This window comes from Pongo abelii, chromosome 11 (genome assembly GCF_028885655.2).
Source record: "Pongo abelii isolate AG06213 chromosome 11, NHGRI_mPonAbe1-v2.0_pri, whole genome shotgun sequence".
Classification (NCBI taxonomy): domain Eukaryota; kingdom Metazoa; phylum Chordata; class Mammalia; order Primates; family Hominidae; genus Pongo; species Pongo abelii.
Genome location: NC_071996.2, coordinates 90,374,945 through 90,519,123, shown reverse-complemented (window position 1 = coordinate 90,519,123; position 144,179 = coordinate 90,374,945). Strand labels below are relative to the sequence as shown.

The window sequence follows — 144,179 nt, the reverse complement described above, 5'->3', positions numbered from 1 at the left end:
CCTCTTTCCTTTATAAATTATCCAGTCTCTGGTAGTATCTTTATAACAGCGTGAGAACGGACTAATACAGATGGCTTTTACTTTCTAATTGGAACTTATATTAGAGTCTTAGTGTCATAAATTTTTGACTTAAGAGAAAAACACCACATTTTTTCATTCATTCAAGATAGATCACTAACTTTTTAAAGAAACACTATTTTAACAGAAATAATTGCCATATATCTCACTTTCCACTACTTTTTACATCACAGATAGATAATGTATTATTACATAGTGTCTTTTATAATATCATTCACATACAATGAAAGATGTTATAAAGACTTGCTTTCTGACTATCAAATGTCTAATTTTTAGGTTTAAAAATCTCATATTTATGGCAAAATGGTTTATTAGAAATTAAAGGACATGGTTCAAATTCAATTAGACAGACAAATCTCCTCATGAGAATGTTCTCACTGTTTTACAAAGTTCTAAAAGAAACTTTGAGGAGCGCAGGATGTCTTGTTTGGCAGCCCCACTATGATTACTCAAAGTGAAAAGGAAGTAAACACTGAAAAGGAAGTCAGGGTGTCCAAGGAAGGGAGAAATGAATGCCGAGAAAACTAAATAGCCAAAGTGATAAATATTTCAGAACTAAGGTACATTACTTCTTCTGTGTGATGTGGTTATAAGTTTAGGGTTTCTGTGAACATGAAGAGCTATTATGGAGTAGTGTTTTAATAATATAGACTCAACAATCAGATACACTTTCATTCACATCCCGACTTTGCCTCTTCAAGCTAGAGAACTTTGGTCATATTTCTTAATTTATCGATTCCCTGTTACACTGTCATGTTACTTCACTAGTCATCATGAAAATTAAAAAATATATAATTTCAGAAGTAGTCAGTGTGGACTACTTACTGTTATTTTATTTATTTATTTATTTATTTATTTATTTTGAGACATAGTCTCCTTCTCTCGCCAGGCTGGAGTGCAGTGGCGCAATCTTGGCTCACTGCAACCTCCACCTCCTGTGTTCAAGCGATTCTCTTGCCTCAGCCTCCTGAGTAGCCACCACGCCTAGCTAATTTTTGTGTTTTTAGTAGAGATGGGGTTTAACCGTGTTAGCCAGGATGATCTCGATCTCTTGACCTCATGAGCTGCCCACCTCAGCTTCCCAAAGTGCTGGGATTACAGGTGTGAGCCACCGTACCCGGCCTGTTACTTTATTTTCTACTATTACTACAGGCAGCAATTATTCAATGCTTGGCATTGAGTAAGCACTCAATAAGTGCTAGTATAATGCTATAATGACAGTAAAGACTACTATTTTTATTTTTATTAACCAACAAAATATATATCTGTATGTTAAAAAGATACTTTTGCAAATGAGAATTAACTGGTATAGAAACCTTCTTTGAGTAAATAATTTAAGAATTATCAATTGCACATAGAAACACTATACAATCAGGGTTGATGAGATGACTTTGTCTTTATAGACTATGAATAATAATAAATGCTAACATTATTATTAAAGCTATCTTTAATTAAGCAGCTACTTTGATTTAGACACAATACATAATGTCACCCACCTAATCCTGAAAGACAGTAGTCATTATGAAACATAATAATATTAAAACTTCCCAAAGAAGTAGGCAGAAGATGATACAGATTTCCTGGGAGCTTTCAATTGGGAGTTTTTTTTTTTTTTATTAAAAACAAATATAAAATTTAAAACATACAATTAGATCTAGGACCTTGGAGGTTTCCTTTATTAGCCACTTGGGTAAAATGCCTAGGGAAGGAAGTACTATCATTCTCACCATTTTACAGAGAAGAAATGAGCCACACAGTGTTGAGATGGTTTTACCAAAGTCACACAGCTGGTGAATGTTAAAGCTAGACATCAAACCTGATACTGTGTTTTCACTTTACAGACAGAAATCTCAGTCTTAGTGAGTTTATGTAACTTGACAGAGGTCCCAGAGTTGTTAAGGCAAGATTAAAACCCAGATCTGTCAAACTCAAAAACTCATATTCTCTCCCTTAAGCTTTTAATACCAACTGTGAAGAATCCTAGCAGAGGATATTGAGTATATTTTCAGATCTTCATTGCTTTTGATGAGAAAATCAAAAGAATAAGAGTTAGCCTGGACTCTGAAGGAGGTAAAGCCAATTGGGAAGATGAGATTGCTATTTTCCAAGGGCACATAAACAAACCCTGTTTTGATATATTTTAAATCATGTATCCTTACATCTCTTATTTGCAACACAGTGTCATATTCACTAGTTAACTATTATATCATAGGGCATTTGAGATTTTGAAACTGAAAATCTATATTAATTTTTATTCTACAGCTTTCTGAGTTTTAAAGCCAAAACCCACTATTCATATGAATGACCTATTTTTGAAGATAAGCACAATTTTGTTCTATATTTAGTATTCAAGAAATTGCTCATTTCATAACTAAATCTTCCATAGAATACCTCTTTCCCTTGCATGGTATTGCATAAATAATGTAAAATTTATCTCTCCTTAATAAAAAAATTAAAAAGCTAATTCATGACAAATGTGTCTTAATATTCTATATTGGGGCCAGAGTTTATTAGGAAATCCAAATGTTCTACTAAACTTATTTACCATAGAATGTATAGGCATTTGAAAATTTTATATAACTTGACAAGCAAGAGGAAGGTGTGATGGGACCTATTTCATTACAGTCTTGTACCATTACGGTACAGACAAATAAAAATTTTTAGAACAAATTATCCAACAATTTGGTTGTTATGAAACAGTTTCCATAATACTTAAGATTCTTTAATAGGCTTTAATAGGTTCTTTTAAATCTTGCTAACTGTCTTTCCCTCATATCACTCAGCACAAATATACATTATATTTATGAGTCAAATGTTAATAAGTGGCACCCCTGAACTAATAGTTCCAGGAGGGCACTTTTGTGATAAAGGAAGTATAGCAATGAGCCCATGTCCACAGATTTGTCGGTTTTGGGTTATGTCAAGTTGGGGGTATAATGAGGCAATGAGACAAATTAATGATCTTAAATAATGTTACAGATCAGTGATTCTAATATGTCAGTTGGGTGTTTGTGATTTTTAAATAATATTTCAAATCAAAATAAGAAAACTAATGATACTATAGTTTTTCATTAAGCTGCAATTATTCCTTTTAGATAATCACTTTTTAATTCTCAGATTGTGCTTTTCCTTCCTTTTGTTTGTTGAAATATTCCTTCTTTCATTTTTAAAAATAGTCATTCCATTCATTTCAGAAAAATCAAAAGCTTATATTCTCTATAAAGCATCTAATTTTTTAAAAAAATGTAACTTGACCATAAAAATCTAAAAATATAGAAACCAATGTTAAATAGAATTAATGAGACATATAGTTTTGGTCAAGGGAATATGTATGTGCAAGAACTTGGAACAATAGAATTAACAAACATTTTTCTAAAAATAAACAATGAGATGTAATAGATTATAAGGACTTTTCTGCTGAAAATAATGGTTCCCATACGAGAAAAAGACATTACCACACAAATCAGCATGTACAAAGAACAACACAGAACAAACAAAAAGAAATCAGAAGCATTTTATTAATTTCAGAAACAAAGAACAACCGCTGGCGGTGGTGTAAGATTGTTCTAGTATTCACACCTGACTAAGGGTATTTTAGTTTCTTAATGTGGAGAGAACTATACATAAGTATAGATTATTACATTAGCTCATACAGTATTAATGTACAGTTAAATGCTATTGAGAGTGTTGTGATTATTAACACGTCTTCTTCATTTTTAAGTTTGTTTTCATAAGGTCTTAATTTTTAAAAGTCTTAGATATTGTGACAGAAGAAGTACATGTAAATAGGAGACAGGTTAATAGATTTATCATCAGAACTGGTTGGTCCTGACCATACAGTGTTTTACTCTTAAGATTTTGTGTTTTAAGATTTTGTGTTCCAATTTGAGTTGGAGATGGAATTGATAGCTCCATTATGAAGAATATGTTTTCTTAAAAAAACAAAATTTACAAATATATAGGTATGCTGTAAATTATTCATAAATAGCATAGCTAGTTTATAGAAACTCAAACAACTTACTTTTACTCTGCTAGATGATAAGAATTAGTTTGCCTCTAATAACAAAACCTGACATTGCTTTAAGAATTCCTGACCTTATTCATATTCCACTGCATTTCAATTTTTGTCTTTCTGGATACACAAAATACGAAACAAGTTTTATAATGTAATTTTATCTATCAATGTAATGTCTCATATTTTAGAAATCAAATAATATTTATTTTCCCTTATGTTGGTGCTTGCACTCTTGAAACTAGCGCAACCAACTTAAACCAACTGTTTTTAGCTTAAACCAACTGTTTTCTCTAATAAATCTCTGAAAAAGCTACAGACTTACTGCTCTTGTACCAAGGAGTTTTAAAGTAACTTTTATTACACAAGTGTTTATTTTTAAAAAACATTCAACAGAACTCCCTAAAAAATAATTAAATCCTATAATAGCTCATGTTTTAAACTGTGTTCCATGTAGATCTCACAATTACTAAATAGAGAGTAAAAAAATTATTATGGCATTGACAAAAGCAATGTATGTTATGAATTGAAGGTATTTGTGTGAACAGTGATAGACAAATAGAAAGATAAATGGATATGGCCATAGATATGAATGTGGGTGTAGATGTAGACATGTAACATTTAATTTTAGCCACTATTTGATGTAACAAATTGAGCTCATCTTTAAAATAAAAGTACAACTTTACGCCATGTTTATATTCTAAATTTCTAAAAAGAAATATAGGATAATAAATAACATTGACTACTTCAGAAGTCGAACAGAAATCGACAAACATCAGTTTGATGGGTTAATAACAATCAATGCCTTAGTTTTTAGTCAAAATTTTAGCAAATGCAAAATTAATCAAAATTATATTCTAAAATCTAGTTTTATAGATGTTTTAAGCTAAGAAGTCACATATTTTTATATACAAATACTGCTATTTATTGCAGCATTTTAAGAACTTGGGATGTTCCAGATGCTGTCTAGTTTTAAAAGTAGGAGGTTATATGAATAACCAACTTTATATTAGTCAATCATTTACACATAAACACATTTTTGTCATCAATATAGTTTTTGTTATTTATCTTAAAATGTCTTGCCTCTCTTAGAAAACTGGTGCTTTTTATTAAAGTTTTCCACAATTGAAAATATTTCTGTGACAATTACTATAAGAGAAACATGTGTTTTAATTGCAAGACATTAACTCAATATGTGGTTTTGACAACTGACAACTTCTCTAAGCCTGTTGCTCAGCACTGGCGTACTTAACATGCTTTCCAACCTCTGTTTAATGTACATAGGCAGGAAAGTAACAAAGTACATTTCCCAGATTCCCTGCAACTATGTCTTTGGATGTCATTTAAATAATTCTAAAGAGATGCATTTTTTGGTGACTGAGACTTAGGAAGTAAATCACTAGAGAAGATAGGCTAAGCTTAAGGTGCCTGTTTTCTTTCAGTAGATTACGTAGAAGTCAACCGCTGGTCAGCAGCTTTCTGATTCCTAGTCTCCAGCCATGGCAGTGGATCCCTAGAGCCATCAATTCTTCTGATTATTACCTTGCTGCAAGATTGTGACTAAGGGAGTGTGATTCTAGCTGGCTATCCGTTGTTTTACCAAAAGTGATTCTTTGGGACCCAACTTAATGACGGATTCTTCAGCCCTTTCCATAGGTCTATAACCACCCACTTTCTGTATTAAATCTCCACTTAGATTACATGGAAGGATCGCCTTTGTCCTCAATCGAACTCATACTAATCATTAATTCATTGAGCTACTATGATGATTAAATAAGGGTGATAAATATAAAGCAATTAGAAGAGTCAAGGCTGGGTGATCAGTAAATGTTAGAAAAATTAGCAAGACAACCCCTTAATGAACATATTTCATTTGTATGAACATATTTGTTTTATTGCTAGAATAGTATCAACCATACTCTGTATGTTTTGCGAGAATTTTGAGTTAGAGAAATCTGATGTCAATAACTCATTTATACTTTTACTTGTTGAACTGTGCTTGTCCTTATTATATCCTATTTTCACAAAATCCAAATGCAAACACAGCCAAGCCAATTAAAATATAGAAGAATCAATCTGTAAGGCTCATTGCTGGTGTTTCAGCAATTGATTTACATTGTCAAAAAATAAATTCAAAGTGTTTTATTCTTATAACTGATCAATGTTAGTCTGCTGTAATTAATTGATTTCACAGTAAATATCAATACTACTATGTTTTTCTTAAAATTTAAATTGAGTTTCAAAAAAATATTTAAAATAACTTTGTCTATTCCTGGGCATCTTATGAAGAATTAGAGATTAAAGAAATAGTTTCAATAATTGATGGAAAAATAAATAAATAAATAAATAAATAAATGACTATGTAGTCTTACTACTGAGAGGTAAAAGCTCAAGAAAAGTAAAAAAAAAAAAAGCTAATTGCTAAGTAATTCATGAAATAAAGAAATAAACTTATAATAATTAATTTCTTGCATAGTAAAATATTTAACATTATAAACCATACATATATATATGTGAATGTCACATGTATACGTATATACACTATCTATACATAAGTTACCATCATGTAAGGGGCAGAAGTAAGTGTACCCTTCATCTCTTGTGACAGTAATATCATCTATACAAGGCTCTTTCACTCACATTTAATTGTTTTCCCCTCATCGTTAGTTTTTCCCTGTGTACTCACTTCTCCTCGCTAACCACACTGATGTGTTTAGTATAGATTTTAATATGCATGTACTTTCATTAAAAAAATAGTGTCACTTGATGCATGTGATTTTAATTTGGACAAATGATATTCACCTATACATGTTTTTTCAAATTTTAAATTCAACACTAAATTTTAAGATCCTTTTTGTATCTAGTTCTTTGTCCTAACTTCTGCACAGTATTCCACTACAATCCATATTTCCATTTTCCTATTTAAAGACACCTTAGGTGCCCTCAGTTCCCTGCTACCACAAACAGCCATGGAATAACAGATAATGAGAGTGTCCCTTGGCCATATGCTCTTGCAGGATTTCAGTGTCATAGGAAACACGCAGGCACAAATCTACTAAGAATTGGTAGTTTGCCCTTCATAATGGCTTTTCTAGTTTACACTTATATCAGCAAGATAACCTTGCTTTCAATTCTCTATATTTACACTAACTCTTGGTGTTAATTCACTTGCTATTTTTTCATTTCTGATGCATAGAACATGACAGCTATTAAGAAAATATATATTTTATCTATCCAAAGCAGGATCACTTCTGATAGTTAAGAGATAATAACTGCAAAGAGATTGCAATCATAAGCTGAGATTAAACTAAGCAAACCTAAATGAATAGTCGCCCTATAATGCTGATGTTTTAATTACATTTAATTATTTGATTATTAGTGAAGTTAAACATCTTCTCATTAACAGATTAGCCATCAGAAAATATTTCTGATAAGTATTTATATCTTTTGCACATTTTCCTTCTAATTTACTGTCTTTTTCTTATTAATGTACAAGATTTTCCTGTATATTTTAATTTCTAGTCTCTTTGTTTCTATCATCCTCTCCCAGTCCGTAATTCACCTCTTGAATTCTCTATTGTGCCCTTCACCAAAGAGAAATACGAGTAAACCTATTTCATTCTTGGAGACTTAAGTAACAATACTTCCTCGCATTATGGTAGTGTCTTTTTTTTCTATTGAAAGTATGTTTAACCTTTCACATTGACGTCTTGGGTCCATTTAATGTTCACTGTTATACTGTTGTGAGGTACAGAAAAGCTTTATTTTTCTGTAGATGGAAGCGAGTTTCTCAATCCTCACCTTTTAAGACAAACCATTCCTTCCTTACAAATTTATTAAGGCATACCAATCACATATAATTTCCCTATATTCATAGGCAATTTTATAGACTATTTTGTTACATTGTTCTTGTTTTCTGGTCACATGCAAATATCATGACATTATTCTTATTATATCCTTGCAGTATGTCTTAATATCTGATAAAGAAAGTGGATGGGCACGGTGGCTCACGCCTATAATCCCAGCACTTTGGGAGGCCGAGGTGGGTGGATCACGAGGTCAGGAGATCGAGACCATCCTGGCTAACATGGTGAAACCCCGTTTCTACTAAGAATACAAAAAAATTAGCTGGGCGTGGTGGTGGGCGCCTGTAGTCCCAGCTACTCGGGAGGCTGAGGCAGGAGAATGGCGTAAACCCGGGAGGTGGAGGTTGCAGTGAGCTGAGATCGCACCACTGCACTCCAGCCTAGGCGACTGAGCAAGATTCTGTCTCAAAAAATAAATAAATAAATAAATAAATAAAGTATCTTTTTTTGATTCAAAGCTCTTATCTACCTGTGGGCATTAACTCTGAAATGAAAAATTTTAAATCAAGTGGACAAATTCTACAAAACTTCTCCAGGAATGTTCATTTTAATTATATTGAATTTATAGGTCAGGTTGGGTGCCAGAGGTTTTTCGAGGTATGTTTGGAAGCACCATCATCATAGCGCTTAAATGATTAGCTAATCTCATCCTGTGTGATTCCCAATTTATTCTAGCACTGGTAGTAGTAGTTAGGAGGTGACATTAGCTTCAGGGGAGTCTGGAAATTCTGTGACGGTGTTTTATTCTTCTGCAGCAAGGGAAGACAGGCTAATGGGAAGCTGTCAGGTATGCTGAGAGATCCAATTCACAGCATCTGTCCCAAAGATAGTAACCACTAAAAAATTTAACTACCCCTACTCATACCTCATGTCTCCCACTTCAAACACAATCCTATTTCCTTCTTAAAAATTAAGAAAAAAAGTCTTTTGTTTTGATTGGCTATGGAGAAAAAAATATTATTTTGGCTGGCACAAGCATTCTGGACTTTATAGAATTTATAAAGCTATTTATAGCAGTCATAAATCCTATGAAAATTAGTAAATTGGGATTTTATGTTTAGTTTGTCATATGACTCCCTTCCAGGAAAATGTACTATTACTAAACAAAAAAATCATAAAGTTTCAAGATCTTTAAAAATTGAAATGTTGCTTATAAAGATAACTACTATAATAACTCCTGTCTATGTATACATACTTCTTTATAATGTGGCTTTGAACTCTCCTATCAGTAGGCGGTGTTCATTTCTCCACCCTTTGAATCAAGGTTAGTCTTGTTACTTGCAGCTCCCTGTATTTCCCTCTTAGGGCCCTGAGAAAACTATGTGAAGAAGTTGGGGCCAGCCTCCTGAGGATGAGAGAGACCACATAGAGAAAGAAGCACATTGTACAACCAGCACCAACCCCCGACATGTGAATCAGGCTGTCTGAGACCATACAGTAACTGTTGAGCTGTCAGTTGACCACAGCCATAACAGTGATCTCAGGTGAGACCAGCAAAATAATAGCCTAGCTAAATCCAGCCCAAATTTCCAATCCACAGAATTATAAGGAAATAAAATGCTGTCATTTTAAACCAGGACTGGGAAACTGCAAACCACATGCCAAATCCAACTTGCAAACTATTTATGTATGGGACTTTGAGCTGAAAAGTTAAATGTTTTATATTTCTAAGAAATGATGATGATAATAATAATAATAATAGCAATAATATTCAACAAGAACTTCATGTGGTCCGCAGATAATTATATGGCTCTTTAAAGAAAAACTTGTTGACACCGATTTAATCCAACGTGTTTAGGTTGTTTGTATGAAGAAACACATAAAATGCATGCCAAAGCTTGAAACTTGCTTGTCAACCAATCAGGATCATGTATGGATACAAAAACATTTTATAAATTACAAGATTATATAAAACATAAGGCATGGGGATTGATTTTGAGGGTAGAGAGGCTAAACAATGACTGGCTTTTGGAACATAATAGATTGCATAGCAAAAGTAGTCTTCAAAGAAATTTAGCATTGGTCTTATCAAAATATAAGAAAATAAATCTTCAAGAAAAACATAAGCTGCATTTTAAGATACATTATAATGCTATACATGTTTTGCATTGATTTCCTGCTTTATAATATATAATCAAGCATTAATTAGGGTAGTAATTAATTATACAGGATGAGGATCCCTAATCTGAAAACCGAAAATTCGAAATGCTAAAAAGAATCTAAAACGTTTTGAGTGCTAACATTACATCAGAAGTAAAAAATTTCACACCTGATCTCATGTGATGGGTTACAATAGAAATGCAGTTAAAAATTTGTTTCATGCACAAAATTATTTAAATAGTGTTATAAAATTACTTTCAGGCCATGTGTATAAGGTGTATATGAAACATAAATGTATTTCATGTTTAGACTTGGGTTCTATCTTCAAGATAGCTTATTATGTAGATGTAAATATTACAAAATACAAACAAATCCAAGATCTGAACGGTTTCTTCTGGTCCCAAGCATTTTTGAATAAGTGATACACAACCTGTATCAGCTACATGGACATACATGTTTGATCATATTAATTTTATTGAATTTATTCTATTCAATGTTGGCTGAGTATGCAAATTTTCTAGTAAAAACATTTTTGTCTCAGGTAGATAGATAGATAGACAGATATAGATTGGTTGATTCAGTTACTCTTTGGTCACCATAATTTTCCTAAAACTAATACATTACTTCATATCTTATTGATTAATTTAATTGCTTGGATTCCCAGATATATGCTTTCCACTTATTTCCTAGGTTGTTACTCTAAAGAAATTAATAATTATCTAAAGCAATACATCTTACTATTTCGAATAGTCTGAAAAAATATTTTTACTATACATTTTTATTCTTTGCTATATATGTTCTGTTAGGCATATTATTATATTTTGTGTTTTTATGTGAGGATAAGTTAAGTTGCAGATGGCAGACATATAATAACAGTAGTTTAAAAAGACATATAAGTTTATCTCTTGTTAAAAAACTTGGCTGTTATAGTGACTGTATTCCATAAAAAATCAGGAATGTTAGTTATGATATCGTTTCATGATATGAAGCTCCTTCCACACTCTGCCATTCTTAGTTCATGCCCTTGTCTATCTGATATAAAATAGTTTACCACCAGTGATATTCCAGACAGCAGAATTAAACACATGGCTGCATGTAACTTTAAGGGAAGCTGGAAAAAGTAATCTTTGTTTGGAAAGACATGACTCTGGTTTTAAAACGTCATTATTATAAAATTAGCAGAGAATGAATCTTAGGAGGGATGACCGCATATCCCACTTTGCTGCATAAGTTAAGCACACCTGTTCTTCCAGAATCTCTTCAGATTTAAGACCCATCTACATTACTGAGGTTAACAACACAATAATTCATATAATTTTGATTTTCCTTTTTGTCCATTTCAAAATATTTAGTCTTTAAAATGAGCTCAAATTTTCTATATAACTCTGTCATATAAACTCTGGCATGTACTGTGAATTTTATTGCAGTCTCTTGTAGATAAAGAACTGTGAGGTGATAGTTTTTGTTTTGTTAGTTTAAGATACAGGTGTTTGCCAGCATAAGTATTCAGTGGGACAAAACATCTAATTGTGCATAAATACATATTTTCTTATATGTTTTATAACTATGACTTACAGTATATCAATTTTTTCAGTCTGTATTTTAGAAGACTCTTGCAAAATCATACTCCAAGGACCAACAATGATTGCCACTAATAGGTACTTCAGTGTACAGAGAGGACAATGTTTCATGTGTCTGTACATGTGTCCATATTGCACACCACAGACCAAGGCCATTAGCTCTAGCTACTACTAATTATAGTAATTATTTTTAATTACTTGTTGTATGGAATATTTATTAAAGAATAAAGGATCATAGATAAGAAAACATTTATATTATGAGAGTGTTTTGAATCCTGGTGATTTTCTTTTGAAGTATTCACTTACCTTCTTCATTTCGACTCTGTGTTCCTGTTATTATGTCAATTTTAGGTGCCCATAAACGTTCTGTAATAATGTTGTTCTGGAAATTCCAGGATGTTTTGGTCTTGTTGCATTTCTATGCAGTACAGAGATCCAAACTTGAATTCCAATTCCTTCATGAAAACAGGAACATCTAAAAGGAATTTTGTATCCTTTGGAAAGTTCTGTGTAACTCTGCATTAATCTGTATTCTGAGGAACCTATAGCCTGTACTGCAACTATTTCTGCTTTTGTGCCTAAAAAACATAAAACCGATAGACCCTAGCATAAAGAAAGTAAGAGGATTCATTTTTTTTTAATTCTTATTATACTTTAAGTTTTAGGGTACATGTGCACAATGTGCAGGTTAGTTACATATGTATACATGTGCCATGCTGGTGTGCTGCACCCATTAACTCGTCATTTAGCATTAGATATATCTCCTAATGCTATCCCTCCCCCCTCCCCCCACTCCACAACAGTCCCCAGAGTGTGATGTTCCCCTTCCTGTGTCCATGTGTTCTCATTGTTCAATTCCCATCTATGAGTGAGAACATGTGGTGTTTGGTTTTTTGTCCTTGCGATAGTTTAATGAGAATGATGATTTCCAGTTTCATCCATGTCCCTACAAAGGACATGAACTCATCATTTTTTATGGCTGCATAGTATTCTATGGTGTATATGTGCCACATTTTCTTAATCCAGTCTATCATTGTTGGACATTTGGGTTGGTTCCAAGTCTTTGCTATTGTGAATAGTGCCGCAATAAACATACGTGTGCATGTGTCTTTACAGCAGCAAGATTTATAGTCCTTTGGGTATATACCCAGTAATGGGATGGCTGGGTCAAATGGTATTTCTAGTTCTAGATCCCTGAGGAATCGCCACACTGACTTCCACAATGGTTGAACTAGTTTACAGTCCCACCAACAGTGTAAAAGTGTTCCTATTTCTCCACATCCTCTCCAGCACCTGTTGTTTCCTGACTTTTTAATGACTGCCATTCTAACTGGTGTGAGATGATATCTCATTGTGGTTTTGATTTACATTTCTCTGATGGCCAGTGATGATGAGCATTTTTTCATGTGTCTTTTGGCTGCATAAATGTCTTCTTTTGAGAAGTGTCTGTTCATATCCTTTGCCCACTTTTTGATGGGGTTGTTTGATTTTTTCTTGTAAATTTGTTGTTCATTGTAGATTCTGGATATTAGCCCTATGTCAGATGAGTAGGTTGCGAAAATTTTCTCCCATTTTGTAGGTTGCCTGTTCACTCTGATGGTAGTTTCTTTTGCTGTGCAGAAGCTCTTTAGTTTACTTAGATCCCATTTGTCAGTTTTGGCTTTTGTTGCCATTGCTTTTGGTGTTTTAGACATGAAGTCCTTGCCCATGCCTATGTCCTAAATGGTAATGCCTAGGTTTTCTTCTAGGGTTTTTATGGTTTTAGGTCTAACATTTAAGTCTTTAATCCATCTTGAATTAATTTTTGTATAAGCTGTAAGGAAGGGATCCAGTTTCAGCTTTCTGCATATGGCTAGCCAGTTTTCCCAGCACCATTTATTAAATAGGGAATGCTTTCCCCACTGCTTGTTTTTCTCAGGTTTGTCAAAGATCAGATAGTTGTAGATATGTGGCGTTATTTCTGAGGACTCTGTTCTGTTCCATCAGTCTATGTCTCTGTTTTGGTACCAGTACCATGCTGTTTTGGTTACTGTAGCCTTGTAGTATAGTTCGAAGTCAGGTAGCGTGATGCCTCCAGCTTTGTTCTTTTAGCTTAGGATTGACTTGGCGATGCGGACTCTGTTTTGATTCCATATGAACTTTAAAGTAGTTTTTTCCAATTCTGTGAAGAAAGTCATTGGTAGCTTGATAGGGATGGCATTGAATCTATAAATTACCTTGGGTACTATGGCCATTTTCACGATATTGATTCTTCCTATCCATGAGCATGGAATGTTCTTCCATTTGTTTGTATCCTCTTTTATTTCATTGAGCAGTGGTTTGTAGTTCTCCTTGAACAGGTTCTTCACGTCCCTTGTAAGTTGGATTCCTAAGTATTTTATTCTCTTTGGAGCAATTGTGAATGGGAGTTCACTCATGATTAGGCTCTCTGTCTGTTATTGGTGTATAAGAATGCTTGTTATTTTTGTACATTGATTTTGTATCCTGAGACTTTGCTGAAGTTGCTTATCAGCTTAAAGAGATTTTGGGCTGAGACAATGGGGTTTTCTAGATATACAATCATGTCGTCTGCAAACACGGACAATTTGACATCCTCTTTTCCTAATTGAATATCCTTTATTTCCTTCTCCTGCCTAATTGCCCTGGCCAGAACTTGCAACACTACGTTGAATAGGAGTGGTGAGAGAGGGCATCTCTGTCTTGTGCCAGTTTTCAAAGGGAATGCTTCCAGTTTTTGCCTATTCAGTATGACATTGGCTGTGGGTTTGTTATTGATAGCTCTTATTATTTTGAGATACGTCTCATCAATACCTAATTTATTGAGAGTTTTTAGCATGAAGGGTTGTTGAATTTTATCAAAGGCCTTTTCTGCATCTATTGAGATAATCATGTGGTTTTCGTCTTTGATTCTGTTTATATGCTGGATTACATTTATTGATTTGTGTATATTGAACCAGCCTTGCATCCCAGGGATGAAGCCCACTTGATCATGGTGGATAAGCTTTTTGATGTGCTGCTGGATTCAGTTTGCCTGTATTTTATTGAGGATTTTTACATCAATGTTCATCAAGGATATTGGTCTAAAATTCTCTTTTTTTGTTGTGTCTCTGCCAGGCTTTGGTATCAGGATGATGCTGGCCTCATAAAATGAGTTAGGGAGGATTCCCTCTTTTTCTATTGATTGGAATAGTTTCAGAAGGAATGGTACCAGCTCCTCCTTGTACCTCTGGTAGAATTCGGCTGTGAATCCATCTGGTCCTGGACTCTTTTTGGTTGGTAAGCTATTGATTATTGCCACAATTTCAGATCCTGTTATTGGTCTATTCAGAGATTCAACTTCTTCCTGGTTTAGTCTTGGGAGAGTGTATGTGTCGAGGAATTTATCCATTTCTTCTAGATTTTCTAGTTTATTTGCTTAGAGGTGTTTGTAGTATTCTCTGATGATAGTTTGTATTTCTGTGGGATCGGTGGTGATATCCCCTTTATCATTTTTTATTGCGTCTACTTGATTCTTCTCTCTTTTTTCTTTATTAGTCTTGCTAGTGGTCTATCAATTTTGTTGATCCTTTCAAAAAACCAGCTCCTGGATTCATTAATTTTTTGAAGGGTTTTTTGTGTCTCTATTTCCTTCAGTTCTGCTCTGATTTTAGTTATTTCTTGCCTTCTGCTAGCTTTTGAACGTGTTTGCTCTTGCTTTTCTAGTTCTTTTAATTGTGATGTTAGGGTGTCAATTTTGGATCTTTCCTGCTTTCTCTTGTGGGCATTTAGTGCTATAAATTTCCCTCTACATACTGCTTTGAATGCATCCCAGAGATTCTGGTATGTTGTGTCTTTGTTCTCGTTGGTTTCAAAGAACATCTTTATCTCTGCCTTCATTTTGTTATGTACCCAGTAGTCATTCAGGCACAGGTTGTTCAGTTTCCATGTAGTTGAGCGGTTTTGAGTGAGTTTCTTAATCCTGAGTTCTAGTTTGATTGCACTGTGGCCTGAGAGACAGTTTGTTATAATTTCTCTTCTTTTACATTTGCTGAGGAGAGCTTTACTTCCAACTATGTGGTCAATTTTGGAATATGTGTGGTGTGGTGCTGAAAAAAATGTATATTCTGTTGATTTGGGGTGGAGAGTTCTGTAGATGTCTATTAGGTCTGCTTGGTGCAGAGCTGAGTTCAATTCCTGGGTATCCCTGTTAACTTTCTGTCTCATTAATCTGTCTAATGTTGACAGTGCGGTGTTAAAGTCTCCCATTATTATTGTGTGAGAGTCTAAGTCTCTTTGTAGGTCACTCAGGACTTGCTTTATGAATCTGGGTGCTCCTGTGTTGGGTGCATATATATTTAGGATAGTTAGCTCTTCTTGTTGAATTGATCCCTTTACCATTATGTAATGGCCTTGTCTCTTTTGATCTTTGTTGGTTTAAAATCTGTTTTATCAGAGACTAGGATTGCAACCCCTGCCTTTTTTGGTCTTCCATTTGCTTGGTAGATCTTCCTCAATCCTTTTATTTTGAGCCTATGTGTGTCTCTGCACGTGAGATGGGTTTCCTGAATAAAGCACACTGATGGGTCTTGACTCTTTATCCAATTCGCCAGTGTGTGTCTTCTAATTGGAGCATTTAGTCCATTTACATTTAAAGTTAATATTGTTATGTGTGAATGTGATCCTGTCGTTATGATGTTAGCTGGTTATTTTGCCCGTTAGTTGATGCAGTTTCTTCCTAGTCTCGATGGTCTTTACATTTTGGCATGATTTTGCAGCGGCTGGTACCGGTTGTGCCTTTCCATGTTTAGTGCTTCCTTTTTTTTATTATATAAATCTAGTTAGGTGCCTAACAATATAGCTTGTATACATATTTGCAAGACTCAGTAATATTATGTTATGTAACTAATATAACATACTAGATGTGCTGTTCATATCAGATTTAGGAATAGATATGTAACAGGAATAATCTTATCTTGCTTACAAATATTTTGAAATTGAAATATTTCCAGTGGAGATTCAGATACAGAACAGAATGTTTTCACATACTCTTCACTCAGTTTTCCCTAATGTTAATATTTACATAATGATGATATCTTTAACAAAACTAATAAATTAACCTCAATAACCATAATGCTATTTAACTATAGACTTTATTTAAATTTTACTAGTTTTTCCACTAATGTCCTTTTTCTATTCCATAGTCCAATCCAGTATACCAGATGGCATTTAGTAACAATGCTCTTTAGTCTCCTCAAAACCATGATAGTTTTTCAGTCCTCTTTTCTTTCATGACTTTGACTCACTTGAAGAGTACTGGTAAGGTATTTTGTACATCATTCCTTCATTTGACTTTGTCTGGTGTTTCCTCTTGATTAGACTTGAGTTATGGATTTTACGAAAAATACCAGGAAGGTAAAGTGGCTTTCTCACCACATATCAAGGGGTATATGAATGATGTCAACAGGACTTATTACTAGTGATATTAACCTTCATCACTTGGTTAAGCGGTGCCTGACAGGTTTCTCCAGCACACATGGAAGGGAATTAAGTATCCTCTCCTTGTGAGAGGGATATCAAATAATTTGTGGACATATGTTAAAAATCACCTAAGTAAGTAATACATATTTTCAAGGAGATATTTTGAGCACTTGCAGATATGCTGTTTCTCTTTAAAGTTTCACACACTTATATTGCTATGGTAAATTTCTATTTCTCTCATTCTGTCTACATTTACTATTTGAATATTGTTCTTTGGTAAGAAAGTTTTGTCATTTCTCCAGCATGATCTATCTATTCTATCATTTGTCTATGTTAGTATGTATTTTCATACATTTATTTTATTCTTTGTGTTACAATTTAATACTGTCAGTCTACTAAAAAAGTAAAATGAACCCTGAGGCATTGATTTGGAATTAGAGATATTGGTGCTATCCTCTGATTTTTAAGATGATATATAGATAGATAGAATGATAGATGCACAAATAATATAGTTGCATATGTACATGTATGTATAAAAAGTGCATTGTCCCTAGATCTTTACATTGAGAGGACATTGAAGCAATACATTTACTTTAAATACCATATTCCAATTTAAGGAATGTGGCAATGTGGAAAAAAATGGCTGTTTCTAGGGCTGAGATACAAGATAAACCTGGAACAACTTTTGCCTGAAATCCAGGAAATGTTCAAAGGCAAAAGAAAATAGAATATTTAAAATATAAAATTTTGCATTAAAATCCTATTTACATTGATCATTGGCATATGTAAACAATGTTTTATCATTATTTTCTCAGTGATGGCAAATGTAGATCTATGATCCAAAGTAGTACACAGTAGAAAATGCTGTATGAAAAGATGTGAGTTTTGAAAGTCTCCGTATATGTATTCACATGTTCTTCAATCCAGGGAATAGTTGAAAGCTTATTTGACAAATGTAATTTATTTCAGGTTTAGAGCTTTATCCCAATCCCTCCCTTCCAAATTTTAGTAATATTTTTATGTTTACAAATCACATTTAGTGTAACTGTTTTTTTACAGTGCTAAAGGGGTTATTGCTTCACAAAATTTTACTATTTAACACATGTTTATGTATAATTTTTATGTGCTATTGGATATAAGCAATCAATAAAGCAGATACTGTGCCACCTTCAGGAAGTTTACAGCCCAGTAGTGTAAGTAGACATTCAAGTGGTAATGACCTGGGTGGTAAATGAAAAAAAAAAACAAAAAAAGGTAAAAAGTAATGTTCTAAGGTGATGTAACTAATGAGTTTCAGTATAGCAGTCCCTGAGGAAAGGATATTAAGGTGAGAAGAGTTTAGCCAGACAATGGGGTGGTGGGTGGGGCCTGTTCAAAGCATGGAGGCACAAGTGTAAGAACAGTTTTTACATAAAGCACTTTGCAAAATAAGCTGATCTGTATACACAGTTTCATCTGGTAGTTATACTCTCTTGTGGTTATATGGTAGTTGTGATAAACTACTTTCCTTCAAACTTTTTTTTTTCCTAAGGGAAAATATTTTAAACATAAAATTTTCAGTAAATATATCATATTGAAGTGGAAAGTTATCTATAGAATAAACTTATTCCAATTTTATATTAAATATTTACATTTCTAATATTTGAGTATACATGCACATATGATTTTAAATGTTTTGTGTGTTATAAAATAATTTTTAATTTGTAAAATGTTATTCATGCACCATATGTAACCTAAAGCCTATTTCTCTATTTTGAAAAAGCAGTCATTGTTCAAATAACTTTTTTAATACTGTAAAATTTTCTCAATGAATGCTCCTTGAAGCATGTCTATAAGCCTAGGAAGAAACATATGGTATATAAATTTAAAAATGAAAGGTTTTAAAATTCTTGATATCTTATGTGGCTTTGACGTAAACATTATTGACAGATATTTATGATGTGGATTTGCTTCTTTTAATAAAGTGCTTATTTAGAAAATACCTTAAATAATTGTCTTTATAAATAAAACAGTCATATGTGGTAAAGCAACAGTGACATCCAGTGACTACTCAGATTAATTCAAGGAATATTATTTAGATTTGCCAAAAGCAAAGGAAAATGCATTATTAAATAATTAACTGCATACTTTTTTCTGTTTATTTTAAATTTTCTAAGACTGTATCCTTAAAACATCACTTGCTGAAAATAAAAACCAGTTAATCATTAAGAGAATGAAAATAATAATCTTTCAAGAAGCAAAGAATTATAGAGGAGACACAGCTCATGGCAGCCTTAGCTCCAAAATATAACTATCACTTCTTCTAACAATGACTAGTCCTATGGCCTCAATCTAACTATAAGTAAGACTGGGAAATATGTGAGCTACACTTGGTGAATATTTGATGGTGACTAATGATGTCTGTGACAATTGTCATTTATCTAATTTGATATTTGTCTTTTAAATTAATTTACAGGACATATTTATAAGCAGTAATAACTATAATTTATGATGATATACATATTTAGCTGTTATTTATTTGTCTTAAGCTATTTTGTGGTATCCTTTGCCATACAATAACAAGTATACATAAATATATATCCATCTTTTACTTTATAGATTCTGAATTACTTTCTCTGTTCAGGAAGATCTATAGCACTTCAAATTTTTACTATTATTCTTGCAATATATTTACTACTTTGCTTTTCATTTAGTTACTTACTTGATTGACAATTATTCTTAAATGAGTAAATAAAGTAAAATTCCTGCTTTTCTTCTAGCAGATGATTAAATAATCTCATGAACAACATTTATTATATAAACAATCCAGTTCCCACTGAATTAAAATATATTCTTCAAAACACTATATTAAGTATCTTTGTAGACTTCACATTTCTTCCAAAAGTGTTTTTTAAGCAGTTACTATGTATCTTAATTAGGCAATACTCTCTCTTTTGCATATGATGTTTTCATATGCAAAATAAGAGAGTAAAACTGATTGAAACTCTCCAGTTACTGTACCTTTTCATCCATGAGGCATTACAAACTGCTCTCAGACAGTGAGTACAGTGTAGGTCCAGAACCCTAGAATCAAGATACTTGCTTAGTACAAGGTTCTTTGAACAGGCAACGTTTCCTCAGACATTTCCCCAGCAGCCAGTGGCTAATGTCAGAAATATGCTGCGATCTGAAGCTCTGGCTCCTCAATTTTCCCTACTTTTTCTCCTTGCACAGGTGTCAGATCTGCCTCCTGGTCTGAATGCTTTTCTTACCTCCCCCTGCTCTCTTTAACTTATTCTTCATTGGTGATTCCCCAGTTAAACTTTTGCATGTCTAGTCCTTTGAGTTTTGCTTCTTTGATGACCAAATTGATTTATTGGTATGGTGATAGTTAATTTTATGTGTCTGTTTAACCAGGTTAAAGAACCTCCAGATAGCTGATAAAACATTATTTCTTGGTGTGCCTGAGAGGGTGTTTCTGGAAGAGATTAGCATTGGAATCGGTAGACTGAATAACGAAGTTCCACCTGCACCAATGTGGGTGGGCCTTATACAATCTGATGAGGGCCCAAATAGTATAAAAAGTGGCAGTAAGGGCAAATTCTCTCTCTTCTTGAGCTAGGGTATCCATCTTCTTCTGACTTCAGATATTAGAGTTCCTGATTCTTGGGCCTTCAAACTCTGAGATTTATACCAGCTGCCCCCACTACCTCTGGTTCTCAGGCCTTTGGCCTTGGACTGGGAATTATGCTGTGAGCTCCCAGTTCTCAGGCCTTCAGACCCAGATTGAATTACAACACTGACTTTTCTGATTCTCCAGTTTGTAGGTAGCATATTGTGGACTTCTTGGCCTATATAATCATATGAGCCAATTCACATAATAAATTTTATTTTATATACATAATATATATGTATACTTGGTTATACTTGGTATGTGTGTATATAAAATAGATATACTTCGTTATTTTATATATGTATGCATATATATATATACTTAGTTGCTCTTTATTAGGCACTGGCAATTCTAAACAATGTCAGTGATAAATACTGATATATACACATATATTCTATTGGCTCTGTTTCTCTGGATAACCTTAATACAGATTTCAAGTTACATATAGGGATTGACTTATGTCTTTAACTAATATTTTACTTGATGTGTAGACATAAGTGCTGTAGTTTCTTTATGCGTTATTGTTACTATACCTAATATCTATCAAATGTCTTCATTAATAACCTGAAGATGTTAAAAGGAGCATACGGATTCAGACCCCAAGGATCTCCTACCTTGGAAAGTGGGTAACCTTGGTTCACTGATTCAGAAACAATAAATAAAACGGGAAATCTAGTAACAACATGAAAAACAAACTGAGCAAATCACAGATGGAAAATGTTTAGTCATGCAGAAGGGCAGTTGAAAACATTCTGGGGAGAACAAATAAAAAACAAAGTTTCATTCAGTATGTGTCACAGGAATTTCACAAATAAGCAAGTTATTTGAGTGTATAACCCAAGCTATTGAATGTAGGAAGTGTTAAAAAATCATTCTGTGTAATACATGCTCTATGTGCCTTTATGAGATGTAAAAAAACAAATAAAAAAGAAGTTATTCAGTTAAAATTTCCATTAAACAGATTGATTATATAGAATCTAAAATACTAAATAATTACAACAGTGATGAAAGATTAAGCATTCCAGATTTACTGTCTCTATAGAAGAGCGTATATAAAGATACTTGGATAATTATTTGAAGAACATAAAGCTTTCTCCAAATAGAATGGTAACTGATTTCTCTACATAAATCATAAGATTAATGTCCTATGTAAGCCGTGCTTACCTAGCAAAACTGGTAAACACAAAAACATGTGGTGAACAAAACTACAGATTCCCACTTGCCCATGGCCATTTTGAAAAGGATAGTGTCTGAAGTTCAGCTGAGGTGGTCTCAGATGGAGATGAGGAAGTTATTGGGAACTGGAGCAAAAGTCACTCTTGCTATGCTTTAGCAAAGAGAGTGGCAGCATTTTGTCCCTGCCTTAGAGATCTGGGGAACTTTGAACTTGAGAGAGATAATCTGAAATTAAAGCATATGTTTAAAAGGGAAGCAGAGCATAAAAGTTTTGAAAATTTGCAACCAGATGATACAATATAAAAGAAAAACCCATTTTCAGGGGAAAAATTCAAACCTGCTTCAGAAATTTGCACAAGTAACAAGGAGCCAAATGTTAATTATCAAGGCAAAGAGGAAAATGTCTCCAGAGCAAGTCAGAGGTCTTCACAGTGGCCCCTCCTATCATAGGCACCAAGGCTTAGGAGGAAACAGTGGTTTCATAGGCGAGGCCCAGGGCCTTGCTGCTTTGAGCAGTCTAAGGACTTGGTGCCTTGCATCCCAGCTGTGGCTAAAAGAGGCTAACATACAGCTCAGGCCATGTTTCAGATGGTGCAATCCTCTAGTCTTGTCATTTCCCATGCAGTGTTGGCCCTGTAGGTACACAGAAGACAATAATTAAGGTTTGGGAACCTCCGGCTACATTTCAATAGATGTAGGGAAATGCACGGATGTTCAGGCTGAGGTTTGCTGCATGTATGGAGCCCTCATGGAAAACCTCTGCTAGGGTAGTGCAAAAGGCAAATGTGTGGTTGGAGTCACCCACGCAGAGTCTCTGTGTTACACTTACTCCCAGTAACACGGAGTCTCCACTGAGGCACTGCCTAACAGAGCTCTGAGAAGAGGGCCACCATCCTCCAGATTCCAGAATGGTAGATCCACCAACAGCTTGCACCATGAGCTTGCAAAAGCCACAGACACTCAAAGCAAGCCTATGAAAGCAACCAGGAGGAGGGCTGTACCCTGAAAAGCCACAGGGGTGGTGCTGCTCAAAGCCGTGGGAATCCATCTCTTGTATCAGTGTGACCTGGATGTGAGACATGGAGTCAAAGGAGATCATTTGGAAACTTTAAGGTTTAATGACTACCCTGCTGGATTTTGGACTTGCATGGGGCCTGTAGCCCCTTTGTTTTGGCCAATTTCTCCCCTTTAGAATGGGTGTATTTACCCAATGCCTGTACCCCCATTGTATTTAGGAAGTAACTAACTTGCTTCGATTTTACAGGCTCATAGCCAGAAAGGACTTGCCTTGTCTCAAATGAGACTTTGGACGTGGACTTTTGGGTTAATACTGAAATGAGTTAAGACTTTTGGGGACTGCTGGGAAGGCATCATTGATTTTGAAATGTGAGGACATAAGATTTGGGAGGGGCTGGGGCAGAATGATATGGTATAGCTGTGTCCCCACCCAAATCTCATCTTGAATTGTAGCTCCCATAATCCCCATGTATCATGGGAGGGACCCAGTGTGAGGTAATTGAATCATGGGGGCGAGTTTTTCCCATGCTGTTCTCCTGATAGTGAATAACTCTCAGGAAATCTGATGGCTTTATAAAGGGCAGTCCCCCTGCACTCACTCTCTTGCCTGCCAACATGTAAGGCATGCCTTTGTTCCTCCTTTGCCTTTCATCATGATTGTAAGGTCTCCCCAGCCATGTGGAATTGTGAGTCCATTAAACCTCTTTTTCTGTATAAATTACCCAGCCTAGGGTATTTCTTCATAGTGGTATGAAAATGGACTAATACAAAAATCAACTTAGTTGGCATTTCTTTATTAGGCATCAGCAATTCTAAACTATGTCAGTGACAATACTCCTAAAAAAAAAGTGTTGGTGTAGTTGCAAACAATTTCTACACTTATTGTTGATATTTAATAATATATGTGCCAGGGTGGCAGATTGTATTTTCCAAAAACAGACGTAATAATATGCCCTTCCAGAATTTTGTCACTCTCCTATCAAGAACTGTAAACTTCTTCCTCTCTACTCTTCCTTGGGTAGACTTTTGTTAACTGTCTCAATAAACACAATGCAGCAGAAGAGATGCGCAATATGACTTTTGAAGTTAAGTCATAGAAGCTCCTTCTTGAAAGGGAATGCTTGTTTTTGACCCCCAGCCACACTTACTGCGAGGAAGCCAAGCAGTCATTTGCAGAGGACACATGTAGATGTTCCTGATGGCACTTGACCAAGATAGACTTAAAACACTTATGTTACCCTCATCTTGACAAAGCATTATACAGTTTTCTTACTAACTGTAAGCCCCGATCTTCTTGTTCTTAGAGCATTTACTTTAGAAAACTTGCAATTGTAAATCACTTATTTGCCCCTTTGAAATATCCATTGGTTCCCAGCCTCTTGCCAGTTTTGCAGTCCTGGGAAGTCTTTCTCAAGGACCTGAGAGCTAAACCATTGAAATGTAATCATCAAAAAAAAAAAAAAAAAAAATTAGCCCATCTCCCAGTCTCTATGAGAGATGGAGTAATATCTTTCTTAATGATTACATTAGGTAGGAGCCTAACTTTGATAAATACCAATTAGCAAACACAGATGGCTAATCACGTTAACCAACCTCCTCCCTAACATTATCCACTACTGTTCCCTTAGTTCGCCCCAGTGCTTAAGACTCTCCTGCCTTTTGTTTCAGTGGAATTGAATTCAGTCTCTCTCCGTATTGCAATAGGCTTGATCCCTACTACAATAGTCTTGAATAAAGTCTTCTTTGCCTGTTTAACTCAACCCAGTGCTATTTCTCTTTGATTCATTCTCAGCTTAAGTCTCAGATGAGAGCAAGAATCAACTGGTAGATTGCTGAGTGAATGACTTCTCAGATTCCAGCACCTGGTTTCCCTAGTTTCCCCAGTCGATTTCACTTGGAACAGACACAGACTGTTTTCACTGAGCCTACTGGTATTGCAGGTTTGCAAACGAAATAAAAGATAGTCATTGTTTTAAACCACTCACTAATAGTGGTTTGTTATGTATCAACAAATAGGAATAGTAAGCTTCAAATAGCTCAACTTTGCTAGGTATCCTTTAGTAAACTTCCATGTTTTCTACATGGAAGTTAATTCTGAGAACTCCTAATAATACAGAACACCCAATTCACAACAATCTTGGATCATTCTAGTTCCCCTTCTGGGCCATTTGGTCTCCGACCCCTGGAGAACCGCCGATTCTTGCATTTAAAGAGTAAACTGAAAATAAAGTATGAAAGAAAAGTTTCTAAGAGGGGGAAACAAAACTTACATTATTTGAATTTTGTTATTCTATTTGCTCACTCAGAGTTTGTGTGCGTGCATGCATTTAAATTTTTAAACACTGAAATAGAGTCTGAACTGGGAGGAGCAATATTTTTGGTAAGTGCAAATTTTATCCCATGTATGAAAATATTACCTAATTTAAAAATACATATTTAAAACTAAAATGCATTCTTTTTTATAACTGTTAATTGATTACTGGAAAACTAAATAACAGATAAATAAAATGGCAGTTATTTAATATAACTTAAATTGTTTTGCAGAAATTCCACTTGTATTAAAATTCACTTATTAATTACTGAATATTTGTTATTTTGTTTGGCATATCTGATGCCTCAAGTATTATGTATAATTTAACTTCATGGTCATTATTGAAAATAATTTTGTCATATATGGGAGAGAATTGTTAAGTAAATAATTCATTCTTGGTATCATATGCTAGGTAGACCAGTTGAATCAGTATTTTTGATGATAAACTCTGAGGCGACTAGAACTATGCCTATTTTGTATTATGCTTGGAACATAGTAAATGCTTGATAGATATTTGTAAATTGATGCATCAAATTTTACATAGAGAGTGACATGATTGGAATTTTGTTTTTAAAGCATCATATTGACATCAATTTGAAAGCTAGATTAGAAGCCAAGATTGCAGCTTGGGAGACCACTATAGTGATTGCTGAATAACAAATGAAGAACCAAGGTGGTAGCTGTGAGAATAAAAGAGATGGAAAAGATGGAAAAGCTATTCATGAGCTATAACCCACAGGACCTAAGGGAAAATAAGAAATTAAGAAAAACTACTAGGATATCAACAAAAATCATAGATTTAGACAATTAGGGTTGTAGTTCAGCTTTATATATGTCTTTGTAATATCCAAGGTGTATATGCAATAGGTAATTATATAATAGCATCTATGTTTGGAAGTATTAGAAAGAAAAACAATATTTGTAATTCAATACATGTATGGTTATTTGATAACAACAGTTGAGAGAAATAAATTAGATGTAGGCTTCAGATTAGCTGAAAGAAGTATATAAACACTTGGGAAAAATCCCAACTGATGGATAGGCAGAGAAAGAAGAACTTGAAATAAGACTGAGGCAGAGACAGGCAATCAGGTGAAATTTTTAGAAAGAAACAGTGACTAATCTCAAGTTATGTGAAGAGGTCAAAGTTTGGAGGGCAAGATGGTCATTGAAAATTGTCCATTTGACTTAATAAATATGAAAACCTTGGAAAGAGGAACTTCAAGAGTAGTGTGAGTGGAAGATATTCAATATGTATCCCATCTTTCTTTTAGTATTTCTTTATATGTTGCAGAGACAGGAAAGCTTAAAACAAATTCCAGATTATCTCACAGCTAGAATTCCAAATGTGTTTCAGGTTCCATAATCAAATGAGCTCACAGGAGACTTGGAATTACAACTGAGATTATTGACTGACAAGAGAAGCACAGTGCCTGGTTCTCTAATTGGTGGTCAGTATTGTAAAAGAGGCAGCATGGTTCTGAATCCAGCAGGTGTAATAGTAGCACGTGTGTGTGTGTGCATGTGTGTGTGTGTGTGTGTGTGTGTGTGTGTTTGGAGACAACAGCTATGAAGAAAACTTATCAATGAACAGACAAGTTCCTTATTCTGGGAAGAGCTGCTGATAAGCTGGCAGCACAGTTCTGCTATTAGATGTTTATATGTCTCTTTCTTAAGCCTTCTCAATGATTTATAATCCATTTAGAACACTGTAATAAATACATTTACCCTTAAACTACTTACATTCTTTTAAGGGTAAGTAGTTTACCCTTAAACTACTTACATTCTGTTTGCTTCAACTCAACAATGACCCATACAACTGAGACAAAAAGGTATGGATAGAGAAAAGATTGTTGGTGAGGAACAGGAAGTTTGGTAACACATTATCTAGCTGTCTCCTTTTTCTCCCAAAACAAAATAAAATCGTCTATTGAGAGTAAAAAGAAATGTGTTGGAGTAAGGACGTGAAGAATATTATAAATATTTTAACAGTGAGCTAGTATTCAAAAACTTTTGCCTAGTGGTTGTAGCCTCTTGTTTCGAAGAGAAAATTTAAATTCCTGAGTTAATGGAATGTAATTAAAATTTTTGTGATGGAAGCAATAAATTAATTATGGTAGAATAAATTAATACTAAACTTTTATGCTACAAATGCCTCGAAGTGCTGAATAGAAATATAACTTTTCTGATAAAATGTATTGTTATGTTTATACGAAAAAATGTAAAATCCTCAGGGTCAGGGGAAGAAAACAAAATGAGGGATAAAATGGAAATAGTGAGCTGGTCTTGCAGCTATGTCTGGCTATTAAGTTTGGTTTTACATACTCATGGGGACAGGAAATACATTTTGAGTCTATATGACACAGGACGTTAGAACTGACACAACTGCAGAATACTGAGACTCTACAAAAAGGTTACACAATTACTGAAAAGGAAGTCTAGGGAAATCTCTATTCACCTACAGAAGTAGATCAGAAGACTATTTGCTGTGGTTAGAGCCAAAAAACAAGTTTCCTTTGATAATTTACAGCAATGAGTATGTTTCTTAGGTGAGTTCATGGTCAAATTTGCACAATTCCAATGGATTAGAAATGCCAGTAGGAGGGAATAATAAGCTTAGAAGCTGGTTTCATTAAAAAACTTAAAAACAGGTAAGACCACAACTTTATAAAATTTTGTGCAGACTTTGCATTGCACAATGGTATTACTTTCAAGAGAAGTGAGTCACATCTTTGACATTATAGTTGTACTTTTTCTATTACTTTTTTTTCAGTTTTGGCAGTAAGTTGTTTTGTTTTAGTACATTATGACAATTATATGAAATGCATTGTCTGTAGAAATGATAGCAAAAAGTTCCCGTGTGGGCTAATAGCAGTCATTTGGGATATCTAGTATATAAAAATGCATAATCTCTCTGAAAAGATACATAATCCAAGACAGAATTTTCACAAATAATTTCACTGTGAAGGTGAGTACATTTCCAAATTATTAGCATCATAAGTAATTATTGGCAGACATAGCCAGTAGTCTTAAGAACTTCAAAAAATAGAAAAACCATATTTAGAAAGAGTAGAAAAATAATGTATATAGAGTTATTAAAGACAAAACAAGAAACTAAAATCATTAAGCCCAAAGCACCAAAATTATAGAAAAGTCAGTTTTGAAAAGGAATTAATTAGGACTTCTAAAATTAAAATATAGTCATTATAATTATAAATGTATTGATCCACTCAAATTTCAGATAAGGCACAGAAAGAAATAATGAATTGAATATGAGACCTAGGAAAATAACCTAGAATGCAGCACAGGGAGACAAACGACCTTTACTTCCCCATTTTTTTTGAAAGATATAAAAGCCAACAGAAGAAAACTTTCATATATACCAGCTACTCTATTTGCCCATGTTTTGCTTGCTAGGATTGGCTGTAAGATATTGGAACCCAGTGTAAAATGAAAAAGTAGGCTCCTTGTTAAAGTTTCAAGATGGCGACAATAGATAGTTGAGCTAAGCACAGGTCTCCTCTGAGCACAGCATCTGGTGAGACTACAGTACATGTCCATCAAGATTATTGTTAGCGCAGCCATTACTTCTATTCTTTTTTTTTTAGACGGAGTCTCCTTCTCTCGCCAGGCTGGAGTGCAGTGGCACGATCTTGGCTCACTGCAACCTCAGACTCCCTCCTTCCTCAGCCTCCTGAGTAGCTGGGATTACAGACACGCGCCACCATGCCCAGCTAATTTTTGTATTTTTAGTAGAGACGGGGTTTCACCATATTGGCCAGGATGGTCTCCATCTCCTGACCTTGTGATCCGCCCTCCTTGGCTGACTTCTATTTTTATAGATAAGCTACCTTTCTCCCAGCTCTGGTGAATGCATCTATCTGGTCACTGAATTCAAGCTCTTCTTGTCTATCAACAATATTCTTCCAAAATTAATTTATTCATCCAATGAACTACTAGTTAATATTTTTTTTCAAAGAAAATGGTAAGCCAATGTTAGACCGCACGTGGAAGATGTAAAAGGTACAAAAATAGCCAAAAGAACTTTAAAATGCTTAAAACAGAAGACAAAGATGACGATGTCAAAGATAAAAGCTTAAAAGTAAGATTTCAGAAGGAAATGTAGAATTATATTATCATATTATGGTAGGTAGAATTTTAAAAATAAGATGTAAAATGCATAAATCATTAAGAGGATTGATACAGTTATTTACCTCAATATTAATCGCCACAAGACAAGTAAACTACTCTAAACCAACTAAAATGTCAATACATATATTTGGAGAAGTTATTAAGTCATAAAACCAATAACGGGTTTTGTCCAGAATAAAAAAATAATTATTCTTGAAACAAGAATAAGACAGACCAGAAAACCAAATTTTGTAAATGGTCAAAGAATATGAACAGGAACTTCTCAGAAGAGGAAACCAATAACTATCAACACGTCTTCACAAGAAATCTGAGAATTGAAAATCAAATAAAAAATGAGACATCATTTCTTAAATATTACTTTGGCAGGAATTAAAAATTCTCACCACATTTTTTAGCAAGTATGTGAAGAAATAAATACTCTTCCAGAGCGCTGTGATGAGAACACTTTGTAGAGCCATTTAGCAACATGTTTTATAATTGAAAAACTGCTTATTCTACAACCTAGCAATTCCTATTGAAAAGAACATGGTGCAACAAAAATAAAACAAGTGGTAAATACATAGATATATATTTTTAAGTAAATTACAAAAGAATAAGTAGAATGTAATACTATTTGTGTATCTTTTAAAACAGGAAAAATGTATAAATTATTTCTGTAAATAGATAGCAAATGTACATAGGGAGAATTCATCCCAGCTTCTGGTTATTGGCTACTACTAAAAAGGGAGAAAGACTATAGAATGTACTGGAGTTAAGATTCTCAGACAGAGTAAAATCAATTTGGGCTCATATTGACTATGAGTGGTAACTGCAATCCACAAAGCATGAACGGAACAAGTATCAGGAGAAACATCTGAAGACAAAAAACAGCTTGTGCTGTAAACCCCATGCACTATAAAAGAATCTTAATACTCACTGAAGATTGTTTCCATACTTTGGGGCACACAGGTATTTGAACCCTAAACATCATCCTAAAGTAAATGCATTACTCAGTTGTCATCCTTATTTGTGAAGGGAAAGGTACAGACACTCCCTAAGTTTAAGATAAATATGAAAAATCTAGATTAAGCTTGTGATTGAAGGATTTATTACTTATTTGTGGTGGGAGGAAGACCGACTACTGTCTATATGCTTTTATTGTTTAGTGTGACTTTGGGTTATCTTGAATGTCACCTGGATTCTGAATGATTTTTACATTGAAAGAAAGAAAAATGACTGTTGCCAAGGCAGTTGAAATGATTTTCTTCCCAGTCCAGGTGGGCTTTGGCAGGCATCCCACTTTCTAAGCTCTCTAATGAATCACAAATATATGGATCTGACACAATACTAATAGAACTAGGAAAAAAATTATGCCGTGAGAACGCTCTTTTCTGAATTGATTTTGCCGTTAATGGAACTGAATTTGCAGGTACAGTACTTCTAATTAACCTTGCTTTTCTGTGCCTGTAAAGTGGACAGCAGCTGTTTATCACTTTGTTTCCATGGGGACATAGAGGATATGATTTTGTGATTGTATATTACCTGTTATGAAATCAATTAAGCATATTCTACTTCTGTAATATTTCTCCAAAGTAAAACAAAAACTCAATTTAAATTTCAATTTTCCTTGCTTCTTTCCACTTTCAATTCTACTCATTAAATATATAACATATTATTGGCCACACTGAAATTTTTATTCTGCTGTCATTTGCTCGTTAAACATTTCCCGTAAGGCCAAACTTTTTCTCCAGGCTTCTGGTAAGTCTATCTGTGGTTATGACTATATTCTTCTAAAACCACATTAATTCAGCAAAAATCTATCATGCCAATAAAGAAAACTTGAGAGAGTTATGTGTGATACAAAGTGGACAAAAGCTATGCTTTATGTCTGAATGTGTCTCCTTTCTCCTTTGGTAAAAAATGTACTAAAATGTAAGTTCCAAGCAAACAGAATTTTTCCTTTTTTGTTTGTTTGTTTACTGCTATAGTCCCAATAGTGGCACATAACAGTTGGCCGATAATAGTTGGTGAATGGATGATTCAATAAATGCACTCTTTGTATTATTGTGAGGTGAGAGGCAGAAGTCATTATGGTAACTATATTTTAAATATTAAAAGTTATTAATCAAGCTAGTATGTTGTTACACAAAATATTTTCCATCCCATTTAGACAAATATATTTCATAAAGACAATTGAAAGATATGTTATAAAGCTGTAATTTTTATGTTAGGAAAGTTGACAAAATATTGAGACATATCAAATATATTTTTTCTGCATATTTAGGTATTTAGTTAATTGGTTATGATGCTTGGATTAATAATAAATGAAAATACATAGATAATTCATAAGTATATGTTTATTCCATATTGATTTTCCTTGCCTTCATTTCAGCAAAACCAGTAATTATGTTGCAAGCATGATTATTGCATCATTTTGTTGTACTGTATTTAAGTGCATGCAATTTGAAATATTTTTTCAAAAATGTAAATTCAATTAAATCTAAACATTTTTAAACATCATCTTTTTTTTTCTTTTTTAGTATTATTATTATTATACTTTGGGTTTTAGGGTACATGTGCACAATGTGCAGGTTTGTTACATATGTATACATGTGCCATGCTGGTGTGCTGCACCCATTAACTCGTCATTTAGCATTAGGTGTATCTCCTAATGCTATCCCTCCCCCCTCCCCCCACTCCACAACAGTCCCCAGAGTGTGATGTTCCCCTTCCTGTGTCCATGTGTTCTCATTGTTCAATTCCCATCTATGAGTGAGAACATGCGGTGTTTGGTTTTTTGTCCTTGCGATAGTTTAATGAGAATGATGATTTCCAGTTTCATCCATGTCCCTACAAAGGACATGAACTCATCATTTTTTATGGCTGCATAATATTCCATGGTGTATATGTGCCACATTTTCTTAATCCAGTCTATCATTGTTGGACATTTGGGTTGGTTCCAAGTCTTTGCTATTGCGAATAGTGCCGCAATAAACATACGTGTGCATGTGGCTTAATAACTTTTTTCTTCTAAGGAATTCAAAATTACTTATTAAAATGCAAATACAAATTGCAAATTTATTATGAATATGAAAATTTAAAATAAATAGCCAAATGAAACTGAAACTTTAATATTATTTGAAAATGACTATGTCTTATTAAATGTTTTAAGAAAAACAAAGCCATCATCAGTTCTAATATTCACCTAGCTGCCAATAGAAAGAATCATGATTATAATTCCTGTGTTGCTTATAGACTCATATATTAACAAATTTGAGTTAAATGAATTGTTGTATATAGATAGGAAAAGCTTCTTTCCCCTCCTTGTATAATTGGTACAAATACCTCATTTATTTGTATGTTCCTTTAGAAAGGAATTAGAATCAAACTAGGACACTCAGCACTTTTGGGAAAATAATGCTTGACATTCTATGATCCATTCCACTGTTCCTGTTACTTGGGACAAAGGATTTGACAGGGTAATTACTTATTTTTTATCTTAGCTGAGCACTTTTGCCACTCAAATCCTTCTTGTACACAGAAGCAGGAAAATGGGGTAGCTTTCAATGAAAAAGCCTGAAACACCTTAATCCAGTGATCGAAGTGAACATTGATCGAGACAAACCAAAATGAAGTGCCCCCTGCTGGAAGGAAATGAGAACAAAACAACCTCACTTTTGTAATGATCCTAGAAGATACGCATCACCTGAATTTAATTATGTGGAAGTAACAAGTTAGTCCAAATTAAGGGCATTCTAAACATGCCTGTAATCCTCAAAAGTATCAATAGTAGGCAGTCATATTAAAAACTAAGCTATATCTCTATGTGGTTATATGGAATAAACCCTAAGACATATATTTTAAGTTTTAAAAAAGTTAGAGACCAGTATTTTAGTTTTGAAAAAAATTCTGTGCATTTAGAATTCATTTCAAAACAATAAACAAACAGTTAGTGATTGTCACCTCTGGGATCAAGTAGAGAGTGAGAAAAAGATATTTATTTTCGACTTCCCACTTTTCTGTACTGCATAATTTATTTTAACCTGAATATAAATTGTATTTAAATTTTTCTTAAGTAAAATGTATTTTGAATTATTTTGAATACTACAGCCTTTGTTTTTGAGTCTCAGAAAATAAGAAAATATTTTCAGGCCAAAAATAATACTGTTGTTAATTTAGTCAACACAAGACTAATCATAGCTTATGACACTTGGAGTCTCACTTGTCCCCATAATTAACTAGCTATATAGGTGTTTGGGCAAGCACTTGAATTTTTTGAGGTTTAATTACAAATCTTCATAAATGAGTTTTCTTCTAATTTGAACTTTCTTTTTAAAACATGAATTACAATTTATATATCATGTCGTCAACAGAGGGCAGTAATTTACCACAAGTAATCCCTTGTTCTCTGAGCAAGCATGAATCATTTTAATAGCATTTGAAGAAACATAGTATTCCAAGGAACACCATTTTCTTCTCTATTCCTACAAATTTTGATCACATTCCAATTTTCTCCTTTCCAAACAAAGACTTCAACCTACCAAACACTTCTTATTTCAAACAACATCCGTCCTTTGGGTTAGAAATAAAAACATAATAAAAGAAGAAAGATTATAAAAATAATTTCATGATGACAGAAGGGGCCTTGCCAATGGGAATCAAAATATCACTTACTCTCTGCCTTCTAATCACTTGCATAGTGGGTGTCGATGCATTAGTGCCCACTGGAACGATTACAGACAAAGGAGTAACAGATTTGAGTTTAAACTATGCTTGGCTCCTTACTGCCAGTAAGTACTAAAACTCTGGCCAATTTAATTGAGCTTTCTAATAATTCTCAAATTTCTTTAGATTTAAAATAGTGACAATAGCTACTTTAGAGGATTGTTTAAAGATTAAAATAGTTATTTGAAAGATACAACAGTACTAGGTATTAAATAATGTTTATTATTACTATACTACTATTATCATTATACAGATTTATTTGTGTTAGGACAATAGTATCTAATAATAGAAAGAATATTGCATTTTATCCTTAAGCTTGTGTGTATATATACATATATGCAAAATATATACAAAAGGTTATGTAACATATGTAATATATGTACATATGTACATATGTTTACGTAATATAAAATAAGCAAAGAACATAAATAACGATTCACAAAAGAAAAAGAAAAATATCCAATAAGAAAATTAATATTCAACTTCGCTGTTACTCAATGGACTGCAAATTAAAAATTTTGCCAGGTTTTGCCTATAAAACTGAGGAAAAAATTTAAGTGTCATTAAAGGAGTTTACTATCATAAACTGTAAAGTGCAAGTGACTAAAAATTGTCATAAAAATATAATTATTCACCATGGGATTCAAATTTTAAATTTTTTAAAAAGTAAATCTGAATATGAGATGAATAAAATTTTTTCTTTACAGTTTAGATGTTGAATAACCAGTGAAAACCTCCCCAAGATATACCAACATGACTCTATAAATTAAAAGACATAAATAAACAGAATTTTACATGAATAACTTATTTCTAAGCAGCTTTAAAAGGAGATATATCAAAAGGTGAGACATTCTTCAGTTTGTTGTAATCCTCCTTCAGAGTAAAAGTTGTGATCATTGGTAGAATTCACTTTATTGTGGTTTTATCTGTCTTGTCCTTTGCTGTTTTTTTAAATCCTTGAACGGTATTTGTCATATAGTTAGTGCATAATAAATATGTCTATGTGATATGTTTGTGTGCTATTTTTTCATACTTTTTAAAGTTTTTTCTAAGAAACTTGTAAGTAAAAATATTTTAATAAAATGTTTATAAACTTACAGGAAATTATTTTCAAATGTCTAAAATAGAGATTATCTGTTAGCAATATTTTTATGATTCTTACCAAAAATCAGTCAAATTCCCTGTCTGCTAACCATTCTTGTTTTTGTAGATGTGTCTTGTATTATTAGACAAAGGGAAATAGATAATCACAAAACCATTAGCTTTGTGATTGTTAGTGAGCCATGTTTCCTCAGAGTTCCAAAGAGCATGAACCAATGTCTTTTTTTTTTTTTTCTGGTTCCTCTTAGAAAAAATTAGTGAAAACACAAATATATACTTAGTAAAGAAAGACAAAAATAAAAATAAAATATTTTGAATAAAAATTATTATTCAGACCAGGTGTGGTGGCTCACGTCTGTAATACCAGCACTTTGGGAGGCTGAGAGAGGCAGATCAGAAGTTTGAGACCAGCCGGGCAACATGGCAAAACCCTATCTTTACTACAAATGCAAAAGTTAGCTGGGTGTGGGGGCACAGGCCTGTGGTCGCAGCTACTCGGAAGGCTGCGGCATGTGAATCATTGGAACCCGAGAGGATGCAGTGAGCTAAGATCATGCCACTGCACTCCAGACTGGGTGACAGAGTGAGACTTTTTTCTCAAATAATAATAATTATATATATATATATAATTCGAACTTACTCATAGAAGACATTTGAAAATTCAAGTGATCAGAAAGAATATAGAATAAAAAAGACAAAGTGTATTCAATTTCTTTTGAACTCATACTCTGGTATCATTGAGATATATGGTCATGAACATAATCTTTGAACTCTAATACAATGCAGATACATTTTAATATACCACTGTACATATTATATATAGAAATTAGTCCAATCCTCACTCAGAAGAACTTGTACTCTGGTCTAAGTCTTGTTTTGGAATAAATTTACCCACATCTGGCACCTTTACTCCTTTAGTCAATACTCAACCAATGCCACTCTGCCTCTACACATTTTTTATGAGACTGTGGTAGCCTAGAGGGAATATTACCAGGTAAACACTTCTATACTTTTAAATTGTCCTCCCTGGGAGATAAATCTTCTAATAGTGTCATACTACCATTGGAAGATGTAGCCACTTAATAAAATATAGAAGTCCCTGGATCTGTGGCTACAACCTGGCTGACTTCATAAGGTGGGACCAGCTTAATTCCTTTGAAGTAAAATGTATTATTGATACCAATGTGGTAGCAGAGATACAGGCCTTCTAAAATATATTGTCTATGAAATTCAGGTATTTTATAGTCATTTAAAAGACGCAGCTTTCTAACAACAGATTGTTGGTTTAGTAACTAATCAAACATTTGCAATTAAATAACATGGCTGATAAAAGTAATGTGTTAGAATACAAGAAAAATGTGAAGTCATTCAATACAGACCACACACTGATAGACAAAATACAATCCATTAAAAAAAAAAAAACAGAAACATATATCTGTAGAGCTCTCCATGACTGAGAATATATGGAATAACGTTTTGCAATGCCTATAGTTGGGAAATACATACGAATAATATGTATTATTTGAATTTTGTCTTTATGCTTTTCTTATTTTCCATAATTAGCAGATATTCTTAGTTAATCAAGTATTTTATTTTACCGGTATTTATTTTATTATTTTATTTTATTTGAAATGAAAATCAGTTGAGAGAATGGCCACATATCATATCATTTTGATATGAGAAATGGCCACATATCATTTTCTGAGAAGCTGCCTGAGAGCCCCAAAGCACACAGGTAGATAATTAGTTCAGAGGGAGAATGTGAGACACAGAGCATAGGAACAGACAGTTAAGTAGAATCCCCCAGATGCAGTCAGGTTTGCAGAGTGAGGCTCAAAGTGGAACAATGGTTCCCAACTGGGAATGATTCTGTTTTTCATGGAATGTTAGGCAAATTCTGGAGACATAAGTTGTTACCATCAGGGGCAGTTGTTTACTGGCATCTAGCGTATAGAGACTAGCAATGCTGCTACGTAGCCTACAGTGCACAGGGCGACCTACTGCAACAAAGAATTATCTGTTCCAAAATGTCAATAATGCCCAAGTTAATATACCTGAGGGCAAATATACAATTTCACTCCTGAGAAGGACAATACGTTAGAGAAAGTCAGCTACATTTTTACCTGCTTTGCAGGACTGAAACCTTCCTAAAATGAAATTCTGTTCTCAACTAAAGAAATGAACAGAGTCTAGAAACTGCATAAGTCAATTCAGTTGAACCTTTTGTGATGCTCAGAGGTTATAATCAAAGAAAGAATGAAGATGACTGGCTGGTCTTATGCACTCTGAAAAATCTGGGCAGGATTATTTTATCTAATCAGTCAGGCTTTCTCAGGCCAGGATCCATCAAGGGCTTAGTTCCCTTTATACAGTCTGAAACAGCAGGAATAGATTGTAAGCATAATTCTTTCTGAGGTCAAAGTTCCTTAAGCATTCTTAATCAATAAGAGAGGTAAGATAATCTATGCCATAAGTAATTATCCCTGAAACTCGATTCATAAAGAGACAGAAATCAGCAAATGTGTATACTGGGTGGGGAGATTGCAGTAAAATGGACCTATCCTTACATGTAATTTTCCTGGGAGATTCAGAATGAAATTGCTTTGTATGAGAAGACAAACTTCTTATGCAATTTGCTACTGTCCTTCCTTGCAGGACAGGTAAAATTTTGTCTCTGGACCTATGAAATTATTCGATGTGGTGATCACAGAGTATTTGAGTACAATTTTTGCTAAGGGATGGGTAGTCCATCGTAGGCGGATAGAAAGCTTGCCGCCATATTAAGTAGAAGGGAAAAAAGGCCCAACTTCTCTGGTTTATACCATGCTATATTCATACACATGATCATCATGCATTATATATACATTAATACAGCACCAATAATAATACTTAAGAGTTAAAATAACTCTTAAGTTAAATACTTAAATACTAAGAGTTAAAATAACACTGAAAACAATAAAATTAGTTAAAAATAAAATATTATAGACAGGATTCAATATTAAATGATTTTCAGTGGAATACAACAAGCAATAAAGATTAAATGAATGATTAAGAATGTGTTACAAAATAATTAAAATAAATGGCCTAGTAAATGAAAAGCCTAAAACCAGTTTAAAATACAGAAAATAAATAAAAACAAAACAATTAAAGGCTAGAACGTTAAAGAATAAAACACAGAATGGTTAAAAGTATAAATTCTGAGACCTAACATTCCAATGCAGAAGCAAACAGGGTCCTGAGAGTTGTAGAAACCATAAAAGCAAAGATAATTGTCCCCTGAGATTTGACTTTTTTTGAAGGGGGTCTCTAGGCAGATATCCTAAATGAAATCCATACATACCAAAACTCTGGTGAGCACAACAGTGGTTAATTTTCAGGGACAAGTCTGCGAATTTATTCTCAGCAGTTTTGCTCCTGCTTTCCATGGTCTTTTCTCTCTTTGTGTTCACTCACCCAAGGTTTTGTGTGTATTAACTGATCCCTTACATACTGCAAACAAAAAGGGATCTTTAATTTGCAAACCCCTTAGTCCTAAAAAGTACAGTGAAACAATACCTCATAATGGTTAAACTCAAGGATTATAGAGTTGGAGTTAACACTTGTAAAGTTATTTAAACATCCTGTGTGCTCTCTTAAGGCATTGTTAAGAAAATCAAGTAAGTTTACTTCGTTAAATTTTGTAGTAGCTTATAATTGTTTTGGGGAATAATGGTTTTATAATTCTGTGTTAAGTAAAACATTACTTTTCTTAATTAAATCTGAACTTAAAGAGAATATGGTGAGCAGACCAATCACACTTCTTTATCAGGTGCATTTCACACGTGCCAGAACCTAGGAGAAGAGATTGGACAAATGTTTGAGCACTTTTTAAATTGCCTATTGAATTCTCAAAGGAGGTTACATTTTTCCATCTGGACTTTTTTCTCACTTAGGAAAATTCCCAGAAAGGATAGAGCAGCAAGCTCGGCAGGAAATCCGTGTTCTGAGTTTTTATCTTTCACATAGAGTTGGGGAAAGGCGGAAGAAACAGGAAAATTTAGTCTGCTAGTCCCCCGTAACCAATATCCATTTTTCACAGACGGAAAAAAAAGCATACACAAAAAGGGAAATAACAAATTTCTCTTGTGTGCTTTCTCTTGGGCCACAAAATAATTTGTTCCAAGATTTATATTTAATGTTGCAAGACTTAAAGTGATGTCAAGATTACATACAGAGTGTTATCATAGCTTTCAATTTATTTAGTTTACATAGTTCACATTCTGTGGTTTTTCTTTTAAAATAAAGGCACAGCATAAATGAAGTTTGTTTGCTTTCCTCAAGAGAAAGAGAAAATACAGGCAAAAAGAAGCTTCTTTTGAGGGAAATTCGGAAGGCATTTGTTGCCATGCATGCCTCGCACAGACAGCTAAAGAGAGCTACAGGTTAAAATTCTTAAATCTTGCCAAAAATGGTCAGCTGCTTTGTGAGAAAAAGCTATTGAAAAGAAAAATCAGTACATTTAGAAAAAGAGTGCGGTTAGTTCCACATGGTTATTACATTGGAAGTTTTTGGTTATTGCATCTTATGCAGATAACCAGGAAAGATATTTTTTTACTTTTCATGTACATTGACTTTGGAAACTACATTATAAAAGAGAATAACATCATTTTATAAAAGCAAAAGAATACCTGCCCTTTTTATGATGTGATAAATATGATCAAATGAAATAATGTTTAAAGGACTTTTTTTTTACAAATATTATCTTGATAACAAAATGGTTATTTTTTCTTTCATTTAGGTAGTTATTATAATTTTTAAAATTAAGCATTTTGGAAAGAATGAACTGTAAAAATGTCTCTCTAATGTTTTTCTGTTGTTGTTATATGTTCTAATTTATTTTTAATTTGAATATTTGAAATCGAGGAAAAGTAGAAAGGAAAATATCCCAAAAATGCAGTAACAATCATCCACAATTAGTAAATACTAGCATTTTCATTGTAATTGCTCCATATGTTATATGTAATAATTTATATTTTATTATATAGTATTTTGTATAAAATACAGTATTATTTAGTATTTCATATAAGATATATAAAATATTACATGTATAGTTGAAGGTCACATTATTCTTTATAGTCTTTCCCTATTGCATTCCTCTCCCCTCCTTTCTAGAACAACCAACAAATGTAACTATATGTCCTTTTATTGCATATATAGCTATGTGTATTTCTAAAATTATGTAAATGATATTGTTCTTAACTTTGATTTATTTTTTGTTCTGGCCATGTGTATACTGTATTTTATCTAAATACTGTATTACTGTATTTTATCCAAATAGTCTTCTATCAAATGATTATACCAAAATGTATTTATTCAGTCCACATTGATTAATTTTTAAATTGTTATGTCATTCTTTCACAAATACACATGCACATGTTCATTTACTGCAGCACTATTCATAATAGCAAAAACATAGATCAACCTAAATGCCCATCCACAGAAGACTAGATAAAGAAAATGTGGTTGGTACATATACACCATGGAATACTAGGCAGCCACAAAAAAGAACCAGAACATATCCTTTGCAGTGACATGGATAGAGGTGGAGGCCATTACCCGTAGCAAACTAACACAGGAACAAAAAACCAAATACCACATTTTCTCATTTGTAAGTGGGAGCTAAACGTCAAGTACATATGGACACAAAGAAGGGAACAACAGACACTGGAGCCTACTTGAGGGTGGAGGTTGGGAAGGAGGTGAGGAGTGAAAAACTATCAGATACTGTACTTATTACCTGAGTAACAAAATAATCTATACACTAAACACTCATGACACATAATTTACCTGTATAGCAAACCTGCATGTGTACCCCTGAATTTAATGTTCAAAAAAATTAATTGCTTTCAATTTTCTGATTTTATAAAAAATATTACACATATCTTTGTATAAGGTGTAAGGAAAGGGTCCGGTTCAGTTTTCTACATATGGCTAGCCAGTTTTCCCAACACCATTTATTAAATAGGGAATCCTTTCCCCATTGCGGTTTTTTTGTCAGGTTTGTCAAAGATCAGATGGTTGAAGATGTATGGTGTTATTTCTGAGGCCTCTGTTCTGTTCCATTGGTCTATATATACCTTTTGGTACCAGTACCATGCTGTTTTGGTTACTGTAGCCTTGTAGTATAGTTTGAAGTCAGGTAACGTGATGCCTCCAGCTTTGTTCTTTTTGCTCAGGAGTGTCTTGGCTTTATGGGCTCTTTTGGGTTCCATATGAAATTTAAAGTACTTTGTTTTTTTCTAATTCTGTAAAGAAAGTCAATGGTAGCTGGATGGGGATAGCATTGAATCTATAAATTACTTTGGGCAGTATGGCCAAAGTAATTCTTCCTATCCATGAGCATGGAATGTTTTTCCATTTATTTGTGTCCTCTCTTATTTCCTTGAACAGTGGTTTGTAGATCTCCTTGAAGAGGTCCTTCACATCTCTTCTGAGTTGTATTCCTAGGTCTTTTATTCTCTCTGTAGAAATTGGGAATGGGAGTTCACTCATGATTTGGCTCTCTGTCTGTTATTGATGTATAGGAATGCTTGTGATTTTTTCACATTGATTTTGTATCCTGAGACTTTGCTGAAGTTGCTTATCAACTTAAGAACATTTTGGGCTGAGACAATGGGTTTTTCTAAATATACAATCATGTCGTCTGCAAAGAGAGACAATTTGCCAGAATCTACAAGGAACTTAAACAAATTTGCAAGAAAAAAACAAACAACCCCATTAAAAAGTGGGTGAAGGACATGAACAGACCCTTCTAAAAATAAGACATTTATGTGGCCCACAAACATATGAAAAAAAAGCTCATTATCACTGGTCATTAGAGAAATGCAAATCAAAACCACAATGAGATACCATCTCATGTTACAATGACACTCATTAAACAGTCAGAAACAACAGATGCTGGAGAGGATGTGGAGAAACATGAATGCTTTTACACTGTTGGGGGGAGTGTAAGTTAGTTCAGCCACTGTGGATGACAGTGTGGCAATTACTCAGGGATCTAGAACCAAAAATACCATTTGACACAGCAAACCCATTACTGAGTATATACCCAAAGGATTATAAATCATTCTACTATAAAGACACATGCACACATATGTTTATTGCAGCACTATTCACAATAGCAAAGACTTGGAACCAACCCAAATGCCCGTCAATGATACAGCATATAAAGAAAATGTGGCACATATACACCGTGGAATAATATTCAGCCATAAAAAAAGGATGTGTTCATGTCCTTTGCAGGGACATGGATGAAGCTGGAAACCATCATTCTCAGCAAACTAACAGAGGAACAGAAAACCAAACACTGCATGTTCTCACTCATAAGACAGAGTTGAACAATGAGAACACGTGGACACAGGGAGAGGAACGTCACACACTGGGGCCTGTAGGGGGGTGGAGGACTAGAGGAGGGATAGCATTAGGTGAAATACCTAATGTAGATGACGGGTTGATGGGTACAGCAAACCACTGTGGCACATGTATACCTAAGTAACCAACCTGCATATTCTGCACATGTATCCCAGAATTTAAAGTATAATAAAAAATGTATATTACGCATATCATTGTTAGTATTTACTGGTGCATAAATGCAGAGTGCAACTTTTTTTAGAATATTAGAGATATAATTTCTGGGTTGTAGATTATATATAATTTTAAAATTACTAGATTTGGCTTTGGGAATTTTTTAACTTAGAAGGTCAATGGATATTTATTATTATGGCTAGTGAAATATATAAAAGGTAATGTAACTACTGAAACAGAGGGGTAGTATGGTATAGTATTTAGGACTGTATGCTCAGAATCCAACTGTCAAGATTCAAATTTCACTGTTTTCTATTTGCTGTTTGAACTTACACAAATCATTTAATCATTTCTCTTCATCTGTAAATGGGAAAAATACTATTTACCTATCTTACATGTTTGTTGCGAGAATTAACCAATTTTTTTTTTTTTTTTTGAGACGGAGTCTGACTCTGTCACCAGGCTGGAGCACAGTGGTGTATCTCAGCTCACGGCAACTTCCGCCTCCCAGGTTCAAGCAATTCTCCTGCCTCAGCCTCCCAAGTAGCTGGAACTACAGGTGCACACCACCACACCCAGCTATTTTTTTTTTTTTTTGTATTTTTAGTAGAGTTGGGGTTTCACCATGTTGGTTCGGCCAGGATGGTCTCAATCTCTTGACCTTGTGATCCACCCGCCTCAGCCTCACGAAGTGCTGGGATTACAGGCATGAGCCACCACACCCGGTGACAATTAAGCAATTTTAAGGCATAAAGGACTTGGAATAATTTCTGGTACCCTGTAAGCCTTCAGTAAACATTAACTATTGTTGTCACGCTTATTTGTATTATTGTTTTTCTATATGTAACTACATTATCCTTATTATTGATCAAAGGATGAGAGGTCTAGAAGAATTGTGAAAAATGGAGATAATTCTCCAGATCTTATAGTTTAGTCAAAGTGCCTTGACTAAAGACACCAGTGTCAATATGTCTTCTGAGCAGCTTCCACATACCACTCTCTGACACTCCTGAGAATGAGCACATACCCTATTGTAGGGCAGCTCATCCAATCTTTGCAAACTACAATTGGTAAGAAAGTTATCCGGATTTTAAGCTAAAATCTGTGTGCCCAATATTATCACTCACCTAATTCTCTCTGCAGCAAAATAGATTATATTTACACTCTCTTCCACATACTAGTTTTCTAGCAACAGTAATATAAAATAATGTAATATAATATGTGAGTATATACTCTCCCCACTTTCCAAGCTTTTTCTTCCTAAAGTTAAATATCCCAGCTTGCTTCATATTTATTTTGAGGCACATATATTTTTAAGGTGTCTAAATGTGTATCCTTTAAATAACATGCCTTTTGACTCACTCCTCTGAACACACTGTGCTTTGACAAGGCTCTCCTAATGTTTGGTCCACAGATGAAAGCAAGAGATCGCAAAGTGCAGTGGGAATATTACTTTTCTTATGCTGGATGATTTTTATCAATTATTGTGACCTAAGAGTCTGTGATACTTTTATAACAGGTATGTCATTTGTATAGGACTTATTTATCAGAGGTAAGCATATAGGAAACCCTTGTTATGCACCTTTAAAAAGTAAATCAATTTATGTATATCAATTTACCTCTTTATTTACATTTCAGAGATACAGATATACTTACAAGGTTCTCACAGAAAGAGGTAGAGAAATAAATGAAATAGTATTAGGAAGAAACTACATTAATATAAGTGATATCTAAATAATATCACCATACTATGTAGAAGAATGTCTGATTATAGAAAACTAGAATTTTTTTAAATGTAGTATCTCACACAGAAAATATTTTTTCAGTCCACAGAAGAAATTTTTTTCTTCTTTGTGAGACATTACATTAAAAATAAGTAGCAATATTTTATTGTGAAAACCTTAATGTAATTTATGACTAATACTTCTTTGAAAATTTTTCTGTGAGGGCTAAGTAACCCTCAAACCGTGACTAGAGGTTCATAGTCCCACATGCTACAACTACTTCTCAATAACCATTCTCATTTTCAACTTAGCAAGAAATATCTTATTAATAATAAATATGACATAGATCAAACAAAAATTACAACAATGCTGGCACTCAACCTTTGCATGTATGTATTTATTTTGATATCATTGTGAAAATTTAACCAGTTGAGAAGATGGAATTTTCCTACAGATGGACTCAGCTTGCTTGAGAATAGAAAATTCCTGAAAACCATTTTGTTACTACTAGGCTGCTTAACAATAATTTACTTTAATCTGCAACATATTTCAAATTGATCCTTGTTTAATTAATTGTTGAAGGCTGCTGCTTACCACAGGTAAATTCAGGAAAGGATTCTCCCCCAAATTACTTCATATGCTGCAAGGAATGTGTAGGAAGAAGATGGGGGCACAGGGAGATGGAAGACGTGGGGTCTAGCAGTCCAATTTAGTCCAGTGGTTCAGGGTTACATAATGTCATTATATGCGTGCAGTCAAGATAGTGTATTGTTCATTTCTGCCTAACTTATGCTTGGTAGCAAACTACTCCCAAATGTACAGAGCTTTTACAAACAAAGGGTTCATTTTCAATCACCTTTGTGGGTCATCTATGTTTGTGCTTCTTTTCCTCTTTATTATGATTATGAAAGAATAGCCCTTATCTCGAACATAACAATCATCTGGCAGAAACAATGGAAAAAAATATAGAACATAAAACTCATAAACTTGTCATGAAGCTCACAAAAATTCTACCCAGCTGTTGTGTACATATATTTCTGCTCATTGTATTTGCCAAAGCCAGTAATGTAGCGAAATCTTACGTTCGAGAGGGGAGAAATACTCTCTTTTCACTGGTTACCAAAGAGGGACAAAAAGGGAGGGGAAGCAAATATGTATGTTTGAACAAACAGTATAATCTACCAGAGAGAGGAGTAGGAAGAGAAGCTAAGTATGTCTCTTCTCCTTCACATGTATCTAATTGTCCCTCATTCCCTGTGAGATGGATTTTTTTAAATTCTTAAGAAATATGAAAAATTGAGATACTTAATGGTTGAAACAACTATCTAAAGAGAAATTAATCATGCAGATAATTGCATAATGTACTTAATGTTAGGTATCTCAACTATTGTTAAAATGAACATGATATTAAATTTAGCTAAAAATAAGGTGGCTGGACTATAGTTGGTAGTATTTTGATTTGCTACATGATATGTTTTTCCATTTCTTTTTGTCCCTACCCTTTATCCCTGGCAGATAAAGGTAAGAGCAAAAAGAACTTCATGTGACTTGCCTAATGGATGTTTCAACCCACAGGAAAGATTTTCTTGAAAGGCAAGGCTTTAAATTGCAAGAACTATGATCTGAAGTGAGAACATATTTTTAATTTTAAATCTTATAGATACAACCAAGCTATAAAAGCCCTCTTAGCAGAGGGTAGTCAGGACAGAGAGGAGAAAATGGGCCAGGGGCCTTTCCCAGTCACTCCCAAAGATTCAGGTGCTCTCAGGAGAAGGGAAGGAATGAGAGCAGGACACATCTGAATTACCTAGATTTTTCCCAAAGTGACCAAATTTTAACTGATAATTTAGCTAGTAATAAATTACCTAGAAAAAGCAAGATTGCACTTTCCACATCAGTAAACATAGGGACTTAAGAGCTAAATAAATTTCAGTAATGATTAAATAAATATAGAGGCACGTTTAAAATCATGTTTGCATGTGTCTTACCTATTACATAGAGTTTTAATAAATATAATCTGATATAGCCTAGAGGCCAGTCTTTTTTACGTCTGAAATCTGATAGTATCCATTGTTTTCATTTGCTGATCCATTTTCAGAAATCCATTTTCAGAAAAAGTGAACTAAAAACAGTATATGGCTTAGATTCCACATGTAAGGATGAAGACTGGAATGAAGAGTGAAGCTCAAGGACTCACCCTTCACCCAATCCAGTTAAACATCTTTGCAGCCACATTCTGTATGAAAAGTAATTGTTTAAAATATGAAATAATTGAATATCTAATATTTACCCACTTTAAAGTAGACCAAAAAGCATGAAATGAATATTTGATGTGATAAAATTTAATTTTTTCGGATATTTATCAAAACTTCTGTTTAATCTGAAGTTTTAAAATCTTAGTGTTTTCTATCATGCAACAATGTGTAACCTTCTCACCACGATCAGTTAGAATTACCTGAACGTATTGAAACATTAGATATGTTTTAATACCCAGCATTCTTAAAGGATAAAGTTAGGAAATGTCTCCTGATAGGTAGGGCAAGTAAAGGAAAAAAAGATTATTTTTATATCTCAGTCAAGAAATATTAAAGCTTATAGTAAGAGCTGAGAATATTATTTGACATGTGTGAGTTGGAAAGAAAAAACAACAAAACATGGTGAGAAATGAAAAGATACAGAAACTTATTAGATACAGAGAGGTTTAAGATACAAAGGCAGATAGGCAAATTGTTGGTGAGAATGTTTGTTTTATCCAAATAAATTAGAGTTATGCACAATGAAATGGTAAACTAGCAAAAAGAAAAAAAAAAAAAAAAGCACAGAAAGGACCTTCACAAGCCTTTGGGAGGGAGGAGCTGAGTCTACAGGGTCCATAGTTACAGCATCTGGCTCACTTAACAATATCATAACATCAAGTTCTCATATTCTCTTTAGCACAAGAATACTGAAGGTTTTCTAAGTTACATTTTTAAAAATGATGAGAAGTTTTCACTGATGCCAAGCACAGCTTAAATATGAAATTGATAATCTCTGGTGTTAAAAAAAAATAAAACCACTCAGCTATGGCTCTTTCAGATAGGGTTCTTAACATTTTAAGAAAAACATTTTTAAATGATTTTAGGACAAAAAGGGATTTATTGCAAGGATGCATGCTCCTGAGTACTTCGGAAAACTTGAACTAGGCCTGGGCATGTACTGCCACTGTAGAGCTCAGGCATCATGCTCACATCATTTGCTCACTCTTGCTCTTGCTTTCATTCTTTCCCTGGTTCTCTCTTAGAAGTTACCTATTCTCTTTTCTTTATTCTGTTCCTCAATATCCTATCAACTAGCTTTCACCACATAACCATCTTGCACACAGACATTGTGGCTATTAGCCCTTTCTCTATCTGGCCTTTTAGTCAAGAGCCTGACATTTACTGTTATCAACCTAAAATAACTAAAAGAGTCAGAATCTAGTTTAAAGAGAGTTTATTCTCTTGTCCACAAAGTTTCAGGACAAGCTGTTCAGGAAGGACAGATTCCAAAGAATGGAAGTCAGAGTTCAGAAGTACAGAAGTTTGGGATCACTTATAGAGACAAAGTTTAGGGGAGCTTAACAAAATTTCAGCATCTTTCTTCATAAGCCTTAATGGCATAGTTACTATTAGCTGGTTGGTCCAGGTGGTGCTTTTGTTTTGGGAAAGGTATATTTAACATTCCACACTGAAGATGTAACAGTCATGGGGTCTTGGGTGCCATCTGGTCTGAATTAGGTACCAGACAATAAAGGAGGCAGTTAATCTATAACAAAGATGAGTAATTGGAAGTAGGGGAAGGTCTGATATCTGGTCTTTGCTAGTCATTTTTAGAATAAGAACAATCAGGAAGACAGCCAATCTACAATCTAAGGGGCAGAATTGCAAATATGCTACGTGACAGTCTCCAGGGCTTAATTTTTTTCCTTGACATACTAAATTTAGATAGTCCTGAAATTTTATTTTATTTCTACACTATGTGCTTTTTCTATAGTTCTCATTTTATGCTTTCAAGAAAGAAAATCTGATTGGCTGAGCTTGCCTCTACCTGAGCTACAGATTCGTCAAAAGTTTAATCAAGGTCCATTGTGGTACCAAGGAAAAAGGACTTTCCTCTACAATCTGAGTGAGATGATAGCTTTGATTGTGGTTGAGGGGCAGGGCATGAGGTAATAGGAGATAAGTTATTAACATGATATGAAACCTAGAGCATGAGTGAGAAGGCAACTTGGAGGAGGATTTACGCATTTTTGCTCTAAAGTCGGACTGCATGACATTAGAATCACAGCTCCACATACTGAACTCAATCTTCCTAGACATGTGAAATGGGCATACACAGAGGACCTTCTTTATAAGCTAGTTGTGAGAATTAAATCAGATAGTTTATGTTCCTGTCACCAAATAATTATTCAATACGTATTAAAAACACACAAGATGAAAGGTTACCTTGTACAGAGAGGTCTAAGGAAAGCAAGAAAAATTGAAGGCACAAAGAATCTGAGATGGAGAAGCAAGAAACTCATATATTTTCTGACCAAATGTCTTCAGCCTTCCTGGCAAAGTAGATTCTGCCCATTTATTAGATCTCTAGTGATCTTAGTCTGATATGACCATAATTCCAATACAGAAACAGTAAGGATGAACCTCAATGATAGGGACATACAGCAGAGACTCTGGTTGACATCTTTAAATATTTACATATTTTGTAGAATAATAATAATAGAAATACAGAAAACAGTGATAATGATAGTCAACAATTATTGGAGGTTCACTACATGCTGGGGCCTGCCTTAAGTACTTTTTATGTATTAAGCCATTTAGTACTTATATCAAGCCCAGAAACTTTTATTATCAACATTTTAGGAACAAAGGAACTGAGGCAGTGAATTCAAATAACTTGGCTGAGTAGCCAAGTTAGCAAGTAGCTAAGGTAGAGCTCAAAGCCTGACACCTGCAATAGATAATGCATTATATTGTCTCACTAAGAGAGACCTCCAATGGTAGCCCTCAGACTTTTTAAAAAAATAAATATATTGACAGTGGGTGAAACAAATGAAATAACTTGAAGAAGAAACAAGCTGCAAAAAAGTTTATTTATTAACAATGTAATAATAAATATGTAATTTTTTTAAACCCTAACTCTAGGGGGAAAAAAAGCATTCTTTTTCAACTGATTACAAAAACAATCCTGGAAAGTAAAGGAAATAGCTATTCAAAATGATATTATCTGAAATCTTGGTGTAAGCTGTTTCCTTCATCTGTTTCCTCCACTAAAAAAAAAAAAAAGAAAGAAAAAAGAAGTTTAGACTAAATAGAGTCAGAGTTGCAGTGACCTAACAGGAAGTTGGGCTATTCCCAACTGCCAGTGATCTCTGAAGCCGACTCTGAGGCTCCCTCTTTGCTCTAATAGACAGCAGCGACTAGGCTGGATAACAGTTAAATTCTTACCTCGCTCTTTCACTGCTAGTAAGATCAGATTGTGTTTCTTTTAATTACTCTTCAATCGCCAGTTTCTTGATCTGTTTCTAAAAGAAGAAGTAGAGAAGATAAATCCTGTCTTCAATACCTGGAAGGAAAAACAAAATAACCTCAACTCCGTTTTGAAAAAAACATTCCAAGAACTTTCATCAGAGATTTTACTTGTGAGTACCTGGCAATATACCGTCTAGCCCATAAGAAATAACTTTAATTTCTTTTTCTCGGGGGAAAAGCAGGGTGCTGAGAGGCAAAGAACTGATAGGGGAGGATCACTGTTTATTTGCCTAAAATGAAAATCAACCCTTCCCTGTAAATAGAGTAAACTCAAACTGCAATCCAAACTTGAGTTCTCAGCATTTTGCATTTAGTTCTTAAGCAAATTTATGTGCAATGTTTATGATTTTAAACCATAAACATTTTTGTAACTAATTGGTGTATGTAGCTTTTTTATAATTTTAAGATTGTAGTAGAATTCTTTACTAATTGTGCTTGGTTAATTGGAAGTTTTTGAAAGTTTGGTTTACCTTTCTATTTTATTTTGTAACACATAAAATAGAGACTGTTATTCTTCTATTCAAATAATCTTTCAATACTATTAGTTGATGATATTTAAAATGAGGTATAAACATTAAAATAATTGTAATCTAAATTGAATATTTTATGCCAGCATTAACTAATCTCTCTAAGGAAATATTTTACAATTCTCCGAAGACCAAAGGTTATATTCTGAGATACCTAAACAAGAATACTTACGATCAAGTCTATGTTGTGCAATTTTTTAAATTAAAACAATAGATAACGTGCCTACATGATGTACTGCTATGTTCCTGTTGGTTATAAAATGTTTGCTTCTAGTAAAAAATGAAAGCATATAATACAGCACTAAACAACCACAGAAATATAATGAGAGAAACAATTATTTAATTATGAAAAAGCACTCAGATTTTTATTAGTATAATACTATACTAATAATTAGTATAAAATAATTACCAAAAATAAGTGCCAAGAGTGCTACCATGTGGGAAAAAAGAAAAGATAAGCAACAGCCACACTGTGACTCAGTGCTCTGGAAATTAGTCACAAAATGACTTTGTATAACATGAGATAATATAAACACAAAGGGCAAAACTCAAGCAGGAAACATACTGCCCAGAGAGTCATATTTCATATTATGTAAAAGCATAATATTTACATGAAAGGGGGAAAGTTGTGACAATTTTGAGAGATACTGCAAAATTTTTGAACATGACAAAATCTCCCTAACACATTTTAAAGATTATTTTAAATCCATCATTCTAGTGCATGATTATTTCAATATATAGTGTCCATATCTCATCTAATCCTTAAACTAAAGAGGGAATAGTCCCTGAAATTTAGCTGAGTTTGAAATGTTAATTTGTGGCCTACATCTTAATAAAATTATGTGAAATATAATTAGGGATCAACAAAGATTGAAAAATATTAATGTAAATACAGATAGCTAACAAAGTAATTTTAAAATAAGAGTAAAGCTTTAAAATATTTATTTTTACTGATTTGAGTAGTTATATTGGAAAACCAAGTTTCTTTACTTCAAGTGACCACAGAATCTTGTTGGAAAAATTTAATGACATGTACTAGTATTTGATTCCTATCTCTATTAGGTATCCTGAATTGGACAAGTTTTTGTTCTGTTTTGTTTGTTTGTTTTTAAGGTACAGTCTGATAGCTTTTGTTTTACCACCAATGACTAAATCAAAACTCCTTTTGGAAATATGGATCCTGTCCAAACGGATTATGTTATCAACTGGTGTTTCATGGTCTGACTGATTGTCCATATATCATTTGCTTGTTGATTGTACAACTATTTTGACTACAATCTTCTGTCATAAAACTTATTGTTAAATTAATAATACATAAAATGAGAACATATTTTGTAATAAACTCTAATTTTCAAAACAGCTTATCTTAAAAATTAATTTTCTAATCTTTAGAAATCTTTTATTTGTATCTTTCAAATTCAAGAGGTAAGTGGGCAGGATGGCAAACTAATGGAGAAAAAATGCCAACTTTAGAGACTTAATTTAATGCCCGAGTGCCTATCCATCTAACCAAATAGTAAATATGCTATCGATTCCTTAGGAGTGGCTGGCTGATTAAATTCAGTGTCACAAAATTTTAAGGTATCTTTCAACTGATATCTCTACCTAATACAAGAAAAAAATGCAAAGTAAACATCCTTACAAAAAATAAAAAGGAAGAGACAATATGAAAAGTGAAGAAAATGACTTAGACCAGGATTTTCAAAAAAATCTTATCAGTACAAATTAATTAAATTGAATTATAATATAGGTTAAAATGGGTTAATTATATCATCAATTTATTTTTTCTATGTGGACATGATCTAAGAATTGTACTACAATACAACTCATCTATTCTCAATAAAGGCCTTCTACAACCAGCCATCCTTTTTTGTTTACCATCTATTGCAATTAACTCATTTTAGGAATTAAATTTGGTAGGTTGCCTTTTTAAAACACAAATATATTTTCATGCATTAGTGTCAAAGGTAGATTCTGCTATCTTTCATAGAAATACAGCAGCACTATAATTCTTTCTGATTGCTACAATGTGCATTAGGAGAAACTTGAATTCAATAGACATGTGTTTCTGGATATCAAATCTCACCAGAAACAGGGAAGTGTTCAAGTGTTTCCAGCAAGTTCTCTTCATAATAGACCATCTCTCCTGGCTTTCTGAGATCCTCACTGACTGCTTTCTTGGTGTTATGTATCAATTCCAGGGGCCCGGACTTCCCATTACCTTTCTCTCCCTGTCTTTACTTCTCCAAGTGTCAGGTGCCAAGTAGAACCACAGCCTGAGATTCAACTACCAGTAGCTACCAGTTGCTGAAGGCAACTTCATCACCTCTACTTTTCTTCTTCCTCAAACCAACAATAACAGAAAGTATGGGCCCATGTCAAATCCACTGTTTTCTCTTTAAGCCTCTATCTGGGATGCTATGTCCTCTCTTAGTTGGAACAACCAGGTGTTAAAATTATTTCAGAAACAAAAGAATATAAGGACATCATGGCCTATAATAGAAGTTCCAATGCTGCAATACAACTATCCCAACTGTTCCATATGATGGACCACAGGTCTCTGTGTAGACTTGGAATTATTGCAAGGAATTGCCCAGTCAATATGTGAGTAAAAAATATTATATATTGCTGATTAGGCATAAGAAAGCTATTTCAACATCAGAAATGTGAAAGTATTCATCAGTAGGACACTGATAAAATGTAAACAGTTTTTATTACCAAGCACAATGTGCCTTTGATGCCCTCGAACTATACCGCACCCTCAAGTGCTGCCACCACACTGCTGCCAACCTAGTCTATCTCTCCTCCTCTTCTTGACCCTTTTCTATTTCTATTCAGTCCTTGAATTCTATGATAATTCATCTGTAAGTATAACTTCATTCCTCATTCCTCATTTCCCAAGGCTTAAAAACAGAGTAAATCTCAGAAACAGGGTAAGTCTCCAGAATAATGGTGTTTATTATGAATATTTTGGTAATATTTTAAAGTCCATTTAGGAAGCTTCAAAGATTAATTTTCATCTCAGAAAATGAATCACAATGGTTATATTAAAATGTAATACAACTTTTCTCTAGTTTTTTGAACATATGGAAAATACTTTAAATTTTTAATATTTTTGTCTGTTAATTCTGTTTTTGATGTCATTTCTGTCATTTAGACTTTTCTCATTATGAGTTATATTCTACTGTTCTTTGCATGCCTAGTAATTTTGATGTGGTTGCCTAATATTATGAATTTTACCTTATTGGGTGTTGGTATATGTTGTATTTCTATAAATATCTTTGAGCTGTCTTCTGGGATGTAGTTAAAGTACTTGGAAACTGTTTCCTATTTTGTTGTCTTGCTATTAAAATTTGTTAGGCAAGACCAGATAATTGTTTATTCTATGGTTAATTTTTTCCTACTACTGATGCAAACACCTGAGTACTATACTTAATGCTCCATGAACTGAGAGTTTTGCAACTTGGGAACAAAAAATATTCCCTGCTTTACATGTGTGGGCCCCTCTATCCCTTTTAGGTGGTGCTTCACCCAGTCTTTAGACTTTTCTCTTATGAATGCAACAGATCAATATTGAGCTCAAGCCTAGAAGTCCATCTGAAGATCTCTGGATCTTTCTTTCTGTATAACTCTGTCCTCTTTGACGTTCGGTACTATATATCCTAACTACCTCCTGAGACTCTGTCTGCTTTGTCTCCCAAACTCAGGGAGACCACTGGGTTCTTGTAGAGTTCCTCCTCCCTGAGCTTTCATATAGAAATTAAACTGAGTCTCCACTCAGTCTGGTGGAACAAATGTAAAAATGTGGGGCTAAATACTTGTTTCTCATCTCTATGAAATCACTGCTCTCCACTGACCAATATAATTTCTTATATTTTGTCTTTTTTTTTTTTACTTATTTCAGGTGGGTGGAAAAATCCAATCCCTGTTAATATATGGTGGTTAGAAATAGAAGGGCTTTTAAAATTGTATTTTCATAACACCTTAAAAAACAAAAGATGAATATAAATTTAAAAATTTAAGGGCACAGAGCCTGTAAATTTTAGTTTGCCTAAATAAGATAAACATACATTTATTGATTATTGTATCCCAGGAGCTATGTTATATGAGTACGTAAGTGTTTATACAATGAAGAACATAAGATCACTGTTTCTAGAAAATAGTTATTTCATCTTATATAAGAAGTTTATTGGTTCATTATTTTTTCTAAATAACAATAGCTATTCAGGAAGATAATATCTCACTCTCTTCTATATTTTAGATGACAAAATGAGCTCCACATGCTTAAAATCAATCAAATGATCACTTGTTCAACAGGTACTTCCCACTTGCCAGACTATGAGTGCTCAGGGTTATTTACCTAGAGTTTTATCAGAAATTACAAATTGCTTTTCCTAATAGTTTCCTATCACAATTTCTTCTAATTGTCTTTCCTCCCCTGCTTCTTGGCTACTTTCATATAAAGAAAGCTAGGTAAAGTAAATACAAATTACAACTTTCTCTTGTTGTGAAAGGAAGCTTCAGGTGGTTCCTGCTCAATTTTTTTACACCACTTGAGGCAAACAGATAATTCCAAATAAATGACAAACGTAGTAGACATAATTTATATTAGCATTGGAATTTGATGTTATAGCTATGTGAATATTATTCAAGATCTTATATGTCTCATTTGAGTTATGTGGTTTTAATCTCGTTTAGCAAAGCTATTTAGTCAATGAAGAAAGGAAATCAGTACGCATTAAAGAAATGATCTGGTGCTAATGTGAGTTTTCAAAAAAATTAAGATAAGCATTTTTTAAGAGATATCTGGGCTTTCCTTTTAGTGTAATAATTTTATTCTAATTCTCGACTTCCCAGAATTAACTTTTCTTAGTGTGTTTTTTTCTTAAGGAACAGCTGAAGAATGTGCCAAATGAGGAAAGATGTTTAATCTGGGGGAATTTGGACTAGCCTCAATTCCCATAACAAGAGAGATCTGTTTTTCTATATGTGGCGAGCTCTGGATAAAACACTTTTCAAGCCTTTTTAAAGTCTGCAAATATTGATAAGAGCTCTCAAAAAAGCAAAAATTTCTGAGGTGTCAATGTTTGCCATATAACTATTCTGTCAATATTACTCTCCCCACCACCACTTACCTGCATTCGATATTATCATCTAGTACAGAGACAAGGAAGATACAAGTGACCATCTAGCTTCCCTAATAGGAAGCCTCTTTTGTAAAAGACATGGGGAGACCATGGATGATCCCCAAGAATGTAAGTGAAAAAATATCTCTGCAAGTATATACTTGCACTTTAGAAGGGAGCTTATACCTTTTTTCCAGCTCTCTCAGAACCTTACACACCACCATGAAAGATATATTTGAGACCTACTTTAATATCCAAGGATAACAGTATATATAACTAGAATCAAAAAGTGCATATCAATGATATATCCTGAAGAAGACAACATAAATATTTTAAAGACCGATAAAACTTGGGGAGGAAGTTGGGGAGTGAGGAATTAAGATATTCTATGGAGAAAGAAATCTCCAACAAAGAAGAAGACTTTACATTTTTGAAAGCCAAGGTAGAGATTAAACCATTTGAAGATCTCTTTCTGTTCTATCATTATACTTGAATAAGCAGATTCAATTTTAATATCTTTAGTAAAGAAAGATCTCTGGATCTTTCTTTCTGTATGACTCTGTCCTTCAATGTCTTTAAAGCTGAGCATTAACTATGTACTTTTTATATATTAATCCATTGAAAGATATGAAAAGTGTACCATGTGATAAATTTTAAATCATTTATAAAGTAATGAGGATTTGATGTAACTTACAAAAAAATTAAATCTCTGGTCACCATTCCCAGAAAATTACAATGGAATGAGTTAGGTAGGGCATTCAACAAGAAAACATCTGATTTCTGATGATATGATTATGTGTTGGGTAGGATTTTGATAGGAAAGAGATGAATGGCAATTTAGACTAAGTGGTCTTTATAAAAACATACAATAATGAGCATTAAATATGTGAATCGAAGAGTACTGTTTATTGGATTCTGTGAATAAAGTGGCACCAATTGCCTGTCATTCTCAGGACCCATAGTTCTCATCCTTCGTGGGTTTTTTTCTGTTTGGATGGAAGTGACTGAAGATGAACTTCTTAACGGCTCCTGGGGGATCATGACTCAGCTGCTAGGACTCCTCGTTCCTTTAGAGTGATTCAGAGGAGTTGATCACGATGTCATCTGGGCAGACGGTTGTAGTCACCAACAGCTGCAGTTCCTCTCTTGAACCAAACTCAGACCCCTCCCAGATACTTGTCATTAGAAGCAATCATGAATTCTTAGCTTTTTCACATTAAGGCTTATTTTTATTACTAAAAATACTCTCCTTAATAGTAGTGAAAACATTGATCATTATTTGTCATGTTTATTTTACTTAAAGATAAAAATTTTAGCTAATATTTGAGACTATAACATTTTTCTAATCAGAAACTTTTCTAATTCATCATAAATCTGAAACCAAAAGGTTCTAGAAATCCAGTCTCAGATATTATGAGTGTAGATTTTGCCCCCTTTTTTCCCTAAATATAATAAAGTAACATTTTTGTGAGAAATTCCCATACCTGGGTGAACATTTTGCTCTCCTTTTGCCGTACCACAAGTTGAGATCATCAGAAGCAGAAAGTTGAGAAGTCTCCAATATATTTGTCTAGGCAGAGATAAAATCTGATGGAAACAGGCCTTCAGGAGAAATGAAGAAACTGACTTGATCTTTTTAGCTATTAATGCTTAAAAATTTTTAAAAAGGTAGTATCAACCTGAATTCCAGAACCTGTTAGGAAAGTCTCAACTGTCTTTCCATGTATTTGCAAAGTACACGTACCTCCCACAAGATATCCCATTCATTATGAATTAATAGAGTGATTTTAATTAGCAAATTAATTCATTTACCAAGAGTTACATAGACAGGTAGGTAGATACATAATTAAAGGAGCAACTCTTCAGGAAATAGATGTTTTGGTCCTGAAATACCATTTGCTTATCTAACTCAATAACAGGTACCTAGAAGAGCAAATACAAAAAGCAGGTAAAATAGCCAAAAGTAGCCACAGGTCTCTCAATCTCTCTGTATCATTCTCATTTCTAATATATATGATAATTATAATACAGAAATACACATTTAATATATTATTCTTTTTTTCCTCTCATGCCAAAAATTCATTGTATTATCTTGCATTCATTTTTTATTCCATTTCCTTTCATTTGGAGCTACTAGCTTTTGTAGTTGTGCAGAATTTTATTCTTGAAAACCTCCATTTGGTTCAGATATGTAATGCTAACTTTTATTTGTTTTTTTCCCCTCTTAAGGAAATGACAATAACATACCATAAAGAGCTTTGCTTTTAAACAAATTGAGTTAGTATGGAAATCAGTAATTTTGATGAAGAAAGGTGAATTCATTCAAAGAAAACAATGTAATCTTTTTCTGGAAAAAAAAAAAACTTACAAATTTAACTATAAAGCCCAGACAAAATAATTCCATTCATTTTTAGAGAGTTTTAGTAGTTATGGACAAGTATACATAGAACAGGCATAATAAAATACTATTCATTACTATAAAAAGAAACATTGGCATTATTTCCTTTATTATGTGTTTCTTTTTTATTTCAATTTGTTTGTTGTATTCTTAGTAGTGGAGATCTATAGTATATCACATTCTCCTCAGATTCCAATTGCAAATTTTAAGAAATGTGTTTACATGTTTACATTTGCCTTGTTCTTAATTTTCTAATGATCTCTTCTCCCCCTTCCCCCTTATTGCCTCTCAGTTTCACTTCTCCACTTCCAGGGCCCACACTCCTCTCTTAATTGGCAATAAATATTAATATTTCCTGTTACTTGGTAGGAGAAAATTATTTTTACCTATCAAAAATATAAGCACCAAAAATGATTTTGTTTTCATTAAATTTCTTAACTTTGGCTCAAAACATTACATAAAAATTTGTTTTAATTAATTTTCTTTAATTTATTTTTGTTTTAATTAAGTTTAAATATATTTCTTAACTTTAGCTCAAATATTAAATAAACATTTCCTAGTTATGGTTTAATGAAATGTTAATTTCTAGAGATTGTAAGTAATCTGAAATTTACTTTAGGTGATAAAAAGGAAAATATTTGTGAGAATAGTGTGTCTTGAAGCTTGCAGTTGCCCTTTCCTTGAATGGTCACATTCCTATGTCTGAGTTGAAACATTGCCAATATGTAAATGTAAGACTCTGGCGTGAAAAAATCAATTTCCTGAGCTTCAGTTCTTGTATTTAAAAAACCTGGATTTTCAGATACTAATTTCTATGATTGTTTTTAGCTCTAGCAGTGTATAAATGTGTGACCTCGTCTCCATTTTAGCTTTAAAATTATTTAAATAAATAGTTTGCATATGCTATATGCTATTGGGTTATAACATAAAAATATATACTCATTTTGCCCGGTATTGCTATTTCCTCTCCATGGGACTTTTTTTTAATACTATGAATAACAAAAATATTAATTCTATACAGTGAACAGTTTTATTCTTAGAAGAGACTTCCCTCCTTTAAAAAAACATGTACAATTACTTTTGTACTTAAAAGAGTGAAACAATTATTTTTCTTTTTCTTTTTTCTTTTTTTTGAAACAGGGTCTCCCTCTGTCACCCAGGCTGGAGTGCAGTGGCATGATCTCGGCTCTCTGCAACCTCCGCCTCCCGGGTTCAAGTGATTCTCCTGCCTCAGCCTCCGAGGAGCTGTGATTACAGGCGCACACCACAACCGGCTTATTTTTGTGTTTTTAGAAGAGTCAGGGTTTCGCCATGTTGGCCAGGCTGGTCTTGAACTCCTGACCTGAGGTGATCTGCCCGCCTCAGCCTCCCAAAGTGCTGGTTTTATAGATGTGAGTCACTGCACCTGGCCAAGAGAAACAATTGTTTTTTTCTTATCAGTGAGATTCTCACAATCTAAAATGTAGAAAGAGTTGTGATTTGATTCATGAAGTAAGGCTAAGAAATTTTTCATCAAGTAGTTCTCCAGAAAAGTATGACTTCCTGTAAAAAGAGCCAAATCCAAAAAGAAATTTCCCTTTAGCGAGTCTTTTTTTTTTTTTTTTTCAGATGAAGTCTTGCTCTGTTGCCCAGGCTGGAGCGCAGTGGTACGATCTCAGCTCACTGAAACCTTTGCCCCCTGGGCTCAAGCTAGCCAGTCTTTTAGTAAACATTTAGTCAACAAATCTGCAATTACAACGGAGGTTTGATTTTTGTTGTTTTTGTTTGTTTTTAAGTCACTCTGTGTTTGTAATATCAATTTACTTTTCAAGTTTAGAATGTTTTGCTTCATTGTTTCCCATATTTTATTTTAATCTGTGTAAATATTTTACACTTTAAAATTATAAGTGTAATTTCAGTGTAAATATTTTACACTTTAAAATTATAATCTCAAAATTTCACTCTTATGGTAAAAAATTAAGCATTGCTTTAATGTCAGGCCAGTTTTAATGATAAGAAATGGGGATTTGGCATGGGCTTATATTGTTGATAACCTCTCATCCCCTAAGCATCCTTCAATCAAAAAACATTTTTAAGTTGGTTAATAGCTCTTTTGTGAAAGCAAAAACAGCAAAACAACTGTGAGGTTATATTTGGCTGCTGATAGGAAAACATCACAGCACAGGTAGCATAAATAATTAGCTTAAGTTTATTAGCCTGCATTAGAGGTACAAAATACAGAGGTAAGCTGCTTCAAGACTGGTTCCTTCAACAAGGAACAAGGCTTTTCCTATATTTTTATTTCCATCATACGCAGCAGATAAATTTTATTTTTAGTTTGTCTGCCTCAATGTTACAAGATAGCAGCTTCAGTAACAAGTGTCACTTACAGACAGGACAAATAGAAGGAGGAGATACCTTCTGATTCTTCCCATATAGCTGCATTCACAGCAAGGAGAATTTTCAAAATCACCCCATCCCCAACCATGCAGCTACATCCCCTCTCAAGTTGTTAGCCAGAGTTCATATAGAAATATCTAAACCAAACACTATAAAGTTAATGGAATCACCATCATTAATGTGGGTTAATGGTGATTTATTCCTTAGGTAGGTGTAGGCTAACCTTCTCTGAGAGCTGGATTTATGAACATATTAAAGAGTCTTCTCACTCTCTAATGTAGCAGAGAATGTTTCATGAGCAAACAAACCAGATAACTAAACTTTTTTTAAGTAGAAGAGAAACTATGAAAATGAATTCATAATCTCATTGACCTAAAGTATTTTCTGTTACCAAACCATCTTTTTCTCCATGAACACCAATTTTTACTTGATTGATCTTAAAGTATGCATCTTTGTGTACAGCATTTCAAATTCATATCATGTGGATTATTCCCAAATTATCTTCTAGTCATTATCACTGCCAGTTTAACTTAGTGTATATTAAATTCGGTAGATGGATGTGCCACCATATCTAATAACTTTCATTATGTTGGAAATCTACATTGTTTAAAATGTAATTTTATTTTCTCTAGTAAAATAAACATGAACGTGCACATAGCCATTTTAATATTTTTAATTCCCAAGTGTGATATTACTAATTTGAAGTATTATCTACATTTCTAAACATTGAAAGAACACATGTAGAAAAAATGATTAGTTGATGATTAAGTAATAAACCATTTAAACCATTTATATATTTCTTCTTACCAACACCTTTCAAAGTCTTGCTTCTTTTGTTCTTTATCTCTGTCCAGTTAATAAAATCCAAATATAATCATTCAAATGTTAAATTCCTGTATCTGGAGGGGAGAAATGCTGAATTTTTAAGGCAGCAGATGTTACTATTAATTTATATTGGGATTCCAGCAGCCTAGTTTTTTTTTTTTTTGAGACTAAGTCTCACCCTGTCACCCAGGCTGGAGTGCAGTGGCGCAATCTCAGCTCACTGCAGCCTCCATCTCCCGGGTTCAAGTGATTCTCCTGCCTCACCCTCCTGAGTAGCTGGGTTTACAGGCACACGCCACCATGCCCAGCTAATTTTTGTATTTTTAGTAGAGACAGAGTTTCACCATGTTGGTCAGGCTGGTCTCAAACTCCTGACTTCGTGACCAGCCACCTTGGCCTCCCAAAGTGCTTGGATTACAGGCGTGAGCCACAGCATCCAGCCCCAGAAATCTTTTAATGCTAAATTATTAATGCTCCATTTTATTTTACCTACAGAACACATCAAACCTTCACATTTTTAAAAGTCTACTGCTTCTTGTCATTCTGAAAGACAATCTCAATCTCTTTCTCATACACAAAATTTAATCACAGCAAGAAATTTTTCGTCTTCCTATCTGCTCTTCCGCAACTTTCTCATCTGTCTCTGTTTCTGTTTCTTTGTTTCCCCTAGCAAAACACACACAAACACACACACATTCATTACACACACTTTGAAAATGTATTTGTATCCCCCACCAAGAAAACCTATCATTTTAATGGAAAATACATCTTTTATTCAGCCCACAGTTAAACTCTTTTCACCTGTGCCTGGGATCGCATCTGCTATTTATTTTACTTTTCTTACAGCTTTTAACTCTCCCTTTTTAACCACATACAACTATAACCTTCATAAAATTTTTCCCTTCAAATTCTGTCTGTTACTTTTCAGCACAGATTTATAAAATAACATCCTAAATTTCTGTTTTCATAGCCTCTGTTCCTGTTCCTACCCCATCTCACTTGCTGCTGCCCCCTCACGCTAAAATATTTTACGAGGTTACTTGTGATGCCATTGTCATTAAATCCCATGCATGTGTTTACCCCTTGCCCTCTGGAACACTCTGTGCGTTAGACATTGTTGACTCATGACAATTTCTGGAAATACTCACTTCCCCTAGTGTTTGTGTAACTGCAGCTTCCCAAGTTTTCTCCTGCTTTGCTGGCCATTTCCTCTCAGTTTTCTCATACTTGTTTTTCTCCTGGTTGTTCAGAGTTCACTTCTAGGATATTCCTTCCCAAACTTCACAGTCACCCCATAGTCACTATGAGGATTACATGAGTTAATATTTGTAAAAGCGTTCAGGAGAGTGCTTGCTTCACATCAAATACTATATATACTGTTAAATAAATAGATCTCATTCACCCCACGAAACAATGATCGTTTATCTCCTGATTCTCACATTTTTGTCTCCAGCAGAGACCTCTATTCTGAGCTCCATATCTACATATGGGGCTTTTTGTTTCATAGTTCCACTGGAGGTTTCACAAATCCTTCAAACTCAAACTGCCTCACCTTGAATTAATCACCTTCTTAGGGCTACATGATTTTTTATTTTAGGCTCCCAAGTCAGTGCCAGGAACCATCAATTGACTCCTTTGCTAAAGTCAGATGCTCACTGTAGGTGGCCTTGATTCCTCTCTCTTCCTCACTTGCCTTATCATTTTAATCATAAAAGTCTCTTGAATTTACTTTTGAATTTTCTCAAAAATTTGGCTACTATTTTCAATATCGCATTACAAATCATAGATAATTCTTATCCCCAAACTCTGGCTTTCTGATATTCCAGAATATACTTCAAATTGCTCTGTGAAAACTTTCAAGTGTACATGTTAGGATAACTTTTTAGTTTTATGTCTTACAGTTTTTGAGTGTGTGTGTTAAGTATTTGTGATGTTATGAAATATGGAGTAGATATATGAAAATGTGTCTGAATATTTTTACATAATATATTGCTTGTGGTCACTTGTGCTTCAGAATCTGAAGCATCTTGAATGATCTGTCATTATTTAATCCTATCTCTTAAGTTGCCTTTTCAATTAAGGGTTTATTATTTTCTTTTTTTTTTCTTTTTTCTTTTTTCTTTTTTATTTATTTATTTTTTCGAGATGGAGTCTCACTCTGTCACCCAGGCAGGAGTGCAGTGACACAATCTCAGCTCACTACAACCTCCACCTCCTGGGATCAAATTATTCTCCTGCCTCAGCCTCCCAAGTAGCTGAGACTACAGGTGCACATCACCACACCAGGCTAGTTTTTGTATTTTTAGTAGAGATGGGGTTTCACCACATTGGCCAAGCTGGTCTCGGAACTGCTAACCTCAAGTGATCCACCCACTTCGGCCTCCCAAAGTGTTGGGATTACAAGCATGAGCCACCCCTCCTGGCCAGTTTATTATTTTCTTTTAAGAAAATGTATTACATAAAAGAAGTCATCTGTTTGTATGACTTACATCTATAAAATTTCTCACAGATTTTGCTCATTCTTTGTCCCAGTTTATCAAGCTTTCTTTCCAAGTTTTCAGAAGTTTTTGATATTTCACTTTACCAAGGATCTATCTTCAAAATACTATTTCCTTCCAGTTCACAGCTGTCATATTATTAACAGCATTAATCCCCCTATACTGAATATGCAGTGGGGCTTCTGTGATTTTGATCATAGTATGATATAATTTATTGACACACTATTTTTTTTCATCTTATTTTGCAATTTTTTTGCAGTGAGGTAAGGATCTTACTCTTTCTGTTTAATGAGGATGACGTGGCCGAGCGTGGTGACTCACGCCTGCAATCCTAGCACTTTAGGAGGCCAAGGCAGGCGGATTGCCTGAGCTCAGGAGTTTGAGACCAGCCTGGGCCACATGGTGAAACCCCGTCTCTACTAAAATACAACAACAACAAAAATTAGCCAGGCGTGGTGGTGGGCACCTGTAGTCCCAGCTACTCGGGAGGCTGAGGCAGGAGAACTGCTTGAACCTGGGAGGTGGAAGTTGCAGTGAGCCGAGATCAAGCCACTGCACTCCAGCCTGGTGACAGAGCGAGGGTCCGTCTCAAAAAAAAAAAAGAAGATGATGTAATGGGTGGTGGTTGTGATGTTAAAGATGTCAGAATTCTCTGAATAAGCATGTTGAATACAAAACATGTTTATTCAGTTTGAGGATAAACTAGGCACTGCTTTCACATTAACAATCCCTCCTCTCCTCCACCATTTCTTTTTTGTTGTTGTCTGATTTGGAATAAGTCACATCTAGCCTTTTGAAAACAAATGGGCCAATTTTTTTTCTAGCTCTCTATCTACTTTCATTAAACTTTATCTGAAGCCATTTTCTACTTCTGGAAAAAAATCACAGATGTTGGAGTTTCCAATCGTGGATTAAATTTTGCTGAGGAAAATGCACTAAGGTTACACACTATCTGCTGTGTTATTTACACATTATCTTCACTCATCATAAACACAAATAGGCTTAATAGCCTCATTTAACAAATGGAAAACTGAATCTTATAGATGGTTAGTGTGTTTTTCCATTAAAAAGTTGGTAAAATTAGATCTTTTTTAATGCCTTTCCTATGTCCATTCTATCCATCTCATTTTTTCACACTACCTTGTCCTACATATAAAATAACATCAATATATTTATTTGCTCCATCTCATTTTAATTCTTAAGTTATTTTGAAAGAAAAAAAAGAGTGTACAAGGGCACACCTAGAACTTTATTATCACTGGTCCTTAATTTGCATTCTCACACTCTGTAAAATATTTCTCTAATGTACTCACAGACATTGTACTGTCCACAGTAGCAGCCACTTAATGTTTACTGAAATCCAAATGAACAATTGATAAAGTTTGAAAGAACATACACACACACACACACACACACACACACACTCCATTTAGGCAAAGGTACAAATAAATAAACACTTTCATATGCTCATAAGAAAAGTGTATGTTGATATTATATCTCTGAATGACAATTTTCAATATATATTAATATTATTCAAATGTTTAAATATTAGACCCAATAATTCTCCTGTGAATTTACCATAAATAAGTAACTTTCAAAGTTTTGAAATATTCGACTACAAACACACTTTTGCATGAATACTTATAATTGCAAAAATAGATATTGCCCAAAAATATGAGAATGGTAACATACATTTTTAAATATCCAAAAAATATTATGCAGCCATTAAATGAGGTTGTGCAAGTCAGTTTGGAAAGTTATTAATTTTTTAATTTTACTTTAAGTTCTGGGGTACATGTGCAGAACATGCAGGTTTGTCACATAGGTATACAAGTGCCATGGTGGTTTGCTGCACCCATCAACCCATCATCTACATTAGGTATTTCTCCTAATGCTATCCCTCCCCTAGTCCCACGAACCCCTGACAGGCCAGGGTGTGTGATGTTCCCCTCCTTGTGTCCATGTGTTCTCATTGTTCAACTCCCACTTATGAGAGAGAACATGCAGTGTTTGGTTTTCTGTTCCTGTGTTAGTTTGGTGAGAATGATGGTTTCCAGCTTCATCCATTTCCCTGCAAAGGACATGAACACATCCTTTTTTATGGCTGCATAGTATTCCATGGTGTATATGTGCCACATTTTCTTTATCCAGTCTATCATTGATGGGCATTTGGGTTGGTTCCAAGTCTTTGCTACTGTGAATAGTGCTGCAATAAACATACTTGTGCATATGTCTTTATAGTAGAATGATTTATAATCCTTTGGGTGTATACCCAGTAAAAGGATTGCTGAGTCAAATGGTATTTTTGGTTCTAGATCCTTGAGGAATCGCCACATTGTCTTCCACAGTGGTTGAATTAATTTATACTCCCACCAACAGTGCAAAAGCATTCCTATTTCTCCACATCCTCTCCAGCATCTGTTGTTTCTTGGCTTTTTAATGATTGGTATTCTAATGGGTGCGAGATAGTATCTCACTGTGGATTTGATTTGCATTTCTCTAATGACCAGTGATAATGAGCTTTTTTTCATATGTTTGTTGATTGCATAAATGTCTTCTTTTGAGAAGTGTCTGTTCATATCCTTTGTCCACTTTTTGATGGGTTTTTTTTTCTTGTAAATTTGTTTAAGTTCTTTGTAGATTCTGAATATTAGCCCTTTGTCAGATGGATAGTTTGCAAAAATTTTCTCCCCATTCTGTAGGTTGCCTGTTCACTCTGAAGATAGTTTCTTTTGCTGTGCAGAAACTCTTTAGTTTAATTAGATCCCATTTGTCAATTTTGGCTTTTGTTGCCATTGCTTTTGGTGTTTTAGTGATGAAGTCTTCAGCCATGCCTATGTCCTGAATGATATTGCCTAGGTTTTATTCTAGGGTTTTATGGTTTTAGGACTTACATTTAAGTATTTAATGCATCTTGAGTTAGTTTTTGTATAAGGTATAAGGAAGGGGTCCAGTTCCTGTTTTCTGCATATGGCTAGCCAGTTTTCCCAACACGATTTATTAAATAGGGGATCCTTTCCCCATTGCTGGTTTTTGTCAGGTGTGTCAAAGATCAGATGGATGTAGATGTGTGGCATTATCTCTGAGGCCTCTGTTCTGTTCCATTGGTCTTTATATCTGCTTTTGTACCAGTACCGTGCTGTTTTGGTTACTGTAGCCTCATAGTATAGTTTGAAGTCAGGTAGCGTGATGCCTCCAGCTTTGTTCTTTTTGCTTAGGATTGTCTTGGCTATATAGACTGTTTTTTGGTTCCATATGAAATTTAAAGTAGTTTGCTTTTTCTAATTCTGTGAAGAAAGTAAATGATAGCTTGATGGGGATAGCATTGAATCTATAAATTACTTAGGGCAGTATGACTGTTTTCATGATATTGATTTATCTTATCCATGGACTGTTTTTCCATTTGTTTGTGTCCTCTCTTATTTTGTTGAGCAGTGTTTTGTAGATCTCCTTGAAGAGGTCCTTCACATCTCTTGTGAGTTGTATTCCTAGGTATTTTATTCTCTTTGTAGCAACTGTGAATGGGAGTTCACTCATGATTTGGCTGGCTGTTTGTCTGTTATTGGTGTACAGGAATGCTTGTGGTTTTTTCACTTGATTTTGTATCCTGAGACTTTGCTGAAGTTGCTTTTCAGCTTAAGGAGATTTTGGACTGAGATGATGGTGTTTTCTAAATATACAATCATGTCATCTGCAAACAGAGAAAATTTGACTTCCTCTTTTCCTATTTGAATATCCTTTATTTCTTTCTCTTGCCTGATTGCCCTGGCCAGAACTTCCAATACTATGTTGAATAGGAGTGGTGAGAGAGGGCATCCTTGTCTTGTGCCAGTTTTCAAAGGGAATGTGTCTAGCTTTTGCCCATTCAGTATGATATTGGCAGTGAGTTTGTCATAAATAGCTCTTATTATTTTGAGATGCATTCCATCAATACCAAGTTTATTGAGAGTTTTTAGCATAAAGCCATGTTGAATTTTATCAAAGGCCTTTTCTGCATGTATTGAGATAATCATGTGGTTTTTGTCATTGATTCTGTTTATGTGATGGATTAAGTTTATTGATTTGTGTATGTTGAACCAGCCTTGCATCCCAGGGATGAAGCCAACTTAATGGTGGGGGATAAGCTTTTTGATGTGCTGCTGGATTCAGTTTGCCAGTATTTTATTGAGGATTTTTGCATCGATGTTCATCAGGGATATTGGCCTGAATTTTTTTTTTTTTTGTGCACGTGTCTCTGCCAGGTTTTGGTATCTGGATGATGCTGGCCTCATAAAATGAGTTAGGGAGGAGTCCCTCTTTTTCTATTGTTTGGAATAGTTTCAGAAGGGATAGTACCAGCTACTCTTTGTATCTCTGGTAGAATTCGGCTGTGAATTTCTTTGGTCCTGGGCTTTTTTTGGTTGGTATTCTATTGATTACTGCCTCAATTTCAGGACCTGTTATTGGTCTATTCAGGCATTCGACTTCTTCCTGGTTTAGTCTTGGGAGGTTGTATGTGTCCAGGAATTTATCCATTTCTTCTAGATTTTCTAGTTTATTTGCTTAGAGGTTTTTATAGTATTCTCTGATGGTAGTTTGTATTTCTGTGGGATCAGTTGTGATATCCACTTTATCATTTTGTATTGTGTCTATTTGATTCTTCTCTCTTTTCTTCTTCATTAGTCTAGCTAACGGTCTGTCTATTTTGTTAATCTTTTAAAAAAACCAGCTCCTGGATTCAGTGATTTTTTTGAAGAGTTTTTCCTGTCTCTATCTCCCTCATTTCTGCTCTGATCTTAGTTATTTCTTGTCTTCTGTTAGCTTTTCAATTTGTTTGCTCTGGCTTCTCTAGTTCTTTTAATTGCAATGTTTGGTTGTCGACTTTAGATCTTTCCCACTTTCTCCTGTGGGCATTTAGTGCTATAAATTTCCCTCTAAACACTGCTTTAGCTGTGTCCCAGAAATTTTGATATGTTGTGTCTTTGTTCTCATTGGTTTCAAATAACTTATTTATTTCTGCCTTAATTTTGTTATTTACCCAGTAGTCCTTCAGGAGCTGGTTAATCAGTTTCCATGTAGTTGTATGGTTTTGAGTGAGTTTCTTAATCCTGAGTTCTAATTTGATTGCACTGTGGTCTGACAGACTGTTATGATTTCCATTCTTTTGCATTTGCTGAGGAGTGTTTTGCTTCCAATTATGCGGTCAATTTTAGAATAAGTGTGATGTGGTGCTGAGAAGAATATATATTCTGTTGACTTGGGGTTCAGAGTTCTGTAGATGTCTATTAGGTCTGCTTGTTGCAGAGCTGAGTTCAGCTCCTGGATACCCTTTTTAACTTTCTGTCTCGTTGATCTGTCTAATATTGACAGTGGGGTGTTAAAGTCTCCCACTATTATTGTGTGGGAGTCTAAATCTCTTTGTAGGTCTCTAATAACTTGCTTTATGAATCTGGGTGCTCCTGTATTTGGTGCATATGTATTTAGGATTGTTAGCTCTTCTTGTTGCATTGATTTCTTTACCATTATGTAATGCCCATCTTTGGCTCTTTCGATCTTTGTTGGTTTAAAGTCTGCTTTATCAGAGACTAGCATTGCAACCCCTGATTTTTTTTACTTTTTTATTTTTATTTTTTGCTTTCCATTTGCTTGTTCAATATTCCTCTATCCTTTTATTTTGAGTCAATGTGTGTTTTTGCACGTGACATGGGTCTCCTGAATACAGCACACCAATGGGTCTTGACTCTTTATCCAATTTGCCAGTCTATGCCTTTTAACTGGGGCATTTAACCCATTTACATTTAAGGTTAATATTGCTATGTGTGAATTTGATCCTGTCATTATGATGCTAGCTGGTTATTTTGCCTGTTAGTTGATGCAGTTTCTTCATAGTGTCGATGGTCTTTACAATCTGGTATGTTTTTGCAGTGGCTGGTACCAATTGTTTCTTTCCATATTTAGTGCCTCCTTCAGGAGCTCTCATAAGGCAGGCCCGGTGGTGACAAAATCTCTCAGCATTTGCTTGTCTGTAAAATATTTTATTTATCCTTCACTTATGAAGCTTAGTTTTGCTTGATATGAAATTCTGGCTTGAAAATTATTTTCTTTAAGAATGTGGAATATTGGCCCCCACTCTCTTCTGGCTTGTAGAGTTTCTGCAGAGAGATCCACTGTTAATCTGATGGGCTTCCCTTTATGGGAAACCCAACCTTTCTCTCTGGCTGCCCTTAACATTTTTTCCTTCATTTCAGCCTTGTTCAATCTGATGATTATGTGGTTTTGGGTTGCTTTTCTTGAGGAGTAGCTTTGTGGTGTTCTCTGTATTTCCTGAATTTGAATGTTGGCCAGTCTTGCTAGGTGAGGAAGTTCTCCTGGATAATATCCTGAAGAGTGTTTTCCAACTTCTTTCCATTCTCCCTGTCACTTTCAAGTACACCAATCAAATGTGGGTTTGGTCTTTTCATATAGTCTCATATTTCTTGGAGGCTTTCTTCATTCCTTTTCATTCTTTTTTTCTCTAATCTTGTCTTCATGCTTTATTTCCTTAAGTTGATCTTCAATCTCTGATAGCCTTTCTTCTGCTAGATTGATTCAGCTATTGATACTTGTGTATGCTTCACGAAGTTCTCATGCTGTATTTTTCAGCTCCATCAGGTCATTTATGTTCTTCTCTAAACTGGTTATTCTAGTTAGCAATTTCTCTATACTTTTTTCAAGGTTCTTAGCTTCCTTGCATTGGGTTAGAACATGCTCCCTTAGCTTGGAGGAGTTTGTTATTACCCACCTTCTGAAGCCACTTCTGTCAATTCATCAAACTCATTCTTCATCAAGTTTTGTTCCCTTGCTGGCAAGGAGTTGTGATCTTTTGGAGGAGAAGACATGTTCTGGTTTTTGGAATTTCCAGCCTTTTTGTGCTGGTTTTTCCTCATCTTTCTGGATTTATATACCTTTGGTCTTTGATGTTGGTGACCTTTTGTATGGCGTTTCTGGGGTTTCTGTGTGGATGTCCTCTTTGTTGATGTTAATGCTATTCCTTTCTGTTTGTTAGTTTTCGTTTTAACAGTCAGGTCCCTCTGCTGCAGGTCTGCTGGAGTTTGCTTGAGGTCCACTCCAGACCCTGTTTGCCTGGGTATCACCAGTGGAGGCTGTAGAACAGCTAAGATTACTGCTTATTCCTTCCTCTGGAAGCCTCATCCCAGAGGGGAACCCACCATATGCCAGCTGGAGCTCTCCTATATGAGATGTCTGTTGACCTTTGCTGGGAGGTGTCTCCCAGTCAGGAGGCACAGGGGTCAGGAACCCACTTGAAGCGGCAGTCTGTCTCTTAGCAGAGCTCGAACACTGTGCTGGGATATCTGCTGCTCTCTCCATAGCCGGCAGGCACGAATGTTTAAGTCTGCTGAAGCTGCGCCCACATCCACCCCTTCCCCAGGTGCTCTGTCCCAGGGAGATGGGAGTTTGATCTATAAGCCCCTGACTGGGGCTGCTGTTTTTCTTTCTGAGATGCCCTGCCCAGAGAGGAAGGATCTAGAGAGGCAGTCTGGCTACAGTGGGTTTGAGGAGCTGTGTTGGGCTCCACCCAGTTAGAACTTCCCTGGGGCTTTGTTTACACTGTGAGGGGAAAACCGGTTACTCAAGCCTCTGTAATGGCGGATGCCCCTCCCCTGACCAAGCTGGAGCATCCCAGGTCGACTTAAGACTGCTGTGCTGGGGGCAAGAATTTCAAACCAGTGGATCTTAGCTTGCTGGGCTCCATGGGGCTGCAATCCACTCAGCTAGACCACTTGCCTCCCTGGCTTAAGCCCCCTTTCCAGGGGATGAGGGTTCTGTCTCACTGGCATTCCAGATGCCACTGGGGTATGAAAAAAAAACTCCCACAGCTTGCTAGGTGACTGCCCAAAGGCTGTCCAGTTTTGTTCTTGAAACCCAGGGCCCCAGTGACGTAAGCACACGATGGAATCTCCTGGTCTGCGGGTTGCAGAGACTGTAGGGAAAGCGTTGTATCCGGGCCAGAACGTGCTGTTCTTCACGGCACAGCCCCTCATGGCTTCCCTTGGCTAGGGGAGGGAGTTCCCTGACTCCTTGTGCTTCCCAGGTGAGGCAATGCAGCACCCTGCTTCCGCTTGCCCTCCATGGGCTACACCCACTGTCTAACCAGTCCCAATGAGATGAGCTGGGTACATCAGTTGGAAATGCAGAAATCACGTGCCTTCTGCATTGATCTCACTGGAAGCTGCAGACCAGAGCTGTTTCTATTCAGCCATCTTGCCTGCAACTCAAAAGTTATCAATATTATCTCATTCAATGACAAAGGAGGTTACCAAACAATATATGTGCAATGATCATTCACATCTGCTCATATAAATGTAATCACACATATACACACACTTATACATATTAACATGCATAAGAAATCATATACAACCAGAGGTTGCTTCTGAATAGGTAGATTGATGGTTAGTCTGTATTTTCTTTATTCTGCTTTATGTTTTATGATTTGGAAAAATATACATGTATTACTTTTCCAATTTAAAAAGACAGTTTTAATATTTTAAATACTAAAAGAATAGAACAGTTAGTTAAATATGTAGCTAAAAATAAATAGAATACTCTGATTTTGAAAAAAAATTTAAATAAAAGCAATTGGTAAGAAATCTTCATTCTCTCAATCCTTTCTACCTTTGGAAGAAAGTATTTAAGTGTATTATAAAAGGTCATAGCAAAATTTTATTTAACTATAATGAATACAATTTTAATAATATCAAATAGAATGCCGTCTTTAGACATGTCAATGTATCACTTACATGAAAAATAAACTATTTTTGTTAATGGCATCAAACATAAATAAAACGGTCAATTTCTAGGTGATTGCATTGGTAAACCTTTTTTAATTTTTCCCATTGCAGAGATGAGGAAAAATAAAATTTTTGGTTGACATAGAACTTGTACAATTATCATGATCATATAAATCATATCAAAAGAGGAATATGCTATCAATATTTTTAAATAGAAAAATTGATATGAAAATTTATTTATAATCAAATGGTTGCAAAAAACAGAAAAATTTCTGTGACTATTTTTCTGTTATTGACACTTTTGTAATAACTGTAAAAAGAAACTAATTATTACATCACTGAGGTGCTGATAAAATACATCACATTTTAATGATTCATTGTCGGACTAAATTCATTCAGACACAATAAACATCTTATATAATAAGAACTTGAAAGCACAATTTGGAATTCTTTGGTAGAATATAGAGTATATTAGAGACTCTACAGTCATGAGCTAAGCCGGAAACTAAAATATAAACAACTAAGTTTATTGTAGCAGCCTCTCTAGTACTGGCCCTCTGTAGAACTCTATACCACACACCATTCTACAGACAGTAGTTAGCCTGAGTCTGTAAAGGTATTGACTCCTTGGCAAGTCAGTCATGGCCAGATGCTGCTGTGACTCCATTACTGTCCATTTAATAGAAGTTTTGAGAATACATTTTATGAGTACAGAATATGGACAGGTTTTGTGAGAAACAAAGGTGGAAGAAAGGAAAAATGATTGGTTAAGTAATAACTGTCTTCTCTAATAAAGGATTAGTTTATACTCAAGGCCCATTACCCATTGTATTCACTTTTATTCATACCATTTAAAATAATTTTAGCTTACATATTTTTTAAATTTCTCCAGTGAACTTTTACTTTCTGTAAAAAAAATACAAAATAAAACAATTTTTACTGAATTTTTAATTCATAAAAGATTTATTTCACAAATATCCATTGAGTTCCAGCAGGTACCAGAAAGAACAAACATGATTCCCATATTTAAAGAGCTTACATTTGAGAGAAAAGACAGAGTAAGCAAATAAATATATAATGTGTAACACAGGAAGAGGTACAGTGATTTAAAAAGCATAGGAAGGAAGAGAACATAACCATCAAGCTATTTTATGCTCTGAAAGGCACCACTTGAGTAGAGATTTTATATAGAAGCAATATTTCCATTCCATTCATGTGATTAAGTCAGGGGACGATGCCAAAAGTGAAGAGATAATGTTGACAATATGGGTAGGATTTACCAGGTTTTCTCTCTGCTGCCATTGGGAACGTCTTTCCACCTTTTTTCATATTTGTGATAATAACTGATCAGTTTCCTAAAATCTTGTGGTAAATATTACATATTTAGATTAGGGCCCTTAGAATGTTTAGTATGCGAATTTTATTATGCACAATTTTGAAAAAGATCTCCAATTTCAAAACAAGCCTTCTGGGTACTTTCATAGTTAGTGTGCACAACTAACTGAATCAGAAAACAAATATATTACTCAATTTCAGGTTACAAGAATTGACCTCCAGGGCAGTGCCTTCTGCTCTCTTACATGTGATTTGCAATTACAGTTGAGAAATAAGGGTAGAGAAGGAATTCGACAGTGAGGATCTGTTTTCCCTGCCAAGTCTTTCCTTCTTATTGTGAGCAAAAAATACACTTTCTCAATGGAGAACACTTCTAGAAAACAGTCACTTTCCCAGACCAGTTCTTCGCTCTTAAGGAACAACCAAAAACAAACGAATACACAAACACCATAGTGTGGGCAAATTATCATAAAATGTACAACATAAGAAGTTGGCGATTGCTATATTTTCAATAGAAATGTGATTGATATGACCAGTCCTGCCTAAAGGTTAGTGATGCCGCAAGAAACAGAGAATCAAAGTCTATAGCTATGCGGAAAGGAAAGAATTGAATTGCACATTAGAAAGTGCACTCTAGGGCTGATGTATCTTCAGCTCCAGCCTACTGATAGAAAGGCAGTGACCCCCACTTCCGAGACAAACTTGCAACCAAGTTAGAGACACTTCCTTGAAACACTAGGAATGTTCCTGCTCTGAATTGTGTTTCCCCAAAATGTTGGATACCTAACCCCCAATGTGACTGTATTTGAAGGTAAGGCTTTGGGGGTAATTAACGTAAATGAGATAATAAATGTTAAATCCTAATTCAATAGGATTGATGGCCTTGAAGAAGGCCTTAGAGAAGAGATATCTCTTTCTTTCTCTCCATGTGCACACAGGACAGGAAAGGCCATGTGAGGACATAGTGAGAAAGCAGCCACCATTGGCAAGCCAAGAGAGAGCCCTCACCAGGAACGATTGGACCAGCACCTTGATCTTGGATTTTCTAGCCTCCAGAACTGTGAGATACAAATTTCTGTTGTTTAAGCCACACAGTCTGTGATATTTTGTTACAGCAACCCTAATAGACTGAGATAGCTCCTGAGAGCTTCACTCACAGAATCACTTGTATTCTTACCTGGTGAAGATCCATTCTAAGACTTGTTGGCTGTTTGGAAGTGATAGCAAATAAAAGCCACCTTGAACTGGGTCTGATGCAGCATTCTTACCAAACTTCAAATCTGGACTAGTTCATCCTTATGCATTGAGGCTTTTTTATTTGTGTTCATTTGTTTTTACCACTTAACTATCAACATAAATTTCATTTATAATATTGTATGTCCAGTGTTCCAAAAAACTGGTCCTACCAACAGAGTTTGGAATATGACTGCATTATAAGATGGTGACTGCCTGTATCAAATATTTACTACCTTTTTCAAATTCTTACCATTTTTATAAAAAGGAGTCACACTACTCAATCTATACATCAGTGTCAAATATGATTTTTACTAATTTTTTTTTACCAACACTATCTTAAAAAATCTGACAGCATAGAGCAGTGATTAAAGGCATTTGCTTCAGGGTCAAATATAGTTATACTGCTGTTTTTTGGACAATTTATTTTGTTATTTTGAACCATTGTTTCTTACCTTTAAAAAACGAGCATAAGATAACATTCTTTTAAGGTGAGTATGAGATACAAATGAGAAAAGCAATAATAATAAAGATTCAACAATGGAAACTGCTATTTACATAATGATTGTTATAATTAGAAGGACAAACTGTAATTTAACATTCCTATAGTAATAAAATGGCATCTACAGAGCAAACCTAAACAGACTTAATCTTCATATAACAATTCATCCCAGATAATTTGAAGTGACTATAATGACATGTTTGAAAGGAGGCTGAAATAAAACAGGGTTTGCTCTTTTCAACTCTTTAGCCAAGATTTTTTTTAAAAAAACTGGTATATAAATGCTTTGTATTTCCTTTCAAGTTTGAAGGGAAAATAAATATAATACTTAACAGATTTTCAAGTATCTCTTTAGACATTCTCTTGTACTAATCCATTCATTCAGGGTTTGACTGTTGGGTGAACTTCTGTGCCTTATTCCCAGGTGTGAGAGGCAATTCTCCAGGTTTCTAAGCTTTATGACCTATGCCCGTCTCTAATGAGGTTAATTAGGGTTTGGGCTGAAACCCAGATTCCTATACATATGTGGATAGAGTGATGTAGAAGAACTTTATGATAATAAATATAAATGAAATTTAGAGTTTAATTTAGAAATAAAAAACATTTAGGCAACTCACTGAATCAAAAATAAATATAGACAAATTTAATTAATTAATATATTTATTCATTATATTTTCCTGGGTTGGGCTTTGGCCTCTATTTCATATATTTTGTTTATTTTCAGGATGCTCTGGGATAATGTAGTCCAGGTTCTAGTTCTGCCTTTGTCACTTATTAGCCATCTAGTCATATAATGCTGAAAAACCTATTATGTAGCTCTAAGATAAATTCAACATACCTGCATAGCACTATTTAACATACTTGCACAGTATTATTGTCAATATGTAGTCTAACAGATAGGAAACCACTGTGAAAATAGTAAATCATTATAAAAAATGATGTTTTATAATGATACATCTTTGCACTTCTAATTTTATTGCTTTAAATAAATGTGGTATATATTCACCATACAGCCAAATTTACAAAATTTTATCTTTCTAATTTTATGTCATATATAACGAACCTTAATACCAAAATAATCTTTATAGTGATGACTCGACATCCCAAAAATGTGGGACCCAACAGGGACGTTAATAAAGAAATAAAGCAGGCTCTGTGCTGACTTGTTAGAATTTGGTACGTGGCAAATGTGCAGTCACACAACCTTAAACCTCCCCTGGGAAATTGCTCAAACATTTGCATTCCCACAATGTATTTATTCAGGAAATACTCTTTTCCTGAGAAAACTCTGGCTCTCAAACCTCTCGCTGAGATTATGCAAGTTCTCCATTGGGGAAATACGTTTGGAAATCTAGTAAAGAATGTTTATTAACAAAAATCCATTTGCAGATCCTAGTTATTGTCAATATTTTGTTGATTTACAATTGAGAATACTACTTACAAAAAGTAAACTTCAAAAAAAGGAAATAGAAAGCTATCAGAATTCCTATAGAGTTTGTTGTCCCCCTTCTCCTCCACCATAGTTTTATTCTAATGTTTTCTTCTTTATTCGTTTTCTTTGGTATTAGTGTGCTGTAAACTCACCCAAAATGAAAAACAATCAAAATAAAATAAAACAAAATGAAAGCACATCAGTTAAAGATAAATAAAAAAAAAAAACAAAAAAACAGGCTGCCAGGTTTTAGTGGACAGAAGGGTAGGCCCCCTGGAGATCAGCCAAACTGAGTGGATGGAAGTAATCAACAGCAAGAGGACAACAACATTAGCCACTGCTGAGCAGAAAATTAGAAAGATTCTTCAATTTATTATTTTTTTCTTTTCTGGTTGTCAGGTTTTGTCTCTCCTGTCTTCCACTGGTACACCATAAATCAGCAGCTAAAATGAAATTTCCTTCTTTTAGACATGGCAAAGTACTCATTGAGCTTAGAGATTAATAGTAAAACTTTAAAAAAGAAAAAAATTCAACAATATGTTATAAAGAGAGAAAAATCTGAACTAGAAATTTTAGATAAGTACCATGATTTTAGTATACATGTTAGCATCATAAATTTTTTTCTAGATTCACTTAAAGATGATAAAATAATGTGTATACCCCAAAACTAATGATAAAACAGATCAATAACTGCCTACTAGTTGTATCATGCTTTTCCCAAAATGATGAACTGGAAATTTAATATTATGATTTAATCCTATTACTCTCTTTAATTCTATGTGAGCTTCTAGCTCTTTTTTTTTATCCCATAAATTTCATTTTTGTCAATATCTGTTGCTATTCCTTTTGAGGTTTTTTCTTCTGGCCACCAAAGCCAAATTGCCAAAATATTTTAGCTCCAATGGATCTGAATCTTTAGAACATGCCTTTTACATTGAGACCTGTACTGCTTCACCTTACCACTTGTAGTCTTTCAATTCTAAGCTCCCATGCTTAACCAAATTCAAACAAAAATGTCTCTCGGTTTGACCCTAAACTCTTTCCAAATCAGTGCTATTTTTCAGTTATATTTTTAGACCTTCAAAAAGTCTTAGATGACATTCTCAATGCAGAATAAGCTCTATAAATACTGAGCTTCTGTTTCTACAGCATACCCAAGAGGTTTTCAAGGATTACTTATAAAAATTATAATAGCTAACATTATCAAGCTAGTCACTATTCTAATTCTTTTATATTTAATCCTCATAATACTATGTGGTAGGTTCTAGTAAAATACTCATTTTATAGATAAGTAAATAGAGACAAATAGGAAGTAAATATAGTATCAAATTCATGTAATTAGTAAGTTACAGAACTGATATTTGAAGCTTTATAGTCTGCTTTAGTTGGCTAGCGCTGCCATAACAAAGTGCTAAAAATGAATAATTTGTTATTTCCTCATGGTCCTGGAGGCTATAAGTTTGAGATCAAGGTGATCAGTAAGATTGGTTTCTTCTGAGCCTTCTGTCCTTGATTTATAGATGTTCAGTCTTTCCTCTATGTGTCTTAACCTCCTGTTTTTATAAGGATACCAGTCATATTGGATTAGGACTCAACAACAATGACATCATTTATTCTTAGTAACCTCTTTAGAGGCCTTGTTTTCAAATACAGTTGAATTCTGAAGTACTGGGAGTTAAAACTTTAACATATAAATTTGAAAGGGGACACAATTCAGCGCCTAAAACAGTCTTATACAAACCCCCTCTTCTTAACCACTAAACGAACTTAAAAAAGAAAGGAAGAGCTAGAGAAAGAGAGAGGGCAAGAGGGAGAAAGGAGAAAAAAAGGAAGGGAGGAAGGGAGAAAGAAAGGAGCTACTTGCCAAGCAAACCAGAATAATTATGAAGACAACTGGAGGCAGAATGCTTTCCAGATGATGCCGGAGACAAAGTAATTCTTGGGAAGTCAGCTTTGTGTGGTGAAGTGTCCGTGAATTCTGGATTCACAGAGTTATGAGTGCAAATATTAGTCTGTTTTATGCTACTTGGAAAGGTTATATTCCTTTTATGAACCTCAGTTTTCTTAAGATGCACATCATACTTCTTATAGGTTAGGACTATTGGGGGATTATAGTTCATATGAAGTTCATAGAAGAGTTCATAAAAAAGTGAGTCTCAAAGGTCTTCCTTTTTTCTTTCCTTTCCTTTCTTGGGTCCTCTCTTAGTAGATTCAATACAGAACATTTACCTCTCTTTCACATATTCTCTCATAAATATTAATGTTAATATTATAAAGAAAGAGTAAAATAGCACATTATGCATTTCTTCTACCTAATTATCTCTTTTCTAAGCCCATCTTTCTTTAGTCATCTTTCCCACAGATACATTTCTCTTTTGCTGGAATTTCAGCAATCATTCTTATCTGTCTTCTTTGACTTGAAAAATACCTATCATTTCAGCAACATTTAAAAAATGTTAAATCTATGTCATTTGTGTTTCATTTTCATTACAAATTCTTTAAAACAATTTTAATTGAAGTATGTCATACCTTTAAAAAATGAAAGAAGCAGTACAAGACACAATTTTAAAAATATTTATGGCACCATTTCACAATACTTGTTTCTGATCTCTTTATTTTTTGGTGGAATTGGTAGAAATAAAACACCAGGCATATATCCAAAGATCTGTACTGCAGCCTAATTTTAACTCACAAAGTTTATTCTAATTTATTAATTATTCATCAAGTATTACTTGTATCAGTCATTGTTTGGGGTATTGAACACAGAGTTGTGAATCCTATGTGAAGTGCCTGTGCTAAGAATAGAAAACATTTTAGTGGTAGAGACAGCACACATAAATATATAAATGCACATAAATATATAAATGGTGATGAGTGTCATTCAAAAAAGAAAGGAAGACATGAAAGATATGAAAGGAAAATGGTGCAGCTACTTTGGAAAGCAGTCTGGAAATTCCTCAAATGGTTAAACATAAAATTGCCCTGTGATTCAAGAATTTTACCCCGTTATATACCCAAGAGAAATGCAAACCTATGTTCACACCAAAACTTGTATACAAATGTTCATAGCAGCATTATTCATAATAAGCAAAAAGTAGAAACAGCACAAATTTTCATTAAGTGATGAATGAATAAATAAATTTTGGTATATTTATACTATAAAATATTTTCAGCAATAAAAAGAAAGCAATCATATATGCTACAGCATGAATGGAGCCTGAAAACAGTATGCTAAGTGAAAGAAGCCAGACATAGTAGGCCACATATTTTATTATTCCATTTAACTAAAGCTTTCAGAATAGGCAATACATGGAGACAGAAGCCAAATAATTGCTTCCTACTGATGTAGAGATGGAGAACTTTAAGGGAAGAGGGTGAAGCCTAAAGGGTGGAGAATTTCCTAATGGGGGAATGAAAATGTTCTAAAATTGACTGTAATAATATTTGTACAAAACTGTGAATGATTGAATTACTTAAAAAACTATAGATACAGTAAAAAGATCAGTAACTTCAAAGGGAATAGAGGAGAGGAGAAGGATGAATGGATGAAGCACAGAGAAATTTTAGAGGAAAATATTCTGTGTGATACTACAACTATTCTGTGGATATGTGTCACTATGCAATTGTTGAAACCCATAGACAGCTACAGCACAAAGAGTGAACCTTAATTTATACAATTTAAAAAATATAAATTAAAAGGCCAGGAATTTGGAAGGAATGCAGACTGTAACAAGAAAATCTCACTCTGCTATGCATGTATATGGCAACCTCACTGAAGGAGTTTGGGGGTGGAGGAGGGCTGAACTAAATAACTTTGAAAATAAGTGGAGCCGGTAAGTCTAAAGGGAAAAGGAACTGCACACAGACACTGCCCTCTAGTTAATAAAGTTGTATTCCATGGACATATGGGTTCACAATATTCCTATTGCTATACATGTATATTTTAATTGAACAATTAATTAAAGAGTTGGTGGATAGCGATAGTTGAGTTTCAAGGGCTAAAATAATTCATGTGTTGAACACATGCTTAAGAACTCATGTTTCACTTAAACAAAGTTGGTTCCTTATTTATGTATTTATTTATTTCACTGAAGTTTTTAAACAACTTCATTGAGACATAATCACTATTAAAAAACTGCACAAACTCATCAAATTTTAGACAATAATATGTTCAGTTCCTTGTATAGTGATTGTATCTCAGTGAAACATATGCACATTTTTTGTTATGTAAAATTTGATGAGTTTGTACATATGCAAATAAATACCCATCAACACAATCAAAATAATAGACATATTCAACACCTTCCAAAGTTTTGTTGTCTCTCTGTTTTTTATTTTTCTTTTTATTTATTTATTTTTGAGACAGAGTCTTGCTCTGTCACCCAGGCTGGAGTGCAGGGGTGTGATCTCGGCTCACTGCAATCTCCACCTCCTGGGTTCACGCCATTCTCCTGCCTCAGCCTCCCGAGTAGCTGGGACTACAGGTGCCCACCACTGTGCCCGGGTTAATTTTTTGTATTTTTAGTAGAGATGGGGTTTCACCAAGTTAGCCAGGATGGTCTTGATCTCCTGACCTCGTGATCCACACACCTTGGCCTCCCAAAGTGCTGGAATTACAGGCATGAGCCACCACGCCCCGCCTTTTTATTTTGTTTTCATTTTCTGTTTGTTTTGTGATAGGAAGACAAAATAGATCTGCCCTCTTAAGAAATTTTGAAACACAAAATACCATGTTGTTAACAATAAACAATATGTTGCACAGCAGATCTCTAGAATTTACTATTCTAGCAGAACTAAAACTTTGTACCCATTGAACAACACTCTATTTTCCCCACTCTCCAGCCCCTAGCAATCACTATTGTATTCTCTTCTTCTATCAGTTTAACTATTATAGTTACTACCTGAAAATGTAAATCTTCTAGACAAAAACATAGGGGAAAATCTTGACATTGGTCTTGGCAATGATTTTTTCAATATGAGACCAAAAGTACAAGCAACAAAAGCAAAAATAGACAAGATTACATCAAATTAAAAAGCTCTGCATGGCAAAAGAAACAATCAACAGAATAAAAAGGCAAACTGAAATGAGAGAACATATTTTCAAGTCATATATCTGATAATTGCTAAGATATATAAGGAACTCCTTCAACTCAATAGCAGAAATTTTTTAAAAATGGGCAAAGGAGTTAAACACATTTTTCTCCAAAGATGACATACAAATAAGATATATAAAGATGCTCAGCAGCATTATTTACCAAGGAAATGAAAATCAAATAATAATGAGATATCAGTTTATGCCTGTTAAAATGGCTATTTTTCTAAAAACTCGAAATGTAACATGTTGGCAAGGATGTGTGGAAATTGGAATGCTGGGCCTGGTGCAGTGGCTCACACTTGTAATCCCAGCACTTTGGAAGGCAGAGGCAGGTGGATCATGAGGTCCGCAGTTGGAGACCAGCCTGGCCAACATGGTGAAACCGTGTCTCTACTAAAAATACAAAAATTAGCCAGGCATGGTGGCAGGTGCCTGTAATCCCAGATACTCAGGATGCTGAGGCAGGAGAATCACTTGAACCCGGGAGGTGGAAGGTGCAGTGAGCCGAGACTGCACCTTTGCCCTCTAGCATGGGAGACAGAGCAAGACTCTGTCTCAAAAAAAAGAAATTGGAATGCTGGCAAATTGTTGGCGGGGATGTAAAGTTGTAGAGTAGCTATGGGTATTAATATGAAGGTTCTCAAAAATTAAAAATAAAACTGTCATACAACCCAGCAGTTCCACCTCTGGGTACATATAAAAAAGAATTAAAATCAGAGTCTTGAAAAGATATCTGTATTCCCATGTTCATTGAGGTATTACTCACAATAACCAAGATATGGAAACAATTCAAGCATCTTTTAAAAAATGAATGAATAAAGAAATGTGGTAAATACTTATATACAGTGAAATATTATTCTGCCTTAAAATAGGAGATTCTGCTATTTGTGACAACATGGATGGTATACTAAGTAAAATAAGGCAGTCACAGAACATATTGATGTATTTAAAGATAGTATACCTTTACAGATAGGGTAGAATACACACATATATTCCTTTAATCTGCCAAAAAGAAGGCCTAAAAGAAATGACATCCCAGTAACAATAAGCATGCCTAGTGCCCAGATCTGGGTTTCTAATACCAATCTCTAGTAGAAGGAATCAGGGCTTCTTGGAGAAATGTCTGTGATTATAAGAGTGGGGCATAAAATATACAATATGAGCCTGGGGCATCTAGTAGTGACAAAAAGTAAGGCACTCAGAAAAAATTAAAAACTCATATTGATGGAGCTATCTCAAAGAAGTACAGGAGCCAACTGAATGCTCTCTCAAATTTGCCAAAGCCAGGAGACCATTTGAGCAATAATGTAAGTAAAGTCATAGTGAATTATAACACAAAGTATAGAATAAACATCCATGAGTCCATACTTACATAAATAAAGGATTAAATAATTTAATACAGAGAGACAAATATCTGGTACAAAAGTATTCCAAACAATTTATATAGATACTCTCACCTTAAGGATAGGGACCATAATTCTCCATTCTTTTAAAGTGCTGGCTGTATGTAGTGACTTTCTTCCAAAGTACAGTACGGGTGGCTGGCAAGATGGCCTAATAGGAAGAGCTCCAGTCTACAGCTCCCACAGAGATCAACGCAGAAGGTGGGTGATTTCTGCATTTCCAACTGAGGTACCTGGCTCATCTCATTGGGACTTGTTAGACAGGGGGTGCAGCCCATAGAGGGCAAGCCAAAGCAGGGTGGGGCATTGTTTCACTAGGGAAGTGCCAGAGATTGGGGAACTCCCTCCCCTAGCCAGGGAAAGCCAAGAGGAACTCTGCCCTGAGGAGTGGTGCACTCTAGCCCAGATACGATGCTTTTCCCATGGTCTTCACAACCCACAGACCCGGAGATTTCCACAGGTGCCTACCCCACCAGGGCCCTGGGTTTCAAGCACAAAACAGGCAGACATTTGGGCAGACACCAAGTGAGCTGCAGGAGTTTTTTTCATACCCCAGTGGTGCCTGGAATGCCAGTGGACAGAACTGTTCACTCCCCTGGAAAGGGGGCTGAAGCCAGGGAGCCAAGTGGTCTAGCTCAACGGATCCCACCACCTACAGAGCCCATCAAGCTAACATTCATTGGCTTGAAATTCTTGCTGCTAGCATAGCAGTCTGAAGTAGCCCTGGGATGCACTAGCTTGGTTGGGGGAGGGGCGTCCGCCATTACTGAGGCTCGATTAGCCGGTTTTCCCCTTACAGTGTAAACAAAGCCCCAGGGCAGATCCAGCTGGGTGAAGCCCACCACAGCTCAGCAAAGCCTCTGTAAACAGACTGCCTCTCTAGATTCCTCCTCTCTAGGCAGGGCATCTCTGAAAAAAGGCAGCAGCCCCAGTCAGGGGCTTATAGATCAAACTCCCATCTCCCTGGGACAGAACACCTTGGGGAAGGGGAGGCTGTGGGCTCAGCTTCAGCAGACTTAAATGTACCTGCCTGCCAGCTCTGAAGAGAGCAGAGGATCTCCCAGCACACCACTCGAGCTCTGATAAGAGACAGACTGCCTCCTCAAGTGGATCCCTGACACCTGTGTCTCCTGACTGGGAGACAACTCCCAGCAGGGGCGGATGGACACCTCATACAGGACAATTCCAGCTGGCATCTGCCAGGTGCCCCTCTAGGATGAAGCTTCCAGAGAAAGTAACAGGCAGCAATCTTTGCTGTTCTGCAGCCTCTGCTGGTGATACCCAGGCAAACAGGGTCTGGAGTGGACCTCAAGCAAACTCTAGCAGACCTGCACTGCAGCAGAGGGGCCTGACTTTCAGAAGGAAAACTAACAAACAGAAAGGAATAGCATCAACATCAACAAAAAGGCTGTCCAGACAGAAACCCCATGTGAAGGTCACCAACATCAAAGACCAAAAGTAGGTAAATCCATGCAGATGAGGAAAATCCAGCGCAAAAAGGCTGAAAATTCCAAAAACCAGAATGCTTCTTCTCCTCCAACAGATCACACTCCTTGACAGCAAGGGAACAGAACTGGACGAAGAATGAGTTTGATGAATTGACAGAAGTAGGCTTCAGAAGGTGGGTAATAACAAACTCCTCCAAGCTAAGGGAGCATATTCTAACCCAATGCAAAGAAGCTAAAAACCTTAAAAAAAAGATTATAGAAATTGCTAACTAGAATAACCAGTTTAGAGAAGAACATAAATGACCTGATGGAGCTGAAAAACACAGTATGAGAACTTCGTGAAACATACACAAGTATCAATAGCTGAATCAGTCTAGCAGAAAAAAGGATATCAGAGGTTGAAGATCAACTTAATGAAATGAAGTGTGAAGACAAGATTAGAGAAAAAAGAACGAAAAAGGAGAATGAACAAAGCCTCTAAGAAACATGAGACTATATGAAAAGACCAAATCTACGTTTGATTGGCGTACCTGTAAGTGACTGTGAGAATGGGAAGGAGCTGGAAAACACTCTTCAGGATATTATCCAGGAGAACTTCCCCAATCTAGCAAGACAGGCCAACACTCAAATTCAGGAAATACAGAGAACACCACAACGATGCTCCTTAAGAAGAGCAACCCAAAGACACATAATCGTCAGATTCACCAAAGTTGAAATAAAGGAAAAAATTGTTAAGGACAGCCAGAGGGAAAGGTTGGGTTACCCACAAAGCAAAGCCTATCAGACTAACAGCAGATCTCTCTGCAGAAACTCTACAAACCAGAAGAGAGTGGGGCCAATATTCTACATTCTTAAAGAAAAGAATTTTCAACCTAGAATTTCGTATCCAGCCAAACTAAGCTTCATAAGGGAAAGAGAAATAAAATCCTTTACAGACAAGCAAATGCTGAGAAATTTGTCACCACCAGGCCTGCCTTAAAAGAGCTCCTCTAGGAGCACTAAACATGGAAAGGAACAATCGGTATCAGCCACTACAAAAACATACCAAATTGTAAAAACCAACAACACTCTGAAGAAACCGCATCAACTAAAAGTCAAGATAACCAGCTAGCATTATAATGACAGGATCAAATTCACACATAGCAATATTAACCTTAAATGTAAATGGGCTAAATGCCCCAATTAAAAGACAGAGACTGGCAAATTGGATACAGAGTCAAGACCCATTGGTATGCTCTATTCAGAAGACCCATGTCAAATGCAAAGACACACATAGGCTCAAAATAAAAGGATGGAGGAATATTGACCAAGCAAATGGAAACCAAAACAAAGCAGGGTTTGCATTCCCAGTCTCTGATAAAACAGGCTTTAAACTAACAAAGATCAAAAGAGCCAAAGAAAGGCATTATATAATGGTAAAGGGATCAATGAAACAAGAATAGTTAACTATCCTAATATATATGCACACAATACAGGAGCACCCAGATTCATATAGCAAGTTCTTAGAGACCTGCAAAGAGATTTAGACTCCCACACAATAATAGTAGGAGACTTAAACACCCCACTGTCAATATTAGACAGATCAATGAGACAGAAAATTAACAAGGATATTTAGCACTTGAACTCAGCTCTGGACCAAGTGGATCTAATAGGCATCTATGGAACCCTCAATCCCAAATCAACAGAATATACATTCTTCTCAGCACCACATCACACTTATTTTAAACTTAGCCACATAATTGGATGTAAAACACTCCTCAGCAAATGCAAAATAATGGAAATCATAACAAACAGTCTCTCAGACCACAGTGCAATCAAATTAGAACTCAGGATTAAGAAACTCAAAACTGCACAACTACATGGAAACTGCACAACTACATGGAAACTGAACAACCTTCTCCTAAATGACTACTGGGTAAATATCAAAATTAAGGCAGAAATAAATAAGTTCTTTCAAACCAATGAGAGCAAAGACACAACATACAAGAATCTCTGGGACACAGCTAAAGCAGTGTGTAGAGGGAAATTTATAGCACTAAATGCCCACAAGAGAAAGCAGGAAAGATCTAAAATTGACACCCTAATATCACAATTAAAAGAACTAGAGAAGCAAGAGTAAACAAATTCAAAAGCTAGCACAAGACAAGAAATAACTAAGGTTAGAAACAAGTGCTTGGTGCTGTGAAGAAAACGTGTGCTCAATAAAAGATTACTTAGTAAGGCAATTTTACTTTTGTAGTGTAGCAGGATGAGCCACAGACAAAACTCCTCAGACATCAGGTTAAAGAAGGAAGGAGCTTTGTTCAGCCGGGAACTTCAGCAGACTTGCATCTCAAAAGCCAAGCTCCCCAAGTGAGCAATTCCAGTCCCTTTTAGGGGCTTACAACTCTAAGGGGGTCCACGTGAGAGGGTCGTGATCGATTGAGCAAGCCGGGGGTACGTGACTGGGGGCTGTGTGCACCAGTAATCAGAACAGAACAGAACAGGACAGGGATTTTCACAGTGCTTTTCCATACAATGTCTGGAATCTATAGATAACATAACCGGTTAGGTCAGGGGTCGATCTTTAACTACCAGGCCCAGGGTGTTGCACTGGGCTGTCTGCCGGTGAATTTCATTTCTGCCTTTTAGTTTTTACTTTTTCCTTATTTGGAGGCAGAAATTGGGCATAAGACAATATGAGGGCTGGTCTCCTCCCTTATTCCCCCCTCTTTGAGAACCTCTCTCATTAGTGGGAGTTCTCACTTTCATCCTCACTACCTGTGTCTTCTTGCAAGACAGAGCAATAGTGATTCATATAGTACACTTGTGCTGAAGCATTTTGGTGAACTAAGGTAGTGATGAAGTTTTTTATTACCTGAAGGAGTACAGGTAGCAAACAAGGGAGTAGTAAGCAGTTTCCTATTACATAGTCCCCTGGGACTACGGCCCACAACTCTGGAGGGGGTGGTGCTTTCTTGACTTGGGTGTGATGAATCCATCCCCTTTCCATTGTACGAACAGCAGTCTCGGTGGTTAGCAGCACAAGGTAAGCTCCTTCACAAGCTGGCTCGAGTTTTCCTTCTTACGTGATCTTTAGGCTGGTGCTGGTTTACCAGAAATACTAGGGGTGGTACATGTGCTAAAAGACTTAGTTTTGAGAGAAAGGAAAGTGGAAGATAAACCAAGTACATAATTTTTAAGAAATTAACCTTTTGGTTTCAATGTGGGGACATCAGCAGTGGACTTTATAGTCCTTTGTGCATTTCTACTGAGAAATTTTTATTTCTCACCTCCTATTTTTATTAGTTTTTAGACCAAAGAAAGCCAAACACCATTTTATATTTGACAATGCTTCCTGTGTGATTTTTATACCAGATAAGCTAAATTTCACCTTTATATTAGTGTGTTATTAATGTTAAACTTAGTTTTAATAAAACTTCGTAGACATATTTATTCAATTTTTAATGTCGGACCATAATGTAAGATTTTTATAGACTCTTTTTAACCTTTTATAGTTTTTGTTAAAGAGCAGGTTAGTGATTTAAGAAAAAACCCATTGTGTTTTTATTTTAATGTTTAATTCACAGAAAAACTGGATGATACCTCTTTAACTTTAGCTAATATGTTTACACACAGAATTTTCTTTATGATTAATGTTTTAAAACTTGCTTAAACCTTCAAAACGAAACTTTTTTTTAACCTTTTAATGTAGGTAAAAATCCACATTCTTATGCCTCCTTATAATCCCTTTACCAAAGGTATATTTTACTTTCCTTATACACCTTGCACATAAACTGTTTCTTCAATAGTTTTACATTCAGGAGGCCCAATTACTTTTAAATTATACAACATTTCTTGCATAAATTCCGTTTTATAACTTTTTTTTCTTTCATGACTTTCACAGACAATTCCTTGACATGCTTTAACTTTCTGACTTATTACAAACATTTCTTTCTTTAAACAACCAGTTAATTTATTTCAGGACAAGAATTTACCATATAACATTCTTTTTACATAAATTTCGCGCCTCCTCCCCTTTTTTTCCCTTTTTTGTTTTGAAGATGATAACCATTCTTTTCCGAAGCAAACTTCCTTTATGTCTGTGGACTAGACTGTCTAAGACCACAAGATTAGAAGTTACTATAATACATGTTACACTGTTAACTTTTAGCAAACTTTATTTTTGTTGAAAACCTTGTAAGTTTGGTATTTCAATTATCCTTTGCTATTAATAAGACCTTGTTTAGTTCAAATTAACTTAGAATTGGTATAGACGGCTTTTTTTTTTCCTTCAATTACCCAGGAGGAACCATCTATCATCCTGTCCTGAAGGGAGTTCCTCTTAGGTCTGGTCGAACCTTTGTATAGTAATTAAGATTTAAATCTCCTGTTAGGAAACCTGCTGGGTTAAGAGAATTTTCAGTGGTTAATGTTAAATCATCTTGTTTATTTTTTTCTAACAGAATACCCTTATACTTTAAGATTTTTAAGTTAGTAAGCTACCTTTCTGTCTTTTTTTTTTTAACTTAGGATACTTCTGAACTGGTAAGGTGTGCTCACAATGAGGTTTCCCCTAAAAGTTATTTTTCTACTTTCTTCTGTTAGCAAAGCAGTTGCTGCTACAGATTGAATGCATTTGGGCCATCTGCAGGTTACTGGGTCAAGGATTTTTGATAGGATGTCTAGGGGTTATCAGTGGCCTCAGTGCTTTTGGGGTATTCCCTTGTTTACACTGACAACAAAGTGGTATTGGAGTGTTATAGGGTTATGGAGAATACCTTTAATTATCAATTATAGGTTTTAAATTTACCTTGGCTTTTAAAGGAGTAGGGTACACTGTTTTTTTTTCTTAACTACTTGTATATCTCTCTCTTTCTCTCTTTCCTTGACTCCCTCTTTGTCTTTCTGTCTCTTCCTCTCTGTTACTTTCTCTGTCTCTTCGCCTCTTTTCCTCTCTGTCTCTTTCCTCTCTCTCTCTCTCTGCTGGTCTTTCCTTGCCTCTGTCAGCCGCTTATGCTGCTGTTCTCTTAACCACTGTGGGGAGGGGGGGATCTAAAACCAGCTGTAACCAAGTGTCTATGCACAGGAACTGGTCTGCATGCCCTGGCTTACAGGTTACCTTGTGCCATACCTTTGAAACAAGGGACCTGTCAAGGCTTACTTCTGATGGGAAACCGACCTCTAATGCTGACCAGTCTATTTCACATAAAGTTCTAAATTTTCCTGGTGTCAGAGTAACACCATAATCTCCCTTATATCCTTTCTTGAAATTTTTCAACATAGTTCCTTGTGGGGTGGGCTTACTTTGTGCCTGACCCATGCTTCCTCGAGACAAAACACCACAGGCACACCGCAAAACAAAGAACAGGTAAAAAGGGCACACAGACACTTTTACAGTTTACACCAAACCAGAGTCAAAACCAAAATCAGAGTATCAAGAAATCCAACCCAGGTCAAAACCAAAACCAAAGTATTAAGCAATCCAAGTCAAGTCAAAAACAAAAACCAAAGTGCTGGTACAGACACACTGTGGGTGATCAGGCCATGCTTCCACTCAAATGGAGTGGGCAAGTTCCAAAGACCAGTCGTACCAAGTTTCAGATGTCCAGATTGCAAGTGCCAATTCTTTCCCGGTGTTTAGCTACTGCGTTGACCCTCTGCAAGGGCCTGCCGTGCACTGCTCTGACGAGGCGTTCCACTGGGGCAAATGCCTAACTGGGAGCGCTCTCAGGATCCGCGTGGCTCAAGCTGGCTGGAGTCCCCACAGGGATGCTCCACAGCCTAAGCTGCCTAAGGGGCTGCCTCGGCCTCTGTTAATCACCTGGCTTCCTGGTCAGGGAACCAAGAAATGTAGCAGAACCAGCCGTAGACAAAACTCCTCAGACACCAGGTTAAAGAAATAAGGAGCTTTATTCAGCTGGGAATTTTGGCAGACTTGCATCTCAAAAGCCGAGCTCCCCAAGTGAGCAATTCCTGTCCCTTTTAAGGGCCTGCAACTCTAAGGAGGTCTGTGTGAGAGGGTCGTGATTGATTGAGCAAGCAGGGGGTACATGACTGGGGGCTGCATGCACCAGTAATCAGAATGGAACAGAACAGGACAGGGATTGTCACAATGCTTTTCCATACAATGTCTGGAATCTATAGATGACATAACTGGTTAGGTCAGGGGTCGATCTTTAACTACCAGACCCTGGGCGCAGCACCGGGCTGTCTGCCTGTGGATTTCATTTCTGCCTTTTAGTTTTTACTTCTTTCTTTGGAGGCAGAAGTTGGGCATAAGACAATATGAGGGGTGGTCTCCTCTCTTAGTAGAAGGGTGTTATTCGCACTTGTCATTTTGAAAGCACACCAAGAGGGGTGGGCAGGGGTTTTTATTTTTAACACAAGAGGCTTTTACTCTTGTGTCTTTTTTTTACTGGCTGAGTTGGACTGTATAATCTAAGCTAATTTTGATTGGCTAATCTGAATAGAGCAAGGATGTGGGTTACAGTGGTAGGACAAGTAGTTTCAGCAGGAAGAATAGTTGTAGAGTGCGTAACTAAGGGAACAGAACAGATGTAAGTTATAGATTAGGACTGGTGGGAAGGGTTGTTTACAGCACAGTTAACTATAGAAACTGGAAAAACAAAGAACCGGAAGAACACGGAACTAAAACTTTTTGAAGATGAATTTATCATCTCTGACATGTGTCTAGTCTCTGTTAGCTGGAGTTGGACTGTACAATCGACACTGAACTTGATTGGCTAACTTGAAAGGGGCAGGGGTGTGATTACACTGGTGGACAATGGGAGGGGTAATTTACAGATTGATTAGCAGATGTGGGCTCTGTAGATAAGGAATGATACAAAAGTTGTTTACTGAAACTAAAACAGGGAGGCATAAAGGATAAGGAATGTAGTTTGGCTTTGGGAGTAGGGAACAAAGAGCAAGGACATTAAACAAGCCAAACTTTTAAAGAGGAACTCTTTTTATATCTGACAACTAAGATCAAAGCAGAACTGAAGGAGATAGAGACAGGAAAAACCCTTCAAAAATCAATGAATACAGGAGCCGGTTATTTGAAAAGATCAGCAAATAGATAGATTGCTAGCCAGACTAATGAAGAAGAAAAAAGAGAAGAAGCAAATAGACACAATAAAAAATGATAAAGGGGATATCACCACTGATCCCACAGAAATAGACTACCATCAGAGAATACTATAAACACCTCTACACAAATAAATTAGAAAATTTAGAAGAAATGGATAAATTCCTGGACACATACACCCTCCCAAGTCTAAACCAGGAAGAAGTTGAATCCCTGAATAGACCAATAACAAGTTCTGAAATTGAGGCAGTAACTAATAGCCTAGCAACCAAAAAAAGCCCAGGATCAGACAGATTCACAGCTGAATTCTACCAGAGGTATGAAGAGGAGATGGTACCATTCCTTCTGAAACTATTCCAAACAATAGAAAAAGAAGGACACCTCCCTAACTCATTTTATGAGGCCAGCATCATCCTGATACCAAAACCCGGCAGACACACAGCAAAAAAAAAGAAAATTTCAGGCCAATATCCCTGATGAACATTAGTGCAAAAATCCTCAATAAAATACTGGCAAACCAAATCCACCAGTACATCAAAAAGCTTATCCACCACGATCAAGTCGGCTTCATCCCTGGGATGCAAGGCTGGTTCAACATACACAAATCAATAAACTTAATCTATCACATAAACAGAACCAATGACAAAAACTACATGAGTATCTTGATAGATGCAGAAAAGTCCCTCGATAAAATTCAACACCTCTTCATGCTAAAAATTCGCAATAAACTAGGTATTGATGGAACGTATCTCAAAATAATAATAGCTATTTATGACAAACTCACAGCCAATATGATATGGAATGGGCAAAACCTGGAAGCATTCCCTTTGAAAGCCAGTACAAGACAAAGATGCCCTCTCTCACCACTCTTACTCAACATAGTATTGGAAGTTCTGGCCGGGGCACTCAGGCAAGAGAAAGAAATAAAGTTTATTCAAATAGGAAGAGAGGAAGTCAAATTGTCTCTGTTTGCAGATGACATGATTTTATATTTAAAAAGCCCATCTTGTCAGCCCCAAATCTCCTTAAGCTGATAAGCAACTTCAGCAAAGTCTCAGGATACAAAAATCACAAGCATTCCTATACACCAATAACAGACAAACAGAGAGCCAAATCATGAGTGAACTCCCATTCACAATTGCTACAAAGAGAATAAAATACCTAGGAATACAACTCACAAGGGATGCGAGGGACCTCTTCAAGGAGATTTACAAACCACTGCTCAAGGAAATAAAAGAGGACACAAACAAATGGAAAAACATCTCATGCTCATGGATAGGAAGAATCAATATTGAAAAATGGCCATACTGCCCAATTTATAGATTCAATGCTATCCCCATTAAGCTACCATTGACTTTCTTTACAAAATTAGAAAAAACAAACTACTTTAAACTTCATATGGAACCAAAAAACAGCCCATGTAGCCAAGACAATCCTAAGCAAAAAGAGCAAAGCTGGAGGCATCACGCTACCTGACTTCAAACTATACTATGAGGCTACAGTAATCAAAACAGCATGGTACTGGTACCAAAACAGATATATAGACCAATGGAACAGAACAGACCCCTCAGAAATAACAGCACACATCTAAAATCATCTCATCTTTGACAAACCTGACAAATATAAGCAATGGGAAAGGATTTCCTATTTAATAAATCGTGTTGGGAAAACTGGCTAGCCATATGCAGAAAACAGAAACTGGACCTCTTCCTTACACCTTATACAAAAGTTAACTCAAGATGGATTAAAGACTTAAACATAAGACCCAAAACCATAAAAACCCTAAAAGAAAACCCAGGCAATACCATTCAGGACATAGGTATGGGCAAAGACTTCATGACTAAAACACCAAAAGCAATGGCAACAAAAGCCAAAATTGACAAATGGGATCTAATTAAACTAAAGAGCTTCTGCAAAGCAAAAGAAACTATCATCAGAGTGAACAGGCAACCTACAGAATGGAAGAAAATTTTTGCAATCTATCCATCTGACAGAAGGCTAATATCTAGGATCTACAGAGAACTTAAACAAATTTACAAGAAAAAAACAACCCCATCAAAAAGTGGATGAAGGATATGAACAGGCACTTCTCAAAAGAAGACATTTATGCAGCCAACAAACATATGAAAAAAAGCCCATCATCACTGGTCAGTTAGAATGGTGATCATTAAAAAGTCAGGAAACAACAGATGCTGGAGAAATAAAAACTCTTTTATACTATTGTTGGGAGTGTAAATTAGTTCAACCATTGTGGAAGATGGTGTGGCAACTCCTCAAGGATCTAGAACCAGAAATACCATTTGACCCAGTATAAATCATTCTACTATAAAGATGCTTGCACACATATGTTTGCTGCGGCACTATTCACAATAGAAAAGACTTGGAACCAACCCAGATGCCTATCAATGATAGACTGTATAAAGAAAATGTGGCACATATACACCATGGAATACTATGCAGCCATAAAAAAGGATGTGTTCATGTTCTTTGCAGACACATGGATGAAGCTGGAAACCATCATTCTCAGCAAACTAACACAGGAACAGAAAACCAAACACCACATGTTCTCACTCATAGGTGGAAGTTGAGCAATGATAACACATGAACACAGGGAAGGGAACTCACATACCAGGGTCTGTCAGGGGGTGGGAGGCTAGGGGAGGGATAGCACTAGGAGAAATACCTAATGTAGATGATGGGTTGATGGGTGCAGCAAACCAACATGCCATGCGTATACCTATGTAACCAACCTGCATGTTCTGCACATATATCCCAGGACTTAAAGTATAAAAAAATAAATAAATAAACAGTATGGAAAGGTAGGGTAGAAAGCAACTTCATAGTGGAGAAATCTAACAATCATTACCTCACTCAGGTGTTTAAGATCAATATCAGCAGTCATAAATTATGTTGGTAGTATGTATCCTTGTCATAATGTGACAAAAATGGCACTTTAACTCTGTTATCTTCTTTCCCAAACCCCATAAGCCTGGTCTAATTATGAGTAAAAACATCAGATAAATTCTAGTAAGGGGATACCCTGCAAAATACCTGACCAGTATTATTCAAAACTGTCAAGATCATCAAAAATAAGAAAAATCTGAGAAACTGTCACAGCCAAGGGAACTTAAGGAGAGATGACAACTAGAGCAATTTGGTATTCTGGATGGGTTGCTAGAACAGAAACGTGCTAGGGAAAAGCTAAGGATATTTGATTAACATATGGACTTTAGTTAGTAACAATGTATCAATTTTGGTATATTAATGATAAGTGCACCATACTAACATAACATGTTAATAGGGAAACTGGGTGTGGGGTTTATGAGAAGTCTCTGTACATTCTTCTCAATTTTTTTTTTTTTTGTAAATCTAAAACTATTTTAAATAATAGGGTCAATTTTTTTAAAAGAAGATGTTTCTATTAGAAAGCCAGGATTATGGGCTTATCAAGCAGATCTTTACAGCAAATTCTCTGCTGATCTATGGGGGGAGGAGATCCGCAAATGGTGTTTTATAAACCTCTGTTTTCTAATTTTAAGAAAGTTGGATTTTTCCAAAAGGAAAAAGATTTTGCATGGTATATAGAAGTTAGTGCATGGATTCATCCCTACATTAAATCTGTTATCACCCAGAACCAGACAGAATTTTTGAGTAAAAATTTAGATGTTTGATTCCTCCTGCAATTCATGTACTTTATTTGCCTTTTGCTTTTCCTTTTTTAAAAAAAAATTACATATGCTACTATTTATCTATGGCTTGCTGTGGTATATAGTCATATAGTCATATAGTCATTTATCTGTCCAACACCCTTCCCTTCTGAAAGCAATAATTTCCTCCTTCTGGGAGTTACACTTGTCCCTTTCCACCACCCAAACCATATGGTTCCATTAATATTTGCCATGCTATTACATTTTCTTATTCCTGACCCCAGGCTGGTTTTGGGTCCATCAAATCTATGATTGTCTCCTACAATTCCCAACTCAAATGGATTGGTCCAAAAGGTGTCCTTTGTTTCATGCTGAAACTATCAGAGCAAGTCTCAAGCTGTTTAAGCCTGGACCATAAAGAGAAGTACTCACACTAGTCTGATTGAAAAACTCTTAAGGTTTAAAACCCAGGACAGTCCATTGTTCATGCGTCATGCTATGCAGAGAAGATTGGGTCACACTGAGAGAAAATAAAGCTGTCTAAGGAGTGTAGCCACAATGAGAGATACCTGGTGTCGCTCAGCTCACCAGCTCTAGCTGTTTCTGAGAACCAATGCAAGCCTGCCCTTGTCATCTCAGATTGTTCCACATATTCTAGAATAAATAAACTGATGATCCAAGTTTGTCAGAGCTGGTTTCTAATCCTAGCACCCAACGAAAGTCTAAAGTACTAAGTTTAGGCAATACCCTAGGCCGCCATTTTTTAAGAGAGGAACTTGCTGAATTTAGAGCCCTCTCTCTCAAGGGCTTCAGCAGGCCCCCAACCTCAGCCTGCTTCCTGAACTGTGTGATGCAGAGTACACTCTGTATTTTATACTCAAAGTATAGCAGGATAGTATATTTCAAAGAATCAAATGGAAATAAACGAATCTCTGAAAAATATGTGTTCAAAAATGCGATAAGGATTATAAGTTTAGTTTAAAGATTCTTCAAAATCATGTATCTATATAAATATGTATATATATTTGTGAATTCAAATGGTTTATGGTATGATTTACAAGATATATGACATCTCTACTGACTAAAAATCAAATGTATATTAACACTTGCAAAGTGTTGTGAGAAAAAAAGGTTATATATCTCACTAGTGATTTTAATGAAACTTAAAGCATAATAACATTTATTACTTCATTATTATATGGCTACCCACAATGGTGTATATTGCAGCTGTGATCTGCTACAGGCAAAACCAGATAATTCTCTAGATTGTTTTTGATGAAGTATCTGTCCCTGCATTTGTGAATGTTTGCTGATAAGATCTCGCTTTCCTTCCTGACTGGTATGGCACTGGTGGCTGAGAACAGGAAGGAAACAAGTGTTCCCTTCTTTTATTTTTTTGTGTTGCATGATCATTACACTTTTCCTTCCACCTTTAAATCCAAAGAAGAAGTCATCTTTAAAAAAATAGAGGTGACTTCTTTCTTTCTTTCTTTCTTTTCTTTTCTTTTTTTCTTCTTTTTTGGCGATAGATCTTTAAACAACGTTGAAACAGGAAAAGTCTCACTCGCCTATTGAAATCTGTTTCCTTTAGAGTGTAAGAGTGATGGCTTATCACTTAGACTCACTTTTCTGTGAAACTTTTTGAATCAGATAACTCCCTAAACTGGGGAATAATGAACTGGGAAACAGGACTAACTCGAATGTCAGACACTTCTTTTGTCCTCTGTTTTGGCTGTCTGCTATCTCATAGAAAACCTGGTTAGGAAATTGATGTAAATAACACATTTTTTTAAAGGAAACAAAGATGAAAATTCTGAAAATGTGTTTCCTTTTTAAAAGAAGAACTAGAGCAGAGGGAAGGATAAATCAGGAATTAAAAGTTGCATTAAAGAAATAATAGAAAAATGCCTAAATAATTATTGGTTCTGACTGAGAAAGAATAGCTGTGTGAAAGATGTGGAAAGTAAAACTGCACATGGAAATGGACTTTAATACATACTTCGCCATATTGATCAGCATTTACCCATGTCTCTCAATTACTGTCCTTTTTATTTATATTTTCAAAGTTGAAATATGACCTGTTTGCTTGAATATTAATAAATATATGCACTGAATGTGTTTGCCCATAATTCTGAATACTACATATACGTTTTAAGTATGACTCATTGAGTATGCACAAAGAAATGTATGTGTATACACATAAAATGGCATAGAAATTTGCATATGAAGTACACATATGATGTTTACTAGTCTGTAAATGAGTGCATATTAACACTTTATTTATTAGATATGTATGGGTTCTGTATTTCAGAGATGATTTACACAATGAAGAAGGTATATGCACTTTGGGCTTCCGTATGCCTGCTGCTTAATCTTGCCCCTGCCCCTCTTAATGCTGATTCTGAGGAAGATGAAGAACACACGATTATCACAGGTAAAATATTAGAAGCATTTATCTTTTTAAGCTAGTTAAAGCTCTCAATTTTAATCTAAAAAATCTACCATATTTTTCCATTGTGGAGGGAAATTAGTTGTTATTGAAGTGATATTTTTCTTTGGAAATTTATTATACCTAATGTGTGTGTGTGTGTGTGTATACACACACATGTGTGTTTTAAACAGTCCGAAACCAAGTAACTTTAGCTGAAACACTTCTCTCTTTTTTTAGCATACAATATTAAACACTGGAGTAGCTCTGGGCTATTGCAAGGAGCAAAATGTTGTAAAAATAACTCCCTATGACATTTGATGCTACCCTTTGGCTAGGAAAAGTGTGAGGAGGAAAGGGAACTTCAGACATCTGAGGTTTCAGCTATTCTCTCTTTCTTCCCCATATTTCCAAAATCAAAACTTCCCAGTCGAGACTAATATAAAAATCTAGTCAACCAGGACACCAAAGGATCTAGTAATATAAATTAGATCTAATCCCATAAAACTCTTGTGTCTAAAAATGAGAATATTAACAATAAAAAATAGAGCAAGGAGAAGACTGTATGGTGATGATTATTGTGGATATATACCTTTCTTAAAGTAACATTTTGTGGCAAATTGGTAAATTGTTGACAGAAATCTCAAGCATTGGTATTAATGAGAGAATATTAACAAAATGATAGCTTATTTTTGTATAGTGGTTTAAGATGTAAAACAGATTTCCATAAATGCATTCTTATTTGATATCTCTAATAGCTTTTTAAAATGACTGTGTTCAGTGTACTTTAATAAAGTTTGAATAAATACATCTTCTGGGCCTGAAACTGTGGAAGGTGCTAGAGAAACAGGTATGGCTGAGATGAGGTGCTCAAGAATCTCGCCGTTTCCTAGGGGAGTGTGAAGGGTGGACAGTTTATTTCCGTATAAAGTAGTAAACAAAGTGACAGAAGCATGGAGAGTGCTGCTGTTGATGAGAAGAGGAAGGAGATTCAATCAAGCTTGGTTCTCTGAGGGCTCTGCAAGGGGAAGTCATCTTATAAAAATTTCCTAGAGGTGAAGCATTATTTAGTAAAAACCCTAACGTACCTTTTGAAAATAGGAATTTGAACATTATGAGTTTCAATCCCTCATTCGGCTTTTTTCTCAAAGGATGGTGGGTTAAAATTCTAACATTCTGGAGGCTACAGAAACAAGGAAGGTGGAGGATAAAATAAGTCCTCACAGGGAAAAAACAGGCAGTCTCACTTGTGGGAAGTGAGAAGCAAATAGATCCAAGTGTTCCCTGTATTGTCCCAGTCCAATTTTCCTCAACTGGACTGAGAAAATGAATATTGGTTAACCCGGAAGTTCCTGAAATTGTTGCTGCTGCCACAGTCAATCAATAATCCAGAATTAAGTCATCAGTAATTAGGCCAGAATTTAAAATTACTATAAGGTAGCTTCCAAACCTAGGTGGATAACAAAGAATTTTGATATTTAAGCTAGACTTAAAGACCTCTTCACCAACTAGTTGCAGTTTTTTCTAGTTTTGTTTTGTTTTTGTTTAAAATTAATTTTTATAATAACCTTATCTCACATCTGAAAAAATTCTATTTTGGAGACACAATTTATCACATGATGCTAAGATCATAACATCATTTTATAGAAGTATATTATTTAATTGAAATAAGGTACTCTTATTAATAGAAAAATACATCAAATTTTATTGCTTCTCTCACAAGTAAATAGTAGATGATTTTTTAACAGTCAAATCAGCAGGGAGGATAATCTAGAATTAACGTCTAGATAAGGCAAAAATGATAATAAAAAGAGTGGTGATAAGCTTTTTAAAACAATTCCACTGGGCTAGGAGAGAGAAAATTAAGAGTGAACATTTAGTAAAAGGCAAGTATCTTTTGTAGGATTTAGAATCAGACAGACCTGAGTTTGCAGGTGTAGTTTGCCACCTAGTACCTTTGTGAGACTGAATAAGTTATTTAAACTTTCTGACTACCAGTGTCCTAAGCTGTAAATGAATAATGTAAATAACTAATTTCCTATGGTTTTTATATAAAAAGTGGAAAAGCATCTGGCACATTTTCTGACACAGAGAAGGCAAAAGGTACATGTGTTTGTTCTTCCCTGCCAGAAAATAAAATAAAATAAAATAAAATAAAATCCTTTAATTAGAGTCTAGCAGCATGTGGATTCTTAGATGGTAAGTTACCTGAAAGCCCTAGATTCGCAAATAAGTTCCAAGAGGATGAGTATTCTTACAGTCAAGGGCATGACATGTTTTCAGGCAGCAAATATTATAGTAAGCTTCTATCCAACATCCCAGGACTGGGGCGGGGGGAGAGGAGGGGAAGGCAGGATTGTAACCTTCAGACTATGAGACATAAAATTCATGACATCAAATGCAAATGATTCAATATAAACCATAATTCTATTTATATGACTGGATCAGATTAAATTCCTTTTAGATTGCCCTGTATGTGTTTTGCTTTCTCATAGCTGCTGGCAGATAATTATTACCTCTGTAAACGTTTCCTTCAAGTCTCAATTTCGACTCTCAGGAAAGTTATCGCTGACCCCTTCAGGCTAATTTAGGTATCCTACTCTTCACTCGCACAGCACCCAGAACTTTCTGAATGTTTATGTAAGTCCTTAGTGTCTATATGCTCCATGAACGACGGGCTGCTGTCATCTAATTTACTGTCATATCTGTAGTGACAGCACAGTGCTTGACGCATGGTCAATACCCAATTATTAACATTCAAAAGGGTTTATTCAAAATAAGAAATGAAAACCAAGGCAGATTTCCATCCCTTTTCGGTGGAGTGGCATGGCACTGTGGGTCACACAGCACACCTGGCCATTCATTGCTTGAGTCCAGGGTTGTTGTGCTTAGGTGTGGGCTGCAAGATCACTGCACAAAGAATATTCTAATACAGGATTTCTATAAGAAATACATTAAAGTGTGAATAAAGACAAATAATCACCTAATAATTAACAAAATATAATTCATAAAAGTTAATACTTAGTGTTTCTCCTAGAAAATTTCTATAAAATTATCACCTACTTCCATTATTGAAACCATTTTTAGTTTCATAAAGGTGAATGTTTGAAAAAAAAAGTTGTTGATTGAGTGGAAATTATATAATTAAAACTGTATGCTTGATCCAAATGCTACTTTAGGAATCTCAGTCACATATCTGTGACAATATCATGCACTTATTAAGAATGTGTGAGAGAGCTGTTGTAAAACCATATGAGGATCAATTTTAAACCCATCATTTATGGTATGAATTTAAGTTATTTACTTAATTTCTGCAATGCTATTTTATAATTTATAAAATGAAGATAATAATGCCTAACTCCGTAGGTGGTTATGATCATTAAAGGGTACAATTATAAAAATGTCAAGAGTATTGTAATTACTCAGTGAGCAACATTAGCTATTGTTGCTAGGTACGACTACTACAGCTAGTTTATCAGCTTTTGCCTTTTTGGTGCACTGCCACCACCTGCTGGCGAAATTCCTAAGTAGCAGCTTGAACTAGAGGTGATTAGATCTTTAATGCAGAAAATGGAAAAAAGATTTAGCTTGTTGATAAACATTATCAAATATATTAAGAATAAAAAGTAGAGAAATCATCAATTAGTATCTGATAAAATTATCAATTTATAAAAAATGATTTCTCTGAATATACATGGCAATGCAGGTATTAGGTAAAGTTCCCTGTGTTCTGCAGATACAGATCTTTATTCAAGTTTTCTATGTGAAACACTGCCTCAATAACTTGTCTCTAAAGTTCTAAAGTAATGTTAACTTGGGAATGAATAACATCACATTATATGAGAATTTCTACAGCAATTTGAGATAATGGTATATAGCTGTAAAATTACAAATGCCAGAATATTTTTATTCCTGCTTTGTTATGTGAATTGTGGGGTCCCATATTTAAGGAGCTGATAGGTCATATTTTTATTGGTTTCAGAACAAACATATCTAGAGTTCAGAAACTCACGATACGAAATTTGATGATACTTATTGTGGGCCTGCTGTAAGTCAGATGCACCACTTAGGGTCTTCACACCAAATTTTCTGGGTTCTCATAACAACTCAAAATGTCAGCTTGGAATTCTAAAATCCTTAAGTAAAGACAAAAAAATACAAACAGCATTTACAGTTATTCATAAATGTGCCACTCAGAAAAAAAATTCAATGATTTTTAAATTTAAACTGACAATTATAACTTCAGTGATAGAGAAAATGTGTTTTAACAAGTCATTTTGGTTCATACATTTTTCGATTTTTAGAAAGTATTTCTAGCAATCCTCAATTACATTTTGTTATGAATTTCTATGAAAAAGTACTTGTGTGTCTAATTTAAGAAAAATGGACAATTTTACCATGAAGTACTCATATTTACAGGTACCAGAAACTCTCCATATGCCTGAGAGACTTTCTAAAGCAAATTGTCATATTTTAGATAAGTTCATCAACATAAAATGTTAGATAAAGGATTTGAAAAAAAAGAAATGACATTTAAACTTGTCAACGTTCACCAATATTTCTTAACTCACTTTGATACAATTATTTGTATATAGACTATAGATATTTATTGGATTTAGTGACACTGTTATTGGTTAAAATTATTTTAAAAATCATGTTGGTAAATACAAACATTATATTTTGTCAATTGAATATAACTCCAGAGAAATTTGAAGACACACAAATGCATATGTGCATAAAACTCAACTTTAGTTTAAGATTTGATCAACATTCTTACTTGCTAATTAGCTATTTTATAACAACTGTGCTTGGTGCTGAAACTATCCCCGTATCATAATAATTCTCTGTCATATGTTATTCTAAGTTAACAAATTCTGGACCTGAAAAACATACTCTTCCATCAGTTCTGTCAGCTCAATTCATTTCCATTGAAAAAAATAATCAATTAACTTATCAAATAGATCAAAATAATGAGATGGTATTATGTAAATTTAACTAGAATTTTTAAAAATTGAAAGCAGTGTTAGTAGTTGAGATAAAATTTACATGTTCAAAAATAATTAGTGTCACGTGAATCAAACAGCATGAAAATGCCAACTTATGTATAGAAAGCTGTATTTTTAACCCTTCCAAGATTGTAAAGACTACTTACAATTTTATGACTCATGTAAAAAATTAACAATATCATTTCAATCATTTTGTTACAAAGAGCTTTAACATTACTAAAATAAGACCAATACTTGCTATTAATTCAAAATTGATGATTAGAATAATAATATATTATGGGTGGAATGAGATTAATAAAATTATCTAATTTAACTTTTATTATACACATATTTTCTCTTTCAAAAAATTCACGTTTTGAAATTACTGGAAATTTAAAACTGATTTCTTTTGAGACAATCATACTCCAAAAACTTGTCCTGTATTTTATGCTTTAAAAATATTTTATGTGAAAATATCAAAGTCTCATCCATTCATTTTTTTGTTGTTGTTCAAAGTAAACTATTTTAGAATGCATGAAAACACTTTTTTTCAAGATATTTATACTCATCTGTTTAATTTAATATAATATTGCTGCCCTCTAGAGGAAAAATTGGTTTAGGTCATTTATAAGTTTCAATATTCTCCATAAGAGATTAATAATCAATTGCCAAAGACATAGAAAATACATAGACTCAATATGCAGAAAATATTCAAGAAGTATTATATGGTATTTTTGTCATTATTCTTTTGGTTGCACCACCCACAATTTTCAGTGTCTATCTTTACTGGTAAACAAATAGACCTTATTTAATATTAGGCTTCTATTAATTTTATTGGACTTGAAAAAAATAAAATGTTTAAAAAAATCTAGTTGAGTTTCCTCTATGTGTATGTCCATTCCCAGTATAGAAAATTCTGTTATGAAAATTAGTAGTTAAATATTTTTAAAATATATATATAATTTGAAGTCAAAAGAATTGCCTCATTCTATTTAAAACATAGAAAGCATTATTTACATTATTTCAACATTATTAAAACCCAAGCATGGTATGGTAAGTTAAAAAAAAAAAAAGCACCATGAAGTACATTTTTCATAACATCAAACACATAAATTTTTATAATTAGGGAATGGTTTAAGATAGTGTTATATACATATGTGTGTGTATACATACAGAGATATATATATGAATGTGAATATGCTGTTGCTTTTAAAGAGTTGTTTTATGTGTAAAAAGTGACACAAGTGTGGGTTAGGGAGAGAAATTCAAAGAACTGTCCGTTAGCTGAGTTAAAAGAAGAGGTCTATTGTGGACACATCCACTTGAATGAAGCTGCCTTACAACTACTACTCAATTCCCTCCCAGTTCGGTTGGTACGATTTAAGCAATACCTCTCTAACAAGAGTCTAGAAGTTGTGTCTCATTTGGTGAATTTATTAACTTTATCTACCATTTTGATAACTGAATAACTTTTTATAGTTTCTTAGCATGTTTTATTGCACTTTTCCTTAAAATCAGGACATATTAAAAAGGAAATAAAGAACATTACTATAGTGTTGATGGAGATTACATGTTATATCTTTTATTTTTACCTTATAGATACTGAGTTGCCACCACTGAAACTTATGCATTCATTTTGTGCATTCAAGGCGGATGATGGCCCATGTAAAGCACTCATGAAGAGATTTTTCTTCAATATTTTCACTCGCCAGTGTGAAGAATTTATATATGGGGGATGTGAAGGAAATCAGAATCGATTTGAAAGTTTGGAAGAGTGCCAAAAAATGTGTACAAGAGGTAGGTTTCTGGGAACCCTTATTACTCAAGACCCTTTAGGGCTATTGAGAGTCTAATTATATATTTAGAGTCTAATTATGGATTTGATAATTTAGGGAGAAAAGTAATTTCATGCTATTTTAATATTTCCAAGGAATCTTATATTTCCACATTTTTAGACTTTCAGGGAAGTCTAAAAACATTTAAGGAAAATGATAATTCTGAATTGTACCATGAAACACCCATATTTTAGGTACCAGAAAGTCTCTATATGCCCGAGAGATATTTTCAAGCAAATTATCAAATTTTAGGTAAGGTCAACTTGCACATTCAACTATCATTTTTCATTTTTCATATCAGTGAATTATAAAATATATGAGGCCTCATTTATGGTCTTATACTCTTATCCATAATAAAGACAGAAGAAAAAAACCTCAACTCATGTTCACAGAATTGTGAAGTATTTTTAAAATAAAGTGGGTGTAATTCAGCCTCCCAGACTTGTAATCTCAGTTGGCAGAAGAAAAACCGTTAGTCACATTGACTTAGTCTTTCCTTTGTCAACACAATGGTCTCATCACTGTCCTCTCTCAAGATCGTGAATCTGGAAATTGAAGCTCTATGGCTCTTAATTAGAAAATTCTAAGCTGCATAAAATAGTAGAACTATATATGAAATTTAAGATTTGTTTTTATTATTGGAACCTTAAAATACTACAGGAAATAAAAATAGAATACCATAGAAAACAAAAATCATCCCTGATGACCCTTGTGGACTTTACTAAACCCAATGTTTTATATTAATATTACTAAGTTATAAATTTCAAAAGTACATCATATTATATTAAACTTTTATTCTGCATTAATCCTACTAAAATTTAACATTTTTGCAAATTTTGCTAATTATCTTATTGTATGAGATTTTATATCTTCTCACTAAAATAAATTACAAATAATTACTGACCAAAATTTTGAATGTTTTTTTTTAATGTCAGGCTATTCTTCCAAATTGTAAGTTACTCAAGGGATAGAATAAGTTGAGTTGCTTTTATTTCCCTAGTTTCTAGACCAATATTCTACTATAGCATGTTCGTAGAGCTGGTTGGATAAAATTGAGGTGATATAGAAATGATATCTCTGGTTAGTAACACTAGATGTCTTGTTTTTTTGCAAATCAGGCAGCTCTGCATTCTCACTCTGTTACTGCTTTCTAAATAGCTTTTACTAAACAGCCTTGGCATCATGGTGCTCTTGGCCTGTAGGAAAACCTCAATGTGGTGAAAAGAGCGAACTTCTCTCCTCTGTGACTCTGTAAGATGTTTAGTTGTATGCTCCCGAGCTGAAAGAATAGAATAGACACGAATATATTTCTTTAACCTCACAGCACTGATTTCTCTGTTTCCTCTCCATAGATGCCCTAGGAATGTTACTAACACAGTTTAGGCAGCTCAGTGCTCCTCAGTGGTGCCTTTGGTTTTTGTGATTGCTTGGTCTTTTCCCATTCATCACAGATTTCTATACCCCATTTTCTTCCATACATATTGGGCCAAGTATCCTTTTGTGTTGAGTTGAAAATCATTCTTAGTTGTCAGTACCTTGGCTAGAAGCCTGGTTGCCTCATTCTTTGTAATCCCCACTCTTTCATTTAGCAGGCTATTTATTTTCATCAACTGGCCTCTTTCCTGAAATATATACCTGTTCTTTTTATATATGTGTATAGTTCAAGTCTTATGGTTTATCATTGTACAAAAGTTACTCTTTTCTTTAAAGATTAGTCAAATGTAATCATTTTGCTCATCAGTGATAGCCTTGCTTATCATCATTTAAAATATCATTTCTGGCTAGCATGTAAATATAACTCTCTTACCCCCATCTCCTCATTATCTATCAAAATTCACTTGAAGCTGGGTGCAGTGGCTCACACCTGTAATCCCAGCACTTTGGGAGGCTGAGGCAGGTGGATCACCTAAGGTCAGGAGTTTTAGACCAGCCTCACCAATATGGTGAAACTCCGTCCCTACTAAAAATACAGAAATTAGCTGGGCATGGTGGCATGTGCCTGTAGTCCCAGCTACTCAGGAGGCTGAGACAGGAGAATTGCTTCAAGCCAGGAGGCAGACGTTGCAGTGAGCCGAGATTGTGCCACTGCACTCTAGCTGTGTAACAGAGGAAGACTCCATGAAAAAAAAAAAAGAAAAGTCACTTGCAATTATTGTATGAATGTCTGAGTGTTTTATACAGCAGACTGCTAATAAGGATATAACTGGTATATAGAAAAAATATGGCTAGACTTTTAAAAACGCACCTAAGGAGAGAATTTAATTGGCAGCCATGATGGAAAAATAGAACAAGACTTTCTCTCCCAACATAAAGAACGGTAAAACTGGACAAAATGTAAAAAACTACTGTTTGCAAACACTGAACAAAAGGCAGTGCAGGACTGTGACCTCTGGGAGAAGGTAAATACATAAGATGAGCCCTGCAATCTCCCCTGCTTCCTGTGTGAAGGCATTCAGAACCACCATTATATGAAAGAAACCCAAGTACAGCATGGTGGTCTCTCTGAAAAGAGGAGATGGCTATTAGAGATTAGAAAGCTGAAGTGGTTGTGGTTTTTCTAACAATGTGTGTTACATGGTTTCACTCTGTGTTCCTACCCAAATATCATCTTGTAGCTCCCATAATTCCCATGTGTTGTGGGAGGGACTGGTGGGAAATGATTGAATCATGGGGGATGTGGTGGGGGGGGGCAGGTGGTCTTTCCCATGCTATTATCATGGTAGTGAATGGGTCTCACATGATCTTATGGTTTTAACAAACAGGAGTTTCTCTGCATAAGCTCTCTCTTTGCCTGCCGCTATCCATGTAAGATGTGACTTGCTCACAGTAAATTGGTACCAGTAGAATGGGGTGCTGCTGAAAAGATACCTGAAAATGTGGAAGTGACTTTGGAACTGGGTAACAGGCAGAGGTTGGAACAGTTAGGAGGGCTCAGAAGAAGACAGGAAAATGTGGGAAAGTTCGGAACTTCCAAGAGACTTGTTGAAAGGCTTTGACAAAAATGCTGATAGTGATATGAACGATAAGGTCCAGCCTGAGGTGGTCTCAGATAGAGATAAGGAACTTGTTGGGAACTGGAGCAAAGCTGACTCTCATTATGTTTTAGCAAAAAGACTGGCAGCATTTTGCCCCTGCCCTAGAGATTTGTGGAATGTTGAACTTGAAGAAATGATGTACAGTAATTGACAGAATAAATTTCTAAGCATCAAAGCATTCAAGAGGGGATTTGGCTGCTGTTAAAGGCATTCAGTTTCAAAAGGGAAACAGAGCATAAAAGTATGGAAAATTTGCAGCTTGACAATGCAAGTGAAAACAAAATTACATTCTCTGAGGAAAAATTCAAGCCAGCTGCAGAAATTTGCATAAGTAACAAGGATCTGAATGTTAATCACCAGGACAATGGGGAAAATGTCTCTAGGGCATGTGAGACCTTTGTGCCAGCTCTTCCCATCACAGGCCTGGAGGCTTAGGAGGAAAAAGTGGTTTCCTGGGCCCGGCCCAGGGTCCCCGTGCTGTGTGCAGTCTAGGGACTTTGTGCCCTGTGTCCCAGCCACTCCAGCCATGATTGAAAGGGGCCAACGTAGAGCTAGGGCCAGAGCTTCAGAGGGTGCAAGCCTCGAGCCTTGGCAACTTCCACATGGTATTGAACCTGAGAGTGTACAGAAGTCAAGAATTGAGGTTTGGGAACCTACATCTAGATTTCAGAAGATGTATGGAAATGCCTGGATGCACAGATAAAAGTTTGCTGCATGGGTGGGGCTCTCATGGAGAACCTCTGCTAGAGCAGTGCAGAAGGGAAATGTAGAGTCAGACCCCCGACACAGATTCCCTACTGGGGCACTGCCTAGTGGAGCTGTGAGAAGAAAGCCACCATCCTCCAGGCCACAGAATGGTAGATCCATTGACAGCTTGCACCATGCACTTGCACATTTCAAAACTGATCATGCTTTCCCAATAGTCCCCCAAATTCTTAACTCATTTCAGCATTAACTCGAAAGTCCACAGTCCAATGTCTCATCTGAGACAAGGCAAGTCCCTTCCGCCTATGAGCCTGTAAAATCAAAAGCAAGCTAGTTACTTCCTAGATACAATGGGGGTACAAGCATTGGGTAAATACAGCTGTTCCAAATGGAAGAAATTGGTCAAAACAAAGGGTCTACAGGCCCCATGCAAGTCCAAAGTCCAGTAGGGCAGTCAAATCCTAAAGCTCCAAAATGATCTCCTTCGACTCCATGTCTCATATCCAGGTCACGCTGATGTAAGAGGTGGGCTACCATGGTCTTGGGCAGCTCTGCCCCTGTGGCTTTGCAGGGTACAGCCTCCCTCCTGTCTGTAACACTTATTTACAGCCAACTGTTCTTTGACAAAATCAACAAAAACACACAGTGGTGAATGGGCACTCTATTCAATAAATGGTGTTGGGAAATTGGATAGTCATATGCAGAAGAATAAAACTGGAATAATGTCTCTCGCCTTATACAAAAATGAACTCAAAATAGATTAGTGACTTAAATGTAAGACCTGAAACTATAATAATTCTAGAGGAAAATCTGGGAAAAACCCTCCTACATATTGACCTAGGCAAAGAATTTATGACTAAATCCTCAAAAGCAAATGCAAGAGAAACAAAAATAGCCAAATGAGAGTTAAATTGAAGTTGATCCACAAGTGACTTAAATTAAAAATATTCTGCACAGCCAGAGAAGTATAAGAGTGAACAGATAACCTAAGGAATGAGAAAAATATTTGCAAACTGTGTATTGGACAAAAGACTAATATCTAAAATGTACACGTAACTCAAACAATTCAACAAGAAAATAACAAACCATTTAAAAAATGGACAAAGGACATGAAAAGGTATTTTTCAAAAGAAACATATACACAACCAACAAGCATATGAAAAAATGCTGAAAATCACTAGTCATCAGACAAATGCAAATTAAAACCACAATGAGATACCATATTATGCCAGTCAGAATGGCTACTATTAAAAAGTAAAAAAATAACAGATGTTGAAGATTAGGAGAAAAAAGAATGCTTATACATTGTTGCTGGAAATGTAAATTAGTATAACCTCTATGGAAAACAGTATGGAGATTTCCCAAAGACCTAAAAAATAGAACTACCATTTGTTCCAGCAATCCCACTACTGGATGTCTACCCAAAAGCAAATACATCATTATATCAAAAAGATAACTGTACTTGTATGTTTAGCACAGCACTATTTACAGTAGCAAAGATATAAAATCAACATAAGTGTCTATTAACAGATGATTGGGTAAATAAAATGTGATATTTATATATACACATATACTCCATGGAATACTACTCAGCCATTAAAAATAAAATCATGTCTTTTATAGCAGCATGGATGAAACTGCGGGCTGTTATCTTAAGTGAAATAACTCAGAAATTCAAATACCACATGTTCTAATTTATAAGTGGGGGGTAAATAGTGCATACATGTGGGCATAGTAGAATAATTGACAATGGACACTTAGGAAGATGTGAGGTTGAAAGGCGACTGGGGAATGAGAAACTATCTAATGGGTACAATGGACACTATTTGGGTTATGGTTACACTAAAATCCACTTCACCACTATGCAATATAACCATGTAACAAAATTGTACTTCTAGCCCCTAAATCTATGAAAATAAAAAAGAAATAAATTTTTAAAAAGAAAAAATAAAGAACTGAAAGAGAAAAAAGTGCCAATCAGTAATCTACTTCTTAAAATAAGCGCTTTTCAAATCAGCATTATCTGGGGAAATTTATTCCTGGTAAAGCAGCAGTACAATTAGTATTAAAGGATTTAGAATTAAAGCACACAGGAAGGAAGGAGAAAAATATGAGATTACTGTTGTAAAGTTCTGAGGTTTCTACAGGTGATAATGACATACATTACTTGACACTAGACTGTAATGGATTAGTACATTATAATCCTTAAAGCAACTATTAAAAAAATGAAACAAACAGAAATAACAAATAGGCCCATAATGAAGATGAAATTATTATTAAAATATTCAATTACAGTAATTCTAAAGAAGACATGAACAGAGGGAAACAGAAACAAAGAAGAAATGAGAAACAAATCAAATAGCTAGTGATATTTATACTCAACTTTAATGATAATTAGATTAAATTAAAATTTAGTGGTCCAGTCACTCCAGTTAAAAGGTAGATATTATCACTCTGTATGCAAAAATAAATCAAGAACTAGCTACATGTTGTCTATAGGAAAGGCCTTTTAAAAATAAGGACAGAGAGATTAAAAGTGAAAGGATGGAAAAAGATATAATATGTAAGCACTAATCATAAGAATGATTATTAAAAGTAGACTACAGGATAAAAGATACTACCAGGTGGAAAGAAAGATATTTATAATAGGGTCCATTAATAAAAAAGACACAACAATCCTTAATGCCTATGTGCATGGTCCTAATTATAAAACTCCAAAATTTTTAAAGAAAAAGTTGGCAGAAGTGAGAGTATACAATTCTTCAGTTCAGTTTACATACTTCAAGACACCTTTTTTCAGTAATTGACAGAAAAAGTAAACAACAATCACTAAGGATATAAAAGATTTGAACAACACTCTCTACCAACTTCACACAATCGGTATTTATCTAACACTCTCCTTGCACACCCAGAAGAAAATATCATTATTTACATTTGGCACAGTTTCGAATGGATTTAGAAGCAAAAATCAATAAGTCAGTTTGAGATATAAATATCATATGCCAATGTGTGTCAACCAAATGCAAATTTTGGGATGTTTTTGCTTGTCAATCTTACATCTTAAGATTCATAATGAAATATTAAAACAAATTCATAGAAGTTGAAATTCAAAAGAGTACTAGAATGGAAATTAGTCTAACATTCTCTCATTGCTCCTTAAAAAGCATTGATAAATGCTTCGTCCTGTCTAAATCTAAGAAAACTTGATAATTTGCTATAAATCTTTTCTCACTATTAATCGCTTTCATACTGCTATTGCCATACAAATTATCGTGTCCAAGGTTATTATTATTAGATTCCTCAAAGATAATTATTGGTAATACAAATACACTTAAAATTCTAGTGTGCTAAACCACATTGAGTTAGTTGGCATGTATATTACCTAAATTAATCCTACTTAGAATGTAACAGTAAACAAACAAAATAGATGTTCTTTTAAAAATTGTATTAATCAAGCATTTATATATTCCCAGCTTATGACTATAGTCAATAGGTAAATCAGGAATGAAAATTGTTTAGTGTTCTAGTCTTATGTACTCATTATATGTATACATTTCTTCTCCTTATCAATTAAATCATAACATATTAGTTTTATATCTAAATATTTTAATGTCAGTTATATAACAGTCTACAATTTAGTTGAAAACATTAATATGAAGTTGGTTAGTTGCAGTGAAAACAAAGTAAACCAAAAAACTTACCTCAATAGATACAGCTGTACATACACACACACACATACACACACACCTCTTTTTTTAAAAGGCTATTGAATAAAACATAGTACAATTCGAAAAGAAGTTTGGGCCCATTAATTTCCCTTTCATAGACATTTTACTTTCCATAGAAGAATTAACTATTTCAAGAAAAGTAGGATGATCCAGTTGCTGAAAGAGACTTATAACCCAATTCATATTATTCCTCTCATTCTTTCTTCCCTTCTCTCTCTCACTCCCTTTCTATCTCTCTGGCCATATAGCCAATGGTAACCTGCTTTGACCAAAGATTTTCTCTGTAAAACAAATGATTCCACAACAAAATAAATATCACTCAACTTTCCTAATGTCTATGCGAACAAATTAAAACTTCATAGACTTATTTTGTCAATTTAAATTTCATTACCTATCATTTAAATTAGAACTTAGAATTCATACTTGGAATATGGTAGGACAAAGACAACTAACATTCCAGTTTTAGAGAGAAATGATTCCGTTAATCAAATGTTAAACCCGCAACGTGTCCCAGATGCCTTTTGTTTCATTTCTTCTCTACATAGGTAATAATAATGAAACTTGCAATTGGGTTAAGACAATGAAGCAGGGGAAAGAATAAGGAAAGGAAATAATTCTGGTTAATTTCACTTTTATTCCCAGGTATCTAACAAATTATTTTTATTTGTAATGTAGGCTGCTTGAATTACTTTCATATTTCACATTTTTAAAATAATTGTTTTAAGTATAGATATCCTGAACAGTAAACATAGTCACTATGAATTCTCAGCTTTGTAAGTGTGTTAGAAAGTTTTATCATAGTTTCTAAAACATTACTCTATTGAAATGAAGTGGCTTCATGGTTACAATAAATAGAAAAGATTAATTTTTAGAGAAAAGAAAAAGAAATTCAATTTTTATAAAGACATTCTGTATAATAATTTTAATGGTAATAAATATGTCACTCTTGTTTGTTAAATTCAAATTCATAGTATTACATTATAAATTGTGGCAATTGATATGCATATATTCTTTTGATTACAGATAATGCAAACAAGATTATAAAGACAACATTGCAACAAGGTGAACATTTATTTGTCTGTAAATTTGAAGCATTTATGTAAGGCATTTAGATATTCAATTTTTTGTTTGTTTGTTTGCTTGTTTGTTTTTTCTGGTCCTTGATTCAGTATAGATATTCAATTCTTAAGTTTCTCTGAGATTGATTTTAAAAAACCCATAAAAGAGATTGATCATAAACCCATATGACAGATTGAGCATGTCATTTTTGAAATGATTTATTGCGTGATTCAATGGACATAATCAAAAATTAGGAAAATATATACATTATATTTGTCAGAGGAGGCTCCAAACACCATATTTACTCTAATTCTAATGTAGTATGATATTTAGTTTTAGTTCAATCATAGTCCAGAGCCACCCATGCTATTTTAACATCTTCCAGATAGAGATTTAGATGTTTTGAGTCTTACTTTATTTCTCTGATCTCTAATCACTTGTTAATCTCGGCATTGTGTGGCCTTAGCAAGTTTCACCAAATATTCCCTTGAATGGATGTATGTCTCTGAGTTGTCAGCAGTTATACATGCAAAAGTAAGTGGAGATATTTAAAAATAAATATCTAGCATGTATGTGTATGTTTAATTGTGTAATTTAAATCATATCATTTATTGTTTTTAGCTAAAAATAATTACTTTTTCACAAATATATCAGCACAAGAAAAAATGTTATCAATGGATCAGGGAAACCAACGTCCTTTTAATAAAGGTCTGGAAACTGATTTGGTCCAATTGTCAGTTATGGCATTTACATTTCAATGAGAAAATATTGAACAAAGAGATTAAATTGTTTAACTCAGGACATGAAAGACCACAACATGAAAGATCACAAAATTCAAAGTGCATTTTAATTTTGTTTATTTTGATTTATTTATGTGGGAAAGAGTTGAAAATTTCTGTGACACATTGATAATCTTTAGGCTCAATTCACTGACCAGAATTGGAATCAAAATGTATAAAATAAAGATAATAGCAAAGTTTGTACAAGAAACATAAGTAAATGTATGTACTTACAATTTTAAAAAATAGGTTCCTATAAATATTAAAATAATCTTGACCAAAATGTTTAGTACTTTAATTAAATGAAGGCCTTATCTGTAATATCAAAGTGGCATATTTATAATAAAGAAGTTTTTGTCTACAAAGGAAAATAAATATTTTTGTGAAAGAAAATACCAACCTTGAAATATTAGGACCTTTTACCAAAAACATAAAATTAGAAAAAAAATTAAATACAGGTACTATTTTTAAGTAAAATTATGCTGTAAAGCATATATTTATAATTCAGAATTCAATCATTCCTATCTCTTATTATATATGAAAGTGAGAGAATAAAGCTGTGTTCACATGAATGTTAAAAATGCTTACATGTTAACACCTATTCATAACAAAGGCTTGATCAATTTCGAGTTAACTTTGTATTATGCTTCCTAGCATTGGACCATTATAAAGAGATTTGAGATTTAATACAATCCCTTAGAAAGAAAGTTTGGTCCAAGACAACTCCCGAGTATTCAGGCCCAAACAAAAGTTGACAGTGATAATGCTTTAGCTTATCCAGTCTGCATTCTGTGTTACTCAAGTTCAACTGAGCACCAACTTAGAGCAAGGGTTATGTATGCAAATTCAATAAGAAGGTTAATTTATTTACCTGAAGAAAATGGGAAATTAATTTTTTGATTTGCAACTGTAGTTTAAACTGCAGGCCAAAAAAAGAATTATTTTACACGTGTCCATTTTCAACTTTGTCTTCACATAAGTTCATGTTTCCCAATGTAGTTTCATATGAAAAATAACAACTTTCAGTTGTACAGTTTATTGTTTGTTGTGGTTTTGTTTGTTTATTTTTAATTTTTGTGGGTATATATTAGGTGTATATATTTATGTACATGTACAGTTTCTTAATTATTCTTATCAGCATAATTTGTTATACTTTTATGTTTTTTATATGCAATATTTTTCCTCCATCCACTTTTGGCAAACATAAAGTTCTTGTATCCTCTGTTCAGATCATTTAAAATTTCATAAAAAGTACACATTAAGACTAAAACAAATCATATGATAGTAATTCAATGTATTTTTACATTATAAAATGTTATAAAATTTTAAAGAATTGTTTTATTCCTTTCCCCCACATATTATTACACTTAACTAAAAATCATAAAAACATTCATTTGAAAGAACAAGAGGCAATACAGAAGAAACAAAGTTAACTTTCAAATTAATACATTGAAAAGTTACAGAAAATAGACTTTTAAAACTATATTATAGTAGGAAGTTTTACTTAATAAAATAACTTTTTAATAAGGAGTTGGTTCTTTTGCAGATCTGCAACTGTTGCAGAAATCATTAACATTATTAAATACATGTTCTTTTTTATTGTAAAATACTTGGGGGTATTGCTTCCCTGACATAGAAGAACAAGTTGCTTTAAGATGAAAAAGGTTACCACAGTTCAGTTTTGCCAATATGGTAATACACTTGCAGGAAAAAAAATTGAGAAATTGGAATTTTGTTCTAAAAATTCAAGCCCAATATGCCTGTGAGCATAATAATTTTGAAAATTAGCTCACTTCTTTTCACAGTGCATGCATGTAGACAGAGCTGGTGATGTAGATCACAGTGGCACAACTTTTATGACAGCTGTGTTTAGCCTGCTTTGGAGCACTATCAAAGAAGAAGTATTAGTCTTTTGCAAAAGCCTCTCCAATCCTTGAACATGTATTTCCTTTCTGCCTCTGCATTATTGAAGTCATTCCAATGACAAGAAGAAGGAAAAAATAAAAATGACACAGCAGTAGAGGATGTCCTACCTAGTACAGATATTAATTCCCGCATAAGAATTCAGGAACTTCTAAGGCTAGCCATGAAAACTTCCTACCTCTCAAATCTTCTTTTTCAACTTTTAAAAATTTAAACTATTCTTAATGAAGCAACGCACTACAATGCTTTTCCTGAGAAGCCACCCTCAATAGCTTGAATGTTCATAGACCTTTCCTAAATGTTAATACACATGAACATATTAAAAATAATTAAACCACATTTTTGCCATAATGTTTTGTAATTTCAAAGCAAGAGTGGTACATGGTAAAATAATCTTTTATTCCTTAAATTCGTAAAAAAATGACAGTTAATTCCCTATTAATTTACTATGAGAAATTTAGAATTTGAAATGCCAATCCCAAAATATGGTAGATAATTTTAATAGTGTATAGTTGTGGATAAAGTTAGATTTTTTACTTTTTAATATTTATGCGTACTCCTTCAATAACTTAGCCAGCTATTTATAAATTTTCTTAAAATCAGTAATGTATTTACACAAAAGAATATTGCTTTCTGACATTTTTATAATTTCTAGAAAAGCCAGATTTCTGCTTTTTGGAAGAAGATCCTGGAATATGTCGAGGTTATATTACCAGGTATTTTTATAACAATCAGACAAAACAGTGTGAACGTTTCAAGTATGGTGGATGCCTGGGCAATATGAACAATTTTGAGACACTGGAAGAATGCAAGAACACCTGTGAAGATGGTCGTAAGTTTATTTCTTATTTCATTTTAGTTCATTTATAGGCATCCTTTTAAAACTAAGGCATCTCAGATGGTATTCAAGCTTACTCAGGTTTTGTTTGAGCCATGCAAATGAAGATATATTTGTGTGCATTCAATGTGAGATTTGTGACTATAGTTTTTTAAAAAGCATAGAAAATTAAGAAATTATTTTCATAGATCTAATATTTTTTATGTTACATTATTTAATTTTTCTTCCTGAGAATACTGCAGTACAATTTTGGCACAATAGAATTGCTGAAATCTTTCACATTTATACAATATGAGAGCAAATAGTTATTGAAAACTACCACCTAAAATCACTTAGTTTTATCTGCCTATAACATTTATTAAAGGGATGACTTAAACATTAACTGCTATGCTTTTTTGACCAAGAACTACAGTTACTCATGGAAATATTACCTTACAATTATATTTAAAGATTCACTGTTTGCTAATTTAACATATCAATGTGAATGAAATTGCCAGAAATCTGCTTTTTTAACTGTTGTATGCTTCATGAGTCCAAATATGAGATTGTGACAATGTTTATCTATTTTAATTGGCTGTATTTTTTTCCAGCGAATGGTTTCCAGGTGGATAATTATGGAACCCAGCTCAATGCTGGGAATAACTCCCTGACTCCACAATCAACGAAGGTTCCCAGCCTTTTTGGTAAGAATCTTGTGGATTTTATTGCTTCCAGGAAACTATTATCATGGTAACAATGAAGTGGATTGTGTATTAGAAGTATGTCTTTAAATATATATATACCTGTGTTGTTGCTTAATAAGGTGTTTGTTGAAATACTGAGATTCAAATTGTTTAAGACATTTAATCTCATAAAAGCAACAATTTTCCTAATCTATTTTAAAGTATGCTTTGAAGTAAGCTTTTGATTATGTATCACATGAAAAACTTTCATATGATATTTAACTCTATGCCAAATTTATTTTGTAAAATAGTACTAGGAATTATCAGCCTCAGTGTAAGATGATAAATCATTGTACTGGCACAGCAGTGCATCAAAGGCAGTCTAAAGTGCTTTTAAAGTCAGTATGACACTAGGCAAGGTCTCTGGTGTTACTCACAGGACAGATTAGAAATTGATTGAATAACCATGACTAAATGTTATGTCACTCTGGAGGGAATTTTCTTTTGAATTCTGCAGGACTCTTTTTTATGTTGTTGTCTGTTAACCTATTTATCAGATTTAGACGAATATACAGGAAATATTTCCACAAAAGGCAGAGCTCAGAAAATAGTGAAAATACTGGAAAACATAATCAGGAACCATAAATATCTGGGCAGTTAGAAATAACATAAAAAGCTAAAAATTACCAGTATACAATTATTAGGTCCTAGCTAAATTATAAAAATCACATATTCTTATTCAGATATTGAAGATTTTGTTTAGAAGTAGTCCATGTGAACATGTCAAAGGTAAACTTGGCATGTTTATATATAAACTTAGCCTGAGTGTGAGGAATTCTGTAACTATTAAAATTGCAATCTTAGGATTAAAATAATAATAATAATAAAGAAAGAAACAGTGTTTGGGCCAGGAATTCTCTACCTTGGCCATTTATCAGAATCAGATTGGCTTTGAGCTACTCCTCTTTACAACAAACAAACAAACGAACAACTAAGCAAGCAAGCCAACAGAATGCAAACAAAAGTCCTGCCCACGTGGATTTGAAGCATTAAAATGTTGACTCTGACTTTTCTAGAAAGAGTTTGTGAATGTTCAGCTGAGTCCCACAGTGATCTAATCATTTGTGGGTCTTGCTTCAGCACTGAATGTCACACCTTGGAAATCACAAGGAGGATGTGAAACATGATTAAAGAGGAAATGGAAAGTGTAAAGAGACATGAGATCTACAAGGGAGCATAATATGTGCTTTTAATAATTGAATAATTCTCCTTATGTGAAAGGAGAATTAAGTTCTCTACATGCCTTACCCTTTAGTCCTGCCTATTTCACACCCTCCCCAGGCCCCCCATCCCCATCCTCCCTTATCCCCCTCAACCCAGCCTAAGCATGAGGATTAATGTGTGAGAACTACAGTATAAATGCCTTTCTATGTTTCTTTCTTATGTGAGATCTTAAAAAATTGATGGCTGTCTCAGGGATTAATAAATTCCCTAAATTGTAGGCATTCAGTAAGTGTGCAATTAGAACTTAAGAGGACATTAAGGGGATGCAAACTTTCAGTGGGAGTTGGAAAATACGATATATTCAAAATGACTTCAGGTCCTTACATTCAATAGGTGGAGCAGTGAATTGAATACCAGATGAACTTGAGTCTAATTTTTAAATACTACTTCGTTCGTAAAAATTAATACTTTTGTGATTCTGATTTTTTTATCTGAAAAATTAAGTACTATCGTTGCATTATTTCTTTATGTCTTTCCAGCTTTGTATTTTTCACTCATATTTTGTTTTATTCAGTTAAGTATTATATTTTCAAAAGCACGTTAAGTCTTACTGCTGTAAAAGAAAATTTAGAATGACAAAATTATTAACAGGTTTAAATATGCATGTGGCACAGTATATCAGTAAGTACAAGAAATGTATGAAATCAGTTTGCAACATGTTTGAATATTTTTGTTTGAATTGTTTTACCAATTCAAGTGGAGATCTGCAGTCATTTATCATTAAAGTGAGTAGAGTAGGTTAGGGAATAGTTTTGCCTTAAGTTTTTTTGAAGTATAAAATTTAAAATTTTTGGTAAGCATACTACCAAGTTAGAAAGGGCAAAATAAAAATAAGTGCGAGAAAGTAATATTAATGAGTTTTAAATGGCCTCTGATATGTGTCTTCTTTAGTTTATTATGTAGATGCACATTGAAAATTGTAACAAATAAATAAATGCTTGTAAAAGTAAATTATTAAGTAAGTAAGCAGTAAGAATTGACAACGCGAATTTAAAAGAAAACAATATTAACAAGAATTTATTCAGAATAATAGACATTTAAGGAATAATATTATCATAACTGCATTTAAAATTAGGGCAAATGTCTCCTTTATTTGTCTAGAAAACTGTTTTATTTTTGATTGTATATATTGGCCTCAAAATCAACATTCCTCTGGCCAATTTGACCCCTTTTCCTCTTTTTCTAGGAGCATTTCCTTCCCTTCCCTTCCCCTCCCCTTCCCTCCCTTCCCTCCCTTTCTTCCTTCCTAATCTAAAACATGAAACAATGTTGCAGTAACTAGGAGACATTTGATATTAAGGATGGCATAACGTGGATTGTCAATGAAGCTATGTTGCCATTCTTCTTAAAACCTACGTGATTTCTAATCTGCCCCAGCCAAGATGCAGAAGTGGGAATGCAGATGTCCCTGTACTCTGTCTAAAACCTAGAGGACCCCTTGTCACTTCTGTCTGAGGGGTTTGCTGAGATCTACAGACACCTCTTAATTTCCCCAATCAAATATAATTACATCTGTCACTGCTTACAATTATATTAATACATTCTATTGTAGTTTAAGAAAATGCAATTCTTTGTTTACATAAAACTTTGTTTTTCAAGGGTTTTGTCAAACGTGTAAAGTTCTCTGTGGGATCAGGTTATTTTGAAAAGCTGTAAATCCTTTAAAGTTTCAATTCAATGTACAGGAATAATAATCTGCCCCACAACATAAATGGAATACCAGTCTTTAAATTCTTTCCACTAAATAACAATCTTTAAGTAGAGTATTTGAATATCCTAAAATTCAATTATTATTAAGTGAAATATTTATAAATATAATTTTAATGTTTTTCTTCATGATATTATGGAAGCATGTTAGAAGTTTAAACGTTATTATAATGTGACTTTTTAAAAATTGCTATTTATTTTTAATTACTGGAATGTTGTAAATGGCTTTCAAGATATATTTTTCCAGTAAGCTTTCTTGATTCAAGATACTTGAATACTTACTAAGCACGATTCAGGTATAATTTTTCTTTTTATTTCCACATTTCAATATTAACAAGTTATTTAGGTAATCTCAAAGACAGTCTTACTCTTCCTTAAAGAGATTTTAAATAATGATTTGTAAGCATATCCCTGAGCGTGAGTGCATTATTTCAGTTTGATTGGCTGTATTGAGTATATCCATGTAGTTAAAATAAATGTGTGTTCTCTCCACCTGAAATATTTCTAAAGCAATTTCCCTAAATGTGTGCAATTTTGCGCATAAACTCTAGAATTGAAAACCATCACAACTGGTTCTTCTTGATTTCCCCCATGATTGAAATAATGATATAGCAGATGAAAAACCTTTGAGTCTGAAGACATGGGTTAAATTCCCAATGCTTCAACTAATAGCTGTGTGACCCCAAGATATTTCTTAACCTGAGTTTCATCTTTCCAATGTAAAATGAGGATGGTAATACTGTAGTACTAACTTGATAGGTTGTGTTGTGAGGTTAAATCTGTCAAAATACATAAATTTCTTAGGACAGTGCCTGATATCTAGTAAATTCATGTAGGGTTACTCATTATTATTATCCATGTGATTCAGAGTAATACACTTAACTCACCAGGCCTTAGATTCTCATTTGTTAAACAACTCCTTTGTAAGTTTCCATTTGCAGAAGAAATTTATATTTCAGACACTCATAAAGTCTCTGGTTATTCAGATAAATGCATCAGTAAACATACAGTCTCAAATTCATGACTAATATTTTAAGGAGAATTCATACTAGAACTAAATTAATGCATATATGGAAACTCAAAGAGTTCGAATGTGTTCATTAGAAACAAGTTGAGATTATTGTCACAGAGAAGTATCATGGGGCTTCAAGGTCAAAAGATATTAATTTGTATAATTGTTCTTTATCTTTTCGACATTTCCAACTTTCCAAACTTTTTGAGTTCTTCTACTGTTTTTCTGATTATTCCAATTTGAATGATTAGTAATTTTCTTCGTATCACTTCTATTCTTCCAGTCATTCATTAAATTTCATTGCTTTTTATGAAATGTTTATTTCTGTCTCTTCCATTTTCATTCCTATTTATTTTGTTCAGATCATCAATCCTTCGTGGTTAGATTCCCTAAACAATCATGTCATCCAATTTGGAACACTAATGATAGTTAAAGAGGGTGCTAAAAAATTAAGGTATACGTCTATTTTAAATATATGTATGCATTGACATAAAATTGGAATTGTCGTTTTGGTGACTCTACAATAATAGTTTTATATTTAAAAGTATTTCAGTATTTTAAAATCATATATACATATATATATATATATATATATATATATATGACCGTGATATCCCCCCAAAATAAGCATAAACTAATAGAGACTTAGGCAAACCAGGCTGTATAGACATGAGACAAATAGATAAATAAATAGATATCAGAAAGCTCAGATATAACTCAGATATTGTATATATATTACACATAATATAATTATATATCTACATTAGTAAACTAAAGCATATTAGAGAGAGAGAGAAAAAGGAACAGTCATATGTAACAAATTATACATGACCTTTTTGACATCACTGTCCTATTTCTATTCATCGATCATGTGGTAATTTAGCTTCATCCACTTGCCTAAATTTGTCTGCGTTGTCCACTAGTCCCCTATCTATTGCAGATATTTTCCGTCCCTTAAATATGACTTTTTTCTGTCCATTCAAATTGGCCTCTTCATTATCATTAAACACAAATTACTCACTCTTATTCTAAAGGATGTTTTATGTTATTTTCCCCACCTAAAATTGACTGACCCTCCTCATCTTCTTAACCAATCTGCCTTTTCACTACCATAAGGAGGCCTTCTTTCTGTCTCTCTCCCATGGCTTCTTACTATGATTCCTTTAATACTTGTACTATTAGATATTGTGTTTGCTCTGCCTCACTGTCTAGATTACAAGATTTTTTGAAGAAAAACATAATGTACTATATAGTTTATAGACTTCCCCCACCCTCAGCATTGATCACAGTGTTAAACATATAAAGATGACTCACATTTTTTATTTATCAATTTTGTGATCCACAGTTACAAAAGAAGGAACAAATGATGGTTGGAAGAATGCGGCTCATATTTACCAAGTCTTTCTGAACGCCTTCTGCATTCATGCATCCATGTTCTTTCTAGGATTGGATAGCATTTCATGCCTATGTTAATATTTGTGCTTTTGGCATTTCCTTAATATTTATATGTATACGTGATGCCTTTGATAGCATACTGCTAATAAAGTTTTAATGTTTACATGCATAGTAAACATAGTCTTCTCACTGCATCTCACTTGTAAATGTCTAACTAGCAAAGAAAAATGAATATTCTCAGGAGTTCGTGCTAGTTGTGAGTCTTTTGACTGGACCTAACTATTCATGGAAAAAAAGTCATTTTTTTCCTGATTTTTATACATCCTTTTGCTTCCATACGTCAACTATTTGTTTTTTTGTTTTGTTTTGTTTTGTTTTGTTTTTTGTTGTTGCTGTTTTTGAGATGGAGTTTCGCTCTTATTGCCCGGGCTGGAGTGCAATGGCGCGATCTCGGCTCACTGCAATCTCCGCCTTCCAGGTTCAAGGAATTCTCCTGCCTCAGCCTCCCAAGTAGCTGGGATTACAGGCATGTGCCACCACGCCCGGCTAATATTTGTATTTTCAGTAGAGACAGGGTTTCATCATGTTGGCCAGGCTAGTCTTGAACTCCTGACCTCAGATGATCCATCAGTCTCGGCCTCCCAAAGTGCTGGGATTACAGGCGTGAGCTACTGTGCCTGGCCCCATACATCAATTCTTGAGAGGGGCCTTGGAACTACATCAGCTTTATGATATTCTGGGGGGAAGAAAATTCAGGTAGATTTAAAAAGCTACTGCCAACCCAATTCTAGTATTTGGCCACTGACTGAGAAAGTCATATACTTGACCCAGTTCCACATTGCCTCCTGCCAGCCTCCAGGTCCAGGGAAAGTAATTGGATGACATCCTGAAGATCCTTTTGCTACTTGAAACTCTATCCCTCTCCTGAATGTATTCAATGTATGACCTCCAGACATACATTCCATTTATGTGGAAAAAATAGAAAATAAAATCTATGCATATATAAATACATTTTTTAAAGATTTTTGTTATCACTAGCCTTCTGAAACAGGTGTTATGTTCACAAAGGGCCTAATGGACAGCCAAACACAATCACTGATATAGTCAATTTATAAATGTGCATGAGATTGTTATTATCTCCTTGGCCTCTTGTTGAAGGTGTGATTGCATGTAGATGAATACTGCAACCATGAGCACTTTCTGGAGAGAAACTATCCCTCACCGGCTAAAGAGTTCCACATCCAGCTGCATACCACAGGTCATCAGAAGCACTGTTTACAGTTCTTAAAAAACGAACAAACAAACAAAAAAACTCACTTCATCCACAGTCCACTTTCATAGCTCTAAAGAAATATCTTGCCTTTCATAATGTGTTCTAAGACCAAGAAGCACAGGAACATCCCTCATAATCTAAAGATGCCTGCATAGTAAATCTGGAGCCTCATATTCTGATTTTCTGACAAGTTGGCTTTCCAAAAATAGATAACAAGTTTTGGACAGCACCCAGCAAGTTTTCTACTTCCTGACAGGAATGCTGATGAGAAACAAAAATGTGGCACTTCATCTCTGCCAAAATCACTGCCATCAAAATGCAGTCACCCTAGATGACCACTGTCTACTTTTCTAATCCCTTTCTTCCTGGACCATCTTTAGTCTTAACACAGATAATTTGTTGCCCCAGTCATAAGAGTCCTCCAGAGAAGTGTTTCTCAAGCTTGAATAATATATAGATATCTTTAAAAGGAAAAAAAATCACAGACTTCCGATATGTAAGCCAAATTACTTAAAATAACTTTCATTTTGTATGAACCAGTAACATAGTAGGAATAAATTCATTATGATCATTATACAACTATAAACCAAAAATTGTTTACAAATTAATACCATGCAAACTACAAACTAATAAATTAATAATACTAATTTGATAAGACTTTTTTTGCTTAAAAAAAGAAAAATCCTTATTGTAATATGAATTTAATAGTGACTGGTATAGGGCAGCTTGGTAATGTGGTAGGAATAGCTTAGACAAACTTGAGCTACTCTATGTTGTGTGTAATTCTCTACCTTTTTTCTATTTGAGTAATGGAAAATCTTTGCAGAAATGAAGTTAAGAAGTATTAATACAAAATGGTGGCTGGGTGCAGTGGCTCACTCCTGTAATACCAGCACTTTGGGAGGCTGGGGTGGGAAGACAGCTTGAGCCTAGGAGTTCAAGACCAGCCTGGGTGACATGCAGAGACCCTCTCTCTACAAAAAATAAAATAATTAGCCCAGTATGGTGGCCTGTGATCATAGACTTATTCTGGAGGCTGAGGTAGGAGGATTGCTTGAGCCAGGTAGGTTGAGGCTGCAGTGAGCTGTAATTGTGCCACTGCACACCAGCCTGGGTGACAGCAAGACTCTCTCATAAATAAATAAATAAAATTTGTTGATCAGGAAAATTCCAACTCTGCCTCTTCTAGCGACACAGTGGAGTGGGGTTTCCAGTTTTTGATTATATCTAATACCATTACATGGATCTGAGTGACCAGTGCAGATATGATCACATGGATGCAAGCCTGGAACTTTGCTGTGGTTGTTTCTAGAATCAGTCCGTGCTGACCATGCCAACTCAATATTTGTTGCCTTCAAATGTTCTAAATACTGTTTGAATCAGCACTGTCGCACCAAGATTTGTTTCTAGCATCCTTGTGTGATGACCTATTTTGATTAGAACTCTTTCTCCTGTTCAAACTTAGGAAACTTCAACTTCATGTTTGTAACTGTGGCCTGTGGTACATTTAGCATGTTCTGAACCTGAGCTTCAGAAAAGAGGGAATTTGGACATCAGTTCTAAATGAGAAGTTGTGACAATTTTCTTTTTGTCTGATAAAATTATTAAAATAGTTTTGCTCAGGTATTATTTTCTTAATTTTCTAGTTAGTTTTCAGAATGACATATCTTAGTGGTTGAGAGCATTGACGTTATAGAAAGAAAGATATGGTTTTTAATTCCAGTTCTGCTATTTGCTGACTCAGTCTGTGGCCTTGAAAAAAAGATCACAAAATTTCTCTCGGCTTCAGGTTCCTCATTTGTTATATGTGGCAAGAAATATCTCAAAACTTTTGTAAAACTGTAATGAGACATAAAATTCTTAACCCAGTTGTTGAGCACACAATTAAAGCACAAAGTATTAATTTTTGAGGTTTTCAATGATGATGACCTATTTTCATTCGAGGTTTATAGTCAAATAATGAGTACTATTTGTATACATTTTATTATTGATCATTTTTAATGAAGCTAAAGTCTGTAAACTTGATCTGAAATATCTTCATTTAACAAATTTTATGCTAAGGTTCTTTGAAATAACATATATAGCACTTGAAAATTCAAACATAGTTATAAAATACAAATTTTTTGTCTTTGGATCTTATAACTAATTGAAAGACATATACACCTATATTTTCAACTTTATATTATGACCTAAGGTACAGATCTGTGTACTTCCTAATTTCAGTTCATTTCAGCAAACATTGAGTGTCTCCTACATGGGAATAACTACCATAGGTACTGGGAGTATGAGAATAAAAAAAGTGTAATTTTGTCCTTTATAGGTGTTTTTGTCAAATAGGGTAGAAGATAAATAAATAGGTGACTTCAATGCCTGTGTTACATGCTAAGACAGAGACCTGCACAAGGGTTACGGGAGAACAGAGTCACAATAACATTTTACGTTCATTAAACAATGTCAAAATTAAAATATTCTATCTTCTCAAAACTTGAGCTCTATCTTCATCTTCCACTTCAAATTTGTTTGCCTGGATGCTGGCTAACCCATGGACATAGTCTACAATTTCATCTTTATATTCAGATATTTTTCTAAGTAAAGCCACAGTGAATAAAAGCCACCAAAATTTACAAAAAATACAACTATTATCAGTAGAATTTATTCTATAATGTTTCATAACATATTAGACAAGTATTACATCTTCTGAATGTAGAAACACTAAAATTATTTCATCTCTAGCTCTCTACCTGCCGAAATTCAATCTGGTGCTTAATTTTAGCTACTCCCATGGTAACTGTTTCGGTTGTGGTAATTTTATATTCTTCTCTATTGAAAGTTACTGGATTCAACCTAAACATGCCTGGTTGAGTTTGCTTCATGTATTTAACAAGATCAGAACTTGTCTTTTCATTCTTCAATAATTTCAGTGGCTCTTTAATGTCTGCATTATAAAAATCTAAATATAAAAGTATTCAAGAATCTTCTTAATTTGACCTAAATGTAATTTTCCAGCCTTGAATCTCACTCTACTCTTTTATGTGTTATGTTCTCCAGATAGCCTGGAGTTTGCAAAGTACCCCCAAGCAAACCAGAAACATTCTGACCTTTGTGTTTTTACTTTCCTTCACCCATATGCTTCTCTGTATTCTCTGCTGATCAACAGACTAAATGTTGATCAACAGACTAAATGTTAATTTTTTACTTTTACTAAATTTTTTTACTTTTACTAAAATTTTGTAGGGCTTAAAATTTTACATATATGTCATGAAGAAAGTTTTTCTAATGCACTATATGACACAATTATCTTAGAATAAAGTATACCCAATAGCTGTTTAATCTATAATTTTACCATGGCTTGCTTTCTTTGTGGCTGTGCTTAGACAAATCCCTGAAGAAACATGACTTTCTGAACTCTGTCCATGGATTACACAGTATCTAGGCAATGAAATCCAACCCAGAGAACATCTACCCAATTTCTTTCCTTCCCTTTGAATATGTGGAAGGAGTTTCTGTCTGGGCAGGTTTTCACTCAGTCTATTCTTCATGACCTTTCAATTTTAAGTTCACTGGCAACCCTCCTTCTATATTTTATCCTCAGGTAAGTGGCCCAGTATACACATACGGGGGAAAAAGAGAGCTCCACAGTGCTTGTTTTTCCATTCCCTTCCCCATTTTTTTTCTTTATAGAATATCGCTTTCCACCAATTTAATACCACTTCTCCTGATTAATGAATAGAGATACATACTCTTTCTTCTTTTTTTTTCTTTGTACACGCTTATCATTAATATTTGAATTATAAATTGCCTTTTTTCTTTTTTTTTATTATTATACTTTAAGTTTTAGGTTACATGTGCACAATGTGCAGGTTAGTTACATATGTATATATGTGCCATGCTGGTGTGCTGCACCCATTAACTCGCCATTTAGCATTAGGTATATCTCCTAATGCTATCCCTCCCCCGCCCCCTACCCCACAACAGTCCCCAGAGTGTGATGTTCCCCTTCCTGTGTCCATGTGTTTTCATTGTTTAATTCCCATCTATGAGTGAGAACATGCGGTGTTTGGTTTTTTGTCCTCGCGACAGTTTACTGAGAATGATGATTTCCAATTTCATCCATGTCCCTACAAAGGACATGAACTCATCATTTTTTATGGCTGCATAGTATTCCATGGTGTATATGTGCCACATTTTCTTGATCCAGTCTATCATTGTTGGACATTTGGGTTGGTTCCAAGTCTTTGCTCTTGTGAATAGTGCCGCAATAAACATACATGTGCATGTGTCTTTATAGCAGCATGATTTATAGTCCTTTGGGTATATACTCAGTAATGGGATGGCTGGGTCAAATGGTATTTCTAGTTCTAGATCCCTGAGGAATCGCCACACTGACTTCCACAATGGTTGAACTAGTTTACAGTCCCACCAACAGTGTCAAAGTGTTCCTATTTCTCCACATCCTCTCCAGCACCTATTGTTTCCTGACTTTTTAATGATCACCATTCTAACTGGTGTGAGATGGTATCTCATTGTGGTTTTGATTTGCATTTCTCTGATGGCCAGTGATGATGAGCATTTTTTCATGTGTCTTTTGGCTGCATAAATGTCTTCTCTTCAGAAGTGTCTGTTCATATCCTTTGCCCACTTTTTGATGGGGTTATTTGTTTTTTTCTTGTAAATTTGCTGGAGTTCATTGTAGATTCTGGATATTAGCCCTTTGTCAGACGGGTAGATTGCGAAAATTTTCTCCCATTTTGTAGGTTGCCTGTTCACTCTGATGGTAGTTTCTTTTGCTGTGCAGAAGCTCTTTAGTTTAATTAGATCCCATTTGTCAATTTTGGCTTTTGTTGCTATCGCTTTTGGTGTTTTAGACATGAAGTCCTTGCCCATGCCTATGTCCGAATGGTAATGCCTAGGTTTTCTTCTAGGGTTTTTATGGTTTTAGGTCTAACGTTTAAGTCTTTAATCTATCTTGAATTAATTTTTGTATAAGATGTAAGGAAAGGATCCAGTTTCAGCTTTCTACATATGGCTAGCCAGTTTTCCCAGCACCATTAATTAAATAGGGAATCCTTTCCCCATTGCTTGTTTTTCTCAGGTTTGTCAAAGATCAGATAGTTGTAGATATGTGGCGTTATTTCTGAGGGCTCTGTTCTGTTCCATTGATCTATATCTCTGTTTTGGTACCAGTACCATGCTGTTTTTGTTACTGTAGCCTTGTAGTATAGTTTGAAGTCAGGTAGCATGATGCCTCCAGCTTTGTTCTTTTGGCTTAGGATTGACTTGGCGATGCGGGCTCTTTTTTGGTTCCATATGAACTTTAAAGTAGTTTTTTCCAATTCTGTGAAGAAAGTCATTGGTAGCTTGATGGGGATGGCATTGAATCTATAAATTACCTTGGGCAGTATGGCCATTTTCGTGATATTGATTCTTCCTACACATGAGCATGGAATGTTCTTCCATTTGTTTGTATCCTCTTTTATTTCATTGAGCAGTGGTTTGTAGTTCTCCTTGAAGAGGTCCTTCACTTCCCTTGTAAGCTGGATTCCTAAGTACTTTATTCTCTTTGAAGCAATTGTGAATGGGAGTTCACTCATGATTTGGCTCTCTGTTTGTCTGTTATTGGTGTATAACAATGCTTGTGATTTTTGCACATTGATTTTGTATCCTAAGACTTTGCTGAAGTTGCTTATCAGCTTAAGGAGATTTCGGGCTGAGATGATGGGGTTTTCTAGATATACAATCATGTCATCTGCAAACAGGGACAATTTGACTTCCTCTTTTCCTAATTGAATACCCTTTATTTCCTTCTCCTGTCTGATTGCCCTGGCCAGAACTTCCAACACTATGTTGAATAGGAGTGGTGAGAGAGGGCATCCCTGTCTTGTGCCAGTTTTCAAAGGGAATGCTTCCAGTTTTTGCCCATTCAGTATGATATTGGCTGTGGGTTTGTCATAGATAGCTCTTATTATTTTGAGATACGTCCCATCAATACCTAATTTATTGAGAATTTTTAGCGTGAAGCGTTGTTGAATTTTGTCAAAGGCTCTTTCTGCATCTATTGAGATAATCATGTGGTTTCTGTCTTTCGTTCTGTTTATATGCTGGATTACATTTATTGATTTGCGTATATTGAACCAGCCTTGCATCCCAGGGATGATGCCCACTTGATCATAGTGGATAAGCTTTTTGATGTGCTGCTGGATTCGGTTTGCCAGTATTTTATTGAGGATTTTTGCATCAATGTTCATCAAGGATATTGGTCTAAAATTCTCTTTTTTGGTTGTGTCTTTGCCCGGCTTTGGTATCAGGATGATGCTGGCCTCATAAAATGAGTTAGGGAGGATTCCCTCTTTCTCTATTGATTGGAATAGTTTCAGAAGGAATGGTAGCAGTTCCTCCTTGTACCTCTGGTAGAATTCAGCTGTGAATCCATCTGGTCCTGGACTCTTTTTGGTTGGTAAGCTATTGATTATTGCCACAATTTCAGCTCCTGTTATTGGTCTATTCAGAGATTCAACTTCTTCCTGGTTTAGTCTTGGGAGACTGTATGTGTCGAGGAATTTATCCATTTCTTCTAGATTTTCTAGTTTATTTGCGTAGAGGTGTTTGTAGTATTCTCTGATGGTAGTTTGTATTTCTGTGGGATCGGTGGTGATATCCCCTTTATCATTTTTTATTGCGTCTATTTGATTCTTCTCTCTTTTTTTCTTTATTAGTCTTGCTAGCGGTCTATCAATTTTGTTGATCCTTTCAAAAAACCAGCTCCTGGATTCATTAATTTTTTGAAGGGTTTTTTGTGTCTCTATTTCCTTCAGTTCTGCTCTGATTTTAGTTATTTCTTGCCTTCTGCTAGCTTTTGAATGTGTTTGCTCTTGCTTTTCTAGTTCTTTTAATTGTGATGTTAGAGTGTCAGTTTTGGATCTTTCCTGCTTTCTCTTGTGGGCATTTAGTGCTATAAATTTCCCTCTACACACTGCTTTGAATGTGTCCCAGAGATTCTGGTATGTCGTGTCTTTGTTCTCGTTGGTTTCAAAGAACATCTTTATTTCTGCCTTCATTTCGTTATGTACCCAGTAGTCATTCAGGAGCAGGTTGTTCAGTTTCCATGTAGTTGAGCGGTTTTGAGTGAGTTTCTTAATCCTGAGTTCTAGTTTGATTGCACTGTGGCCTGAGAGACAGTTTGTTATAATTTCTGTTCTTTTACATTTGCTGAGGAGAGCTTTACTTCCAACTATGTGTTCAATTTTGGAATAGGTGTGGTGTGGTGCTGAAAAAAATGTATATTCTGTTGATTTGGGGTGGAGAGTTCTGTAGATGTCTATTAGGCCCACTTGGTGCAGAGCTGAGTTCAATTCCTGGGTATCCTTGTTATCTTTCTGTCTCGTTGATCTGTCTAATGTTGACAGTGGGGTGTTAAAGTCTCCCATTATTATTGTGTGGGAGTCTGTCTCTTTGTAGGTCACTCAGGGCTTGCTTTATGAATCTGGGTGCTCTTGTATTGGGTGCATATATATTTAGGATAGTTAGCTCTTCTTGTTGAATTGATCCCCCTTTACCATTATGTAATGGCCTTGTCTCTTTTGATCTTTGTTGGTTTAAAGTCTGTTTTATCAGAGACTAGGATTGCAACCCCTGCCTTTTTTGGTTTTCCATTTGCTTGGTAGAGCTTCCTCCATCCTTTTATTTTGAGCCTATGTGTGTCTCTGCACATGAGATGGGTTTCCTGAATACAGCACACTGATGGGTCTTGACTCTTCATCCAATTTGCCCGTCTGTGTCTTTTAATTGGAGCATTTAGTCCATTTACATTTAAAGTTAATATTGTTATGTGTGAATTTGATCCTGTCATTATGATGTTAGCTGGTTATTTTGCTCGTTAGTTGATGCAGTCTCTTCCTAGTCTGGATGGTCTTTACATTTTGGCATGATTTTGCAGCAGCTGGTACCGGTTGTGCCTTTCCATGTTTAGCGCTTCCTTCAGGAGCTCTTTTAGGGCAGGCCTGGTGGTGACAAAATCTCTCAGCATTTGCTTGTCTGTAAAGTATTTTATTTCTCCTTCACTTATGAAGCTTAGTTTGGCTGGATATGAAATTCTGGGTTGAAAATTCTTTTCTTTAAGAATGTTGAATATTGGCCCCCACTCTCTTCTGGCTTGTAGAGTTTCTGCCGAGAGATCCGCTGTTAGTCTGATGGGCTTCCGTTTCTGGGCAATCTGACCTTTCTCTCTGGCTGCCCTTAACATTTTTTCCTTCATTTCAACTTTGGTGAATCTGACAATTGTGTGTCTTGGAGTTGCTCTTCTCGAGGAGTATCTTTGTGGCGTTCTCTGTATTTCCTGAATCTGAATGTTGGCCTGCCTTGCTAGATTGGGGAAGTTCTCCTGGATAATATCCTGCAGAGTGTTTTCCAACTTGGTTCCATTTTCCCTGTCACTTTCAGGTACACCAATCAGACGCAGACTTGGTCTTTTCACATAGTCCCACATTTCTTGGAGGCTTTGCTCGTTTCTTTTTATTCTTTTTTCTCTAAACTTCCCTTCTCGCTTCATTTCATTCATTTCATCTTCCAGGGCTGATACCCTTTCTTCCATTTGATCGCATCGGCTCCTGAGGCTTCTGCGTTCTTCACGTAGTTCTCGAGCCTTGGCTTTCAGCTCCATCAGCTCCTTTAAGCACTTCTCTCTATTGGTTATTCTAGTTATACATTCGTCTAAAGTTTTTTCAAAATTTTCAACTTCTTTGCCTTTGGTTTGAATTTCCTCCTGTAGCTCCGAGTAGTTTGATCGTCTGAAGCCTTCTTCTCTCAACTCTTCAAAGTCATTCTCCGTCCTGCTTTGTTCCGTTGCTGGTGAGGAACTGCATTCCTCTGGAGGAAGAGAGGCACTCTGCTTTTTAGAGTTTCCAGTTTTTCTGCTCTGTTTTTTCCCCATCTTTGTGGTTTTAACTACTTTTAGTTTTTGATGATGTTGTACAGATGGGTTTTTGGTGTGGATGTCCTTTCTGTTTGTTAGTTTTCCTTCTAACAGACAGGACCCTCAGCTGCAGGTCTGTTGGAGCTTGCTAGAGGTCCACTCCAGACCCTGTTTGCCTGGGTATCAGCAGCGGTGTCTGCAGAACGGTGGATTTTCATGATCTGCGAATGCTGCTGTCTGATCGTTCCTCTGGAAGTTTTGTCTCAGAGGAATACCCAGCCATGTGAGGTGTCAGTCTGCCCCTACTGGGGGGTGCCTCCCAGTTAGGCTGCTCGGGGGTCAGGGGTCAGGGACCCACTTGAGGAGGCAGTCTGCCCGTTCTCAGATCTCCAGCTGCGTGCTGGGAGAACCACTGCTCTCCTCAAAGCTGTCAGACAGGGACATTTAAGTCTGCAGAGGTTACTGCTGTCTTTTTGTTTGTCTGTGCCCCGCCCCCAGAGGTGGAGCCTACAAAGGCAGGCAGGCCTCCTTGAGCTGTGGTGGGCTCCACCCAGTTTGAGCTTCCCGGCTGCTTTGTTTACCTAAGCGAGCCTGGGCAATGGCGGGCGCCCCTCCCCCAGCCTCACTGCCACCTTGCAGTTTGATCTCAGACTGCTGTGCTAGCAATCAGCGAGACTCCGTGGGCATAGGACCCTCCGATCCAGGTGCAGGATATAATCTCCTGGTGTCCCATTTCCTAAGCCTGTCGGAAAAGCGCAGTATTCATACTCTTTCTTTTTTACAGAGAGAGGGACAAGTTTACCACACATTCCTACTCAGAAACAGATTCCAATCTCTAATCTCTAGCCTTTCTCTATTACCTCAGGACACTGGACTCACTCTAACATATGATTTCTATCATATATCTTGAGCATTATAATTGCAAAGAATTTGAATAAAAAAGAAAAGAAAAGAAGAAAAACTGTCCGTATCCACATTATGCAGAAACAATCACTGTTGGCATTCTAGCATATTTCATTTACTATTTCTTTGTATTTTTTTTCAACTTATCACAAGTATATAAAGTTCAAGACTGAAAGTAGCTGCTGGAGGAGCCTGAACAATATAGAATAAGCTCAGCATAAAAGTAACTTTTTTGTAAAATTTAACCTAGCAAATATCTAAACCCCCTACCTAATAAAGCTATCTCTATAGTAATCATCCTTCCTCCCAACTGATTGCATGTCCTCTTAAAATATTTGCCCAATGGATACATATATAAATTCTATTCTCATTTATATGTGCTTGTATATATATATATATATATATATATATATATATATGTATGTATTTGTGTGTTGGTACAAAATATAAATTATTATATTTTCTTGATTCTAACATGCAGGTTTTTCTACCTTTTAACATGATTCTAATCATGATGAAACTTATAACTGATAGTGTATAACAGTGTAATTATGTTTTTCTTTTTTTTTTTTTTCCGAGATGGAGTCTTGTTCTGTTACCCAGGCTGAAGTGCAGTGGCTCAATCTCGGCTCACTTGCAACCTCCACCTCCGGAGTTCAAGTGATTCTCCTGCCTCAGCCTCCCTAGTAGCTGGGACCACAGGTGTGTGCCACCACACCCAGCTAATTTTTGTATTCTTAGTAGAGACAGGGTTTCACCTAGTTGGTCAGGCTGGTCTCAAACTCCGGACCTCAAGTGATCCACTCACTTCGGCCTCCCAAAGGTCTGGGATTACAGGTGTGAGCCACCGCGCCCGGCCGTGTCTTTCTTTCTTCCTGAGTAGTACATAAAATAATAGTGCATCTTCAAATTAATGACATTTAGATTTCATGTAAATGATATTTCATATAACATTTGGCAAGCTATAAGCAGTTTCTTGTCCCACATAGTACCCTTCTACTTTTGTTGGCATGGGGAAGAAAAAAAGTGTTGAATAGTAGATAAATTCATAGCAGTAAGGTCCATGTTTTGCTAAATGGTTTAGGCACTTTAAATGTCATTGTAGGTATATAAATTTGTGAAAAGTTTCAGTGGAAAATTCAGCAACATCTACCAAGTTATAAATTGAATATAGATTTTGCATAATTCTAATTTTAGAAGTATGTCCTCTGGAAGCACCTGAACCAGTGTACATGGGTGTTCATGAGCCATTGTCTGGTACTGAAAAAAATAAATTATAATAATCTATATGTCCATTTGACTAAATATACTGTAGTCAACTGATAAAATGAAATACTGTACCTACATTAAAAAGAGTGAGGTCTATATAAAAATGTGAAGACACAGCCACAAAATTTTATCAAGTATAGTAATAAATATAATACATTTGAATATGCAAACAATTTGGAGATATGTAAACCATTGGTAGGGTTAAAGGGCAAGAATCAAATTATGGATAAATTTTGTTTTGCATTTGTTATACTTTTATATTATTTCAAAGTTTTACAAAGATAATTTGCAGTAAATAATTTATATTTCTCTTTACTACAAAATTATAGAGAAAAAAACTTTAAAAAAGATTTGTCATTCAATTCCCTAAAAAGTCTTAGAAGAAAAAAATAAATGTGCTTAACAAGTTGTAAGATATTTCACAAAACCTAGTTTGTTTAGTAAAACAAAAGCCTAAGTAGGCAAGCCAAATGAGAATCATAAAAAAGATACCACAGTAAAGATTCAAAGTGAATATATGATTCTAAGTTTACTGTATAAATCTCAAAGCAAATTTACATTAACAACTTTACCTGTAAAACGGAGTTTAGAGCACCATCTTACAGTTTAGCAGTCATGCTAGATCATGATAGTTCCTGATTTAAAAAAAAAAAAAAAGTGGATCCTGAATTCTGAAACCTATCAGAAACCCTGTAGACAGAAGGTACACAACTGGTTTTTAATGGCAGAATCAAGACAGAATGCATTTGATTATTAAATTCCCTTTGGAAAAAGAACAAAAGTCAGGTTAGTGTCTTTTTTATTCTATCTTAACTTTCTGTGAATAATTATAATCTCAACTAAAAAAATCACATTTCGCAAAACCTTTATATTTTCTTTCATTGTAGATAGCAAAGTCTGGATTTTGAATAGATGAGTGCTGATCTATATGTAGAATAAATTTGCTATTTGGAAACAATCAAGTTTTTCTCTTCAAGAAGTGAAAAAAATTCAAATGGAGCTAAAATGTTCTTAAGAAACCATTTGCTTCATTACTTTAATTTTACTGTGATTTATGATATAGTAACCCAAAGATAGTCTTACTGCTCAGAGTTAAAATGATCTTCAGATAAATGAATTAGTTTACATATCAGGTAAAATTTATGTTCTGAAGAATAACCGCCTTATAATGATTCCTTAACTGACAATAATTTATTGCATCTTTAAAAACCTCTAAAAGTTAATTACACATAATACAATATCCTTAGTGATTAACTTCACATTTTAATGCACTATCGAAATATTGCCATTTATAGTGTTAGGAACCTCACTGTTGATCTGGGTCAAAACTCTGTTGTGTTGAATGATCTACATAAGCAGTGGTTGAAATCAGGGCGAAGTAAGATAGATAAACAACTGACGTTGCATCAGTCATGGACAAGTAGGAGTAAGTATCTGATTATAGGTGCATCTGCATACCAAATCCCAGGCTGTCAGAAGCAGCATGCCAGATACCCTCTGATTCAGAAGTCATAAAGAGTGTCAGTAGAGGCAATCTGATGCCTTGGATAATTTAGTGAAGTTTTCCCTGCTGGCATCTATGCTGGTCAACTGTCTGTTTGCTCTCAAACCAATCCCCTGCTTTCACCCTGCCTCATGTGGTTTTATGGGGAACTTTCTCCTCTGGCTTCTGAAAGGATTTGGTAAATGGCAGGCCTTGTTGGATGACTGGATGGTCAAAGGAAGACTGAAGCTAATGTATGTCTCTCCACCACATCTGTGGTATATCTTCCATGGTTTCAGCTTCAATGGAAAGGCCCAAATGGTTCTAGGATTCACCTGCTGTTCTTGGTCTATGATAACAGAGGCTCCTCTTCTCATACATCCAATCTAGGGACTGTAGCCCCACATGTACTAGGCTAGCTTTTTCCCATTTTGAAATAACCTTGATTTTATGATTGGGCCATGTTTACTATAGGTTGTATGTTGGAAAAGAGAAGAAGTTTGCTACCTGTTATCAGAAAATTTTCTCTGTTCTGGAATAAGGGGGCTTGATGTCTGGCATTGCTATTTAGACGTAACAACTAACATTTGCAAAGAAGGATGCAACTTACAACCACATTCACACATATTATCCGCAACTTACTATGGGCATATATTTCTTACATACAAAATGCTAAAGTGAAATTGATGTATAAGTCATGTATCATTTTATCATACACATCTATTTCGAAGTTACTGTGGGAGTTTAAACAGGAAAAAAAGGGATAGCAATTTCCTCTGTTTTCTCTGTTTCTCAAATTAGGCTAATTACATCTAGTGCATCTCTTTCTGTTTCTGAACATAGGTGATAACTGGAAGCTCATGAGATCAAAGTGGTGGCAATTAATAATCATTTTATATTCTACACTGTGCAAGGATGATAATACACATCACACACATTGGAAAAGTGTGTACAATAGTACAACTCAATTACAATATAACTCTCCTAGACTGCTAGAACATTCCTCTAATATAAATGATTCTTAGTGACAGGAAATGTCAATAATTTCTAGAATGTCTAGCACACATTCTCACCATTCAACTTTGATTTATGATGGCATATCATCATGTCAAAGGATACAAAATACAGGCATGTAGGATAAATAAGCCTAGAGATCTAATGTACAACATGAAGACGACAGTTAGTAAAACAGTATTGTGTTAGGGGTTTTTGTTATGTAAGTAGATTTTAGCTACCCTTGTCACACACACAAAAATGTAACTGTGAGAAGATGTATATGTTAATCTGCTTCACTATAGCAACTATTTTACTATCTATATATATCCCATAACATCATTTTGTAAGCCTCACATATACACAATAAAAATTATTTTAAAAATCATGCACTATAATCCCCACATAGGAGAAGGTAAAACATAAAGGGCTACATATGATTTAAAACGATGTTTTCATTATACAAATCCTAGAAGGTCTTCTTAAAATCACTGCATATATACGTAGTCAGACCTAAGTAAAACTAAATACTCTTTATTTGATTATAGTTCTGTAGTTCTGTTATCTTATTGATATAGTTTGGCACAAAAATATCACCTGTCTCAAATTTCGTCTCATAAATTATTCTCACAGTATTCATTCCCTCTCCTATTTCCCAGAATATTTTTTGTTACCTGAGTTACTATATCAAGACACTGTAGTCCTTATTTAAATATCTAGAAGGCAGGAGGTGGTAAAAAATGTTTATATCAATTTGAGATTTTTTTTCATTTTTTCTCACTTTGTTTTATTTCTTTTCTTTTACAGTCTGTTCATCTGGGGTTTATTTGCCAAAAGACTGCTTCTTGCTTAAAGCACAATCTGTTCACCTTCATTAACTACTGGATTCCTCGAAGTTCTATTTTCTGCTAATATGGGACATTTAGCAAATCTTCCTCCTCTGTATTTGCTTGTATCACATCTCACCATCTGACAAAGCCATTAAAGTTTTCTTGTACTGATTCCTTGCCATACAACAACTTACCTGTAGTACTGGTTTATTAACATCAAGCAGTTTAGCTGTGCTACCGAAGAGTACTTGGTGCCCTTCACTGACAGTAATTCCTAGAGAGCTAAAAACTAACATTCAGCTGAAACTAGTTTTCTCTTTTGATTTAGCAAATGAGTGCCCCTTTTATTACCCTAATCGTATTTTTCTCTTCTGTTTTTGAAAACCATTGATTGATCCCATTGACAAACCAGCTTATCTGTCTGATCCAAATCAATGTTTCATTTCACTGGCTTTATCAATATTGCTTCCTTTGCAAAAACATTTAACTCATCTAGAACTAAGCTTCAAATATGAGAAAAAAAATGCTACCACGACAAACATCTGATCTGAACTCATTCCTTGAAACTTAAAACTTGCTATACCTGAATTCCTCCACTTTAAACTGTGCTTGTATTACATCAGTCAGCATGTGTTTAGTCAAGAGAAGTAACTCTTCCTCAGCTTCAGTGTTTTTGTTACATCACAAATAAAAACTTTGCTCATTAGGATTTTTTAAAGCTAAATATTTGTGAACAAATGATATGTAAATGAATATATATGTGTGGTGTGTGTGTGTATGTGTCTGTAAGAAATTTTCAGCAGTTACATTGTTGAAGAGTGGTTTTTATTATGTACAAATAGTTTGTTCATATAAAGAGTAATCATAACACTTCTCTTTAGCAAATGAGATTTTTTAATTCATTGGAGAAAGATGTCAATATACTGGACACAGGGTTTTGTTAAGCATTTTCCTAGAATTGAAATGCACGAATTTTATTAAATACCCCTTTATTCATTCAGATTACTGTTTTACATACACATGCAAGAACATTAATCTATAAACAATATACAAAATGAAAGCCTGAAATTCACTATCACATATGGCTTACCACGTTTTCCTGATGTTTTTAGAATTTCACGGTCCCTCATGGTGTCTCACTCCAGCAGACAGAGGATTGTGTCGTGCCAATGAGAACAGATTCTACTACAATTCAGTCATTGGGAAATGCCGCCCATTTAAGTACAGTGGATGTGGGGGAAATGAAAACAATTTTACTTCCAAACAAGAATGTCTGAGGGCGTGTAAAAAAGGTATAGAAGATACTCTTCCCATTAATTGACTAGTGTTTAAGATGGCAATTGAATTGAAATGATAATCTATTAAGATATGAAATTAATTATCTTTATTATAAGAAAGTATAATCTAGCTAATAAGTGTCCTCTTCAATTACATTTAGATAATATTGCTAGATATGTAACTGTAATTTCTTTTAATGTCCTCACAGAAAAAGAATCAATTTAAAACAAATTAAACATTTTATTCTTTTAATGTTCAAATACTAAGCATTCGCTTTAAAAGACTATACCAAAATTGCTTTAAGCTTTCTTGTAATACACAAAATTTTAACATATTTATTCATGTCTTCTGAATATAAAAGTAATGCATGTTTATAAAAGACTAAGAAGAGTATAAAAATGCAAATAAAAACGATCTGTAATTTAATCAACCACATATAGCCACATTTCTACTATTTAAAAATAAAGCAAGCATGGATTTGTAACAGAAGAGGAACTAATAATAAAAATGAGCGGCATGCTTATCCATTTTTATTAACTCATATATGCAAAGTAACGTCCTTAAAAATAAATTGTTCTACATGAATACATGGACAAATTAAAGGCTTTTAAATCAGTAACATCTTTTGGATTTAAATATTAAAAGGTACTTTGAGAAGATTTTAGATAAAACGTTTCATTGTGTTATTTTATCACACATTAATTTATTCCTCTTCCTCTTATAGGTTTCATCCAAAGAATATCAAAAGGAGGCCTAATTAAAACCAAAAGAAAAAGAAAGAAGCAGAGAGTGAAAATAGCATATGAAGAAATTTTTGTTAAAAATATGTGAATTTGTTATAGCAATATAACATTAATTCTACTAAATATTTTATATGAAATGTTTCACTATGATTTTCTATTTTTCTTCTACTAAAATGCTTTTAATTAATATGTTCATTAAATTTTCTATGCTTATTGTACTTGTTATCAACACACTTGTATCAGAGTTGCTTTTCTAATCTTGTTAAATTGCTTATTCTAGGTCTGTAATTTATCAACTGGCTACTGGGAAATTACTTATTCTCTGGATCCTTCTGTATTTTCATTTAACTACAAATTATCATACTACCGGCTACATCAAATCAGTCCTTTGTTTCCATTTGGTGACCATCTGTTTGAGAATACGATCATGTAAATGATTATCTCCTTTATAGCCTGTAACCAGATTAAGGAATACAGCTCTTAAAAAATCAAGAACTTCCTGAGTTTCACATATAAAATGGTGACAAACACCTGCTTCTGATAAAGTGTATTCGAAAAGACTGGTAATAACAGAATTCTATTACATGCTTCCCTCCTTAGACATAGTTTTTATCCTTTTGTACTAACCAGTACTTCCATCTATATTGAGCTAAACTGTCTTTGAACAGTCAACTCTGCATCATGTGCCTGCCTGATTTGGATTGGTTTCACTTTTTTTTTTTGTTTGACCATAGCCCATTCTATCAGTCAAGATGATTGAATAATTGTGTGTTAAATAAACTCATGATAACGAGAAACTTTATGGAAACAAGAAGTTTTACGGCAATCGAAGGGAAATTATTTATATGTACTTCCTAATACTATGCTTCCAAATATTTTCTCTTACTAAAAACAACAAAAATATTTAAACCTCCTGAAATCTGTTCAGTTATCATTAGGATTTGCACACAATGCAACTAATAATTCATGCTTTAAAAAGTAGGTTATTTCTGTTGAAGAGAAAATTATCAGCAAAGAAGAGTCTACTAGAAAATTCATGTGCTAGTCACTCTTGGGGATTTAATATTTCGCTGTATCCAGACCTGTACCTTTCATTTATTGCCAAGCCATGTGCAGTCTGGCATCTCAACAACCTCAACAACCTCCAAGACATATCAGTTTCTGTAGTGTTCACCTCAAATTTGACATTGGAATTGAAACTGATTTAGAAACAACCACTTCATTCATTTGGTATAGCTTCATGACTTCTCGCTAACAATGATAGTATAACTCTGCCTGTTCTTCAGGATTGAAATTTTGAACTCAATTTAGATTTCTTGTTTTCCCTCATATACCACATCTAAACAGTCTCCAAATCCTTATGCTTTTTTTTTTTTTTTGAAAAAAAAATTCACCCAATCCCTAGGCTTTTTACTTTTTTCTTTTCTTTTTTCTTTTTTTTTTTTTTTTTTATTTTGTTTTGTCTTGTTATGTTTTTTTAGACAGGGTCCCACTCTGTCACCCAGGCTGGAGTGCAGTGGTGCAATCACAGGTCACTGAAACCTCCCACCTAGCTGGGACTACAGGTGCAGGCCACCACACCAGCTAATTTATGTAATTTTTGTAGAGACGAGTTTCACCACGTTACCCAGGCTTGTCTTGAACACCTGGGCTCAAGCAATCTTCCAGCCCCAGCCTCCCAAAGTGCTGGGATTACAGGTATAAACCACAATGCCCCCGTTTTTACTCTTTACTGCATCCTTCCCATCAGTATTAATTCCTCAGAAATTTAGTACATTCCTCCACCATTTCAAAATGCTTCCAGAACTCACACTAGTTGGTACTTAACTACAACCTTCAACCTCACCATTTAATTTTGATGTATATTTTTGGGTTTACCTATAGTACTTTCTTTCATGACTACTTTGATTTAGTTAAGAATGCTCACTGTACACTGAATGTTAATTACTCAGCTAATTCACACTGATTTCCTGTTTAAAAATATGATCCCCTCCAGGCCATTCATGTGAAGTCAGGGTACAGCTGATGCCAGCTACAGAATCACTGTTTCAATATGGAATATGAAAAGTCCTAACACATAATTACAAATCATTTTCTACTGTGGTATACAAATTTTGTCATTACAAAATAGTATCAGCTTTTTTCACTTAAGGAAAATATTACATCTTGATTCAAATGTTCAGTGCATAAATAATTTCCTTAAATTGAGTCTTTGCTGTGGAATTTGAGAGTCTTGGAAATCAAAGTCCCTTGTGAAACATTTCCTGTTGCCATTTATTTACAGATAGCAATAGCTTCAAATAAGTGGGAAAGTCTACTTAGGTGAAGTGGTAAATAGTCACTAAGATTGTATAAACAGCGCATTGATGAGTTGCCTAATTGTTTTCTCCAACAATAACCACTGGTCCATTGGTTCACTACTTAAGAAAGACATATACTGAGATGGCTTGAAATGTTTAATGCATGTGAACGTTATTTTTACCGTGTTTTGGAATAAGATCTTGATGTTACTGTCTTCCTTTATTTTCCACAATCAAATGCATCTAACTGTGAATTGTATATGGAATTATTCAGCATATACATATATTTACCTGCTTCGTTCATTCTCTGTATTCAAAATTAACAGATCATGCTGAAAACACTCAAATGATTATATTTTTTACATTATAAGAAGTAAAATATATTATTCTGAATAATGAAACCTGGCTGTTGTACTCGTAAAGATTTTAGTACATAAAAAAGAATTCAATGCTCATTAGTTATCACAAAGGTACAAAATCTTAAGACCAAAAATAATTGTTCCCACACTCTGGTTTTATTTCCTTCAATTGGAATTGTTAATAGCTGCCTTTTAATTGCAAGTACACATCCATATATTATAATTTATTCGTCAAACAAATTAGTACACTATGTCCTAACAGTCTATACATTTTAAATGTACTCTGCTACATATATATTTTCATCACTCATTTCATATACAATTGTACAAATATAGACATGTATATTTAAATATATGTTATATAACTATACATTACATAACTTCCTATCCTGACTATTGTATTTGGCCTAGCCCATCTCCATATCAGAAGAAAAAAAATCATGACACTAAACTAGCTAACTATTTAGGCCATTGGTTGATTCTTTCATCAGCGGCTCCTGCTCTTATCTGGTTTTTAGCAAGTTAGCAATTTTATTTAGTGTTTCCAACTTCTGACTTTAAGTGCTTTCTCAGGGACTTTGGCTGGGATGTACTTTAATCACTTTCCCCACATTTTGCTAGGTAGAACAGAAAACCTTGCTTTTGTTGGTCCTGCAGTTCCAGTTTCTGAACTACTTACAACCACATAGCTAGTTTCTTGGTTAGAATTACTCAGAGTACTTATAAATATAAGAA

At 34.7% G+C, this 144,179-nt stretch overlaps 1 protein-coding gene across 6 annotated transcripts; it reads left to right on the top strand.

Annotated features, from left to right (window-relative positions):
- Positions 1 to 49,834: 49,834 nt before the first annotated feature.
- Positions 49,835 to 143,486, top strand: TFPI (tissue factor pathway inhibitor). 6 transcript variants are annotated; one of them, XM_009237892.4, is made up of 9 exons: positions 49,851 to 50,152; positions 74,840 to 74,961; positions 98,042 to 98,164; positions 104,743 to 104,940; positions 113,470 to 113,508; positions 116,863 to 117,039; positions 117,636 to 117,728; positions 139,877 to 140,056; positions 140,767 to 143,486. In XM_009237892.4, exons 3-9 carry the CDS (start codon positions 98,044 to 98,046, stop codon positions 140,871 to 140,873), a joined length of 915 nt encoding a protein of 304 aa, XP_009236167.3. In that variant the 5' UTR covers positions 49,851 to 50,152; positions 74,840 to 74,961; positions 98,042 to 98,043; the 3' UTR covers positions 140,874 to 143,486.
- Positions 143,487 to 144,179: the final 693 nt, after the last annotated feature.

Coding starts and splice junctions, on each gene's coding strand:
- TFPI (XM_009237892.4), top strand. CDS start 98,044: ATGATTTACACAATGAAGAAGGTATATGCACTTTGGGCTTCCGTATGC. Junction 98,165..104,742: donor AGAACACACGATTATCACAG/GTAAAATATTAG, acceptor TTTACCTTATAG/ATACTGAGTTGCCACCACTG. Junction 117,729..139,876: donor GAAGGTTCCCAGCCTTTTTG/GTAAGAATCTTG, acceptor TGATGTTTTTAG/AATTTCACGGTCCCTCATGG.